This window comes from Melanaphis sacchari, unplaced genomic scaffold (assembly GCF_002803265.2).
Source record: "Melanaphis sacchari strain LSU unplaced genomic scaffold, SCAv2.0 Contig37_pilon_pilon, whole genome shotgun sequence".
Taxonomy (NCBI): Eukaryota; Metazoa; Arthropoda; class Insecta; order Hemiptera; family Aphididae; genus Melanaphis; species Melanaphis sacchari.
Genome location: NW_020271239.1, coordinates 977,210 through 1,102,014, shown reverse-complemented (window position 1 = coordinate 1,102,014; position 124,805 = coordinate 977,210). Strand labels below are relative to the sequence as shown.

Here is a 124,805-nt window from a genome sequence, read left to right as displayed (position 1 = left end):
TATTCTTTATAATATACGGTTTTTAATACGACTCAGATATTTACATTTTGTATGGTCACCTCTCCTTTGGGCAGTTCTCAACAATTATTGGTATTTATTCTTTCGGTGGTGTAGTCATCGAGGCCGACCACTCAATCGTAGGAGCCTCGAGGCTAAACAGATAATAATTATGATGATATTAATAAATATTATGATGATAATTAATAATTATAATAGGACGTGTATTAATAATTGATAAAATATCATGTTGATAGTAGATATTGGTGCACGCATGCGGGTGTAGAGAGTGGAACTACACCGAGTGTACACCGAGAATCGAGATCATAAAAAACGGGAGTTCAGAGTACCAGGGGCCCATGAACTACTTGCTCATTTGTTTTTCACATCGTCGACGGCAACGATTATAAGTAGATATTCAACGACAAAGACGATCTATGCATACATTCCTGTTATAGTTCTCCCCAAAATTTTTCTGAATAACCAACTAAAATAATTACAACCTAACCCGCAAATCTTTCCAAAAATTGTTTACGTTTCTAGTGTTATCAAAATTTCCACAATGTTCATACCATGGTTCAAACGTTGTCGTCACGAGCCGAAACCGTTCCCGTAACCGTCGACCGTCGTTACAATTAATTTTTAAAGAGCTTATTAAACACGATTACTGATTAGTAACATCACGTTAATGAGTAATGATTGTTAAGTACGGAGTTTCGAAACTGTTATGGGCTACGAGATATGTTAATAATATAAGTATATATAATATAATATGTAATATTGCTAGAAGTATTAGCATTAGTAATATAAATATATATATGTAGCCTAATAACTATAATATATACGAGATAGTAGATTCATATTTCTATGAATCTTGTTTTTAAAAAACATCATAATAAATATATCAAAATAGCAGTCGTGTGACGAGGTCGTTTAAATATATTATTGCATTTCCACGAATTGCCAATTAAGAACAGATGACATCCTGGAGATTGTTGTTTTCAAGTGTGAAAACAATTCCAAGAATTAATATGAATTAGAAGGTTGTCAACTACAACAACAAAAGACTTCTTTGTATATAAGGGAGTCCAGAGACCAGCAAGGGCAGATGTACCAGAGCCACGAAGACCTGAGCAACTTCACAACACTCAGCCACTTTTTGTATCAGTTACATGAACTTTATTTATACGTAATAAAACATCATTGTTCTTAAGAGTTGTAATTTTCAATTAAATAACACCCTAGATCTGGATCTGATATTGGCACACAACAAAACATTTAACAGACTGAAACTGCTATCCAGGTTCGCTCCATAAATAGTACATAAACGTACAATAATCATTTTTATTTTTATTCAGATTAATTTCTTAATATTTTAAATTTTTAACCATCAAAAATTGACTGTATCAGTTGTATCCACTTTTTTTACATGCATGTAAGCAAGTCACACGTAAAACAAACAATTTATTTATCATTAAATTGGTAAATAAATTTATGCAATATTTACTGCCATAAGTAACAAAAGCATATTAAGTAAAATATTTTTAATTATTACTTTTATTAACAACACAAAATATTTTCTAAGAAAAAAAACTTTTGAATGTGGTTTTGTAGTTAACTTAAACTATTTACTTAATATAAGTTTATTAAGTGATCAAGTACATGCCAGCATGAAAAATAAATTGTATGATGTTAAGGTAAATTACTTTTTTTTTTGGTATAATGAAGTACCAAGTACCTTCTTACTTGTTTTATATTTTGGTATAGTAAATATTAAAATACCTTTTTCGGGTACTTTTACTGTTAAATATTTTAAATACTTGGTAAAAAAAAACTTTAAGAAAGTATGTAGAATACTTATCAAATACTTTTGGTTTTATTTTGTAGGTTTGAATTAACATAATATAGTAAACCTATAATATTTATACTTAGTAGCTTATATATTAAATAATAACTTATTGAACCTTAAAAACATAATATATTCAAATTTTTTGTTAGTCATAGACTCATAGGTATTAATTATTTTTGTTGTATTCAGAATGATATTCAAATAAAAATAACCAATAATATTCAATGCACAAAAAAAATTTTTAATACTTTTTCACATATTGTGAACAATAAAAATTAAGAATGTACATTTAACAATATTATATTATGATTATATTTTAAACAGACTACATATTTCCTTGAATTTCTTTAATTAAAGGAGGCTGTAGATTGATTAATGCAGAAACTAATTGAAAAATAATTTTAGTTTGCTTCAACACAGTAAAAAGTATAAAATGAATTATGGAATAGCATTTTATTCTTGGTATTGCTCTTTCAATATGTATCTGTGCCTTAGCTATAACTTCTGTTTGAATAACTTGATTCATTATAAACTGTGGAGTATCTAAAAATTGTGGAATATTTAATGATACTCCTGTAGGAAATCCTTTTCTGAAATAATAATATTTTCTGCAACCAACTTTTCCAAAATATCACTTTTTAAAGTTACCATTTTATCTGGCATAGATTCAGGAAACAAAGAACTAATAAATGTAACAACATCATTTGGAGCAATTCTTATTAATGCTTTCTGGGTATTTCTGTGTTTATATGAACTATATGTGTCTCTCTGAATATTTATCGACTGGAGTGATACAGCAGTATATACTTCAATGCTATCTATTATTATACGACAGTTGGTAAATGATTTAAATGCACCAGGTAAGCATTTTTTTGTTTTTTTTTTCTCTAAATGGAATACTACTCATGCATTTAGTAAATATAATGGCATGTAAAACATAAATCTATGTAATGACAACATTACTTACAGTTAGTTAACTGTAGTTAAATATTACAGCTAAATCAAAATGTGGAAAATTGTTTTTCGGTTTAACTAACGTCATTAGTATTTGATCAATTTTACTGATACTTCTCCAACACTCCAGCTTAAATTATATTTTATCTCTACATTTTTGACTACATTGTAAAGAGCTATAAATATTTCATTTGATGATATGCCAGTATAATAAATTAATAACTCCTGATTTTGAACTAAATTTTCAAATATGAATGACAAACTTAATGTATTTAGTTTCAATTTTAATTTTAAATTTTATTTTTCAGAAAATAGTTTTCATTTTTAGTATAGTCAGTAAGGTTGATGATTAATTACTTCAGATACACTAAAATTAAATGCAATTTATTATAATATTAATTCTTAACACTCAAAAAATGAATAATACCCTTGAGTTAGACTTTGTTGGTTCATTGTCAAGATCAAGCGCAGTATTGTATTCAAATTAACAAATTATTTCATTTTCTGTCTTTTTATTCATAGTAATTTTTGAAGAGTTCTTTCGAATCTTTTTCTTTTCTAGTGTAAAATGATGAATGTCAAATTGATTTAAACGATGAGGAAGTATAGTAGGACCATTTAATTTATTTCTACCTTGAAAGTGGCAACTACACACACAAGCATCTGATTTAGGCTCATCTGTTCTAAAATAATAAATATAACTATTTTCATCTTTAAACCCAAAAGTTGTATAGTCAAATAATGAAAAATACCACAATATTTCAAGCAACCCTAACTATTTTTAATACCCATAGGCTATAGAACATAATATAAAGCATAAGTAAAGGCTTATAGGAAGAATCCAAACAAGTTGGAATGAAGCAAATTGGTGACAATAATATTATAATAATATATAATAAGAATATGTTGAAGCTTAATGTTTTAACAATTAATAATGATAATGATTTGCATTCAGTACCATAAAAGTTGCAAAGTTATATCATAGTAAAAACATAATTATTAAGCAATGTTGGACACAACCATATTTGAAATACATACTTTTATTGACAAAATCAATTTAAGAATTTTTACATAGCATTTTAGCTATAATTTTATAGTGATTATTGAAAATTATCCACTATATATAAATTAAATTTGTTTTAATATTATTATTACCAATACTTTTCTACCAAATAAAATATTTTATTTAAGACTAAGCTACGAATACCTATGTGACTAAAGCTACCTTTATTAATTTTATCTAATGTGTTTTTGATTTTAATTCTCTTGAAAAGCAATAAAAGCTACAAAAACTAACTATATTTAACCAATAGTATCTGTAAATAATGCAAAATTGCTATTAATTATATAATTTATGTTATACAATTTTAAAAATATGCGATTATAAACAGTGAACAATCTGAAAAGCATAGTAAAAATAGGATTAAAAATAGTTTAAACTAACTATGCACAGAGGATTAGTACACACAGACCTTAAGAATTTATAAAATTAAACAATTCAGCTTAAAAAATGTGTAAATATAATTAAAATATTAATTTTAAGTGATATAATTACATTGTAATAATTATTGTTTGAATCCAACGAATTCATTGATGAGATTTGATAATGTGTATGACGTAGCACTAATCATTCATGTTAGCGTACATTCTGAATATTTTTAAAATATTAGATAAAAACCAAATTTGTATATTATATGACACAACAATTTTTATTTATAAAATTAAAACAATAATAATTATAATTTATTTAAGTAGATATATATATATATATTGTATTAAAAAAAAAAACATGATAAATTAGATCGATTCACGTGGAAGGATATAACTTATGTATGATGTAGTATAGTAAATATTTTTTCAGCCATATCTAAACGACTTACATTATTGTCGAAAATAGCTTCTTTTATGAATTCTACTTCATGATGCACAGCCCACAGCTGTAGACGACGTTCACATACAACACACTTTTTAAATTCTTTTAATATTGTTAATAAGTCATCTATAACAATTACACAATCAACACTCAATCTTGTACGAGTGTTTAACTGAATAAACTCATGACTATTATTATAATTATATTCTATAAGACATGTAGCACCATTACCACAGAAATATTTTGTGGTAGTAGGTCCATTGGTTGATCCACCTACCGAAATGTATTCTGAAATTATGTAATTTGAAAAAATAATGTTTCTTTCTGAAGCAAAATGCCCAAAGATATAATTAAATTTTAAAATATAACACATTTCATCATAGGTATAACAAAAAAAATTAGCCCTTATGAATTCATATTCTGATGGGATATTAGTAAGTTTTAGATCTACTATTAAAGGCCTATACTTGATTCTACGCATTATTGAACTCCCCGAATCAACTCTATTGTTAAACCAATTTAATTTCACTTTCCAATCAATTTTGGAATGCATATTATTTTCTGACGTATATCTATCAAAATGCATCATTACTACAGTATTGAATGATAATAGATCGGTATGATAAACTGTATCCTCCCACGTAAATCTATCTAATAATAATATATTTACAAAATTGAACCCGAGATTCATTTCAGGAGCTATTATCGAAATTGGTAATCGAAAATTTTCTTTTTCTTCTTGGGTTAATTCAGATGTATTTTCTTCATCATTATCAACCTCCCAAGCTGCAGCTTCTTCTTCCTGAGCTATTGCTTCCTCTTCGACTGCTTCTTCAGCACGTTGCCTAACACTTGAAAATAAAATGTTGAATTAAAACAAAATTTAAAACATTTAAATAAAAATAAAACAGACTTACAATTCTACACCGTGTAAATAAATTAAATCATCCATATTAAGAAGTGGTACTTCGCCATTTCTTGCTCTCCACGATGATGGTATTAAAAAATCGACAATCGCCAGTCGCATAACAAAAATTAATACACAGTATGCCATTTTAAAAAGTAAAATGTATTCTAAAAAAATAAATAATTAATTTTAAGATTTAGTCGGTATCTTTTAGTCTGATAAAAAATAAAACTCACTAAATATTTTTTAAAGACGGCGGATGAAAATAATATGTACGAGTTTAGCGGTCTTAGACTGAAAACGTACTAGCCTTGTTTGTTACAGTCAGGAGTATCTGAAATTAAGGCATTATTAGTTGTAGGTATGTTCTTCAATACAAAAAGACATAGATAAAGATGTGTAAATAGAATCTTTAAAATTACATTAGCCAGAAACGGTTCAATATTACGATTATAATAAAAGACGGTGGTCTAGCTGATTAGTATTTTACAGACGATAGTCTGTAAGTTTTTCTATACGTTATTGTGTTATCTGAAGTGATGTCTTTCATATTATTTTTATACACGATTGTGACTGTTAACACGCATTCTGTCTATATAAATAATTATAAACGTGAAAAGAGAAAATAATTTTATCTCCAAGTATAGCAATTTTTAACTAAAAGGTGGGAACAATAGTTATCACACCCGGGTTGATACTTTACGCAGATGTTTTCAGTACATCCATGTCATAGTTATTTTATATACTTTTGATAAAATAGTAAAATTGCAAAACGTAAAATTACAAATCGCGTTTAGTGGTGCCGTACCTTCACGACGAATCTCCGCCCTCCGGAATCTCGTCCGAGATAATATGTGATACAATTGTGTAACGGAATGTTTTGTTTTCGCTCTTTATTTCCCGCCAAGACGGTTAGTTGTTACCACGTTTCTTACTGTTTATTATACTTTCGCGTTTTAGTAAAATTTCATGGATTTTTTCGTTTATATAGTTTAATTAAATGTTAAAAACTAAAAAATAACTTAAATACTTAGTATTTTTCTAATTGGTTAAAACACGATCAAAAATAGCCAAAAGAAAATCGAGCCCTTTTTTCATGTAAAAATTTTTACTTTTTTTATTCATAGTTTACAATATAATTTAGTATTACCAAATTAAAACTCAGTATAAAAACAAATTCATTAAACAAAAATCGCAATACTCATTTAGTATATTATATTTCGTGGAAGTTATACGAAAGCAGTCCCCAAGGCGTCGTCGATTCAAACCCTGAAAAAAAAAGGTAATATATATATATAAAAAAAGGTACCTACTTATATGTTATCGCCCTGCCAGTACGCCGTAAAAAATTTATTGGCCCGCCATTCTTGTTTGTCATACGGAAGCGTCGAAAGGCCAACTGTATGTTTTTTTTTATTTTATTATTATAGATTATAACAATTCATTATTATCAATTATTATAACTCGTAATTATCGTTTAACGCAACTCAAATGTACGCGCTGACACAATTCGCTATATTATTGGAAATGAGGTTTGTGGGTGCTTTTAAAGTTTTTAAATCATTAAAAGATGATGGATATTTTAACGGATCACTTATTGATAAAAATCAAATTAGATTTTGTTTTGTTAACTTTTTGACGTTTGTACCAACTATGCATGTTTCATACATTCTTTAAATATACCAAGTATGGTAAATTTCAATTCTTAACTATCTAGTATTTAGTGATGATTATAGACCAATGGGCAATGATTATCAACGAAGTAAATTGTTGTGTTCAACATTCAGCATTAAAAATAAATTTGTTAAATATTCTTTTCTTTTTATAAAATATTATAATTTTTCAGTATAATAGCATCAGTATTATGAATACTATTCTTGATTTTTTAAAAAGCAGAAACATCCATAATGCTTATCAAGTGGCCAGAGAAATGGATTCTAATAAGGTATTATATTATATTCTATGTATCTATACATTATTCTAAACATTTTATTTTTTCTTAAATTATTATATTGACATATTGTTTAATATAATATATATTGTACTGTACTAATTATTTATAGGTATACACATTGTAATTGTAAATTTTATTTCAATAATAATTATATATATTAATTTAAAATGAATTAAGTTGTTAATTGATCATAGGTTGATAGAGCAGTTATATCAATTTCAAAAGAAGATGATCCAAAATTACGCTATTGGTTACCCGGATATGGTGATAGAATGGCTTTAATCAACTGGTCCCAACAAAATCATTATAAAAAAAATAAAAATAATTATTTATTAGATAAGTTGAAATACAAAGTAAAAAATGAAGGTAGAAGATCATTCAGTGAAATGTGTAGTTCTGATGAGACTGTTCAACCACTTGTAAAGTAAGTTAAGCTAGTAAAGCTTTTATAATTTCCTACTTCCTATTACAAATTAAAATTTAACAAAAACTTAATTTCAGAACCTTCAAGGGTAATGCATTCAAATCAACCAGAACCATACAGATTGGTTGGCTCCATTTTGATCAAAAAATTAATGAATATAAACAGGTTAGCACTATAAATGTATTTAAAATTAATATCATATATTTTAGTTAATTTAAATTGTTTTCCTTTTATACTAGAAATTTAAAATTATTTATTTTTTTAATATTTTTTAATTTATATAGATTAAAGAATCATCTGGTGGTGGTGTTAGAAGTATTCAGTGTCCCAAAGATTCAAAGCCTGATGATTTGCTTCAAATATCGAAAGAATTATTTTTTGGTCAAGAAAATATTTCAATTTTTGGTCGTTGGGAAGAGCTATATGTAGAAATGTTTGATTTTAAAAGAAAACCTATTGAAAACGAAACAACAGTCATAGAATTATATGAAAAAACTGGTAACTATATTTTAAATCATAATGTTAAGTTTTTCTATTTATGTACTTAAGTAATATACTTATTTAGGTCTACTAAAACTGAGATATTATCTAGCTACTAGTAAGAAAAGTGGTATTCGCCCATTTATTCAAAATTCAAAAAATTATACTGAAACTTCTATACAAAATATAAATCCTATAACACCTGATCCGCTTAATAATTTAACTCCAGAATTTTCTTTTACTGATGATTATATTATTAAAGGTATGTATTATTATTTTTACTGATCACTTAACTTAATATATATATATATCATATTAATTATAAGTATAATATATTTTTTTATTCAGGAACTAATTTTGATGATAAAGAAGCAATTATACCAAACATTAATTATTGTGAAGGCGATTCTGATATTATACCATTACATTCATCAACTATGAATAATATTGAGAAACCAGATGTAATACCTACTCTTGTATTACAAAACGATATCATGAATAATCAAGGTAAATAGTATATAGGTATATATATTTAAGACAAAAGGACATAGCTCCCCTTAAATAACACAATTTATTATAACTTAATCACTCCTATAGTTTTTTAAATAGAAATATTGCATCCCATATAATTATTTTACCAATCTGATCACAAGTTTCATCTTAATAATCATGCATATAAAAAAAATTGTAGATTTGTAAAGTAAAATATTTTTATAACTATAATGAATAAATAAATAACTATTTAAATTTCTAATTTAAATTTTTTTCACAATCTAGTTTGATTAATACATTCTTCAAAAAAAAACAATTACTATGATGTAATATTTTATCTATAGGTGAAATAATACAGGCGATTTATAACGAAATTGAAATGAATTGTTATTCTGCTGTTCCACACATTAATTCAAGTATTATCAACGAAGATGTTCTTGACATGCCACACATCCATCTCATTTTTCATCGAGGTAATGTTTTTGAGGAAATGATCAAAGCATTTAAAACTATCGACAAACAAAAATGTTCAAACTTAACGGTTGAACTTATTCTTCCAAATGGTGAGTCTGAAAGAGGCTTAGACGCAGGTGGTGTTTTTCGAGATGCAATAACAGAGTTTTGGACCACTATGTATGAAACATGCACAGTTGGTACAAACGTCAAAATTCCGTGCATAAGACATGACTTTAAAGAGGAAGAGTGGAAGTCAATGGCTAAAATATTGTATGTTGGTTGGATTAATGCTAAATATTTACCTATTAAACTAGCTATGCCTGTAATTGAACAAATGCTATATGGTTGTGTAACTTCACAATTAATTCCTACATTTTTGCTAACACTTGGTGAAAGTGATAAGCAAATATTAAATTGTGCGCTTCAAGATATTTCATCTGTAGAAAAGGACGACCTGTTAGATGTATTTAGCACTCTTGAATGCCGAGTAGTACCCAATGAATTCAATCTCAGTGTACTTTTGGAAGAAATATCCCATTATGAGTTCATACAAAAACCACATTTTATTATTGAGCAATTTCATATAGAACTTAAAGAAGTTGGAATGAAAACACTGATAACTGAAGAAAATCTACGTACATTATACAAATCAATGGAGCCAACTGCTAAAAATATTCTAAATATTTTATCATGCAATGAAACCAATACTGATGAAATTAAGACTTTTGGATTTCTCAAAAAGTAGGTTTATATCATTAACACAAAATTATTTTTATATGTACTTATTATTCATATATCATAATACTTGGTCTTTTTAAGGTTTATTAAGGAAGCAACTAATGAGATTCGACAGAAATTTTTAAGATTTTCTACCGGAGCTGATGTTATTACACAAAATATAATTATTGTAGAATTCACTAACGCCATTGGCTTGGCTCGTGCACCTGTAGCTCATACTTGTTCTGGTACCTTAGAGCTTCCTTCCAAGTATGAATACTTTACAGATTTTCGAAAAGAATTAAATTGTATTCTCTTATCAAACATTTGGGTAATGGATATTGTGTAGGTTTTTGCATTTTAATTATTTATTTATCATATAAGTATTACATATAAACCATTTTTTTTATTAATTTCATTCAAGAAGACTGAAAGTATATTGCATCTTTTAAATGATTTGTTTTTATATGGATAGTATTATATTTAAAAATATTGTATACAAATTGCATTGTACTGAATAATATTTTTATTTTTCTTATCAGTGTAATAGTGTTGTTTGATTTGTATGTATAAATTGAGGTATACATTTTGTAAATAAAAATTCACTCTGGAAAACTGAAAATATATTGCATCTTGTCATTTAAATAGTTTTGTTAATTTATTATATATGTGTGTGTTTCTTTTATAAATATTAATTTATAGAATAATAACATGATATGAGCATTGAGAAATATATTGTCTTATAGAAAACTACTTATAGAACTAAAAATGCTATTAATGTTTTATGAAATTAACTTCTATTTTCAAGCATTTTATCAAATAATATATTTTGCTCAATGTATAAATTTACTGCATCATAGACATCATTTGTTACAACTAAATTATTTTTTTAATTAAAACATGACTTAACTTAAAAACAGTTTCATCACATATTTATTTAGAAACAAATACATATTCATCTTTACATGTTGATATGTCTTCTTTCTATACATTTAACAGATATGATCAGAGTTTCACAAATGAACATGCTAGTTAAACGACCTGATGGTGCAATTGAATTCTTGGTGCTTCAAATTTTTTATGACTGTTCCACTCATTCTTTATTCATGTCATTCAGTTCACTCTTAAAATAAAAATTTGAATTTATTTTAAAGTCTAAGCAAAACATAATGAGTTATGACACTAAACTCACTCGAATTATGTTAATAAAACAAAATCTAATTAGATTATTATTAATAAATGATCTGTTGAAATATCCATCACCTTTTAATGACTAAAATAAATTCATTCAAAATTGACAGTAGTGTTTTCGAATGTTACCCCACCAAGCTTCAATTCTTTGGTTAGCTGGGCTAGTTCCTTACAAAAATGGTCGATTATTTGGTTGATTATTCCTATGCAAAAATTTCTGTATCTGTTTGATATGTCGGTTTTCCGTTCCTGCATCAGTTCTCAATGTAGTAGGACAACCTTTAAGCATTCTAACAAAATTCAAAAAAGAAATCCATCAATAACTTTAGGGTCTTTACAAGTTGGTGCCACTTCAAATCATACAATATAACGAGAAAAAGTAAAAACCATCAATACATCCAATAATAGAAATTCCATAGGGTTTTAATTTGTCATAACTATCAGTGTGCCACAGGTAATTATGACCTTTATTATGATACTATCGCCTTCTTAGTTTTTTTTCTTTTTCGAATAGTTACACCTTCAGGATCTAAGTCATTCAACAAACATTGAACTGTTTCTTATGTAACAGTAAAATAATTATAAATGCATCCATTTGTAGCCATGAAATTGAGATGAATGTTGGACTTGTGATAACAAAAATCAGTGACAGCAGCAAGAGATGAAAAAATTTTTCGGCGAGCTATAGATAAACTTTTTAATTTTCTCTTTAAAGTGCGCAAACTCGTAAAAATACCATCACTTTTGTGTAAAAATTCCAAAATTTCTGAATATTTGAGTCCCATATCAAAATATTTTTTAATAGTTTTGTTTAAATGCATGGTTAACAATTATTGATTTTAATTCAATATCTAAGTATTATTTAATATGGTAATAAGTACATAAACTATAGTATGTTAACACCGACAATTAAGACATATAATTCATAATATTAAAAAGCAAATAATCGGTCACAGTTCTAGGACAAAATTTTTAAAGTACGAGCTGCTGCCTACCCTGCCATTACACTAGAACTGCCACTACAAATAATTACTATTATTTATTAACATACCTTTGACAATAAATAATTCCAACTTCCAAATTTATACTGTATAAAATGCCAAAGGTACACCGTGCCTTTTTTAACGCTTAAATATGCACATAAAAACATTAATATACCCTCTAATATAAGCGCTACAAATAGCACTAAAAATTGGAAAATATGCAAAATAAAATTTTTATTAAACATGAAATTTAAGATATATTTAATTTTACTGATTTTTTTTTTAAATATGAACTATTTGATTTTACTTTAGGCATTTTTAAATTAATATAAAAACACTAAAAAAAAAAGGACACGAGAGTATATACAACAGTTTACGATCAATCGAATACACGAAACATCTAAACGACGGCGGAACACTAAAATAAAATTAATGTGTTCAGTGGTTAACGACAGCACGATAATACAACGAACCCAATGATAGTGCGATAGTACGATGTGACTGACACGATTTTAAAAATAAACAATTTATTGGAAACGCACGGAATTGTCCGATTTTAGATTTAATCGACGATAACAACAGTCCGAGCACACAGGAGTACAGAACGCGGTCTGTTGCGGCGGGCCGTGATATCGTAATATTATCGTACCTATTATATTATTATATGACAGACCGCGTTTTTAAAAATATGCACATAAACAGTATTTATAACTCCAAACTAACAAAATAGCTCCTACAATAGGTATTTATGTGAAAATATACCAACAAATAGCACTAAAAACCTTATATTAGCAAAATAGCAGTAAAAACCGTAAATATGCAAAAAAAAATAGAAAAATAAAATTTCGTGTATGACATCAGAGAAATGGGAAACATTAATTTAAAGTAATATATTCTTAAGAATGTTAAAATAAATTTGTGTTTAATTCCAACAAACAAATTTTTAGTACATGCAATTTAATGGCCATGAAGTAAATATATTTTATTTCATAATTAGAATACTTTACAATGAATATATAGACTATTTTAAAATATTTAAAATATAAAAATTATGTTATACCTATAGACTACATTAGTGTCGGGAGCTATTAAAAAGTGAAAATAATCTTGGCCATCAGATTTCAATGTTTCATATATAACACTTAAAAAGAATGCTACTTTAAACTTTTGTATATGTTGTGTCTGTCTTATAAAAATAAACAATAGCAAATTAGCATTCGGTAGAATCAATTGTGTATTATTAGTTTTAATAATTAAAATAAACTGGCTTATTATCAATTATAATCAAGTTAAAGATAAGAACACTATCTGTATTTTAGTGCTTAAATATTGTCATTTTTCTATACTTGAATTTTTAAATATGATGTGGGTATTGTAAATACTGAAAGTTGAATGCTTATATTTAGCACAAAAAAAAAAAAAAAATAGATAAATAAAAAAAACCAGCATTTAAGTACAGATAATGTTTCTAGCTTCAATTATGATACCAAATCAATTTACTTCAATATTAAAGCTAACAGCATACAATTTGCTATGTTGTTTATTTGTAAAACAAAACAATACATGCAAAGGAAGTATTTTAAAAATATCTAATTATATACAAAACTTAAACTATAATTTTATTATTATTCTAAGTAAAATAAATGTATGATGTTTATTAATGTTTCTAATTATTTGTTAATTTATTCTTCTTAACTGTTCTAAACAATAATTATACAAAGAATGGTTAATATTACATTTGTTTTATGTATTAACTACACTAAATTTAGCTTTTCGAGTATTTATTCGTATTATTTATTAAACTGAATTCAAAATGTTTGCTTTCATTTTAAACACAATAGTAAAATTACAATTTTTATGTCTTTAAATATAATACTAGTTCTTATTTTTTTTTTTATTATTAGCTTCAGGTATCATAAATTATTAATTAACTACTAAAAATTAATTTATACAACCAAACATAAATGCAGTACAAGAAATTAAAAAAATATTTTAAATATATAAAGTTGTTATATAAACTAGCTTATAAATATTTTATATCATGATTTTGTGAATGTTTGTATTGCAAACATTTTAATTTTTTGCTCATTCAGTTAGAATAATGATCATATTATGCGGTTTGTCGGTCGGTCACTTACCGGTTTTTTTTAAAAGGTTCCGTATATCGGTCTAGTCTGGCCCCGATAACGCGTTAATAATTATTTTTGTCGAAAAATAATTACTGTCATTCCATGTTACATTTTATTACATGGGTCGTGGTTGCTTATGAGCAAAGTACTAAGTTCATACACAGATATACGTGTGCGTGTAATGTGTATAATAGATAATATTTTGTAATCGTAATATCGTTGCTATCTACTTTGAATCATGCGATTTGACATAATAATAAATATTATATACCATCTAAACTATTCTACAAATAACCGATCGACGATAAGGTACTAGTCGATTACACTAATCTGCAACGTGAATACTCAGAATACTGGCTCAATTTTATTTTATTTTGAACTCTCGTTCAGAACGAGTCGTTCTGTGTTCAATATTTTTGTATTTATACAATTATTTAATATTTTTCAAAAAAAAAAAGGAAACGAGTGAAGACGAAGACGAATCTAATAATTCAAATTCTGTAACACCCGTTGAAAACAATAAAGAAAAAAGCCCGGTTAGTAAACTAAGTATGAATGATAATGATATTGCTAATTATTTTAAACAAACACATACGTCAGATGAGTCGAAATTATCTATTTTTAAAACATTATGGTACCCAGATAAATCTTATCAATTTCCTACTAGTGGAAAACGAAATTTAAAATTTCAATTTAACTGGTTTTCTCGATGGGAGTGGTTAGCTTATTCAAAAACAACGGACGGAGCTTATTGTAAATATTGTGTATTTTTTTCTTTACACCATGGCGGTGTAGGAAGTGTTTCACTTAAATCTCTCGTAAAAATTCCTTTTTCAAAATGGAAAGATGCTGTAGAAATTTTCCGCAATCATGAAATAACCGAGTATCATAAAATGGCTGTTCTTCGTGCTCAGAATAGATTAGCTATTACTGAAAAAAAACAAATTTCGATAGATTTGCAACTAGATTCTGCTTTAAAACAACAAATACAAGATAACCGTTCAAAATTGTCGCTCATAATTGAAACTATAATATTTTGTGGACGACAAAATATTTCTCTTCGGGGGCACAGAGATTCTGGATTACTTGATTTTAAAAAACCTATTGAAAACGACGGAAATTTTCGTGCCTTATTACGATTAAGAATTCAAAGTGGGGACATAAATTTAAAAAAACATATATTTACATCATCATTTAATGCAACATATATTAGTCCCAGAATCCAAAATGAAATTATCGATTGCTGTAATAATATAATGGTTAATTCAATTGTTTCAAAGATAAAAGTTGCTGGGGTATTTTCTATATTAGCAGACGAAACAGCTGATATTTCATGTGAAGAGCAATTCTCTTTATGTGTTCGATATCTAGAAACCAATACTTTAAAATTACGTGAAGATTTTTTAAAATTTGTTCCAGTAACTAGCTTAACGGGAGAAAGCCTCGCTCAAACTTTATTAGATAATCTAATAAATCTTGGAATAGATTGTTCTTTTATGGTTGGACAGGGATATTACGGAGCTGCGGCTATGAGTGGTCGTTTTAATGGTGTACAAGCATATGTTAGAAAAAATAATGATATGGCTATTTATGTCCACTGTGCCTCTCATAGTCTAAACTTGGCTATTTCTGACGCTTGTGACCTTCAAAGTATTCGGAATTGTATGGGTGTACTTAGTTCTGTATACAATTTTTTTAATACTCCTAAACGACAAGAAGTTCTTTTAAGTAAAATTGCAAGTATAGAAATAAATACAAAAGCCACTAGACTTAAAAATCTATGCCCCACAAGATGGATTCAACGACATGAATCAGTTTTAATTTTCTTAGAACTACAAAATGCTGTTACAATTTCTCTTGAAACCATTTCTTCGTGGCAAGACAAAACTACTTGTTCTACAGCTTTACAACTATTATCCGCAATTCAGAATGTTGAATTCCAGATATCCCTCCGTACTACTGCCAAGATCTTTGGTATAACTTCTCCCTTGAGTCGTTTATTACAAACAGAAAATCTAGACTTATCAACTGCAATGATTCTCGCAACAAACATTGAAGAAATGTTAATTAAAAAGCGTAATGATAGTGAAAAAGAATTTAATTATATTTTCAATGATGTTCAAAAAATATGTTCTGATTGGGATGTTGATGTTAAAATTCCACGAAAAGTTGGCAGGCAAGTACACCGTAGTAATATTGAAACAGATTCATCTGAAGTATATTTTCGTGTTTCAATATTCATTCCATTTTTAGATTTTTTTATTACCCAAATTCAAAGACGTTTGTTAGATCATAAACAAATTTTGTCAAGTTTTCACTGTCTCTTGCCATCAAAAATAAATAATTTAGAATTCAAAAAACAATTTGAGACTGACATTGTACATTTAGTACGTCGTTATGAAAAAATCGTTAACTGCAGTGAAGAACAAAGTATCGGAGAACTTAGATTATGGTAAAATTATGTAAGCCAAATGAATGACAATCTTAAAAATGCCCATTCAGCTTTACTTGTATGTGATGAAAAAATATTTCCAATTATACGAAAACTTTTAGTTATTCTTGTTACTCTACCAGTAACGACGGCCACACCAGAAAGGACTTTTTCGACTCTTCGTCGTCTCAAAACCTATCTACGAAATACAACCGGAGAATCTCGCTTAAACGGATTAGCAATGCTAAATATTCATCGGGATATTGAAATCTCAACAGACGCAGTACTAGATGAATTATCAAAATCATCGAGACGAATTAATATTAAGTTATAACTTAATAGGTTAGTGTTTTTAGTCCATAAAATATACATTTTTAAAAAATTTTAATGTGCATGTCTTTAAATATAAGAAGAATACAATTGTTTAAACATTTTTTTTTTTTTTTTTTATATATATATAAAATATGGTAACCCCCCCCCCCCCATTAAAGAATTCTCCGTACGCCACTGCTTAATGTTGTTATTAACTTTGTATTTCTTGTATAAAATATGGTAAAATCCTTAATATTATGTAATATAATGCATCATAATATTACGCACATGGTATATATTATACACTATATACATATTACATATGTATAATAAGGCACTCGGTCAGAAATTCATTTTGATAATAACAATCACAAGAATAGAACAAAAACATAAAAACATATATAGACATTTTATGTATTATATTATTTTAATAAATTACTAACCAGTAACCTATCATACTGCAATGATAGTAGGCTCATATTAACTTAAAATATTATGAAAGCTTTAGTCATGAACCATAATTATAGAAATTCATCAGATAATCTTGAAGACTATTTAAATAAAATTATGAATACACTGAATTAGAGGGATACTACAAATTAATGTAATCATCAACTTACATAAAAATCTTTATGTCAATCAAAATCAAAATAATGTTTGCATTTCAAATATTTATCATAATTTTATTTACTTGAATAAATGTAAAATGTAATAATCTGATAATTATTTCAATTTTGGTAAAATTAATCAGTTTAACGTTTGATAGTATTGGTACGCAACATTATTATTTCTTTATACTATCATTAAGAAATACAAGTATTTTCATTGTATGTATAATGTAGGTTAGTATGTTATTTTAATTTTAAGTTTTTAATAAATAATAATTAATATGCAAGTAATTTTTAAAGAAATGTTTGAATTAAAAAAAAATATATACACTTAACATGCATAATATAATGTGTTTATTTATGACTTAAGCAATACAGAAATCAGTGAGAGCATGAATCTACTTAAGAATTATTATATTATAGAAATAATTTATACCTTTTTTATGGCTAAGTGAATGATATGACAAAGTTAAAATACTATTGCTAACTAAAAAAAATTAATAGTGACAAATCTATATTGAGTAAACAACTCATTACTTTCTAGATTAAAACTTAATAATAAAATATGTATATACTTAATACATCCACAAAAAAATTTACATCAAAAAGTATATAAAATTAAATTAATATTAATTTAAGTAGGTAAATAAAATATGCATTCATACAATACAACATTTATTCAATTTTTTAAATGCTGTCACTTATAAATATGTAGTACTAAATTTAAAAGATAAAAATTAGTAAAGTTATAAAAGGGCAACTAATTATAAAAATACAGTAAAAAGTATAAAAATAAAAATACAAAATAATACTGTTGTAAATAAGATCTTAAGTATAAACTAACGGTAATTGTACTGTGTTTGTCTATCACAGACTTAAAAATAATAAGTAAGGAAAAATTTTAAAAAATGTCATGATAAACTTAAAATTAGAATATAGGAAGAGGTCATGGCATTTGAATGTTCAGTCAAAAGCAGACTTCCTAGAAAATGAGGCCAGAGATGACATTTCTGTTGGCTCTGTAGGAAGACGGCTAAATTCAATTGTGTCACTCGAACTGTTGTTCACATCTAAAAGATAAAACACACATCATAAAATGTACAAATCTAAAACTATCACCAATTAAAATTATTTGTTACTATATATAACTATTAAGACTGTCTATTTAACAAAAATTAATCCTGGTAATTTTAAGTCAATATTCATACAAATATTATTAAACGACAAAAAATACTAAGTGTGATCTATTTTATATTCAAACAACGATAATTGATGATTATCTTGATATTAAGATACTATTTGTATTTAATTTATGATTTAATTTTTCTTTCAATATATAAATTAATTTTTACATATTAATCATTCCATAATTTATCAATTTATAGGATTTCACTTAGAATAATAGTATTATCTTAAATTTGTTTTATACAAATATATTATAACATAATTTCTTAATCTGTATACATATAATATTTGTAATACTAATAAAACTAGAATTTGAAAATAATATCTTATAAAGCAGTCTTACTGTTTTTTTCTCCATTATTGATAAACAGTTAATTTTTTTTGATTATTAAAAAACATGACCATTTAATTTGTACATTAAATTTCAGTTAAACAAGTATAAATGGCACAATCCATTAATATTCAATTATTAAACCTTACAAATAATAAAATAAAAGTTTAAGGTCAAAAAACTTTGTATCTTTGTATTTTATTATATTATGCATTATAATTAAAATCTTAAATGAAAATTGAATTAAAAAAAAAAAAAATAGTGATATACATAAGAAACACATAAACAAATAAAACCCGCCACCCTCTTTATTATATGAAGTAATCACTTCAGTTCACGTATAGGTTTGGCGCCACTGTAACTTAGTATTTATAAAATATTTAATTTAGACTAATAATAACCAATAACATTACCAATTTCTGATGGCCAGTGCTTATGAGAAGGAGAGTAAAGAACAATAAGTGCAAATATATAAATATTCCACATTCCATAGACTCCAACTAAAAATGCTGATGCATAGTTTAAATTGTTAGTTTCATTCCATTTCCAATGTCCTTCTGAAGCCTACAAGAATATACAAAAACATAATATAAATATTTTATGATTTGAAAAAAATAAAATAGTTATTTTACCTGGCCCAAAATGAATCCAATTACAGTTAATGCAGCACATAATAGTGTGGCTATCATCAAAAATTTAAATCTATAAATACTGCCCTCATAATGTAACCTTCGAGCATTTGACATAGATGGCAATGCTGATCTTCGAGCACTTATATTACAGAAAACTTTCCATATCATATATGATAAGAATAAAAAGTACATTCCACCAGATAATGCTGCCAATATTATAAAACTTAACTGAATCGATTTAAGTTAAAGAAAATCATATTTTGAGCAAATTAAAATATACTAGTGTAATATGTTTATAAAAAGGATACAGCTAAATTTGTGCCAGTATTGGTTGCCCATATTGAGTAAAATGGATTCCTTAACTGTGCTCCTCTTTCACACATGTCAAAAACAAACAATGAAATACAACCAACAGCAACTGCACTCAAATGTTTCCAATATGCGCGCAGGTTTTTTTGTTGAGAATCCTAATTTAAAAAATATAGAAGTTTGATTAATTACAATACTTATTAAAATTTATTTTAGTTAAGATAAAGGTTATTAGAAGATCATTGTGAATAAAGAGTTACAAATAGTGTTCTTAATCTTCTTATCAATACGTACAAGTATTAAAATAAATTAAATTTACCTGGATCTACATAAGTATGACAGTTTGTATGGAGAACATAGAACAAAAAACGAATAAGTTTTGTATAAATTATTATGGTAATAAAAAAATTATAATTAGTTGATTAAACCACAATTAAATAACTTACCATGAGATGCTCACCAGCAAAAATCAACCAAAATGAAAGTAATGCGGCATAAAATATACCTTGTCTTATATCTTGTAAAAGCAACATGAATGGCATATCATAGTATAATGTCAAAAATTCAACAGGAACTAGATGAAAAAAAAAATAATAATATAAAATACATTTTAAATATGTATTTTGTTTTAATAACTATTATACTTTATTATAATATATATCCTAATTTTAATTTTAAAGAGGATACTACACCAACATATTACGTTATCATTACCACATGTGTATAATATAATGTTCTCACAGCTAATTTATATTATTATTTATTTTATTTTATAATAATTATGGGCAAGAGCCCAATATACATAGAGGCATGAATGAGTACATAACAAAAAACAACAATTAAGTAAAAAATATTATATTAAACAAAAATTAATCTAGACAGATTTTCATTGGCAATTCGCATCATCCTAATAATAAGTTATTTTCTCAAGTAATTAACTGAACAGTGTGGAATAACAAAACAAGAATTTTTACAGGTGTTTCAAATTGGTACCTTAATATTTATAACTACAAAGAGGTAAGGAGAGTCAATAGACCCAGAGTTTTTGAAGAAAAGATATCTATTATGTTAGTGACGACGACAATGATTGGCTAAAATGGAGAAATTTAAAAACAGAGGATAGGAGTATAGTCATGACTCATAAAGTACTCAATTAATATTACAAATTGTGTAAAAAATTATATTTTAACCATTTTAAATTGTTATTGCTATCATTATAAACTTATGCATAATATCATTCAGAATTATTTTCAAGTATTTTGCTTTTTACTTACGATTCAAAAGGGTTAGTGCAAAACCGATAGTCATCAACATGCGTTCAAGCAACACTGGCTTACGGGCCAACATATGAACTCTGTTCCAAAACCATATCATTATAGCAACAATAAATGGGAAAAATATTGTTTTCATATAAAGCCACACACTGGTAAAACCACCATTTTGATTTATAACCTATTGAAAATATAATATAATATATTAATACAAAAATTCAATTAGTTAAGGTTTTTAAAGTATGATAAAAACATAATTGATAACATTGAACACTAATTTTATTATTTAAGTATAATAATTAAGTTTTTTTTAATCAGATAATAAATAAAATTATAATAGTTATAGAATTTAAACTATATCTTTAAGTATCAAAATAAAAACAAATGGTGTAAATCTGACTTTAATTTTTTTTATTATTATAATAGTGCTACAAAAATTACCTAATATGTAGCTATTACTTTAAAAATCATTACAGTTAATTTTTTGTATGAATTTAAAACAATTCTTATTTCTTACCACAAGCCAAACGTCTTTTAGATGTCCTAAACCAAAGTTAATTCCATTTTCTTCATTCACTGGTATTTTTATATTGATTAAATAATAATCATGATGCAATGATCCAAGTTCAAAAAGCGGTACTAACCCACACTGATAATTATGACCGTCTATTTTCTAAAACATAAAACCACTGAGTATAACTTAAAAATGAAAATAAAAAGTATTTACCTCTTCAGAAATACAATCAAGATTACGCTTCTCAACAGAACTAGCAAATAATTTCCAATCACCATCTTTGTCTCCCATATTACGATAGCCAAGTTTGGTATCTAACGTTATCTCAAGATTACGATCTAGAAAAAAAATGTTAACACACTATAGTTATCTATGATAATTATTTAAAAAAAACAATTTAGTTTTTTAATCTGTAGATAAGAAATATAAGTGTTACTTTTTTTCAATAAATAGTTAATTAACAAATCATCAATAAAAAATGTTTATATATGTACTTACTTACTACTTTAATATTCAATAAACATTATTTAATTATATTTGATTAATTTTATTTTAAAAATTACATAAGAAATAAAAAAAAATTTAAATAAATATTTCATTACACTCATATTTTTGATTAAAATTTGTATTTATTTTATAAAAAGTTATTATTTAATGATATGCTAAATAATCATCAAACTTTGTTTGCCCAAAAAGTATGAAATCAATTTTTATTATGATAAAAAATTATACTTGGCAAGATATTTTAACATATTTTTTACCTTGACCCCTAAATAAACTTATGTGAAGTGTCAGATTTCTTATTTTGCTTGTCACGTTTTACCAGATACTGTTTTATTCAACAGAAATTAATTTATTGTTAATATTGATATAATTGTTTTGATAAAAATTACTCAATGTTTATTAAGTAATCTAAGCCATATATAATTTATATCTTATAATTGCAATTTATAAAAAAAAATGCTTTTATTCATAACTACATTATTAAAATAAAATTATTGTCATTAAAATATTACAATATACCTACAATTGTTTATAGTAAAATGTGAACACAATTTTATGATCACTTTGTATTAATACGTTACTAGTTTAATGTGATAAAATGTTTAAGTCATAATTTGTTATATTCGTACCCATAATAGTACCAGTATGATACTCAATGTCAAAGTTAAGGACACCTATGAGATTCTGTTGCCATCGAGAATAATCCAATGTCTGACCGTCGCGAGGTGTAGGTATCTAGAAGTTAATAAAATAATTATTATTAATAAATGACAGTGTGAAATGAAACCATGCTATCTTCTAGACGTAAAATTGATTACCTGAAAAGTGAATACAATGTCATTGGCCATTGTGTTGGCGACAGGGCTGTCCTTATAGATGTCTGAGTGGTATGAAAAGCATTTTCCCTCACCTCTAATGTATGACCACGGATTGCTGTCATTGTACAAACACTTTGACGCCAACACCATGTCGGTAGCAGACGGCGTTGGAGCTGCAAACAAAACAAAATATAAACTTCGAATTAAGACAAATAAATAGTTCAGACACAATTATGTGAACGATGACTTACCTACAAGTCCACCTATCAGGAAACACGCGAGCTGGCAAAAGAGCAACGACGATACGAGCACAAACAACTTCTTTCCGCTCAAATTCTCGAGTATGACGCCGCCTGCCATCTTGTTTCTTTTCGATATGAATAATAATCTTGGTCCAACTTTTTCGGCCGTTACTCTTACGATATTTCCAATAGATCTGTTGTACAACGGCTAATGTCGATTATTAGCGGCGGTGCGTCCGAGTATTCGGCGGTGATAACAACGTTTTTTCGTACTAAACAAACGCGAACTGTTGATAAGACGACAATGAACAGACGCGAGACGCGACGCTGACGCGGTAAACGTTATCTGGACCGGCAAACAAATACCTACTACTCACCGACTACCAACCTTCTCATGCCACTTGAGAATCGCTTTTTGTAGCTACTATAAATTATAACGAAGTTTGAAGTATAGTATAGTCAATCGCCACCAAAACACAATACAGTGTTAAAATAATAATGTGATTTGATTTAGTTTATGTGGCATGATATAGTTTGTAGATACTAACAACTCAGTCCCGGGTCAAGTGCTACACACGTCTTATATATAGGTATACATATGAATCATTGATTATAATATATACAGTATACACTGTATATTATGTAGGTAATCAATGCATGAAGACTGAAGGCAGTAAAAATATCTTTGATATTCATAAACAATCTTGAATTAATTATATTAATAACTAATACTACGGAATTTGTATTTTTCTTTTGTACATGGTAAGTACATAGGTACATGATAAAATCGTTGACAAGTCAATAAGTATACATGTATACTGTATAGATAATATACCCATTTATAATATAGGTACATAGTATCTACTATCATGGAATATTATTATATACGCGTTATGAGTATTATTATTATTATTATTTATTATTATTAGGTACCTATTTATAATATTAAGCATACATTAGTATATTAGCATATTTTAGTATTTATATAGGTACTCGAGTCATTTAATATATTATAATTAGCACACGGATTTTTATGTGCTAAAAAGTAAAAATTATCGAAATATACCATGTATGTAGGTAGGTAGAATAAATCATAAAAAATACAAAAATATGCAAAAACCATTAAATATGCAGAAATATGTAAAAAAATTTCATCAATAGCTTTAAATTATTATAATTTGTGAAGATAACTGATAAGAATCCAAAAAAGTGAAAAGAAAAAATATGCAATCGCATAGAAATCAGTGCTCTGATTATAATGTATACAATAAACAGTCTACATTACATACTTCGACATATGATATATAAATATATAATATATAAATGTATTCATTAATACAAAACATACTTACAACTTATAAAGGTTAATCTAATAAGGCCATCACTCAGGAATGTGTTGCGTTTAAAACAAACTCAATTCACAAGGACAGTGTAAAAACAATGATGATGACTTATTGAACAAAGAAATACCTATTTAAGAAATAAAAAAATTTAATTTGAATAACTTTATATATTAATTATTTAATTATATATTTTGTAAAAAAATAACTTTTCTTATTATGTCTTATTTTTTTCTGTACCTACATAGATAGTTTAATAAAATAAAATCCACTAAAATAATGATTATTAATTATTTTATATTTTAATTAACCAAAAAATGATACGTTATATCTATCTAATATACTCGTATTCTATATAAGAACATACGTATAATATTTCAAAAATAAAACCGCGTTAACATATTAATCATTTAAAAATATTGTTTAATATTGTAAAATCAATTTTGTTATTTTATGCTAAATATTGGTTAAAATATTTACACTTCGTCAAAAAGCTCAAAAAAATGAATAAAAGGTTCCCGATAATTTATTTTATAAAAATATAAAAACTTTAGCGTAAAGTCAAATGCATATTTAAATATTTTATCAATGATTGAATTTCAAATTTTGAATGCACAATTATTGTTTATTTATACACAAAATATCGATTTTCGATATTTTTTTTATTCATAATATATTAATTGTAAAAAAATTAAAACACACTAAAATTTTTAAAATATTTAGACTAATTTTAAGTTATTAATAAGCATTTGATCTATTTAATAATTTTAATATATTTTTTTTAATTTTAAAATTATAATAAATAATCTTTGGCTTTACATTCCAAAAAATAGAAAATAAATATAAAATTTCATACCTAACACCTAAGTGAAATACAACGTGCTTTATAAGTTTTTCTTATAGCAATCTTAGCAATCTAAAAAACAAAAAAAATAAATAAATACATTCGTAAATTTGTTTTTTTAGACTTTCAAATTATAATTGTAAGTTAAGTTATATTTTTTTATTACAAAAATATTATTTGTAAGAACTTGAAAATGTTCACCATTATTATACATATTATTGTTTATCATATGCTATGTAATTTTTAATCATATTTATGTATTACACACATTGGTTGTTTTCCTTATTGTTTTTTTTTAATTATGGTAAATAAAAAAAAAAAATAAAATACCAGCAATATAAAGTTAGTTGGCAATGTACTTAAACATTGTTGTTATGAGATAAAATCAACAAGTAAGTTTATGATATTCATTAGGTAATTCATAGTTATTTGATAAATATATTTGAAGAGTATATTTTTAATAATTTAAAGAAATAAAAAAAAAATTGTAATATTTTGATTTTTTAAGAGATATTTATAGGCATTTGAAAATGTAATACAAGATTTCATATAAATTGTTTTTAGAGATATTTAAAATCATAAAAAATACATAAGTACAATTTATGTTTATAAGCATTTGAAGTTCAAATTTCGACAAAATAATTAAAAATGACGAACATTTAAAAACCGTTATACAATTTATTAAAAATTTATAAAATATAAAAATTTTAAATTGTTAAGGCAAAAACATGAAAATTTAATATATTAATTAGATATTTCAAAATAATGATAAATTTCAATTCCAAAATTTGAAGAACATAATATTTAGCAGGTATTTATTAAATAATAATATAATAAAATAAAGTAAGCAGATTAAAATACAATTAAAAATTTGTGTATAATTTCTGTCCAGTTTTTTCTTTAACAATTAATAACTTTCTTCTATAAATTTTATTTTTTTCATTTAAACTTAAACAAATCTTTGAAGACAATGTGAGAACGTGTAAGACGAGACCAAAGACAGAAAAACTACGACTTTACGGTGTGACAATAATAGTACTGATGATATAGATTCAAGATAAAATGTAATTATCTATCGACACGTATTATTGTATTAATATTGCTGACCTTAGTAATTGTTTAATAACAAAATAAATGTGGATATCAAAAATATTTTTGTTCACTTTATGATATTTTTTTCCGTTTGTTAAAGGTATAATATATAATATACGGGACCAAAAAAAGCTTTTCGTTTTACGTTAGACAGATTTCGTTTTATCAAAGGTTTAATCCTATATTAAATTATAGAAATCTGCCGGGACCACAATACATTTTCGCACAGAATAGGATTCCGTCTTAACAAGGGTCCGTATAAGACAGATTTTACAGTACTTACAAAAAACAAATCAAATTTTTGGGAAACTATGTTTCTAGAGCGTCTCTAGACCTTTACTATTAGAGGAAGGGGATGAAATAATAAGAAAATTAATAGTTATTAGTTATTACATAGGATTCAATACAAAGTTCTTAACCATTTTATTTTTCATCTTTTGGAGTTAAGAACTAATCTCTTTTTATCCTCTATATGTGTGTCATTGAAATGTTACATTATTAAAAACAAATCATCATAATATACAAAATTAATTAATAGGTTTATATAATAAAATCAATACATAAAATTAATTCAAGTACCTATATATAGTTGATGTATATATTTTTGTGATACTGTTAAATCAAGTTGAATTTTTTATGAGTTTTTTGTGTAAGAGTGCATATTAATTCATACTCAGTGCTCGTTTTTAAGGTATTGTATCTACTTGTAAACACATATTGCGAAGGTATTAGAAAATTTTAAATTGTTGTATAAATAACATAAAGTAACCTATTTCATCTCAGATCATAGCTATTAAAATTGAAACTTGTATGAATTGTTAATTATAAAATAATTTGCAAATAATCATAATGTTTAACAAACTGTGTTAAAGTTTGAACTTTTAAGCTTTTTATTAAGAAAAATGTTTGCTTCCCGTAATCACTAAATCCAAAAATTAAACAATGCTCGTCACTGTAGTATTTATCTAAGCAGTGGCATCCTTTTAGGGGGGCGATGGTGGCGATCGCCAGCTGTTAAGGTGGACTGAATTACATAGTAATTGGTTAGTTTTATAATTTATGTTGAATTACGTGACATTTTTTTTTTATCAATAGAGTGAAATGGTTGTGTGTGATAGTCGTGACGAGATGTCCTGGACCTTGTTTTAAGGTATTGATGATCAACTGGAGTAAAATCTAATATGTTCTAACAAGTTTGATAATAGGAAACCTTATTATTAATAAATACTCCTTGACCAGAATCAACTGGAATGTTAAATCACCAGAGTTGAACACGAATTAATGTAGGTTTGGTTAGCTGGAATATCGAGTAGGAAGGAGAAACATGATTGGGCGTCATCGTTTATGAATCACTGAATGGGGACGGAATAGCCGAGCGGACTAAGGCGTCGATGGTTACGCACACCGTCGCTAGTTCGAATCCCGGCTATAGGCGAAATCGCTATCTGGGCAGGAAACTGTCTAAATGGTAAGGCCGCTATCCCTCAACCGGGCACGGCAGAAGCCAACGGGTGCCCAACTGAAAATTCTGCCAAATAGGTATCCGAACTAGGCTTTCAGGTCTACTTCTGGACATAGCGCCATACACACACAAAAAAAAAAATCATTGAATAACTATTGTAAATTACTTTTATTCTGCTTACGACTAAAGATACGCCTATTTTAGTAAAATTAATTAGTTTAGATTGGTTCCTGATCGTGACTCACGATAATACAATAATTATGTCTATATTCTTAGTAAATCCATAAGTATTAATGTTCGAGTATTGAGTACTTTATGATGTAATAATAAATGTGTAATACAGGCACACGTTACACAATTATACAAACAATTCAACCTTGGACGATCCCAACACTATTACAATACTCGGTAAAAAGAATAATCCACTTCATATGGTCTCAAATATAGCTCAAAAAAATTAAAGAAATTAAAAATATTAAAACAGTAAGAACTATCTCTTGTATAGAACTAAACTTGTAATTAAAACAGAACAGTTTTTTTTTTACATAGAAAACCTTAATGAAACAAACACTTCCACTGAAAAGGATAAAAAAAAAAATGATGAAATTAAATGATAATGTACATATTATAATCAATTCAGAATCTACAATAATATTTTCGAAAATAGTGGAAATATTTATTAAGGAAATAACTTTTCATGGATGGATAAATGTCGGCAACAAACATTGATCAAACATCATATTAGTCTATTAGTCACCATATAATATAATCAATTTGATTTTTTTGTCGACGTAGTGCCTAGAGTAAAAGCAACAAACGAAACTAATAAAAAAAAACTTAAGACATCAAAGAAACTTAAGAAAAGTAACTATCATAATATCTGTATTTTATGTATCTTATACCTATACAAAATAAAATCTAAAACACAGTATTATTGTAATGCATTCAACTAATAATTTATTATAGAGTACAGAATAATAAATATTATCTTTCCATTGCATATTAAATTTAAATTATGATTATTCTCTGTAAAAATTAAAAAACTATACAACTTAAAAAATATGGTTGTATATAATATTAATAATAATAATACTTAAATTATTATATTTTTCTTAATACAAGCAAAAGAGATTTATAAACTAATACATTTTTACTTATTTAATCACAATATTGATGACAAGTAATAACTATTTTGTTAATCATTTATGACTTATAATTATAAATAAACCATGTATTAACTGCAGTTAAATAATTTAAATTTAAAACTTGCTTAAATCTGAACAACTACAATTTAAATATTTCTATGCTAATATTTTTTGTAGTAATTTTTTTTTTTTTTTTTTTAACAAGATATTTTAAAATATTAATGGAGAAAATTAACGTATTATTCAACTTACAGAATAAAAACAGAAATGATTTTTACTTTTTTTTTTTTTTAATCTCAAGGTTCGTGGAGTGTCGTCAATGATCGGCTTTTCCTTTATATTTTCTGGTTGTAACCTTAATTTTCTTAACACTTAAGCTTATCGTTGTCATACATAATTTGTATAGATTGTTTTACTCAAATAAAGAACAAAAAAAAAAAAGTATCAAGGTTCAATATTGTTTAAAAATTCTAAAAAACAACAAACAAATATTGCATCAGCATCTAATGCTGGACAGATAGTATAAATTGTACAGTCGAGTAATTTAATTAGTAAATGATACTCAAAATCAAGTAAGTATAGAACATATATTACACTGTATTATGATCAGCTATTATAAGTATAATTATTATAAAACTATTATAAGTTTTTTTTTTTTAATTTGACATATTGTTTTAAGGAATATTTTATGATCTATTGTCTTGTTTAGATGACCATATAATTTATGAGTGTAAAAATTGTAAATACATAATAATAAATTATTAACTAATTATTTTTCAATTTTTCTTTTTAATTTTATTGGTAAATATATTGTACATTATTTGCATGATATAATCAGTTAGTTATAATTATACACTGTGTTTCAAAATGATTTATCAGATTTCAAAAAATCATGTTTATAATAAAATTAGAATAATAGGGTAAGGATACATTTTACTGCCTTCTTCTCAATTCAGTTTACTAATTATTTCAACACTGCTGTCGCTTTCTCTCAGCACTGTCGCCAAACAATGGATCCCACTAAAACTAATCCCACAATCTAACCTTATATTGAATTTTTAAATCTTAGGTATAAATATTAAAAATTATACGAATTTTCAATTGTTTACAAAACAATTTGCAAATTTTCGCAAATACTAAAATTAAATAATTTCATTTAAAAATCATTTATTGAATTAATTATACTCGTTTACTCGTTATAAATACCGATAGTGGCAACGCATGGTGCGGCCTAGATACGAGCTGATGCCATTCCGTTTTATTATGCTAAGAAAATAATCGCATTCACTGTTACAACATACAAAACGTAACATTATTGTTAAAAATATTTAGTGAAATTGAAATGTTTACGTTAAAACTGATATGAGTGCCATGTGAAAAATAACAAGAAGGTAACAGTTATAAGTTATAAGTTTATAGCTAAACATTTTTTATAATATTAAAAAAGAACTTTGAATGTAAAATATCGTTTTAATTTGTTTAATATCAGAACCAAAAAAGAAATTATTTAAGTTTAAAAAAACACTTCAATAATGGATTTTGGACAAACTAATTTTTTTTTTGGTATTATTGATATCGAAAAAATAAATACGAAAATTTACAGCTCAAGCTCTCTTTTTTATATTATGAAAATTTCGTTTCTTAGTTGTAACTGTAGCCTTCTCAGTTCTTTCCTGTGTTAAACGTTTTTTACCAATACATTTGAACGTGTGTAACGTCCTCTAAAATTAAAAATTATAAATAGTTTGTTAGGTATTGGCACTTTATTTCATAACTATATTATGTATTATACGACGATAAATTATAATAAAATAAAATATAAATAATAACAAAGATATTTTAAATTTAGACTATTTTTAAGCTAGTTAAACACACCGCTCATTATTTATTCATACTATTATAATTTATATAGTAGGTACATCTAGTACTGTCTATTGATATTAATTTATAATAAGTTAATAATAACAATAATAAACATTATGTATATATTATTATACAAAATAAGTGATTTATTTTTGGAAAAATTAGTTCAAACTAACAAATTATTGATGAAAAATTAATAATTACAAATGGTAATATAATTCAATATTTAAAATATTTTTAGATAAAGAGCTGATCGAATTGCTGTCTCTGCTGTTCACTCAATCATTTTTTCATGTGTGCAATAATTTATCATTAAATTTCAATTTAATACAAAATACAACTATTACAGTGACCTACCAAATGACGACATCTACTATACAACAGAGAGACTTTCCAGGTTTTTCACACTAGAAGTTATACATAAGTACATACCAATAAAAAGGGGAAAAAATAATTTCCAAAATCTAACTTTTTGAATATTTTTTAAAATGAAAATCTGCTTCACGCTGAATATGATGCATAAATACTCCGTAAAACAAATAAATTATGACCATCATACTTAATACGTATACAATGTAATTGTTTTTAAATTAAAAATTTTCATTGATTCTAAGTATAATTTTTTTTTAATTATTTCCGATAAAAATTATTATTATTTTGTTATCATTCAAAAATATTTTTCCTGAAGATTTGAAACTTTTATGTATATTATTTTATTACTGTATTTTATACATACAATGCAATTTTTAAAAGATTTAGATTAATTTCATGTCATTCTCTAATCATATTTAATACATTAATGGTAAAATATAGGAATGAACAACTCAGTCACAATAGAAGGCCAATTTTTAGAACTTAAAAAAAAGTCATTAAAGATAACTAATTTTAATATAAGTAATTATATCTTATTACAGCTATGCCACTGTGGATATAATATATATCTAAAAATATTTTGCACCCGCATATGTTGTCTCCGTCTTATATACACACGACATGGTAAATTTTTGTTCATCAGTTTCAATCATTCTTTCGTTGGTTTTTTACGATATTTTAATTTTTAAATGAGTTATGAGTTATGACTGTTATGAGTATGAAAAATATAAATACTTTAAAATACTCATAACTCACTTAAAAATTAAAATATCGTAAAAAACCAACGAGAGAACACAGATAATGTTCTTAACTAAAAGTTTGATAATAGGTCAATTCACTCTAATATCAAAATTAAAAGTACTCTATTGAAACTGATGAATGAAAATTTACTATATCTTACGTGTGTAAAACGGAGACAACACTTGCGGGTGCGACTTCCGGGCTATACACGGCGTATTTCATCGCATTTCGAACGCCGCGTACTCCAACGGACTAGCTAGTTACAGTGGTTTTCAACCTTTTTAATAATGTTAGATGTAGCACACTTCTTCTTCTACAAAATGTTTGCGGCACACCAATTCATATAATACATATATATATATATATACAAAATTAACTCAATCAATAGATTTATCGCGGCACACCAGTGTGCCGCAACGCCCGCAACACAGCGATTGAAAACCACTGAGCTAGTAGCTATGCAAGGCGTATCCGTCGATTGTATTCGGTCGCGTATATCTGTACAATATCTAAAAAAATGGTAAACCTCATAATTATTGTACCTGCATTATCGTATTCGAATAGTACAAATCTATTTATTATTAATTTATAATGTTATTTATTGAGCAGGTAATTTAAGTAAATAGATAAAATATTGAATATAATATTATAATCATAAAATTATGGTATAAACGCGACGTTTTCCATCACCAGCGTAGCTTATCCTAATTTTAAACAATTTAAAATTAGGAGTTTGCGTTTTTATTATTCTGGCGTTCGTACGCCAAAATGCAAGCCGGCTGGTGTTTTCCATCTCAGATGAAAACGCGGCATATTACATCCGTCGTGTATAGGTACTTCGATAAAAGACGATGAATCTTGAATTCGACGAAAAACGTCGCATTGAATAATTTCGTTCAATATTATATTCTACAAACAACTTAATTTATAATTACAGATAAAATATAACATTTTATGAACCAATTCGAAAATGTAGCACTGGTCAGATAAAAAAAGATGAGCGAGCAGGATGCAGCCGAATTTTTTTCGTAACAACTTGGTAGTTTGTAAATTTTTGATACAAAAATAATACATAACTAATTACTATTGACGCGGAGTAGGTTATTTATGGTAAATGGTGACAAATTTTTTTCTCAACTTTGTTTATTATTTTAATGTTTTAATCGTCCGGTCTTTTATAAATTAGTACCTATCTAATTTCTTTCTGTTCCTTGCTAGTCTGCTATAATATGAAATATTATGTTGAGCCCGTTGATTAAATAACATAATTGAATAATAATAATTCTATTATTTTATTTTAATACTATGTTTAAAATTTGTTTATGACAAAATGTTAATCGCAAAAGAACATGAAATTCGACTACCATAATGCCATCATCTTGTCGCTCGTCGATCATTTCTCTATAAACATTTTACAAGTAACAACTGTGACTGATAGTGTTTTTAGATGATAATCAATTATCATACATTTGTAGGTATTGTACTTTAACCATACATAATATTATTATATTTTATTATTATTTATTATTGATTATTGCTATATACGCAACCATGGGAACACGTGATGCACTCTATCACGTTTGTCAGCAAAGCAGGCTGTTGTCCCGGCCAGATTTGTGATATCAGTTATTTGCCGCCGGACTCGGTGTATCACAGTATAACCTTGTCTGGTCACCGAACGTCGTTCGACTCATTCTATGGTTAAGTTGGCGCCTATCAAAATCAAACTATATATTATTATCTTTATTTTTGCATTCGTTCGTCTAATTGCTATTTACTTTTATGTGTGTCCGGCGAATAATAGTAAAATAGTTTATCATCGTGAGCGATTCCGATGTTTTGCTTCAAATAGTTCAAATCCCATTGTCTTAACGCTCTCATTGACGCGGACACATGCAAATCGATTTGACTCGTCTGTTTTTGAGCGGCTGGAATTCATTTACTCGATCGTCTAGTTTTCAAGTAAGTCTGTGATTGACAATAACGTAATTTGCCATATACTTCGCTTATAGACCACGTGTAGGTACCGTGGGCGTCGTTGTTTAAAATCTGAGAGGTGATCATCTCCGTCCTATGTGAGTTGGATCATGATTTTTATGTATTAATAATAATATGATTTTTAAACAAAAATGAATGTAACTTAAAAAAAATAACTTAAAATTTATCGAATCGTCTCGATTCAGAGAGGTCAGCTTTTCCTATACTATATTCCATTGTATTCATACCTCATCATTTTTTGTTCAAACAATTATTGTAACAGCTAAAATATAATATGATTAACGTAATTATTGTGATGCTACATTTATTATCAATTGTATAAGTTGATTGTAATCATGATGACACTAATTACCTTATAATCACTGTCTAATCACTCCTTCTTTAATGATCCTCAAAACAGATTGCTGTCTGGTATTAAAGCCATACAACAACTATTATAATAGATTTAAATTTTTTTATCGGGTATGTATAAAAACTGTTGTTTGACCACTTTTCACGTAACAATAAATAATTTTACTAGAACTAAATTCTTGAATAAAAATACTGTAACATTAAACATTTATTTTAGACTTTATAACAATATGAACTCTAAAAACTTAAAAATATCCGACGACATGATGTATTACAGATTATTAATATTTGAGTTACTGCAAACCAACTATTTAATTACTATTCATTGCTCTATTCATATAGATTAAATATAAATATTTCCTAAGTATTTAAGATAGAAAAAGTAATTTTTAAAATGTCTTGGTACCTAATGATAAACAATAATATTGCATCATAAAATTTGCATGTAGTTAATGCTATTGTTAATAACAGATAGAGTTCTTAAATGAGATGCATATTAAGAAGATGTCAGCACTCGGAGTGTTTTATTTTTTTGGCTCATTCAAACATGAAAAAGCAATTTACATAAAATAATTTTTTTTATATATTGTTAATGATTTTAGAGTAAAATCATTCATTACAAAAGTTAAAGAAGATAATATTTATGAAGATATGACATATCAATTGGTTTAATTATTGTCTCAAAACAATATAATATTCATCTATTGATTTAAATTTTCAAATAATTGTTTTTATTTTTAAAGTCAATCAATAATAAAATATGAAATAAATATTTTAAGCCCCCAAAAATATTATCCTTTATGTTTTTTAAAAGATGATTTTCCTTTAGATAGTTCAAAAATCATAAAAAACAATTTTATATAATTCATTTTATTTATGTTCCACATGGGTCTAAAATATTACTTAAATTAAATTAAATATTAAATAAATATTATAAATAAGTTCATCTTTTAATGGTTTTTATGGTACATTATTGTTTAGAAAAGGATAAAGAAATATTTTGATTTAGTGTTGTGTATTTTTCTCATTCTTAAACTAATTTATTGTAGAATTATGTTTATTATTTGAAGGAAAAATTATACTATGAAAATGTTACTTTATTAAAAACCTCAATATAAATAAACTAGGTAATATGAATAGTATGTTTTTTGGGTTATTTGCTATACTATGTAGGCCATTTAAAATTTTTCTGCAAGCCAGTGACGTGTCTAGGAGGGATAGAGATTAACCCGTCCATCGGTTCAAGAGAAATTAATAAGAGTAGCAAATTTTTTTATCTGATGATATTTATTTTTTTTGTCTTTTCAACTATACTATAACATGACCCACGACCCATAGTTTGGGAATCTCTGGTCTAGGACCTACAATAGTGTTCAGCCGAATCTTCTTTGAACCCCCTCCCCCTTTCAAAATCTTGGGCACCACTGCTGCAAGCTGTAGTTTGACGATTTCAGCTTTAGTAGTTAGTAAATTAGATTTGAAATAGTTGTTCTTCAAACATATTACATACATATTTATATTTTTATTTAATTCATATCATTTTCAGTTTTTTTGTAATCTATCATATTTTCTGTAATTTAAAGTTTTTATACACTTAAGTGTATGTTCTTATAAACAATATTTTAATGCATAAATTATGATTATTAAAATATTATTTTAGATTCTGTATGAAATGATGAATATATTGATTTTATAACAATATTTGTTTTTTTTATTATTGTATCGTCAACTTTTGAAGCAATAAAAATGCTTTGATTTTGAATAAAAAAGTTAATTTCAAAATTTGTCAAATTTATAATTACAATTTATTTTGTTGTAGAAAATATATGAAATATTAAATTTTTATAAGTTGGGTTAAAAATTGAATACAAAGTTCCTCATAAATAAAATCAAAAAATCTAAAATATATACAACTTTAAATTTTAATAGTTTGTTATAATTGAAATTTTAATTTAAAATTTGGACAAAATTAGTTAAATGAAGAATATAGTTTAAGAATATTATTTGTGGGTACTTGAATCTTTTAACATACAATGATATATTTTATACACATAACAACATTTTTTAATGCTGTTTTCAAGAAAAAATTGATTATAGTTTTTAATAAATTAATAAATCCATGTATTTTTTAATCAACAGGCTTGGTTGCTATCAAGTATAACACAAAAACAATTATGTCTCCTAAGAAACAATCTCAACGAGGTGGAGGAACAAAAGGTAGCGAAAAATCTGCTAGAAAAGGTCCAAAATCACATCAAACACTGCCATCTAATACACTGAAAACTGATGACACTGCAGCTCAAAGTACATCAACTGTACAAATGCATGCAGCTGTTGAAGAAAAAGTACTTTTGTTAACCAGATTAAAACCCCATGAATTTAAACGTGATTCAGCAATCATGTCATTAATAAGTCAAGATGAAAATGGTGAACAAAGTATAACAGATGATCAATTAGATCGCCTTCAGTGGGAATTTGAATCATTATTATCTGATGTAATTGTGCGCAAAAAAACAATCAAAAATGATTATAATTTAATTACTTCTCGAATTAAAAATGAAAATAACTCTGAAACACCTATAATCAAAGCAAAAGTTGCTGAAGAAATATTTCACAATGATGAATCTTCTTTGAACTTGACCAACATTGGATATGAATTTTCTGACCCAGAAGAATTACCTCCAGACAAAACTGAATCAGCAGAAAAATTTTGGTCTCTGGTTGATCCTTATCTTGCTGATGTAACTGAAGAAGATCTCAATTGGTTAGAAAATTTGGTTTTGTCTTATGACTCTAAATTGAGTAAAATACCACCTTTAGGTATACATTATACAAAACGTTGGGCACATCAAGAATTAAATACAAAAAAACAACAGGCTTCAAGCTCTCATCAGCCAAATTTAAATGTTCAATTAACTGATCGAATATCTCCTGAAGTGGTAGAATTGATTAATAAAACTAATAATGCTATGTACAATGGTAATAAATCAACACCAATATACCAAAAAGTTATTGCAGCTCTTTTAGAGCATTCAAATATGTCTCAAAAGGACATTGATGATAATAGTGTCACTGATAGTGACAATGAAGACAAACCAGAAGAAATGAGTAATGTTTGTAAAGAATTCTATGGGGAACAAAATATTAGAAAGCAACTACAGAAATTAGGGTTAGTTGGTAATCAAAGCAAGCCAGTAACACCACCTTCAAGTCAACCTCATTCACAATCTCAGGTTGCCAATGTCAATGATGAAATTCTTGAAGAGATTATCAAATGTGATAATGAGCTATTAAATTTACGAAAAATGAACAAAAATCATTTAACTACGTTATTAGAAAGAGCCCGTGTAGGTCATGCTTACCAAATGAAAAAAAAAGGACTCCAAAAACTGGATGATCAGATCTTAAACTTAAAAAAACAAGGCAATCCTCAAAAAAAGGGAAAGACTGCACATATGAGTAAAGAATATGAAGAAATTAGATCTCTATTAAATAAACGTAGTGATTATCTTATGCGAATGCAATCCTCTACTTCTTCTGATACTAATGACTCTGAATTAAATATTAAAGAAGAAATCGTCAAAACAGATGATATTATAAAAAAGAAATCATATGAAGAAGACGATTATATTGTTATTTCAGACGATGAATCCGATTAAAGGATAATATATTGTAATAGTAATAATACTCAACTATAACTTAAAATAATGTAGTTTGTAATTTTTTTTTAATATAATGTTACACAAATTTATATTTATATATCAGTACGTATATACATAACCAAGGAAGGTTACTTTTTATTTCTCAGATAATATTTTTAATTAACATATTTAAAAAGCATTAAATGGTTTTATTGTTTGTCTTCTATTTTGAATATTTATTTAAAGATACACTAAATATTTGTTATTTTTTTTATTGATTTTAATTTTGAATTTTAAAACATTATACAAATTAACCTTAACTATGAATTTTTATTTTAAACAACTGATTAATAAAACACAGAAGTCATTGTAATTAATGTTTTTTTTCTGATATCATGTGCACATATTAATATACTACATCTAAGATTATCAAACAAAAATATTCGTTCAATAACATATGGGGTAATTAGTAGTAATATTTTTTACAGTTATAGACTATATATTTCATTTGAATTTATTTTTACTAAATAAAAAATAATAAATAGAATTGGTCAAGTTGCTTTCTTTAAATATTTTTATTTTAAGATATAAAGCAATAATTGCAATTTAAAGCACTTTTTGACTTTCTGAATAAAGTTATATTCACCTTCACCTATATGATACAAATTTTTAACAGGCGAACATTTACATTTTATTTTAAATTTTAACATTATTCTTAAATTATTAATCACTGAGACATGGTTGTATCAGCTATGAAATCTTTGGTCTTTATAGTGTCATAGAATAATTATTATTCAGCAATCAAACTTCATATTACTTATTCTAAGGTATATTATTTTGAAATATAACAACTATATAAAAATACTGTTATCAAAAAAAAAGAAATAATGCATTTTGAATAAATGTCAGAATTTTTTTTAAACAATGTGTTTAATGATAAAGTGTACAAATTTCAATTGATTTACTTAATATAGTGAAATTACTAGAAGTATGCTAAAGCATTTTACACTGAGAATCTAAAAAAAACCTTATACACTTTTTGATAAAATTAGAAGATTGATAGTTATTCATACTTTCCATTTATTGGAACAAGTCCAAATGGACTGTGAATGTTGTAGCAGGAGTATTATAAACAAATTGTCCATATAACCTTAATCAAGGTCATGACTTCAATTATATGTGTATTATGCTCATTTACCCCACTTCCTTTGTTTTTTACATACATATTTTAAAACGTTCAGAGTAAAGGAAACCATTTTTATTGGTCAACATTTTATTAATAAAAATATGCATACAAATTTTAAAATATGATCGTTATTCATTCATAAGCATAGTATTTCATATTAATATTATTTTACTTTGTTTATATTTCTTAAACAATGTGATAATATTAATACTAAATAGATATTCCCTTACACTAAAAAGCATACATAAATGTTTTAATTAAATTCAAAACCAAATATTCTTGGTAATTGAGTAGTTTTAGATATGAAGATTTTATTTTGTAGTATGGTCACTAAATAATTTATGTGTAGAATGTATTGTGATTAACAATGAAATAGCAAAAAAATTCAATTAGTTTTCTTACAAAGATATTTTGCCTGAATTACTTAATTAATAATTATTAATAATTTTAAATCTAATGAAAGTTGAGAAGTGAATAAAACTAAAGTATAAAATAATTTAAGATAATATCACTAAAATTCATGCAAACAAAATATAACACTTTCGTGATGTGTGTACTAGAAATGGTAATCTAAATTTTATGGTACTGTTAAAATTGCCTTGGAATCAAACATATATTAACAACCTAAAAATGGAAATGTAAATTCTGTAAATAAAACACACTATTATATATATGAGGTAATTCACCAAGCACGTTTATCCTCAACTTTTCATTTGATAATGAATTTATTCAAATTCTTGAAATTTCTTTTATTACTTGATGGTATACTATAGTTATACAAACTTATGTTTTTCCAAATAAAAATTACCTTGTCAATAATTTAGTGAACACACATTTTTATATCTTTAATATATCTAATCCAAAATTTGAACTAATAGTTATCCAGTTATCAAAATATTAAGGCTGAGCCTTAAAATAATTATAAAAAAAAATATAAATTACACATAGTATTGGATCCGGTGTTTATTATACTTGGTTCATTTTTCAAATTTTAAATGTTAATAAATTATTGTTTGCTACCAAATAGTTCAAGTCACTATAATCACCATTATCTTTTAAACCCATTATTATGGATATATTATCCTTTGTAGACAAAGTTAAACAACTTTTTGTTCAAAATATGTTAAGTTTTTAAATAATTTAGCTGTTAAATAATTCGTAGTACAAAAGAAAATTTTAATTTTAAAATATAGAAGTTTATATTTCTACAAAACACTCCATAAGTAACATAAAAACTCATCATACATAAAACATTATTGAAGAAAAAAGGTAAGTATGTTCAATCATCCAGTACAAACATTTAGAAAATAATAATTTAACAATACAATTAAGTTCAAACTACTACAACTCATATATATTTGTATATATAATAAATTACTATTCACAGCATTTCAACAATTTTTTTTTCAATTTGAAAATATAATTAAAAAAATTCAACATATTATACTGGTGTCTGCAGGTATCCATTAAGAATTTCTTACCTAAATATAAGTTCAAAATTCGCTGAATATGTAACTTAAAACATATAATTTTCTTTGTATCTTTGATAAAACATAGATGTAACTATAGTTTACTTTTTGTTCAAGTAATTTTTAGAGGAGCAAAATAAAAACTAGAAAATTAATTTGTAGTAAATCGTTTATTGGCTAAAACTGCATATATTCGTAATTAAGTGTTTAATAAATTACAGTGTTCTATAATATTTGTCACTTAACTTATCATTCCATTTGGAAATAAATAATACACTTAGAGCAATTTATTATAAAAAAGTGTTTTTATTTTTGTAAGAAAATCAAGTTTACGGTTCAGCTTTTTTAATCCAATTTTGAAACAAACAATAATCACCTGAGCTGAATTACTAAATTCATTAAAAAATAAGTATGAAAGAACATAATACCTTTTTTTTGGGGTTACATAGATTAGTCTCTTTATCTATGACATTACAGAAAATTATTGAACCAATTGAAGAAGTTATATTATATCAATAATATAGATCAACAAATGGCAAATTTAATCTTAACAATAGTTTTTGAAACTTGGTTAAATTTTTATCACTAAAGCTTAAAATGAGCTGTTATAAATATCTTCATCAAAAGTAACAAGGAATATCTGATAACATCTAAACCTGTAGTGTTTTAAAATTTTAGGATTAAATATAAATTTTTTGTAATTAGTTACATAATATTTACTTGCTAAGTGAGTTTATTTATTTGTAAACTCATTTAAACTGCTTCTTGTATTTTTTACATCAGTTATTAAAAAAAATTTTGAGATAAATATATTTTTTTCCAAATTAATTATTTCCATTTTAACATTATTTATTTCATTAATCTTTTATATTTCATTTCAAATCATTTGAAAATAAAGTAGATGATGTGATTGTCATTTGCTTTTTAAGCCCATTAGTGTTTGGTGAAATTACTGCACCTATATACAATTTAATCAAATCTTGAAATTAAAAAAAACAACAAAAAAAATAATATGACTGTTAAATTCTTATAGATACCATTACAAGAATCAAATCAGTTAAACATTATTTTAAATAAATTGCTATATTAATTACTTTAAACAATATTACATATATCTTATGTTAACGTAATACCTCTTTATTTGGCTTGCATAGATTAGTTTCTTAAAATAATTTACCAGTGTTTATTGTCAGTACAGCTGATTTACCTAAAGGACATTAAAGTAATCTAATTAAACTGATCTACAAAATGAATAAACATTAAATACAATAAGTAAGGAAATATCCTTTAAACATACAAAAATGTAATGCGAGTCGTGTAGGTACTGTGTGATAGCGTCATTCGGTCGACCAACAAGACTTAAACAATGGAGGCAAGTCGAATACAAATAATTCAGATATGTGGCCTATAGGGGGCGGATGGTGGGCGCTTAACACTACGTACTGTTTACTTTGTCCACCGAGAGAAAGCGACAACGCTGCACATGCATGCAGACTGACGACCGAGCAATTGCTTGAGGTGTCGTTCCTCCCTCTCAGAACGTACCGTAGACGGCCGATGGATCCAACGTCAACGCTCCGTGATCAACAACATGACGTCATCGAGCCGTGCCGCACTTCCACAGGATATAGGAGCTCCCTGTCGATCGTAGGGCGGTGTAGGGCGTAGGCGTTAGCGCTGCGGGCTGAGTAAGCTAGAGGATGCGCCAAGCCGTACCGATTATGGCGGGCACGCCGCTACGCGTTCTCTCATTGGACAGAGCTGGTGTGCTCGTTATCTATTTGTCATGTTATCTTGACGCTATCGCCGCGCTTCGTCGTGCAACAAATGACAACCGTTAAAAAACATAATAATATATTTTTTAAATTTATTCTCCTTGGAGAAAATAGTATGAGATGCTGTAATCTGCGCAACTCGAAATGGCAACATGTGTTTGTAGATCGACTCATCTTGCGCGGTCACCGAGTTATAATGTCATACTATTGTTTGCCGTCCGCCATAGTTGTGCCATACCCGTTAACCAAGTAATTTTATTTTTTTAATCTTTTTCATTTATTTAATGCTGGTTTTCTTTTTACTCTTTGTTTGAACTTACGCTCCAATTGCTCTCCCTGACGTCGATACAACAGAAAGACCAGGTTTGCCGATTTTTCAATCGTCCGGTTTTCGAGTAAGTATGTAACTTGTAAGGTTAAAACTAAATAACGTTGTAATAATGTTGTTATTTACCAAACTTTTGTTGGTGTGCTTGTACCGCGCGTTACATTGGTTGTAGAATTCTCATTCAAAAGAAAAAAACTTTGATATTTTTTGAAAATATCGATACACACCGTTCCTGTGAAACAAATTCCATTTGTGTGTTCATAAAATCTCATTATTATTATTAATATTATTACATAAAAATCAATAACGGTGTAGTGGCAAATTTAATGAGTCTTAATTTTTGTGTGTACTTTAATTGTATCTTTTAAAGAATATTATTATATTTATGCGTATGCGTATACGTATATTATACATTTACTAATATTGTTTTTTATTATTGTTGAAAACGACTTAATAGATTCATTAAAATGTGCATAATGGAACAACGTTCACTTGTATCATAAGTTTTAATCACCCCCTCATAAGGTGAGCTCAAATTGCATCGTTGTATTCATGTTTAAGTGTCTTTATCTGTAATAGTTAAATAATTAGAAATATTAAAATTATCCGTGAAATGAAACATACTTATTTTTTACTAAACGTTTTTGCTATATCTAAATTAAGTTAGATGAAAGTATCATCTGCATTTGCCAATTTAATAACTATTTAACTCGCAACTGGTTTGCATATTTATTTGTTTATATATTTTGTTTATATTTTCAAACACAATTTTAAAAATTTGTCAAATAATTAATTTAACAATAATAATTATTTTTTTTGTTTTTTCCAATTATTTTAAAAAGTACTGAAAAATGTTAATTTTTTAACCATTTTAATGGACTTAGTATAAACTAGATCCAATTTGTTTTCAGAAATCTTCCTCAAAAGTTGTTGAATTAGGTAATTTTTCTAAATTCTCTTGTGTGTCTTCACACAGAAATATACGCTGTACCTGATATCAATACATTCATTGCTCAGAATCTAAAACGATTATTATGTTTTTTTAATTTTAAATTATATATTTAGGATTTTCAAAGCATATTCTTATGCATATTTTGCAATTTTTAGTGCATTAGTGCATGCTTTTTAATAGTTGTAATGCAACATTAAATTTTCATCCTTGAGATAATAGCACACAACAATAAGTTTGAAAACTATAATTAGAACATATATTATGAAAATAATATGATAATATTTGTTTGATTCTGGCTTCCACGACTTTATTTCAAATAATAACTTACCAACTTCCTACCTCTGAATTATAAAACTCTTCATCTCTGACAAAATATAAATTTGTTAAAAATAAATAATCAAACCTCACATTAATACAACAATTTATTTATTATTTTAAAGCAATGTTTATTAATATTTGTTATAGTGATTATATAAATATTAATATATAATATTACTTTAACAATAAAAATAAATGCACCAGGCTATAGCATCTGTTACAGCTCACTTAAAATACCTTAAAATTTTTTTTTTTTTGTTTTGCACACTGTAAAGGCATTTTGCAACTTCTACTAAGACTCTCCAATGATCCATGTCATTGTCATCCTTTTTTACTACTATTTGATCTGTTCTTTTTAGATCATTCTTTACACAGTCCATCCATTGCTAGTGTTGTTTTCCTCGTGTCTCTTTCCAGATAGATTACTGATAAAAATGAATTGATAAAATACTGTTTTGCTTGCCATACATGCTCAGCCAATTATAATCTTTTGGATAGTAGGAAACTTTTAAAGTTTGGTCTATTGAAAAGGCTTTAATGTCTGTGTTTTTCCTCCGCTCACTCACCATTAGTTGGGTTTCGTTAAAGTCCATAGATTTTCTCAGAATCTTTTTCTTGAACTTCAACAATTTTCCTTTGTCACCCTTTGTAGTTAGATCATATTTCACATCTATACATGATGACTGGACGGAGGTAAGGAGTATAGAGTTTTATCTTTGATTCTTTTGATACTAGTCTTGATTTGAACATCCTAATTCATGGCAAAATAGCTTTGATTTGTTGCCGCTATTCTCAAATTTATCTCATTGTACATGTTATTGTTAGCGTTAGTTATTAAAATACAATTAAAAAAAAATAAAAATAAAGCTTAATAGAATGATCTGTTTTATGTAAAATTAGAAAATATTAAATACCTATTTATAAAAATTATTATTGTTTGTCTGTGTGTGTGTGTGAGAGAGAGAGAGAGAGAGATTTGAACCATCGTCAGAAAAATTACTACCATATAAATTATTAATTTTGCTTTATATTTATAAATTGAATATTATATAGTATTTACAAAAATTATACACAATATTTATGTTTATTTTATAAAAGTAAAAACACTATAGTAAAATTAATAATTTTATTTTTATATTCAATTTATGATTCATTCATAAAGGATGGCTATTGTGTTCATTAAAGAAATTAACCCATAGTGGAGTGAATATTACTATAAATATATTTTATCAATTAATATTTCAATATGAAAAAAAAAATGAAGAGAACTAGAAATATATTTTTACATAGTGGCTCATATAAAAGTCCATAAGTATAACAAATTTGAGTCTTAAGTTTTAGAACTAAAATTATTTTTATATTTAAATAATAGACCACATATTTTGTATCTATTTTAGAAAATTGAATATTAGATTTTCCATAGTGAATCATTTACTATATATTTTTGATATTTAGTTTTTTATCAAACATCATATTATTCAACTTTATTTTTTGTTTTTTTGCTTCAATTGTTAGATTTTTATTATTTTCAGTTCTTCGATAAAATCCTAATTACATTAAGCGTATTTTTGTGGAATAATGGAATAAAATTTTTATGATTATGTTGACATATAAAAAATGAATACCTAATCTAACTAATGTTATTTTATAAAATATAGTTTTGCAAAATATCCCAAACCATACATCTACGTATAATGTAAACTATTAAATTAATATTGTTTATACATATATAACAAAACCATTGATTTAAAATTTATAATTTAATCTTAACTCAAAATATTAATTTTTTTTTTTTTAAGATAAAGATTAAATACAAAATTCACCTTTCATGAGTAAAATAATTGCTGACCTATACATATTTTAATTCTTACTTTCATTCAAAAATCTATTTTATTATTTAATATGTTTAAGCTCTGTGAACTAAACTTAGCAAGTGAAGTACCAAATTTTCAATCCATCAAATCATATAATGTATTATTTGATTAGGCGATATCTACAATTCTAACATAAATCACGATGAATTTAAAATGGTCAGTTTATTAAATAAACTGATTAACTATTCATGTAACATATCATATTTAACTACAAAAATTATTATATTATATTACCCATAAATCATTAATTTCAAAAAACATTATATTCATTGTTATTATGAATTTGAATAGTAGGATAAACGTATTTTGTTATTTATTAATTTAATGATCAAGACAATTTTTAATTACAATGAATAAATCCATGCATTATTTAACAGGCTTGGCTGCTATTAATCAATAACGCAGAGATATAATAAAAACAATGCCTTCTAATAAACAAACTCGCAGAAAAGCTAATGGTAAGGGAAAATCGGCTAGAAAAGTTAAAGAATTAAATCAACCATTGTCCAATGATGATTGTGGTAACACCAAAGACGAAATTGAACTTCCTAAAAATAAACCTACGCCAAAACCAAATGAACCTACGCCAAAACCAAATGAACCTACGCCAAAACCAAATGAACCTACACCAAAACCAAATGAACCTACACCAAAACCAAATGAACCTACACCTACATTTTGGTTTATGGTTAGACTATTTATACTTCAGTCAAGTAGAGAAGATTTATTGTGGTTGCAAAATGTAATAAAAGACTTTGAAATTAATGGCTATAGTAATGGGGATACACCACGAGTAAAAAACAAGTTTGGAATTAATGAAGAAATGGAAATGGCAAAAAAAATGTTGAAATTAAAGCTGAATACTTGTGCTTCGCACTGCTGTACAGGTACACATGGAATGGAATATTTATTGGAAGATTCTAATGGAGAGCATCAACTAATTACAAAAGAAACACTGATATCGCATCTGTATATTGATTCTAATATACAACATGTTGTACCAGTAGCAACCCAGCTTTCAAGTCGAATTATATCTAAAAAAATCACCCATGAGTTCATTACAAAATTAATTGAATGGGATGATACATTCAGTCATTTAAGGGGAGTGAATCCAAGAATAATTGATGATTATCTAAGTAAATGCCAAAAAGATGATTGTCTCGAAAAGACTATAGCTCAGTTAGAAAAATTGGATAAAAAGATTTTAAGCTTGAAAAAACGAAGCAATAATTGTCCAAAAAAGGAAAAAAAAACTGAATCATTGTATAGAGAATGTGAGGATATACGTTTAATATTAGAAAAATTCAACACTTTTGTTGTGAATAAGCAACAACCATACTTTATGTTGCACTAAAATTAGTAATAATTTATATTAAATTTAATATTATATAATGAAATTATAGTGGATTAATTAAATTCCCAATAAGGATAATATATATTGTATATTTAGTTTAGTTTTAATTTTCAATTATATTCCTTAAAATTATACTTAAAATAATAAATTACATCATTATAGTACATTATATATTACTACTTTAAATGTATTCCAAAGTTAGATTTCTCTTATTTTCTCACTTAATGTTTGGATATAATTTCTTTGAAAATTGCTAGAAAATAATATTGTTTTCCTCAACTGCTGGCATATACAGTTTTATGTGTGATCCATCTGGTATATCACTTTTATGTTTAAACAGTATATTAATTGATTCTAAAAACATATTTTAATTTTAATCAAATTAGTATAGAGTAGTTTTATTTTTAATTATATAGACTAAGAATTAAAATATTTACCTACTTAAAACTTATTATTATGTTTTTTTTTTAACAAAATACTTTAAGTTATTTTAATAAAAATATGCTTTTTTTTATAACTATATATTATTTGTAATTTAATTTTTATCAATTTTAAATGTAAGTTTTTTTATATTTTAAATATTTAATAAAATGTAAAACTTAAAAAATATATTATTGTCATAATTTGTTTAGAATAAAAAATGTATTTAAATATTAAATACATATACTTAAAATTCTAATAATCTTATTAATATGAAAAACAAATATCCTTTTAATTTGAATTTGAATTAAAAAATTTAAAAAAAATGTTGCCATTATGTTTATCACCACTAAGCTATGTAGATTTAATAATAAAATACAAATATATTTGTAAACATAGATCTCAACTTTAACTTATAGAATTATAGTTTATGGTCCAGGGTTTTCTATTTTTCTTATACTATGGGCTGGTTTTAAGATAAATGTATTTCAACATAGCAGAACAATATTTTTCAAGGAGAGGTACAGATTCAATGTTTTAATGTTGTAAAAATATTCATTCAGACAATTATTATTGTTTAATTGTTGAAAATATTCAGATGTTCAATGCAACAAATTTACTTAATATAAAGTGTATAATATATATTTTTATTATATTGTATAATAGTAGAATAATTTTTTAATAGTATAATAATGATTGACAAATATTTATGTACATATTTAATTAACAAACAGCGTGAGTAGCAAAAAAAAAGGGGGGAAATCAGATTCCTCATCATTTATTAATTTGATACAATTTTTAAAATTAAATTGATAGTTAAGACTTATTCTTGTTAACTGAAAATGACTATTCAATGCCTACTGTAGTTATTGGTATAAATGTATAACAATGGCTTAGGTAATTTTTATAATTTTTATATACTATGGTATATTGGTATATTATTTTGAATACGAGTACACCATTGATTATGCAAAACACATCAGTTACGTGACATTTTGTCGATTCAGTAAGTAGTAAGTTCGTACAAAATTATTATGATTACCGTATCGGTGATTTTACTTAATATATCAAAAACGAAAAAACTAGCATTTGTCATAGAAAGAAGGCGGATGAAACATTCATTTTAGTAGAAATTAAATTAAATAAACATTTTTGTGTAAGGATTCTTAAATTTTATCATTTGTAAATTAGCTTTCACATAATCACATTCAAATTTTACTGAACTAAATACTTATAAAAATATGAAGTAACAAACAATAAATGTAACATTGAACTACAATATTCAATATTAATGTCATAATAATATCATCATTGAATAATTATTGCCTCCATGTTATCTACGTAGATAATAAATCATAATTTGAAATAATAAGCTAGTTTCTACGGAAGTTTTTAACCGCCGACAGCAAACAATTTGATAATTTGATGGCGAAACTATTCGATGTTTATCACGATTTAAATTTTAAGATATTTTAAGTAATTTATGATGTTTACCGAAATGTTTGCTCCCATCTCTAACCGACTTTTTAAACGGTCAAGTGTTTCTGGTAGTATATTTGTATAAATCTCTTTCGGATCTTTTTGTCGATAAACAAACTTCATACGCCGTATCAGTACACAGTCAGCTAACCATTTACTTTCGTTACCTCCGTGAAGTTAGATAACTCGCTTTATGTTATTGAAAACAATTCACTATCAAAAATGATAAGCCTACAAATAATCTTTCGAACGCAGTATGATTGATGTTTTAAAATAAGTATATCTGTCATTCTCTTCAAAAGTCAACTTAATTATAGTTTATAGCACAATCATCAATTAAATTCCGTTTTATTAAATTAAAACTATTAACTTATCGTTAATTATAGTTCGTATATCTCTGAAGTATATTTGCAAAGTAGAATAATTTTTATTTTTTTGACTTGGTTTATTTTACAGACATAAATTTCTGGTTTTGTCAATGTAATTTATGTAACAGATCAGTGTGATAATAAATAATGATTTCAATATAATTGTAAATTATTAATAACCAATCACAATTATCGCCTTACTCAAATGTATAGCAGTTGTAAATGATTTTCTTTAATTAACTACCGGTATTGTATCATAGTAAATAATTATTGTTGATAGAAGTCACTAAAAGTGTACTGTAATGGTATGTATTAAATAAAGCTTTGTATTTATGTTGTTTATTTATTTTTTTCTTGGTTGGATAGACATTTTAACTATTTAAAACATTTTTGTCCGTAAGACATTTTAAACAACAAAGATATATGTATTTTTAAGAAATGAGCATTGAGTAAATGAATCACATAAATCATATAAGAAATATGTATCACACAAAATACTTAATTAGTGGTAAAACAAATATTTTACCACAGAAAAATATTTATCAGGTAAGTTTTAATTTCATTAAGTACTTTATACTAAATTCAAGTTAAAAAACACAGTTGGTGGCTAACTAGTGCACAGGAACGTGGCTGAAGTATGCGGCAGGCTTAAATGGTTGACTAGGTGGGGATGATAAACTGATGTTACCTCACTACCGTCCACCAAAAACAAAAAACTGGTTGCTACTAGCTGTGTTTCCTAACTTGAACAGAATATATATATTATACTTTATACAGGATAATAAATGTACTCAAAAGTGACCAGTTTTCAGCTTATGACGGTTTAATTACATCCATTTGTTGCTCTCTTCCTTTCCTATATTTTTTTAACACAAATAGGGTATAGTTAATGTATTAATTACATGTTTATTTAACTTGTTCACTTTATAGAAATTAATCTTAAGGAACTTGGGCATATTGTCAGCAAACACAAAGAAAAATATACTCACAAAACGATACAAATTTACAGTTGCAAAAACTGTAGACAATAAAGAAATAGTGAAAGAACATAAATATGAGTTTGGATTGCACAGTAAGTAGTATACTACTATTTTATATTTTTCAATTAATTGTTTTTCATGACAAAAAGCATAAATTTATTTTTGCTATCAACATTTTTCCTTAGATTTTTCGAATGTTAATTTATATACCTCTCGTACTCACACATGTAATCAACTAAGAACTGAAGATTGTGGAAAATCAGTTATCCTTTGTGGTTGGGTTGAGTATATACGATTGAATCGTTTTATAATTTTAAGAGATGGCTATGGCTCAACGCAACTGATTATTCCTGAAAACGCAAGTACTATTATTTTTTGTTTTCCTAATTATTTCTGTAACTTAACCAATTGATTAATTACCATTTTTTAAATCAGGTGCTGAATTATATGATCTTGTTGACAAAATACCTCTAGAATCAGTTTTGATGTGTTATGGTAGTGTAAAATTAAGACCCATAAATGAAATAAATAAAGTGAGTTATTTTTTTTAACAAGGTATTCATTTGTGTATAAATTGTATTTTATATGTCATTTGTTTATTTATGTATGTTATAGAATCAAGCAACAGGAATGATAGAAGTAATTGTTGATAAATTACAGCTACTTAATGCTGTTGATACCAAATTGCCATTTCAATTACGAAAATTTAATAAGGTATGTATTGCTAGTTTTTTGCTCTACTTAATACATAATGTTTGCAACACTTGTGTTTAAAAGTTTTAATTTTGTATTAAATATGTGAATGAATTTGTCAGTCATCAAACTTAAAGACAAGAACATAAGATAATAATCTTTTGTTAGATTTTTCTAATATTTTAATTTTTAAGCTAGTTATTATTTATGAGTACATAAAATATTAAAATTTCAAAATTCTTATAATTTATTATAAACTTTAACTGTGTAAAAATTAATTTATATAGCACAGTCACATCTTGCTTTAAAGTTTGATAATAGGTCAAAGCATTCTAATATAAATCTAACTATAAAAATTTAAAAAACTTAAATTTTCATTGTTGTCCACTAGTATTAGAGAATGTAAAAAAGATAATATCATGCTGGTATATTGGCTTTTTAAAATAATTAGTTTTTTTTTAAATATAATGTTGATTACAGGCTAATGAATCGTTAAGATTAAAATATCGTTATGTGGATTTGCGATATCCTGAAATGCAATATAATTTGCGTTTAAGATCAAAGTTATTGATGAAAATGAGACAGTTTCTGATTGATCATCGAGAGTTTGTTGAAGTAGAAACTCCTACATTGTTCAAAAAGACTCATGGTGTAATTATTATTCATATAATTAATTTATATTTATTTTAATAAACCTATTGTTATTTATAGGGTGCACAAGAATTTATTGTACCCACTCATGAAAAAGGAAAATGTTATTCATTAGTTCAAAGCCCTCAGCAATTAAAACAAATGTTGATGGTTGGTTCTATAGATAGATATTTTCAAGTAGCAAAATGTTACAGAGATGAAGGTGCCAAATCTGACAGACAACCAGAATTTACCCAAGTAATATAAAATAATAAATTAATAATCATATTATGTTATATGTGTTATTATTATTTATAAGACAGAACTTCTAGTGTTTATTTAAATGTTTTTTAGTATAAAAAACAAAAAAGCTATAGAAGAACACTATTGGGTCAAATCCTTGACTAAATTTGTAATTTTATGTTTCAATATTTATTTATTTGTTGAAACAAATTTAGTATATCTAATATATCTAATATCTATGTAACCAATTTTTTGTTTTTGAAGCATATTTCTTTTTTAAGAGTTAATTTGCATACTGCACTTTAAATAATCAAAAGAGAAACAATTCTTGTACCAATTGATTATTTGAAATCCTTCTTACTTTAAACAATGGCTATAGGTCAATGGAATGTATACACTTGCCATCTTAAGCATTATCCGTATCTTAATTGTTATACTTTTAGATGCCATTATTTTATTTTTTTTAGTAATATTTAATAACTAAGCAATTCATTATTGCATATTTAAGGGATGTAAATGCATGTATCTAGCATAATTTGTTCTTTTCCGGGTTATTATCCTCTATTCTAGTTATAAGTTATTAACTTGTAATCTTTTAACTTATTTTTTTAGCTGGACATTGAAATGTCATTCACTGACCAAAATGGAGTGATGTTACTCATTGAAGAGTTATTATCGTTTATTTGGCCATCAGAATTGGGAAAAATAAATACTCCATTTCTTCGAATGTCGTATGAGGAAGCAATGCTAACATATGGTAGTGATAAACCAGATATCGGATGTAGCACAAAAGTAATGTTTTAATAAAATTAATTTTTTTTGTGCTATACTTTTTATTTCGTTGTTTTCTTTAATAATATTTAGCTATTTTTCAATATGCCATACACCATTAATTATTATTAAAGTATAGTATGAAAATACAGTACAAATAATAAGTTAAATGATTTTATATGAATTATTAAAATAAAAATATTATCATGATTTTAAAGGTATAAATAAAAATCAAAACATAAATAAATTATCAATTATAATTTAACCACAAATTTTTCAATTTAAAATATAATATAATATTATTTTACATGAATTTTAATTATTTGATTATAATCTACAATACTACACTATAATGCATCAATAACCGTACTAAACCAACTAACTAAAATTATTATCTAATAACAATGATTTTAAAACATAAACACCAGGAGATATAAAGATACAATATTTGTTACTAATAGATAAACATATTTAAATGTTTTAAGTTTTTACTATTTACAATCATAGTCCACAAAACATGAACTAATAGTGCTATCATTAGATCAAGATTTAAAATAATAAGAAATCACAATAATGTATATTTATTATTCCTCATCAAAAATAAAAATAGAAACTAAAAAAATGTATTTCTTATGGTTTACATTTAAAACCGTAATGTTTATGTACTATTATAGGTATATTTATACTGTAATACTATCTATATTGAGTTTATTGGTGCCTGTAAATATTTTGACCCCAATAACTAAAAAAATAAAATAAAATGCCTAATAAAGAGATCAAAATAATTGTGTTGATAATAATAAGATATACACTTATCTGTTTGCATAAATCTCATTGTACATTTTATAATGTTAAGTTTAACTTTTTATTGTTATCTAAACAAAACAATAAATATTGCATTTCATCGTTAGTAGACACTTAATCAATGGTTAAAAAAAAAAAATTTAAATATGTAATTCTAATGCTATGAAAATTACAATTTTAATATATTGATTTTAGTATTATTATTATTACTAAAAGGAGATACAAGCATTAAATATCTTATTTTATTTTAAACTTAACTTAAAAATGTATAATAGCTAAATATAATAAAATGCCTTTAAAGTTTTTTTTCAGTACATATATTTTAAACATTTCTTCCTGTAAGATAAACAAGTTCTATAATTGTGACTATCATATATAAAATATAATTATTAAATTTAATTTGTTAAACTATTATTTATAGATTTCAAATTGGACAAAGTACATGTCAAACGCATCAAATGAAGTTTTTGCACTTGTTTTAAAAAATTCTGAAAATAAATTGACCAAGAAACAAGAAAATTATTTGAAAACATTAATATCTACCAATTACCCAGATGTTAAATTCAGTCTCTTAAATATAAAATCAATAAAAACATTTAAAGAAAATCTTTTAAAAATATTCAATGGGATTGACGCAGTAGCTGTGCTAGATGATGATAATATATCGGAACATGATTTAGTAGCTATTGCTTGTGGCTCAAAATATAAAGCTGTAAGTTATGACTTATGATCATAAACTAAGATAGACTGGTTTGGGAAACAAACAAGTGGGAAGTGATAAAGAATGGTATCTTAAGCTTAAGGCTAGAGAGAATCTTATACTAACAATAAAAATAGCAAATATGACCCTTATTTTCAGTCCATTTTATCTTAGTTTGTGGTAATTAGTATTATACTGTTTGGTTTTTATATTTAATTTTAAAATTATAGCTATCAGCATTGGGTAAAATAAATGAACATTTTAAAATGGATAGTTCATCTGATGATCGTTGGCGTTTTGTTTGGATAGTTGATTTTCCGTTATTCGAAATAGATTCTAACCATATTCAATCTGTTCATCATCCATTCACTCAACCACAAACAGAAATTACTACTGATAACTTATTAGAGGTTAATTAATTAATTTATAATTTTTTTTTTAAATGTTTAAACAAATATTTCTTTAACAATTTTGTTTTTAATTGTTATTATAGGTCAAAGGGTTTCATTATGATTTGGTATTGAATGGAAGTGAAGTAGGAGGAGGTTCAATTCGTATACATGATGCCAATCTACAAACCAAAGTCATCGAATCAATTTTAAATATACCAGTAGAAACTATTTCTCATTTAGTTGAAGCATTGAAGTCTGGTTGTCCTCCACATGGAGGAATAGCTTTAGGTGAAAACCATTATAAATAATCTATAATTAGTAGGTATTGACCTATTTTATCTTATAAAAATATTTTGATTTTTTTTTAGGTATTGATAGATTACTATCAATTTTGTGTAACACAAATAGCATTCGTGATGTTATTGCTTTTCCTAAAACTTTTGAAGGAAAAGATCTTTTGACTGGAGCCCCAGCAGAAATCACTACAGAAGATATGAAAAGATATCATTTAAAATTTGATAATATAGAAAAAACATAAATATTAATATTAATCATAAGTATATTTATTGACTGATTGAAATTGAACTCATTAAAATTGATTATTTTGCTCACATTTATAAAACTGATACTATTTCACCACGTATCACATACATCTACATTTACGCTCTCATAATGTTTGAAATCAGTTATAATGTTTTCTTGAACAGTCAGTTGTTCGATGCATCCTCGAAAATTGTTTTTAAATAACTCTTGTTTATTATTCAAGAAAAATTTGTCTTCTGGAACTCCCCCTGTAAAAATATTTTTATGAGTAAACACAATATTTATTTGTAAATTTATTTATTACCTAAATAAATTATGTTATCGTTCAAATTAAACAAATCTATATTGTGGCGATATGGATCTGATACCCAATCATCTAATTCTAATGTTATATCTGATTTTGTGACATTTAATCTCACTGTATGCCATTCACTATTGGTTATGTTGGACATTGGCGCTGTCAATTTATTGGGTCTTTTATAATTCTGCGCCCACGTCACTGTCATTAATCCATTAATTATGCCTAAGCCCATGTACCACTCTTCCTTTAAATAATAAAAATATACATTCAATACATCTTTGGTTACTGTACTGTAGTTATATTTTATGGTTTATACCACTTATGGGTAAAAATTATAGTAAGTACCTGTGATGTCCAAATTAGCAATCCGTTATCATATACCGTTGAAAAGTTGACACTTATGAATTGTGTTTCATTGTCTACAGTTACTTCATCATTACCTTCTCTTTTAGTTAGTGATGACAGTTTACTGAGAACTAAATATCCATGTCCTTTGAATAGTGGTGGGCCAGTTGGAAGCTCTAAAAAGGATCACAACTCTTATTTTTTTTATTATAATTAAATATTAATTGTTTATTATATAAATAATATATTTTAGTACTTATAAATTACTTGAAATACTTTTAATTTTAACTACTGGTATTTGTAACTTTATTCTTAAAGCTATTTAAAGTATTTGTAGAAATCAAATGATTTTATCAAATTTTAAACTACAAATGTTTATTTGAAAAAAAAAAATATATAAAAATGATTAAGTATTTATAACCAATAATTAATTCCAAGAATAATAACTTATGACTTATAAGAATTCTTGTATTAAACGTTACAAAATAAAAAAAATAAAAATATGATGTACATTAAAGTTTAATGTTTAAACTATTTGTATACCAAAATAAAATAAAAAAAGCTATTGTGTATTGAACCTTCAGCTTTAGCTTTAAATATATTTTATTTTATTGAACACCATCATTACTTCTATAAGTACTCCATAAGTGTGTGAATGTTATTCAATACAAGTTTAAAAATTTTAAATAAAAATAAGATTAGATAATATTTGTTGGGACTATTACTGCTTAATAATATTATTATGTGATATTACTCTAATTAGTGATACAATTAGCTATCATCATTGATTAGTTTTAAATATTTTAAATTTATAAAATACCAACTGAGTTTTGAGTCTAAAAAATGACATTTTAATTGTAATTGTTGCTAACGAAGTTATTTAATTAAATAACATTTTAATCAAATTAATAATTAATATATTATGTAAATTAGGACTTTTTTCTTATTATATATTATTATCTAAAACAAAAATAATTATATAAATAGTGAAGCAATTTATTATATATCTATCTATACAAGTATTATAGAAAGAAGAAATAACTAAAAGTGATAAAAAGTAAATAAGTTCATAATATATAATGCTTTAAATTTAGTTATTTATAAGTTTAATAATTTAAAGCTAAGGACCATAAGGTGTATCTGTATTATTACAATTATAAATTCGTGATTTTATTACATTGGCATATACAAAATAATGGTAAAATTAAAGTAATGTAAATCCATACTTAATAATTTATTAGTGACTTAATTTATTAAGAGAGGACTCAAGAATATTGTAGGTACCTTCTTAAATTCAAATCTACGCATACCTATGATTTATGAGATAGATACTTAGTCGAATACATACCTAAACGTTTTGGTTAACAAAATTCATTATAATATGGTTTAGATTGTTTAGAATCATACCTTTTGTACAGAACGGGCCGTCCCAGCCAGGTGGACATTTACACACAAACGACGTGTTGCCACTTTCACTTACGCAGTGACCTTTGTTCTGGCATTTAAATTCAGTGCAAGAAGCTTGTTTGTTACATGAGTCTCCGGTAAACTCCTTGATAATCAAACATATATTTAAACAATTATTTTAATGATGCCACCAAAAACACGTTTAACATGATGGAAAAATAAAAAAAAAAACGAGAACGCACCTGAAGGCAATGACAGTGCGGTTTCATGTCCATGTCCAACCAACAGCTACCGCCGTGATGGCACAAGTCTCCGCCACACGGCGTCCCGTCGCAATCGGCTATATTCCTACCAGCAACAATCGACGAATAGTTAAGTGGTATTGTCTCGTAATCGATCGATAGTCTGCGTATGCATCCAGCGAACGGAACCGGAAGTCCAGCTGTGGAGCCGGGTGGCATGCGGGACAGATCCGGTAAACCACCTAAATTCATGTAAAAACTAATTATTATGGGTATATATCATAAAGTACATATTAATGACAGACAAGATCCAGGGTCTCACACTTTTAACTTAGATTTAGGGATTCGAGTAGGTACGAAAAAAAATTATAAAAATTGATTTTAAAAATTAAATTATTTTATAGTATTTAAAATTTACTGAGTTAACTATGTATTTTTAAGTGTAATTCAAAGACTCCTCCGGTGAGTGAACTAAGCCGGTTGGATATCAAAACTTCTCCGGGTGGACTGCAACTAGTATTGAATAGCTATTTGTTATTTATTTTAATTAATAATTAAAGATATGCATGTTTTATGGCTGTAGAAAAATATGTACATATTGTTAAAAATAAAAGTGATTTATATTAATTACAAAACTATGTAGGTACTTAAATTTTTTTTTATTAAGTACAAAATATGAGCTATTTTGTTAAGTAATAACTAATTTTATGGCAACATGTTATATAAAAATTCAAAATAAGCTTATATTTACTCGTATATCAAAAAAAAAAAAAAAAAATCACTAAATAAATCTAGAAATAAACAAGTTTGATGGCAGGTCAAATGGTTTTTCTGGGTGGAATTTTTTTTATAGTCGATTATCGAAGACTACACTGTTTTTTTTTTTTTTTTTTTGCTTCTACTGAATGATCAACAATACTCCTTTTTGAAGTTAATTGATAAGAATAATAAAATTAAGCGGATGTTTTAAAAGTACTTTTAAATAAAAATGTATGTTAGTTAAAGCAATTTTTTTCGTACCAAGTCTGATAAAGCTATAAGTCTAAATAATGACCCTGTACTCACAGGTTCAATACATACCAAAATATATGAGATTGTCAAAATTTGAAATGCCCTCTGACGGCTGCAAAACAGCGTAATTAACCATCCCGTCGACCCATAGATACAACTTGCGGCGATACCGGCCCACTCTTATACTATGCCATTCAGACAGTGTCAACACTCGACCGCTGCGGACTACTAGTACGTCGTCTTGACGTCTTGTTTCGCCCACTAAACACAAACAGAAGGAAAATAATAAAACTATAGTGACTATATTGATTATCGTCTAAAAAATTCTTGTAAAATTTAAAGATGAATGAGGAGAAGTGACTTAGTGACTTAAACAGAAATAGTACCTAATCTTCACAAAAACTATAAGAACCGATAAAAATAAAAATAAAAATTGTCCACGAAGTACCAATTTTTAAATAATTTAACTGATAAAAGTACTTTTTATTTCAAAATCCAAGAACATTCAATATATTCTTTGCAAGATTTTATTACTACTAATGAATATTTTATTAATATATCTTTATATATTTATTTAACAATATAATTATAATTTGTAATCTTATATAATTAAAAATTTATAATAAATCTTTATAAAAAAATAAAAACGATTAATTGTAATTTGTATTTGTATGTAATACAATAAGTTCGTTACATACATTTGTGTAATATATCATTTTTGTTTCATTAAAACGAGTAATTAACGTAACAATTACCTGCAAGAATTAATATTTCTTCGTTAATTAGCTACATATTTGTAAATATGATTTATAAACTTTAAATAAGACCAAACATTTTTATGTTCGGACAATAGACAAGACGAAGTGTACTAGATGAATAAATTGATGTGCAACGGTCAACGACACATAAGCTTTGTGATTGGAACAACAAAAATGGTGCGACCAATACAAAAACTATCGAAGAAAGATGTGTTGTACAAAAAAATACGAAGGTATTACGAACGTCGTTCATAACGATAGCGATACGTGTAAGTTGTAAAGGTCGAATACGACAATAAAATACGTGTTTGCGTAAAAAACGGCACTATGCAAGACTGTGACAAGTCACAAAAAAACATACAGAGTTAGATTATGACCGGCAAAAAATGACAATAACGATCGCGGATGTGTAAACGCGGCAGGAGTGAGAAGGGGCGAGGGGATGAGAAAAAGCTCTCGCAGATTAAGTTGCACGCGTTTGCGGGAATTTTTTTTTTTGCAGTGAGAATTGAAACTAATAATATAAAAATACAAATAAAAAAAATATAGAGTGTTCTAAAAATTGAGCTTGTATAATTCAACGGCTTAGAAATGAACTATAACGTCAATTGAGTGAAATGAAAAAAGCTAGAAATTATTTAATGATTAAAGAATCACGCAAAATTAAAACTAACATTTTTATGACAACAATATTATACACGGTATCTGTACTTTTGCTATACTAGTTTTCAGGGCACGGACACCCATCTATATTTATCATGGTTTTTTCTTATAGCTGGATAAGTACGCGGCTATTTAAATTATGAATAGACACTTTACACTTCTCTTTTCATGGGTACTATATTGTTCTGTTATATGTTTTTACTAGTGATTAATACAACACTATGAGATTTATCGAGTTACAACTTACAACGGGTATTTATTTAAATTAATAAGTTCGATAAAAATAGTAATTAGCGATGTATCAAATGTAATACAAAAAATTCCACGTTTCTATATGCTGCATGAATGGTCAAATTATCAATAAAATAAAAAATATCATAACCATACACACGATATTTCAAAAACTGACACGAGAAAAACATTGCAAATTTTAAAAATTTACTAAATTTGGTACTCAAGTGTGGTTTTAGAAAATAATAATTGCAGTATCTTTACAGGTAAGTAACAGTTTTTATTATTAATATTCAATAGATAATTATAGTTAGGGCTAAGATTTAAAATAAAAACAATCATAATAGATTATCATTATTTTTTTTCAATTAGTATGCAAAAACAGTTTTTGATAAATTTTATTAATTTATTTATTTTTTGAGTAAATTTTATTGTTGTTTTGGAAATTAATAAGTAAATTATTAATTTCAAAAAATTTAATTTATTTTTATGATCTTTATTATTTTTGTAGATTATTGAAGCTAGTCAATGATTCACTGATAAAAAAATGTAGGTACAACGAATTCGACATAAACAGTTAATGGCACTATAGTAATTCTACCTTTATACAATGAGTTGCATCATTCCACTTGAGTTAATATCGAAATTATTTAGATAATTAACGGTTTTTATTGTATAATAAATTTTTGGCATAACTCATAAGTATCTACTATATTATTACATTTATCTCCTTCAAATAATATGGGAATACAATATAGATGTTACATTAATAATAATTTATTTATAATATATTAATATATTTTACTAATAATTATGAACATATATTTTATAAGTTATAAGTTATAACCATTAATAGTTTTTAAAAGAGTTTCTTGAACATAATTGTTAAATACCTTTATAATATAAATTTATACATAAATTTTACTCTAGAAAATATCCGTGTAATATATTATTTTCAATCAGCAATAATGGGCCAGAATAATAAAACAGAAATTATAATCAAATTAGATACATTAGTAGAATATCACTACTATTTTAATTATTTGAACGCTTTAAAATACACTCATTTTACACTTAGATATCAACAAGAACAAATTTATCTTTGAGTTAGCAAAATTGGTAAAAAATGTTTATTACTTTACATATTTATAAGTTAGCATATTCTTAATTAAATCCAATTTGTTTTGCATATAGTTCAATCATCATGAATTCAACCGAGCGTGATATGAATGATGAAATAAAACGACATAAGCATAATGAGGCATGCAGGTTAAGTAAAAGAAAGAGGAAGGAAAAGGAAATCAAAATAGGAATGAAAAGAAAAGAATTAGAGGAAGCGTTTTTAAAATTTAAAAAATAAATTAACCTTTTCCGTCAAAAGAAACTAGATAAGTAAGTCAAAATACTAAATATTCTATTTTAAATATAAAAAAATATGTACCTACCTTTAAAATTGAGCTACAATATCTTTTAAATCAAAATCGCCTAATATATATATATATAATGGTGTGGTTAGTACTGTTCGTAGTATATGACAGACAAAACCATAAATTAATCTCAATTTTTTCAGTAAACATTTTTTTAATATAGATTATTAAAATTATAAAGAACTTTGAATTGAATTTTCAAATCTTTTATAGAAATATTCAAAAACTATGAATTTTAAACTACAAAGAAATTTGCAAATTTTCGCGATTTTGGAAAAATCCTAATTTAAAATACTTGTAAAAAATTTAAGTGGATTTACGGTTAGCTATTTTTTTATTTCTATTAATAACAACTTATGAGGAACTTTGAAATACATTTTCAAAACTTTTTGACAAAGCAAAAGCATTTTGATTGACAATCAAAAATAAAAAAAAAAATTGTTTATAAGTTATAACTTATATAAAAACTTATTTAAAAAATCTAAATATTTTGAAAATTTTATTATGACATATAAAAAATGATTTCGAAAAAAAGTTTTCATATTTATTTGTTTTTAAGCTATAAAAAATTAAGTATTACATAATATACATTTTGTTAAAAAAATTCTTGTTTTCCCTTAATATTAAGAAAAGTATTAAGAATTTTTTATTTTTAATCCTTCAAAGAACCAACTAGATCCAATTTGCTATTTGCCATCAGAAACTATACCTTAAGTTAAAAATTGAATTATTTTGAATGCTCCTAAAGGTGATTACAGATTAAAAAAAAAAAAAAAAAAATTGTAAAATCAATCTATTCATTGTTTTACTCGGAATCTAAAATGACAATAATTAAATAATACTATAATTATTTTAATTATTATTTTTATGTTATAGGTAAATTTTTTTGTATTAAACTGAAAATTACCAACTAACATTAGGTATATTTTTTATTGTTAAATGTTGTGATAAGTAAATAATCTTTTTTCATAAATTGTAATTTTTATATTTCTCGGTTATTTTTTATTTCATACTTGAGCTAAATATCTGATATCTAGTCCCCATTTTCTAAAATAGTTTATGCACAACAAACAATATAGCGTTTTTATGAATTTATTATTACAAAATAAATTGTAATTTTTGGGATTTTGTAAAATTGTTAACTTTAAATGCTTATAAAAAATATTGAGACTAAATTTTCGCTAGCAGACGAGATTATTCATCATCTAGTACCTACATCATAATATTTTGATGATATTTAGTGCTAAAATTAGTAATTAATTGATAAAAACAATACATTTTTTAGTTGTTATCGTTTGTAATATTCTGCTGTAGTATTTACTAGTATGTTATATTATACAATTGTTAATAAATAGGGCTTTAATGACCTAAAAAACTTAAAAAATGACCTAATAAAAACTAAAAAATGATCAAAAAAAATGACTCAATAAGAAAAAATGACTTCATAAAATGATCGAAAAAAATATAATTATATTAATAAATTAATAAATAATAATTAATATTTATAAGTATACAAATAAATTCATCTTCTGGTATAATGGCCAATATCATACGTATAATGAATAGGTATTAATACGTTAAATTTAATAATAAATTGATGAAGATAACACGTAATCGAACATTATTATCGATTATTGCTCTGTTTATCTAACGAGTATTTTTTATATTATACATTATTATACATATAAACGATTGGTATTTTAAAGTATTAAATATTTTTAGAAAATATGTTTATGATTTTATTTTAATGTTGTATCTTTATATGTTTGTACAATAAATATAACGATCAATAACGACCATTTAAAATTTTAAAAAATTAAATATTAATAAAAATATAACCCAGATTTCAATAAAATATAAAAAAATGACCGTAAAATTGAAAAAATGCTAAAAAATGACCCTAAATTCAAAAAAGTACAAAAAATGCAAAAATATGCAAAATAAAAACTATATACTTGACCTCGTAGATGACAAAATCACATTTTGTGCTTGAAAAGCTATATCCTGTAAATCTTAAAAAAAATTAAAAATCCTATACTATCCTATCCCTGGTTATAAAACATGTAACATTTAAAGGGAAAACAAAACTATGTTTCTTACTTTATTCTTAGTAAATTGTAGATTTTAATAGTTGTACACTTTTTGCAGTTTGTTTAATTATTATTATTTAATGAGTTAATACTCCAATTATTTTAATTTGTATAGTTAATACACTGAATACTTAAATAGTGAGAAGATATAGAACAATATTATTGTAATGTCAATTATACTATTTCATAAATTATTAAAATGTTATGCTGTATATAATTGAGGTACATAACCTTTGAAGTTATTGAAGTATAATTATTAATATATTAGTTAATCGAATTTATTTTGATAATAACATTAATTAAAAACTTGTTCTGTTTTCTAGAATAAGAAATACATTTTCAACAGAATCCGGACAACAAACACAACAAACATAACAAACATTGGTTGTTATAGATATATATAGTTATATACAGTGAATACTGTTATTTATTTTTATTATTGTTTTAAAATTTTTACTTATTGATAACACAATTATTATGAAAGATTTAGTTTTGGTACTAGCAATCACCAAAAATTGTAATAATTTATAATTAAAAATGTCTATTAAACCTAATTTTTTTTTTTTTTTTTGAAATCTATAATTATTACTTTATCGTAGATGTGAAGAAAAATTGATTTTGTATAATAATATTTATTTTTGTTCCTCCCGATAAAAGTTTTGAAAAAAACTGAATTTTTTTTTTATCATTCTTCAATTTATCTTTTATATTTAAGTAACCATGATAAATCATGAGGAAAGTTGAAAAATTTTACTGATTTTTTTGTTAATAAAGGTGATTTCTGAAAAAAATAAATACATTATTTGGTCTACATTCACTATTCCACTCAATTTTTTTTTTTTTTTTTTAATTGAAACTTTTGAAAAATTAGTACCAAACTAAATTTATTAAATTTATTTATTTATATTCCTCGACATTGTTGTGATTTCATAATATATATCGTCAAAATTTTATTTGAAACGTATATGAGAAATATGTACTAACATTTTTATTGATTTTATAGAAAAAGAACTAGGTATGAATACATGGAAAATTACAAAAACTTTTAAATAGCTTAAAATATGTTTAAATTATTAGCCCCATTCTATATATTTTAGGTATCAAATTTGCATTACCATTGAGTAGATCATTGTAATGGGTGTGTTAAATTTGAAATAAATTATAAATTATTTTTACAAAAAACGATTTTGAGTGGAAACTGTCAGCCTATATATATTACTATATGAACATATTTTATACGAATTTTAAAAACGTTATTTATACAATATTATAGTGTTGTTATATATCATTATTTATTGTACTTTATACAGTTTATCATTATTGTCATAATTTACGTTTATTGTTTTTAAATGACATATTGACATTTACTATATTTATGTAGTTCCAATATCAAAATAAAGAAATTAGACTATGTTTATTATTGCTATAATTATTTTATTCGATTTCCAAGCTTCAAATTACTAGTTTTTTACTACAGTAGTGTATATTATTTTATTAATAATTGCAATAATTGCATATACTCGTAATATTTATAATGGAAGAAAAAAAAAAGAGACAGTTATGTCGGTATTTTTTGAAATATTAGTTAGGTATTAAAAATTAAATTTAACTGAAAAAATGTTAAAAGAAAAAGATGTTTGTGTATTTTATAACAAGTTGTATTTTAGTTCATTAAACTATATTTTATTTTTTTAACAAAAAAAATTAGATAAATAGTCCTTAACTTTTATAGTCATGTATCGAAATTTGCCTAGGTTATAGGATATCTACCTAATTAATATTATGTCATTTCAATGAAAATATTATCTATGTAATATGTATTGTGTGTCTTTGTATAAATTACTGCAAGTGTATCGTTAGGTATCTACTCAAATACTTACATTATAATGCTGTTATTTATTTTTATTAACATTAGAAAAGTATAATTTGTTTGGATCTTGGACAACGGACACTTATTTAACTTTTTAAGCAGAATAATAGTGTATATAGTTAAGCATCGTATTGAGGTTCAATTTTTGATGTCAGAGCCCTTCTTAATATGTTCATGTAGTCCACAAACGGCAAATCCACCTTCACTGTCAGGGGCTTATATTTTCGACAACACAAAAAAATAATATAATTGTGTGAGTTCGTTATCACAATCGTGAACAGTCACTACTCGACATATTCATGCATGTTGCAGTGTATCTCCCCTCCTCACCACACGCGCCACGCAAAAAATAATTACAGTGCCAACGTACCTATATAGTACCTAGCGCGATAATAATATGATTGTGGATCGTTACCTCGGACGGAGATCCTCAATTCCAGTACGCCGCCGTACAGTGATAGACACATGAACTTCTTGCGCGCCGCGTCGTGTCTGACGAAAAAAACGATACCGTGTTCGCCGGACGGTTTGATCTCGAGCTCGACGCTGAACTGCTGCATATTGAGCTCCGCGGTCGCGGACACGGACAGGAACGACCGCTTGCCCAGGAACCGGACGTCGGACAGCCGCTCTTCCCGGCCGCAGTGTTTGCCTGTCCGACCCGCCGGACAGTCACACTCGTACTCTGCGCCCACCGGTACGCACGTCGACCCGTCCGAGCAGTTGTGCCGGTTCGAGTCGCACGCGTTGTAACGGTGCGAGCACACGGGACCGTACCACCCGTCGTCGCACACGCACCTACAACAACGAGACCGAAAACAGTAAGTCTCGACAGAGTCGAGTGCCGGGTTGCTGGTACAGTCGTTAAACATTAACCCTTAAAGAGTCACGTCGGGGTCTAGCATACCCCCACATAAATTAAAACGTATGTATTATATTGCATAAAAGGTGTACATAGATCTAAATTTAGAAGATGGTTTTTATAATAATATTGAATCGATTTTCATAACTAAGTACTTTCGAAAAAAAAATCTATGACTTAAAATATTCATCAAAATTGAAATGGGTCATATTTACCCCCACGCGACTTGTAACGTTATAATTTTTTTTTTTGGACTTGTATTTTTTTTTAAAGTTCATTTTATCGTAAATGCAATGTTATAATCGATATAATATTGTGGAATTGGAATTATGTGGATCAGCCACCGACTGTGCAATTACTTTTTAAAAATAAATATTTAACTGTGAATTTCGTAGGTATACGGAACAGATAAAAACAAATCATATGAAATCATAATGAAAACAGTAAGCAAAGATTGTTGGGAGAAAAATCAATGTGCAACAGATTCAGAATAGACGTATCATAATAATTAAATGTATTGTAATAATAATAAAAAAAAAATTTAATTCAGAAAAATGATAATATAAATGTAAATGCACATTTAATTGATAAATATAAGTCGTGTTTAAGCTCAAAGAAATATAAGAAAAATTAATTAAAATACATTTTGTAATAGAAAAAGTTTTTGTTTACTGTCTTAAAAATAAGATTTTGTAGTTAAAATAATTTTTTTACAAACCAAATTTTTTTTTAAAAAAATTTGATATTTAAGTTTTTTTTTCGTATTATAATTTTTAATTATGCACATAGTTTTGTATTTATTTTAATTTTAATTTTTATTATTGAATTTTTATCAATATTTACAAATCATATAGTAACAAATAAAGTTTTTGAATTTAAAAAAATGAACTATTTTATACACATTTTATATATTTTTAGAAATGGGGTCTGTTGACCTCCCACGCGACTATGAACGTTAAAAATAGACACGCGCCTGCTTAAGGGTTAAATTAACCGATAGAGTAGTAAAGAACCTTATAAACACGATTTAGTTTTTTTTATGTAACCCTGCAGTAGGAAGATTTTCTTGTGCGATGAACTTTGTTTTTAAACTTTTGTATATGACTAATTTGCCGGACTGTTGTACGTCGTAATAAACATTTTACAGAATATTTAAAAAATATGTACGGCGTCGTTCATTTAATATTTATCAGTAGGGACCGGATTTTTATGTATTGGAATAAAGTTTTGGAAATCTGATGAGAATTGTTCCCAATTTAGATCATTCTTATTGAAATAAAACTAATTGTATTTTGCACATTTTATATATGTTTCAACGGTTTCACCTATTAAATGCATATTAATCTTAATTGTAAATTTAATTCCTAATAAACCAGATTATTATATGTATTACTATTACTTATGTAGTCGCATCTTTTTGTCCGTTCGATTTTGTGTTTTGTATTAGGTATACCGATAAACTATATCTGATGCATAATTTAGAAATTTTAGTGAATATTTTCGAAAACGCAATAAATAAAAATTTCAATACATCAATCATATTTAAAGTTAATGATCTTTTTTTTAAAATAAATACCCAACAATTTTAAACATCAATATGTTTTTAAATAAACCTTGTAAAATTTTTACATTTTAATATTATAAGGTTTTCTGTTTAGTGAAAAAAAAAATAGTGTAAATACCTGCGATGTACCTTAATTTTAAAATACAAGAATAAATAATTAATGTATAATTTTTGAGTTAAATTATGGAATAGATGGGTTGATTTAATTGTTGCTTTAGAAGTCTTACATTGAACTACGAATTTATCTTCTGACCTACATTTAACTCTAACTTGCATGTTAACTTGCGTTGTACCTACGCTACAACGCTCTTAAAACTTTAAGGTATATTAAACGTGTGTTTGCTGAATTTAATTTAGTATCTCCTTTTACTTTTTAACTAATATAATAATACATTTTTGTCATTTAAGACACTAAAATTACCTTTAAATAATTATAATTACGCTTAAGCAAGTTCAACATAAAATTTTTGAATTATTTTAGTGACGTTTTATAGATCATGTCTATATGAGTATTTTGACTTTCATTTTTTGTTCTAGACATATAACATGCGTTATTTACGCAAGTCGATTCATCTTACTTACTTTCTCAAACCTTTTTCCTAGTTCCAGCTCGCGTAATAGTTCCTTAATTATTTCCTATACCTTCTCAAAAATTTATAGTGTTTAAATTTTATACCAATCAATACGCATATAAGCAGCAGTTGGCTAATATATTATTATATTAGGGTTGCATTAATTAAATATTTTAAAACAGGAATATAAATTTAAAAAGTGAGAAAGTAAGTGATGGCTCTGCTGTACAATAGGTCAATAGATGTCAAATGTACCTCAAAATTGAGTAGTAATTATATTATAATATGAAAATATATAGTAATACTTTAAGTATCTGTCGCTGGCTATTAATTTTTGAATAACAATAAAATCAGAAAATCGTTTTATAATAAATCGTTATTTTAATCATGAATACCCAATTATGTCAAATTTAAACTTCAGAGGCTCCTAAAAAATATTTGAGGTATTATAACCATTATATATTTTGAGTTATGTTTGACTTTTTTTAAACTCTTGTAAGTAAAAGTGTATAACTTACGAGAAACCTTGTGTTCAATTTTTAAATCGAGGTATTAACATTAAAAATTGTATATTTAATGATAGAATAATTTTCCGTGATTTTGATGACAATTATTATCAAAATTATTTTTATTAACACTTCTAAGTTTAAAATAATAAAATATTTTTTATTTTTTTCATGAATTTGCCCATAAATTATAAACCATAATATAGTTTGATGTAGTACAGATTTAACATATTATGAGTAGGAGGGAAAGTGATTAATGAATGGGTGAAATCACAACAATAAAAATACCACTATAAAATTTACGTAAAAATGAAAACACTCACGCTAACGAAGAACCGTGCTGAATGCACGCACCATTGTGTTGGCATATGTTGTTTCGATAACACTCATTAGTCGAACACTGAGACACGGATCTACCAGTATTTACTGTAGAATATGCACGTGACAGACTCAGCGGGACAGTTACGTGACCAGCCTTCAGCTTCACCTCGCTCATGCATCCAACGAATCCAGTGTGTAGCGGCAAGTCGTGTGGTAGGTCAGCCATTCCAGGAGACTCGTGGCCACCTAGGATGATGATAAATAGATATATTTTTACTACAATAAACATTTTTCTAGACACATAATATAAATATATAGTGGGATTAGGTGTAAAAATCATATTATTTGTTTTAAAATTGACGAGCAAAAATTATTTTCCTTGTGGCTGAAGTATGAAAATTAGAAAAAATGGGCTAAAAAGTGAAGAAAATTCACTTGAGTGTTTAAAGTAAAATCAAGTTTTTTATATGAAATAGTTTTACATAAGTTACTATTTAATTAACTTATAGACATTTACTAATGTCTCAGTGTATGCTTGATTGTTCAGTGATTTGATATGATAATATTAACATTACTTACAAAAGTAAAAACTCAAAGGAACGAAAAGTTTGATATTTGTATAACTGGACTGTCTGGACTGTGTAAATATTACGGGCAAATGATAATTAGTATATTATTAATCATAATTTTATTCTATTTTGATTATTTTAAAACAATGACAACAATGATAATAATATAATATAAACCTAGTATTGATGGAGGATTTATGCAGTTTTGCAAAGCATTAAACAAATAGATACATAAATGCGAGTGTAGGAAAACAGTCAGACTTTGAAATGTTAAGTGCTAATCGAATAAATCATATACAAATAAATGGGAATTGTTAAAATTCCAACTTATCTTAGTGTAATAATAAATAATAACTTATTTATTTAATTTGTACGGCGGATATTATCAATATTAGTATAATAGGTATAGGTATATTAGGTAATATTAATAACTTCTATAAAACTATCAATATTTTAAATTATTTAAAATAAAAAAAATATATAATCATTAGTTTACTATCTAGGTAATTATTATTGTAATATAATTATTAGTATTTATTGATTTAATATAAAATATTGCACAAAAAATAATTTGTTGCTAATCGTGATGATTTAAAGCTTTTACAACTCGTTTATTATTATGTATGAATGGAAAGTAAAAGTTTGTATCAAAAATATTAAGTATTTATGATAAACATAATTATTGGGCTTCGGATATCATTCATTAGTGATCAGTGTAACAATTTTATTCAAATGCTCGTATATCAGCAGGACAGCAGGTACGGTTAGTGTGCATGAGGTTACACAATATTGGCATTAAATATAATAGAAGACAACTGGTACGCATTATATATAATATGTAACGCAGTTACCAAGGTATAACACAGGTTTGGTGTTAAGTTGAGAAAGACGTCCGACTGATTGACCGGTGACGTTCGGGAAATTGTCCACCATGAGCCATGCGGTTTTTCCGTCTCGGCCCAATTTTACGACGTGCGCCCTTTTTGGCTGAAAGTTTATTGGTTTTGGTGTGAAAATTCTTCTAGCACCGGCACCGAGATTCCACGTCAGCACAATATATCCCTTGATAAAACTCAAAGCTACGTGATCGGTGGACGCGTCGTGACCTATATACATCATCAGAGCGATTTGGTCCATAAAATTCGGCACGAAATGCATTGACAGCTCGAAACTTTGATGGATCTCAGCTGGTATAGAATATGAGGCAAACGACGAAAGTCCACTAACGCTGCCTGGGAAAAACGGTTCTCCAATCTCAAGATCTAAACGAACATTTATTAAAGATAAATTAAATTTTAAGATTTTTTTTTTTTTTTTTTTTAACAATTTGAACATGATTATTAATAAACATAGAAATTTAAATAGTAAGATAATTTTCTATCTAGTATACATGCATTAGTGATCGTTACATTAGTGATAGTTACCGAGACATAACTGACTATAATTTGTAACAGTGAACACATAATCTTAAGATTATTATTAAATATGTTTGACAGTCGATGATCAAAAATTAAGAACATTTTATAAATATATTTTCGATATTAATTAACGATATATTTACACAAACTTATAAATAATATTCAATAAATAATGGAAATTTTATGATAACTTACCATGCTCACAATACATTCCATGTTTTCCAAGTGGACATAAACAAATGAATCCGCTTCCGGGATAAATCACACACGTGGCGCCAAACTTACATGGGTTGTTTTCACACACTGACCGTTCACAATTCTTCCCAACAAATCTTTAAGTCAATTAATATATAATTATTATTCATTATTATTAGTATATAATGTGTTACAACCTATCAAAATTAATGTTATCATCATTCTCTACCTAGTTAAAGTGTCACAAATGAATACGACGTTACAATCACATAATGCTATTTGGGCGTGACATATATAGATAATGTAAACATTTACCTATTATACTATTAATTATTGACGTTATAATAATTGTATTAATAATAGCTATTTTAGATCTTTATCATGTAAAATTTAAATTATCGTTTTGGAAGTATGATTATTATAATTGATATCAAACCGGTTTTATTATATTTTATACGCACCCTGAAGGACATAGGCAGTTCCACGAGTCTCCAAACTCTACACATGTAGCATAGCTTTGACAGGGACTGGACAAGCATGTCAGCGAAGCGCATTCGATCACACCATATCCGTCGGTGGCATTTCCGTATACGTTGTGAACGACTTCGTCAATCTATAGATAGGTAAATTATATTATTATAAAAATAACAAATGTCGCTATACCATTGGCTTTATAAAGTCAAATATTGTAATTTGTAGATAGTCTAAACCTCGCTTACTTGTAGACGGGATATGCAACCAGTGATTCCTACTGCCACCGGAAGTTCTGCTGTGGCGTTTTGACCTGCTGGAAGTCCTCCCAAGTATAACAGTGCTACTTTTTTCGCTTTCTCCGGTGCTGTATCTGCTGCTTGTTCACCGCTCATAGCCAGCGTTTCGTTAACCCTAAGTGACGCCTTACAGTGATCGGACATAGAATGTGACATAGCATGCTCCAATCTAGAAACAGTTAGTTTATTTTATTGGTATATAATATATATACATATACACTACTCTAGTGGCGTAACTGCGTAAAAAACTAAGGTAGAAAAATAATCTATTCAAAGAAATCAAAATCATAACCTAATTAAGTTAATTTAATTGTTTGTTTTTACTTAAGTCTTAGAACTTATTTTATGGGTTAAAAAAAAATTGTAGGCACCCGATATTGTTAAATAATATTAAATACCTACATAAGAGTTCATAAAAAAAGCGTAACTAATTTTTTTGAAAAAAAATAATAGATATGATGATAATTCTATAACCATCATAATTCATAAAATAATATTATCGAGTAACCCAGATAATATTATAGCGTTGATAGTACATCAACAGATTACATAAAGAAAAACAAGAAAAACGTAAAATAAATGTAAATTGTTATGCAATAATTTGGGAAAAAATAAATATATATATTAACATATGTTAAATGCATTCATTATTTATTTTATAATATTTAAAGATTTCTTCTGCTAGCATATCTGGGAGAACAAAATTATACCTTTTCCCCCACAATTACTGCGCTATTCGTCTTATTGGTTGGTGTTCCATTTGATCTAGACATTTTAAACTTACGCGGCTGTTAACAGTAAACGATGGCCTGTATTCACTCGGTATCTGGTTTCACTGAATAACATTGTTTGCACTCCACACGAGAATTGAAACTTTAACAAACCATCCTGTAATCAATTATATTATGTAGAACGTTATTATTATTTGATTTTCAGTTTATATGATATCGCCATCATCGATAGAACTCCACAAGATAAATTAATGTCATTATATTTTACTTAAATATATTTATTTTTTTTCTATAATTATATTCATTTTATGTTTTAATAGTTATCATTGAACGAAAAATACCGGTAATTTTAACAAAAATATAGATTAAATCAATAATATCATTGTTAATATTGAGTCAACAAAATACTTATTGATACTAAGATGAGATATTTATTAAAATAAAAATTAACAAATTATTTGATTTAATAATTTTTTTTGTTTAGTTCAACTAATACATTTTATCGAAATTTTGTTAAAATAACTTAGAATTTTGTTAATTTTGTCAAATACATTATTAATTTAACGTATATACCTATGTTGTTGAATTTACAAAATTAAATTATTTTAACCAAATGGTTATTATTGAATATAATTAAGATATACTTAGTTTAATAATAACGATAATGATTTAATAATTTAATGATAACGAAAATGTCAATTAATTAATCAAATTTAAATAAATAAAAAAAAAAATCGGAATAAAAATGCAAAAAATTTGAATGCAATATTATTCTAAGCGCCGCTCGAATTTCCACTAGAGTAGGATTCGTTCTTGTTATTGTCTGCTTGCTTAACTCTGGAAAATCTATCCTAACACTTATCGACTACTGTTTAATTTGAAAAGTGGTGCTGAATTTCAAGCATTTAACCCGTTTAGAGTACCTAGCAACGAATATTACATTAAACGTTATTTGACCAATGCAATTTTTACAATTCGTGTGTTATGAAACCTTAAATCGCATATATATATTGTCGATTAGTGTGTATCTAATGTATTCATCTACATTAATTGTATATATCTTCATGATATATTAAGTTCATCACATGCCTATATATTTAATATTTATATACCTATATATATTATGAAATCATACCAAATGTAAGCAAAAAATTCAGTGGTATGCCCTCACTTGATCAATATAATTTCACATTATAATTAAAATACATAGGTAATAGCAAGGTTTCATAAAGTTTTATTATATTCATACATAGTTTTAAAATATAGTATACTAAATTTATTTATAATGTTTAACAATTAGGTATTTATTTGATGTTTGAAACCGTATAATTAATTAAATCCATACAAAAATTGAAATCCTGTAGAAATATACTTAATTAGGTAGGCTATAAATCATACTTTTAACTAATTTTTTTTTTTATTAATATTTATTATAAGATTTATATTTAATAATATTTCGTTAAATTTAACAATAATATTGTTAATAATAAGTATTAGTATGGTTAATTTGATAAATATATTTTGTAATTTGTATAATGTAATATTTGATTAAATTAATTTAATTTGTTGTATAAAATTAAGCATTATTAAATTTATAAATGAATTTTTGTTCTATAATACATATATGTATTTATTAACTATTATTATTTACCTGTAAATAAAGGCACATGTACATGTGCGTGGTGACTTGTGCATAAAATAAAATTCCATTTGGCGCTAGAGTTCTTATTTCCATTGATATTTCGGCACCAGAACGATTAGAGAGTCGATGGCTGAGAAACGATTGTCCAGTAAACGCAGATACCTTGATATCGATCTTCTCACTACATATTTCACCTTTCCACCCAAACGTACATTTGCACTAAAAATAAATATTAGTAAGTATACGTATAAATGTGAAGATCTGTAATTTATGTATTTAACACATATTATTATGACCAGTGGTATGGATACGTGACGATAGAATACAATACTAATAAAATTCTCCTAGTTCACTGGTGCAATCTTATTAAAGTCATTCCGTGTTAATAGAAAAACACAAAACAGGAATATAAAAAAGTTATGGCTATGTTAATTTGCTCTACTTACGAATACAACGAGTAAAATTATTCTTTTAATGATATTATTAAATATGAAAATTTAAAAAAATATATATGATGTCGTCGCATAATATTATTTATGCACATGAAATGTCATATTATATTTTTGATCTTTACCAAAAGCTTTGGTGAAAACTGTAAATTATTAACTATTGATTTTATCCACAAAAAAACAATGAGCTTACGAGGGATTTTTTAAGTATTGTCGTCATTTTTCAATTTTTGACTAAAAGGAGATAATGCTGTGTAAAATTAATAAAAAATAAAACACGTAAAATCAAATAAAAACCCGGAATGCATGGAAAACGAGTAGCTACATAGGTTCTTTATATCTAAATAAAAACAATTTTGTTTTCCGCACACCTGCAACATGCCATTTCGTCGCAGAACTGTGATGAATATTTTTTCCCGATATTTCCATTCGCGTGGGCAGTACGTATGTTAAAAATAATACGCACCTTGTGTCCCGTTTTCGATTTTTCGCACCGTCCTCCGTTCAAGCACAAAACGTTGGCGCAACTCCGGTCCAGAACACTCGGACCGCGATCGGTGACCGGGACTGCGAAGCTGGTGAAGTTGTAATCGAAATCCGTGGACATTTCGTCGTAGAACTCGGTGAACGACGTACCGGTGTCTCGTTCGGTGACCACAGATTGTCGGTAATTGATCGTCGATCTTGAGGACTGCGCGGCGGCGGCGGTGGTGGTGGTGGTGGTGGTGGTCATCGATCTTGGTCTATCCGCTGCGGCGCTTGTCGCGTCCGTTGTGATGCCGGTGGCTGGTCGGCTGGCCACCGCCGCAGCGGCCGTAGTGGTCGACCGCCGACTGGCCGTGATCGCGGGCGCGTCGTACTCGTAAGTGTTGGTCGCTCCGTCGTAGTCGGTGGTCGTGGCGTCCGGGTCGTGGACACTGTCCGGCGACGACGTCCGACCCGTAGCCGGCCGCGCCGCGTCGGTCAGCTGTGTCACGGTCGTGTCGTACGCGTCATCGTCCGTGTTGGCCGTGTTCGCATCCGTGTAGGCGGTGTACGGCTGTGGCTCGGGCGCCAGTTCGGTGGACGCGGCCGCTGGGCGACGGTCCGACGCAGTTGTGGTCGCGGCTACGAAGATACTGAAGTAACCGGTGCCGTCTGACGGCGACGTCGTCGTCCCAAACGCAGTCTCGAACGACGTCGGATATTCGCCGTCCGCCTGGGTGGCCGGAGCGGTGATCGTCACGGCGGCGGTGTTGGTTGTCGTTTCCTCGGCGCCGCTGGACGTGTAATACGGCACCACGACGCCGGTGCAATTGGCCGTGTGGTCGTCCAGGAACGCGCACTCGCAAGACTGGCCCGTCAGGCCTTTCGGACACGTGCACGTGTAACCGTCCACGCCGTCCACGCACGTTCCGCCGTTGTCACATCTTGAATCACGCGAATAATAATAATAATTATGAGCACGCCGCGCGCGCGCGCGCGCGTGTCGTCTCCGTCTTGCAGACGTGCAGCGCAGCAAATTTTACGTTCGCAATAAACGGTATTACTCGGTTATTTTTAAAATCAGAGTCAACTGAACTTTTATACAATTGAAAGGTAAGATTATTACTTAGAGACTCTCGGGGGATTTTATTGGCATTGTAATTTTGAGACAATTTAAGGTCATTTTAAAAATTACAAACAATTTACAGCCTCTTAAAATGCTCAAAACTTCCTTCGTAATTAAAATATCGATAAAAAAACAACCGATATGAACTGAATAATAAACTTGTTTTTTCAATGTTTCTTTAAAAATTCGTGGTTTTTTGATTAAGTATTTTTGTGAAACCACAAAAATTAGCGAAAAACGACAAGTAGGAAATCAACAACTTCAATATTTGTTTAAACCACTACCTCGTAAGTTTATTTTATACCTATGCAGTAATTTATCATTATATTTTATTTCTGTTTATATCAAAAATTAATCGAATTGGTGTGATGAAATATTATGAAATTTCAATATATTATTTTTTTGATTATTTTTTCTCTTGATATCATAATTGAAGTGGGAACAACGAACAAGTATTTACCTATATAAATTGTCATTTAATACAATGACATTTATATATATAGGAATGGATATTTTATAATAAATTGTAAAACGATTTAACACCATTATAATTATGTTTATTAGTGAGAAATATTGATTACTTCTTTATACCTATATATACGATATACCTTAATGTTCAACCTGGTATAATTAGCGATGTGCTTATTTCTTAAAAATTAAATTTATATGGCTCTACAAAGCGTAGGTATACCAGGATGATATATTTTTTTAAATATTATCTTACCTTATTCCTAGTTGGCACTCGTCGTATTGATATTGGCAGTATTTACCATGGTAGTCCGGAACACAATAACAAACCGATGTCTGGTCCTCGACTAAGCAAAGCGCATGATTTTGACACTCATGTTCTTCGCACAGACGTAGTGTCACATCACAGTCACGACCCGTGTAACCTGCATAAGCCAGTGCCATTGTAGGTATAATATTACATAAATCATCATCACGAATACTCAATAATTTAATTAATAAGCATACTATTTATAGTCTATAATTATTTACCAAAAAGACAGGCACATGAATACGTCGTCTGCCTATTGATGCACAGGCCACCGTTCTTACATGGACGAGAGTCACATTGGTCGATTTCATCCTCGCAAGTCCATCCACTCCACCCTGAAACATAATTATTATACGATATCTTTATATACATGCAGTCAACCCCTATTTTTAGTACACAGTACAAAAATACAAATGTGAAATACGAATTTAAAAAATCTGTTCCTTACATCGTATATAAATATGTTCGAATTTCCTGAAAACTATAACTTATTTCCCTTCTACACACACAATATACTTAAACATAAGATTTGAATTAGTTTTATAATTACGCTATGGTGTATTTATAGGAAAGATTTGGATATCGTATCTCCCTTCCATGTTTTTTTTAATAATGACATATCATATTTATGTAATAATTTAACACAACTTCTATAGTATTTTACAAAAAGAATACAAAAAAATAAAACTAAATCCTTATGCTAACTATTAAATTTAACAATTATACATTATAAAATAATACCGTTTCACATTTGCACAAATTTGCATGTTATTTTATTGTGTTGTAGCACAAAAAAAATACTAAACGATCAAGTATAATATAATTGCGGAACGACGATACACACATTGCAATTGTAGTAACGTCATACTTATTAAATATAATGTATAACTATATCAATAATTGTAAATAATATAATTTTTTGTTTCTATTTATGCATAGAATTAAACATGTACTTATAATATACTTATCAGGTACTAATAAATACAGTGAAACAGTTAGTGTCTTAACTACCGGACATTCGCGGTTACCGACGTTGTCCACAATTTGAAAATGTGGACAAGTAAATGAAAAAATAAACAAAATATTTCAAAAATAATGATACACATATAGAAATTTGTATTATTTAAATGTATATTGTATAAATATACTTATTACATATAAGTATATTTAAGATAAAATCAGTTACCGAATAAAATAGTCATTTCTTATGACGGATAATATAACTATAATAATATAATGTGTAAAAATGAAAAATGCACATTATAATTAAGTATACTTTGATGATAATTACGATAAAAATTATCAAAATCTAGCCATAAAAATGTCCGTTATTTAGAGTGTCCCGTATTTAGAGTTTTACATATATATAAGAAGTGAAAATTTTCCCTTTCCCAAAAAAATATTTTCTATTTGGAGGTATTTGCTATATGAAGGTGTCCGTTAAGGAAAGATTAAATTTATTATTTACTATAGTTACCTAACCTAAATTATACTATTACTTCACTAATATACAAAAAAAGTGTGCAATACTGATGTGCAGATGTTGAATGAAAATATCACATATATGTTCTAACTAAGACAGTCTGTCAACAATTTATATATTATGTATATAATTGTCAACTAAACATTATTAATGAGATGTACCTGGCGAGCAGTTACACGAAAAAGACACACCGGGACCTTCAATGCACTCGCCGCCGTTCTTACATAGTATTTCACCTGTTGAATTGCATACAGCTAAGTCGATTTCACAATTTGTCCCTGAAAACGTAAATAATTGACAATTTCGTTAAAGTAAATTAATTTGTAAAAAAAATAACTAGATAGTGTATATTAAGTTAAAATAATATGTACATTTAATATATGTACTTATCATTTCGCGTATAATGAAGTACGAGGTTCATCACAATATATTTAAATAATAATAAGCTTTATGCTTAAATAGGTTATTCTTCAATGATAAAAATAATATATTTCGATACAGATAATAAATTAATAAATAATGGATAGATCAAATGGAAAAAGAATTATTCTATTTCATTAAGGTAACGTATTATAATACTACACTATGTTAATATTTTTTCACTTATAAATTATAAGGTTTAATGTGTGTGTGTGTTATTAGCTTACACATATAGTCGTTTTTTGCTGCATATAAGTGATTTATTTTCTATTAATTATTATGTGCCGAACAGAAACTTTTACAGGAGCCCGATTTATTCCACTACCAACAAAATGTAAATTAATTAATTAATTAATTAAAACATTTTCTTACAAATGACCCCTTGCTTTACAAATATTTCTATATTTTCTATACAGCTATTCTTTAATATTTGTTCATACTATTTCAATACAATGTTAATTTATATAAATTACGGTAAACATTTTATTCATTAAGTATTATTGTATAGATAGCAAGCACATTATCATTCTTATCAATAAAATAAAATACTTGTTATAATATTATGAATAAATTATTATGTAATAAAAATGTATGTTGTATCCTACTGTCACTGTTCAAAATTGTAGGTAAAATTATAGGTACCTACTACAAATAAAAAAAAAAAAAACATTATTGGCATAATAATTTTTGTGTTCATCTAACCACTCCCTATACATAATAAAATATATTCAAGAATATTCAATACTAAAAATTAAAACAACATAATTATTATACAAATCTATAAGTAAATATACATATGGAATATTTATAAGAAAATAAGCTGTTTACGTGTATTTTTTTTATTTCTAACAAATTTTTCAAAGCATAAAAACTAGAGCAATACACATTTAAAATTATATCATTATACAGTAGTTATTCGTTAATTTAAACCTCGATAATTCGAAAAACTTCATAAATCAAACTAAACGCTAAGTCCTTTTAGAAAACCTCTATAATTAAAAGAAATACATGTATTCTGGTCCCCTTGATAATTCGAAATGTCTGTCGGTGGGACACACTTCATAATTTGAATTTTTATTTCATGAACCTCTATAATTCAAATTCTCTTAAATACGATTATATGTAAGTTCATATGTATGTACAATGTATATACATATAAAGATTACGTACAATCTATTTGACATATTCCGGTACTCGTAATGAAACTAATAACGACAATGGTTTAATATTATCGTAGTTGATAAACGTTATCGTATCTTACCTACCTAATCTAAACTTTTTCCAGGATCACGTCAATTTTTTGACCAATCTGAAATGGACACAATTATGATACAATTTTTAATGCTATCAGTAAGTTAGACAACGCTATGGACAAAATTGTGGCCAGCAATTGATCACAAAAAAATAAATAACAGATTTTTTAATATGTAAAATATAATAATATAATAAATAAATGTAATATGTACATATACATTATATACGTACAATAAATTTTCCTTTCGATTTATATTCGGTAAATCGAAAACCTCTATAAATCGTATTTTTAACTCGGTCCTCTGAATTTCGAATCATCGAGTGACTATTGTAAAATAAAACGTGAAATAGATAAAGTAAAATTTTAACTAACCAGTGTAGCCGACGGGACATTGACATGTGAATCCATTGGTGAAATCCAAACAAGTTCCATTATTTTGGCACGGATTTGACAGACATTCGTTAACGTTGAGTTCACAGTCGTGTCCTGAGGCATGAACAAATAAAAAAATAACATTCAAAGTTTAAAAATATAGGGTGTAGTACTAGTCCCATTCTGTAAGAAAAAAAATACGATTTATCCTCCAGTCTTCGGTTCAAGCGGTCAAAAAAGGTAATTAATATTAGAACCTGCCATTAAGTAAATTGTTATGAGTTGTGACGCTGCTCATTAGCTCATTAAAAATTATAAAATAATATGCATAGATTATATAGTACTCAAAACATTTAAAATAACAATTTAACAATTTTTCTTCAGCATTTTCGCGATCGACCAATGTAATTTAAATATTTGTACCTATTATATACATACCACATTAAACCTAGTATAACCATGGGCGTATAATTGAATTTATTTATATTTTAATTTATAATATTATGTGCTTACGACACTGACGCAGTACAAACAATATTAATAATACGACTATTCTGTGGCGGATTTAGGTGGAGGTGGTGCTAGAGTAAATCAGTACCTACCGTTCCAAGAATTTTTATTAAAAATTACTAATAATGCGCCGAGTAGCAAATTTTTGGTACGGGTTACCAGAACAAAAAGTTATATAATATTACATTATATTGTAGTATACCTAATTATTAAAAAATAATATATGTTAAATTGCTTATAATTTTCATATTGCTTAATTATGTAATAAATTCAAAATAAATGCACATTGAAACACTGAGTTTCCTCACTGTATAAGTACCAAATAATTATTTTTTCCCCAAATTATACATAATAAGTTCTTAAGGAATATTATTAACAATATAGCACCCACCATAAAAAAATCCTAGATCCGCCACTATGATTAAGTAATTATTAATATTATTATTTACCTGTATAGCCTTCAGGACACGAACAATTGTAATCAGCTATACCATCGAGACACAGACCTCCATTAAGACATGGAGAAGACCAGCATTCATCCCAATTGGTCTGACATCGGACACCCGTATAACCATCAATACAATAACAAGTGTATGTACTGTAAAAATTAAAAATATTATTAAAATTTAGAATGATGCGTCATTGAGTAATACTTCGAGTTAATGTGATATTAATTAAATTTATCATTTATGAACCTACTTCCAAAAAGAAATTTACCACATTTTAAACAAGCTCGTATAATAATAGTGAGGATTTTAAGAATTTTAAAATTATATTTACTGTGTCCTACCACGCGAGATAAAATTTAATGTTTTCATATTATTTACAAGTTAAAAACAACACGCGATGTGATATTTTCAGATGAGTACAATGACGTATTTATGGAGAAAAAAAGGAACCTCTAAAACCAAAAAAAAAACAAAAATAGTAAAATTATCTGCAATAACGCAATAAAGGTCGCAATCATAAATTTACCGTATGTTTGTTTAACCTTAATTCAATTAATCAACAAAAAATAACTTAAAATATAAAATAATCAATCCCTTATGAATTATGAGTTATATCATTATATGGTGTTTTACATTCTTAACCAAGTGATAAATATATTGGTTTTATGTTTGTCTATGTACACTTTTACACTTTTTTTTTTAACTTTCGGAGTGGGAAAATGAAAAATGTTTAATAAGCTACAAAAAAAATAGAAAAAAAGAAATAGCCTTTAACAAAATTGAAATTGTTAAAATATTGTATTCATATTACTATTTATTTATTTATTTATTTATTAGACATAAAATTTTCAAAATATTCTGACTGTTTTTATGCAACTATTATTTATAGATGTTCGACATTATAGAATTTTGGATTCTGAGCAAAGCGATGAATGTATTGATTTTACAATGATATATTTAATTTTTGTGTGTGTGTATGTGTACGCAATAAATAGTTGATAAAATTCTTCAATATTCAACTTTGAGATTGGTTTTGGATAGCAAATTGTATCTAGTTAGTACTTTGGAGGACAGATCAAAATTAAAAATTCTTAATATTTATTTTAGAATTGGGAAAAAAAAAATGTAGCTATAAGTGTGTATTATTCTGCTGTATAATGGGTGTCGAGTGCGAGCTTCAACTATGTTAAATTTGAATTTAATGATAATATATTATTGTATTATATACACGGAAAATGATTTTGAGCTGAAACAATCTATCAGCCTATTCCTATATCATCCGTAATATGTTTATTTGATATAGTCATTTATTTTACTTTTAATATTGTAGTAGGTTTATATAATTTTTTTAGAAAATATTGTATTTATTAAATGATTAGGTAGTATTTAGCTATTATTATAATATATTTACACTACAGCATTTTAGCTTATACTACAAGAATGTAATAACATACTTCTGTAAATACCGTAAAACAGTAAAAATAGATTTATAATACCTATAAATAAATAATATTTTTAAATTAATCAAAAATTTTATTATGTGTAGTGTAATTATTCATAATAGTATAAAATAAATGAAAAATTTAAGTTCCCACGAATAATGTATTTTAAAATATTATTTATATTTTTCATACTCATAACTTACTTGAAACTAAAATATCGTAAAAAACCAACGATAGAACACAAATAATGTTTTTACCTAAAAGTTTGATATTAGGTAAATTTATTCTAATATCAAAACTAAAAGCATACTATTGAAACTGATGAACAAAAATTTACTATATCGTACTTGTGTAAGACGGAGACAACACATGCAGGTGTGATGTTCTCTTAAAGGTGTAAATCGATCAATAAAAAAAAATAATTACTACATAGATTGAAATTAATTATTAATAGTTAATAATTAGTTATCATTATAAATTATAATACGTACCTATCAGTTATATTATATGAATATTAATTATTTATTATACATTCCATAGAATTAATTATTTTTAAGTATTCATTCTGAATTGTTCTATATTTATTAATATATAAAAAATAAGGTATATTGTCATTGTACTGAGGCAGTGGCTGATTTAAGGGAGGAGAGGGGCCTCTCCCCCCTCCCATTAGCCTAAGTTTGGTTTTATTAATGTAATAGTAAATATATGTGAGTGTGTGACAAAATTATATTTCTATCTGGTAATTGTGGGTAATTTATTAAAACCAGATTTTATAGCTTATCAAAAAAGGTCTACTAAAAACAAGAATTATTTATTTATGATATGTGAAAAAAAATCCATATGTTATAATCATGCATGTTAACACAGACAGTATACTGAGTCTCTTACAGTAAAAAGGAAAATTTGAACAATTTAATTTAGAAATTATTTGTTTTAACTATAATAGTACCAATACTTTGTGTGCGCTAGGTATGTTCGTGTCATTATACATAATTATTATGTAAAAAACGCGGGGCCTACCTATTTGCCATTCGCTACGGTTGGCCCTTCTTGGACCTCTCTCTCTCTCTCGCCGTTATAAATTCATTTCATTAAATATGTATGTAAATTTTAACACTAATAGGTCATATATATAAAACAACATTCCGTACAAGAGTGAAAAAACTACCATCCAACATGTAAACACAAGTTTTAACTTCAAGTTCGCTATCAATATACATAAATTATTATGTATTAATGGTGTTATATACTAGCCTGTTAAGCTGGTCAACGCACACGCCATGCACGCAAGGACTGCTTAGGCAAGCAAAACCAGCTCGCACTACACCCGGCGCAGACGACAGTAACGACGCGGCCAACGCGAACGCAACGACGATGACCGACACGACTGGTAAACGATTCGGTGGCATTTAGCATTTCCGTATAGGATCAGCCGTGATGAAAGTGCCGGACACAGTCGCACACCAGCTCTGAACACTGCAATATTTGTAGCCAGTGGACGCTGCTTTGTTCTCGCCCGTTTTCAGCGAATACTTGCCGACCAATTCATATACAGAACCGAGGTTTTACTGTCGTATTCACTGATTGCTTGTATATTAACTCAATTGATGTCTGAAAAAACACGATTATTAGAGCTGGAGTTTTAATGTTATTTGATTTATTTATCCCATTGATTTAAAACGTAGCACAGCAAGCAAAAAATGTTTTGGAGATTCGGATTATTTTTATAATGTCTTTATATTGCACTTTTTGACAAATTAAACTTTTAGCACACTTTTCCAGTCTTAAGAAGAATTTTTAGCAATTTATTTTAAATTGGGGTTTTAAAAATAGTTTTTTTGAACGAATATGTGGAGACCATGTTAGTTGTTTATCTATAACTAAGCCTAAAAATTGAGATGTATGTTGGTTGGAATAGGAATATTGTTAAAAAAAAAAATATTTGAGGAAGAGTTTTTTATGAAGAGTAAAAATTGTGTGACATGACTTACTTTCGTTTAGATTAAAATTAAATATAAATATATAGTTGTACGGATACAGTACCAGCTATATAATTTCTGTCGATTTTCGGATTGTATTTAATGATATATACGTAAAAGGTGTCGTTTTTTACAACAAAGTACTAGTGATATCATTACTTAATATTTATAATTTATTTTCTTTATGACAACATCGAAAAAAACATTTCCGGTTTTAACACTTGATGTTGGCGTGATGAAGTACAATAACGTTTTAAAAAAAATAAGAATTTATTTTTCGAATAACTCTAAATACAACTTTGGTGCATATATACAGTGAAATTTTCATATTACAGCCTTGTAGGCAAAACACAAATTGTATCATAGAGAAATTAAATGGAAATTCGTTGTATTGAAATATCATTAATTATTATAAATACGAATACATACATATATGCATAGAATTAAGTACAAATCCAAGTCAAAAATGTAAGTTAATACATTACCTCATAGTTAATGTTTGTAAACTTATGATTAATATGTAGAATCTATTAACAAATTCAGCTATAAGCGTCATATGAAATGTAAAAATATGTTAGTCTTACGAGTCTACGAATGTTTAGTTTGAACCATGCGTGGTCATATACATAAAATACTACGTCATATTAAAAATTGTAACAAAATAAATAATATATTTACTTATTTACATAATATATCAAATACATATGACTTATGTAGATATATCATAATAAAAATATCAAAGCTTATGTTCATTTAATTGTTGGACATTATATTTTAAAATAATATGTCGTAACGAATAAGAATAATTAATTATATTAAATGAATAAATACTATAAGTAAATAGTAATATAGATTCAGATTCCTATTTATTCCCAAAAAGTTTCATGGACTTGAGTCAAAAATAAGCATATGATTTGTAATAATATTGATTTGAGTTTGTTGAAAATACTAAACATAATTTTCTGTTTTTGTTCCAAAATATACAATTTTATAAACATCGTTATACTTTAGATTTGTTATGTTTCATAATTATTGTTATAAATTATTTTCATTTTTTTTTTATTTGACATTATAACTTACAATAAATATAAATATCAAATATTTTATATGATTATCTATCTATTTTAAGCTAGTAGCTTGCGTTAGAGAAAGAAAGCAATGCATGATAAACAAAATGCATTAGAAATTTTAAAAACAATACATTTACAACTATACAAGTAATATACAATATAAGTATAATAACAAATTTATGACTTAAAACTAATTGAGAAAACAACAAACTATAAACATTGTTTTTAAAATAATGAACATTTTTTTTGTTGTTTCACAAATGATTGACTAAAAATATTAACAAGAATATTTAATTAAGATATTATAATTATATTATTTATTTTTATCATGACACAATTGTATTATTTCCAAAATAAACCAAAAAAACGCTCGTTACATAATTTTATATTTATTTTTTCGTACATTTTATTCATTCTCTAGAATAAAAATAAAATTATACGCTTTTTAATTTATTAATAATTAATAGAAAAAAACTGGATAATGGGTCAAGAAACTTCAGAGTTCACAACAATAATATAATATAATATTCCGTTGTTAGTTGGTTGAATTGCTGTTCGAATTAATAATTGATCCAACTAATAAAATAATTCAAGTGTACTAGTGTACGCGCTCGATTTGAAACAATAATAATGTGTAATACTCGAGAAATAGAATAACCTATTGCAGATGAGCTACATAATAGAGGAATTGAGTAAATTACGAAAAGTAAAAATCAACAAACCGTCACTTCTATATTTACTCGTAATACTCAGTATTTACCAAATAGCCATTTCGGTACGTATAACTGTTATAATTATTGTATTCATGCATATTTATAATATAGTTCACATACTTGCCTACCTGCATAGTTTTACATATTGTAAGTATAATTCAACCTATATAATTACAATATATTTTGTTTAGGAATATAATTAAATATAAATATATAACGATAAGTGAAATCCAGCAATGAGTCTGCGTGTGTGTTAGTTCATCGGAATTAAGAGCAAAATAATATAACGTCGGTAGTTGGTACCAGGGACGAGTATTTCAATATGCCTATAAACAAACTGCGAACAGACACGCCACCGACTTGGAAATCACGCGACATTCCGTTACTTACATAAATACATAATAATATCGCACTTTAAGCTGAGTAAAAAAGTGAAAACACGATAAAAAATACACACACACATACTACATAAAAATCATCAAAGGTATATTTCGAGAGATATATTGTTATTAAACTATTTATTATTATATATAATATTATATTGTATATTGTACATAATATATAAACTACTAAACTACATATTAACTTTTGTGTCAATGCAGCTTATCGTATAACAGTATAAATAGATTCATATTGTATAAAAAGATAATAGCTTAAAAATTACAATCTACATATTTTGAAAATGTCATTTCGTAAAGTAAAATTCATAATATACATAAAGTACCTAGGAATAATATTTTTGAAATTATTACAAAATAATTTACATCAACTTTGTCCAAATTTTAACTTCAATTAGGTATCTATAAAAATTAAAAAATAATTGCAATGGTAACATTTTTAAATTTTTTAGTCGAAATAATATGACCTTCTGAGGAATATTGTATTATATTTTCAAACCTGAAATCTTATATTATAAAGTACTTGTGTTTTGTAAAATTTTGAATTTAAAAAAAATTGTGCTTGTGAATTTTTAATATTTTTGTTTAGATATAGGAACACTATTATGCAGATCTTATTAAATATTTATTATTTTTAAGAGCTTTTAACTAGCGAATAATTTTTATCATTATTTATAGATTAAATAAAATTGAATACATCCATAAATAGCTCAAAATATTTTAAAAATTGTATCATTCGTGTTAAATAAGCAAATAATCATTTTTTGAAAATAAAAAAATTTTATGAATTTTTAACTCCAAATTATATTAAAATAGTTAAGATTTTATGAATTTAGTTAAAATTTTAACTATTAAACAATTAAAATTTATAAAAAAAATGTATGACTACATTTTTGTTATATTTTAATTGGTGAATGAATAACTTATGAGTTATGAGTTATGACTGTATGAGTAACCTCATATTAAATTGTCAAACATAATATATTTAAATGCAAATAAATAAAATTTACCTATTACCTAACCATAATTTTTTTATTGACATTTAAAGAAAAATACAAAAACAAATTGAAAAATTAATAATAATTATTAATAGCCAAAAACATTTAAATATTTTTAAAATTTTATCAGTTTTTATTATTATTTGTTTTTAAATTACAAAAAAAAATTTTATTTTGTTTTATACTAGTTTTGTGTAAAATTTTCCACTTTTCCTTAACTTTTTTTTGTTTTTCCTGGTCATTTTATGAAAAGACTGTGCATTTTTTACTTATGAGACCTCACTTCAAAGTGCTAACTAGACGCAATTTTCTACTAAAAACCACACTCAAAATCTAAAATTGAAGCATTTTTAATTTATACTGCCTTAAAAAGCAAAAGTTGATGATAAAAAAACACATTGTAAAATAATTACATTCCTTATTTCTTTTGAAATCTAAAATATTAAAACAATTTTTAACCTATTTTATTTAAGTAAGTATATTAATCATGGGCAATCGTGTTTTCCGTTTTTAAGGAAATTTGAATAAAACTAGTTTAAGAACTACCTACTATACCCGAATGAATACATCATGGGTGACAGGCTAACAATTGTAGAAGTTAAGGAATGAGTATTTCTGTAATGGTTTTGCGCCTTTATAATGTATAAAATAACCCACAAATAATATTATATTTATGTAGAATAATAGCATATGAATGATATTTTGAATTAATGTTTATTGTATAAATTAAAATAGATAAAATACTGGAATGCGTACTCTCTAATCCGTAGTGTAAAAAAAAACGAGTCAGGTCACAATAGTCGGCAATTGATGCTATTCCCTCCTTTATACGGAAAGAAACATCTATATCAGTTAGACGTGGCGTCTTTACTATAGAGCGGGATGGCCAACCCGCGGACCGCCTTGATAAGTTTTGCGGCTCGCGAGATTTATCAAACAGTTACAAAAAAATATATCACTAAATAATGAAATTAATTAATTAAAACTATTGTATATTATTATCTATGTTAATAAATTTTGTATTTTTTTATATTTTTATTGTATTAATACTAATATAATTTTATATGTGGCCCGATGAAAAGTCAACACAATTACCAAACCAATTTTAATAAATAAAAAAAAATAAAAAAATATGACCCACGGGATCGTAATGTATATACAAAGTAGCTCGTAAGATCATTTGGGTTAACCTAACCTAACCCTTGCTTTATACTCTATAGCAAGGGTCGCCAATTAAATTTAATGGTGGTTCAGAAAATTAAAAAAAAAAAAAATCAGACCGTGTATAGATGAAACCACAGGGGAATAGAGAAAACGAAATGGCAAGATATATGTTTGAACGTATGATTTTAATGGTCGAATATAAAGAAGAAGAATAAACGTCAAATAGGTATTATTGACAAACATTTCTAGTTTTTAAACAGTGTATTACTATACTTAAAAAAAAATTAAAATAATAAATAATTATGATAATTAACATTACTATTACTAAACTTACATATTGTTAAATAAAATAATTTTTGTTAATTTTTGTTTGACAGATGTCCGGTTTTTAAAAACCTCTTTCATATTATATTGTTTTCCATAATGCGGCATTCTAATATTTATAAATGTTTGAAAAAAAAATAATGAATCTGGTCAGAGACCGAAGAAGATGAGCTTTTAATTGTACCTACCTACGTATTTACTTGTATTATTTTTTTGCAGCATTTAAATTGTACCTACTTACATATATATCGGTGTTATTAAATTTTTACTACATGTCATAATTTAGTTAACTTTTAAAATCTGTAACTCTGAAACTAAGTTTGATAGACTAATAATGACTTCTCTAAAATTTATTTCATCTATATTTGGACAAAGTTAGAACAAAAATATTATAAAAATAGATTTTTCGCTATTTTTAATACAAATGTTTAGATTAAATTTAAAAAAGGTTATTTTTTAAGATTTACGTGCAAAAACTTCAAAATTAAATATGATTGGTAAGTTTTGATTTTACCAATTTATTAAGAATAAAAACCGCACATTAAAAAAAATTCTAAGTATTTTTTTTATTTTTTTTTAAATACGGGTTACAGAAACACTGTAGTTTTTTAAGTTTTTCACTGATAACTTCAAAACGAAGTTTATCCTACCTTTTTTTTTACATTCTTATAAAGCACGCAAAACATACATTTTGAAAAGAAGAAATTTAAAAATTGATAGGTTGCTAAACTAAAATTATGCTAAATGTATAAATGTTTGACATTATTTATAGCCTTGTAGGTGCTTATAAAATCGGTTTAAAGTAAATTATCAACCGATGTAATTGTATAGTATGCCTTTAAGTTGCCTATTAGTACAACCCAGTGACGTGTCCAGAACTTTTTTGCGGATAGGCCACTAAAGTTAAGTTCAGAATAGTTTTACCCCCTCCTTATACTATTGAGAATTGGACTAACATTAGTTTAGTATTTATATAAAAATGTGGGTAGGCACATTCCTACCGACTTCATCCCCCAAACACGCTACTGGTACAACCAAATTCAATGCATGAAATAACTATATTATTTTCAATTAATATAATATTATAATATATAAATATTTAATAGTCCGCACAAGGTAAAATTCAAGTAAAAATACAAAAATTACAGTCCCAGCTACATAGGTCTAAATAAAATATGAAAATAGGCGCGTATGTGTGTAGTATATTACACATGCTTTACTATAAAATTATCGTTATTTGTATTCTGTATGGTAGTGGGGATAACATTTTAACTGGCTGAATGTTTTTTGGTGCCTAGTACGCACTTCAGTATTCTTATGTATTGTATAATGAACAAATGTACCTGTTGGTGAAAAGATCAGCAGAATATCAAAAACCGTGACTAAACGTAGAGAATGCATAACTTGTATTATAATGCTACAAAAAGGACATTTTATTTTTCTCATTATCCAAGATCAGTGAAGTCGTGAAAAATACATTAGTGAAGTCATTGTGATCGATAACCATTATTAAATAATATTGTCCAGAAAACTGATATCGTATTCATTTGAGTAAGCAAATAAAGAAAAACAAACTCAATAGATTATCGGGATTTTGTTATTTGTTTCTTTTCTTTGACTCACAGCGCAGCATGGTACCTAAATTTTCGTTTACTTAATTAAATAACCATTTTCCCACGTTTAACATTATAGTGAATTGAACCACTATATAATTTAGTATTAAACTTAAAAGTTAAAGTTAAAATGTAAAAACATTATTAGGTTATCTGCGTTTGTGAGTTGGCTGTTATACGATACCTTTAAATTGTATTATTTTCTACGAAACAATTGGAATATCATAAGAAAACTAACGCATAAAAACAGATAATTTATTCAACTTTAAGTTATATAATTACAATACAAGATTAATTCTCATTAATTCAAATTTAACAAGTTGCGCCATCACACTGCAGGTTAAAGAGAAATAAAACGAAATTGTGTTGTGAGAGTCATGGTAGGGCCCTGTTAAAATTATAAGATCTGAGCCCTTACCAAATAAGTACTTTTTTTAGTTAGATTCAGAAATTATATTGTTTTTAACAATTCTAGTAAATAATTAATAATTATTAACTATAGTATTTATAGAAAAATACTTTAAGCCATGGAACACACGGACGTTATTTTATCATGCGACATTTTTACCGCACAAAAAAAATCTATTGCGCGTTTTAATTTATACCAACACTCGAGCGTTTATTAACGGGACGTTTATTTTAAGGTATCCACGATATTCATAAAAAATATATATATAATTACAACTATGTATATTTACTTGTCTATAATTTAAGTTTTAACTAGACAACAAAATCATGGCAGATGAAAATATTATTTTGTTTTTGGGTTACCAACATTATATTAAAAATAAAAAAAGTTAATAGAAAGATGTGAGTACATTCAGTGAAATTTCTTAATTATTTCAAGTGTTGTTAAATTTGTATCTAAGAACACGACTTTTAGGAATCGATACTATGAGAAAGAGTACGAATGAAGAAATATTGAAAATAAAATAATAATCGATCGTGCGTTTTATTACTACATGTGTGTTCTCTACCAATCATAATTATAATGCATTTCGACAGGAATTCATATCGCGCGTTATTTTTAACGTGTGGTAATCTGTAAAGTCATGGTCCACGCAACAATTATCGAAATGTCGCAGGTTAATTTTACGGCACGGTATTCATGTGTTATGCTCTATTAATTTTAATGTTTTCAACAAAACAAGCCGTTTTAGTATTATATTTCACTATCAGTAAGGACTGTCCATCGATCTTTAGTAAATAAATAGTTTTTAATATACGTGCATTACGATTTAAAGAGTTAACAATAAAAACTATAAAATACTTTCGGATATTATTCATACTAGTAATACTAACACTAATAATAATCGATCATGGGGCATTTGTGAAGTGAAAATAAACTGGAAAATATATTTAAAAATAAGTCATACAGTTACAGTTAGATTACTCGAAACTAAAAATCAAACTCTTATGAAATCAATGGCGATTGCAAATAGTATTAGTTTAATGATATTTAAAATAATTCATACATTATGGTGTATGGACAATTTTTAAACCAAAAAAATAAAAATTCAGGTCTGATTTTTCCATTTATGTCAGTAAGTATAAATACAATATCTAGTATTAACTAAAACTTTATTTAACATATTTTCTATGTGACTCTGCAAAGTGCCTTATAACTTAGCTTTCTAGTTATTAATTAATATTTATTAATAAATAATAATATGAAAATGTCTAATAATATTGTATTCAATATTATATAATTTAATAATTTAAAATTACAAATTTCAGTCAATATTTTAATGAAAAATTCAACTAGCTTATGCAGCTCATATAGCTGGTAGCTTCACAATTATCTTATAAGCACAAAATATAATAAGCTCAAGATATTAATTTTTTTTTTTTAAATACATTTTTATTAACTGGAGTATTGACAAAAAATATATATTTTCATTATGTTCTTTGTAAATATTTAAGATTTGAGAAACATATAATACTGATCAATTGGAAACAATTAAATTTATATCGGAAATATTTCAACAACAACTGCCTATGCTTGACAGTTAAATTTTTAAATATCAGTCAGATCGTTCGGATTCGGATGATTTGGACTTAAGCGTTGCATACGCTATGATTTCTATTTATTGATAACGTAACATTATTATCTATTCAAAAATCTCTGTGCATAAATTATTTAATGTTGCAGTACATCAAGTTATTCAAATAGTTTACAATTGTTAAAAAACAAAGCTATATTTTACCAATTTGTCATTAGATAAATTTTGATCTATATATTTTTGAAACTGATGGTTTTGGAATATTAATACATCATTTTACTGACTAATTATATTGTGTAATCGAAAAATGAGCACTTAAAATAATTAATTTTTACACATTAGATACAATAATAATTATAGTAAACCAATAACCGTCAATATTTAACAGTATATCATCATTATTTTTTATTTATTTGTAATTTGTTTGGAAACACATAAAATATAGTATGTATGCGTGTTACGGAAATACGGCCTGTTTGTCAAGTAATTTTTAACAAGGCTGTTTCATTTGATACGAGGTTATAACCGACTTGTCTATTAAAAAAACAAACACATTTGAATGACTAACTATTTTATTTGAAAAAAAAAATAAACATAAAGTTCTTTAGCCTAACATCCTGAAAAATAAGAACATATTAATTTTAAAGGGTAATACTTAGTATAAAAATTTCGAATTTTCAATTGAAAATTGTGAATAATAAAGTTTTCATTTTCTAAAAAGTCTGAGTTAAAAATTTTGAATTCGGGATGCCAGGATTTAGATTTATGAACTTGAAAACAGTGAAAACCGTATCATTGCACAACAATGAAATATGTTAAAGAGGAAAGATTATAGGCTACTTGAATCAGTTGAATCAGTGATGAAATAATATTTAAGATTTATTTTGTTGTTATATTCTGCTTTTACATTTATTAGTTATGTCTATCATATTGTGTCATGAACCATGATATACTTTACTCTTTACAAGAGTCAAGAATAGTTTTCATATTTCATGCATTAATTAGCAAGTACTATTAATTGTTAGTTTTAGTCTTATTTTACTAATAAGTAATGACTTATATTATTGAAGTATTAAAATGCATAAATTAAAAATAAAATAACAATTAATAGTTTATAATAAAAATGGTTTTTGCGAATTTAAATGGAAACAGTCTATTAAAATAACATAACTGATATCATTCCATACATTTATTCAACAACCCGCTAAGGTAAACATGTCATCTTATGTTAACAGAGAAATGGAATAAAATTTATTAAATTAATTCTCTATATAAATTTGATTGAAGTAAACCACCACTCAAAAATATTAGAGTTTGTATATCAGTTAATGGTAAATTTCGGTATGAATTAATTAGTTAATTCCTAGTCAAAACGAATCACTACATATTATATACTATAAATATTATGTCATAACACATTAACAACTAATGAAATTGAAAACATAAAACCCTATTGTGACTCTTTGAAGTTATTTTCTTTTATAATTTTGGTTTAAATGCTTACTTACGTGTTTTTGTAATACCTGTTTAATCGAAAACGATTTAAATGTTTAAACGTAGAATGAATATCGGAAATACACTATGAATCGTCGAATTACTAGAAAAATGTGTACAAAGTAATTAAGTTTTGAAAAAATTTAAAACTGTGTAAATAATGTCTAATATGTGACTATTAAAATCAAGTGTTGGTTTGCAACGTATTTACCATGGTTTATCTACTCCGTGATGTGGTTTACCGTGGTATAATATGACAAATTGGAACCAATCAACCAAAATAAAAAAGACGCTCGAATCATAATATAATATTATACAATAATATTATATCTTCACATCACAAAATTGGAGGATACAGCATGAACGGTGAACTTTTGTCAGTACAATATGGAACAATACCTAATATTATGTACTTATTATATACTATTTATATTAATACGTAAATGATGTTGATTTATTGTCGATGGTATCTTTTGATTTTTTTTAAATACAAGTCCGACGACATTTTTTGCGATGCGGTCATCAGACGCACTTGCCTGTACAGCCATCGTTAGAAACAACGTCTTAATCGAAGAAAAAATAATGAGGTACTACTGTTTACGTATCATAGTTTTGCATGTTTTTTCTAATCAAAAATACCGTAATTATGATTATTTATCCAGAAATTTATGTTTATAAGAAAACAATTTTGCCGAAATTGTAATAAAATAAGATTTTTGTTTAGCAAAATCGCTGTAACCACAGTTTGCTTAGAAAGATTGCCGTAAGTTTTGTTTAAAATACGACGTTATTACTTAGCACTTCCCCATAATCTATATTTACGGCGTTGTTGTTTAGGAAACTGGCTGCCATTAAGCCGTATCTTATATATTTAATTTTAAATTACTGATAATGTTTGGAATTTCGATGTCATCGCAGCACACACATTAATACATTATATTTCGTTCAGTTATCGATGTACCTTCTCGCGAATATCTTTACCTACATATAGTATTTATTTTTGCAATAGATACAGGAAATATTATTTATGATTATAACCTAAACATACCTAAGTGTTATTTGTGGTTTATCAGAATCAACAACTTTAACTCAAAAATACTTTTTGGATGGGATTGAAGAACTCATTCAAGGTAAAATAATAAAATTATTACTTAAAATGAATAATATTATGTAAGGTTTTTAATTCGAAAAATAAAGAATTGGGTGTATCTAATTTTCAGATAATAATAAATCTATTATATATATATATATAAATTACTTATTTATATAGATGATGGTATTGTGGTTAACAATGAAGTAAAATACACTTTAATTTATTACTATACCCACTACACACTATCATGGTCATCAATATTCAGTGCATTAGTGTATTTTCAATACATAATAGATATAGTACCTATTAGTTTTAAAACGGTCTAAAAATTATAATTTAAAATTAATATCATGTGATTTTAGCATAACTTATCAATTGATAGTGATTTACAACCTGCATTTTTATGGAAAAATGTAAAATGACACCGCTGTCGAATACCATTGAATCCACGAGATCATATTATTATAGTATAGTTGTTTGAGTATAAGTGCTCGTAATTTGTAGATAGTACAATATTTTTATATTATACTTGTGCTATATATATATGTGTTTACATGTGCGAGCGTTTACCTGTGTGCGTCCTTCACAATACGTCAGAAATCCACCCCGTGACGCGGTTTTCGGTACACTGCCGATCGCGCCGCATTGTATACAATATGCCACCGGTAACACACACATACGCGCGCTCGTGCGACGGATTTAATGATTTACAGCGTAGCAACCGAATGTAGTTAAGACAACAATACACATCATTCGACTCAACTACCTATATATTATATATGTATATATATATATATAATATATATACATATATAAGTTAATACTTAATATTATTGGTTTCGCCGTATACCTATTACCATCAAAATCGTACACACACACACTCACGCAAGTCCATAACGCGGCTGAAAGTTTCTAAATGACATTACACTATAGGGCCTATAGTATAGACATAATATTGTGTTATTTGTACCAACATGTTCTGCCGCTCCCCACCACAAATTATAAGTCCTATTCCTATGTAAAAAGTAAAGTTCAAACCCAAATTATTGACCTGGTATGCTTCACATGGATAAAGGAATAAGTAGATATATTATAATATGTACCTATACATAATAACATCAATAACTAATAAATAAACAAAGTAATCTGTGTATACACAGTGGAACATATTGTTATGATATTATGTATTCTAAATTCTTGGCTAAATATTATGTACAATTATTATAAAAGTCGACTGACTTACGTATCTATACTACTTAACTTCGATTTATAAATATTATGAAAAATCCACATTTAACTTAAATAATTTTTTCATTATTACAATAGAATATACTATTTATAGTGAGTATAATTACTATATTTTAGTTATAAACTAATTTATATTATAAAATTAATGCTAAGTGTATACAACTATAATAGCAATGCAAACACATTTGTAAGAATATAGCATATTATAGAGTTAAACTCTCTCCTAAGAAATTTAACATCATCAAATAAATCACATTTTTTAATTTAATTTTTATGATAATAGTTTAAATATTTATTTTTAATTTGACATATATTTGGTATTTTGAAATACATTTCTTGGAATTACGAACTTGAGTTTTATATGAGTAGTACTGTAGTAGCCAGTAGGTGTTGTATTTTACTAACTTTTTAGGTTTAATGAGAACAAAATAAATAACAAATGTGTATGAAACATGCCTTGTGTATATTATAAATATATGTAATAAATTAGTAAATTATTAATTATTATATAAACATATTATTGGTAAAAATCAATTTTATATCATATCCGTCAGCGAATTTAGATTTGCCACGCCACGCAAAAATAAATTACCATAAAGACGTATTTCAAAATTTAAATGGAATACAAATTATCATCGATTGAGGATAAAAACATTATTTAATAATGTTGTAAAATTTATTTTGAAAATTATTTAAAAAGATAACAACCATAGTTTTCTACTATAGAACTATTTTCTAAATTTTGTTTCATAGTTGATTACAAAACGACTAAAGGTACCTAAGTTAAATATAAATTTATAAGTTTAACATTCTTATCTTTCAGTTTGATAATAAGTCAATTATTACCCATTCTCTTCAATGTTAAAAATAAAAGTAAAATTAATTCTTCTGAACGTAAAATTTGCTAATTAGCTTTACTTAGTAAGGCATAGATAAGAGACAACATATTATATGCGTACAACAACGTCCATGGATGGTGGATAATTAATGTAAATATAATGTTTGGATTATATAATAATTATATTATGTATTATCAATAATTATAATTTATAACCAATGGGGTATTATCTTACAAATTACAGAATATTAGAAAAAATAATTCGATAAAATAAAACTTACCTTTCAATATTAGTTGTTTGTTGTAATTCAGATATATAGTACCTATAATAACTATATAATATTTATATCTCGTGCAATAGTTAAGTTTTATAGATTTAGATAGGAAAGAGTCTCTAAAATTTCTTTACACTTAAAAATATTTTATTTGTATCTAATACCTAAACACATACTTTTATTGAAAATAAGTTGACTCGTTAAACTTGTCCAGTTGTGAATATAATAGTAGAATTACTAGAAAAAATCGTTTTATTGCATAATTTGGCACACACACACACACACAGGGCGGTTCCCGTATGAGTTTACACATTAACTACATTACCTATGATATGTAAATCGGTCAACTCCCATTGAATTTATTAGATTCTTTGTATTATAACAAAATAGATTGAATTAAATTACTTTGAATAACTGTAGTTATATTATTGTAAAAATAAATTGAGGAAGTAAATTCGATCAGAAAGAGAAAAATTGATAGGTAGGTATACCTATATATAGTAGAATAAATAATCTCGTTACTTTCATTATTTATTGTTGAAATAAACTTAACAATTATCATTCGTAATTACTTATTAGTTATTACATAATTGTATAATAAATACTTAATTAAATGATATTATGATAACAAACCTGTTTTATCGGTGTTCTCTTTGCTGAATAAAAATTAAATAAAAGTGTATTCAATTTATACTTGAAATACTTTTTTTTTCATATAGTAACACAAAAATTAATGTTATCTTTACACTCTATATACTTAACTAGTAACTTGGTAAAGTACTTCAATAAACTTTCATACTTAAGCAGATGCCATCTTTGCTAATATAAAAAGTTGTCATTTTTAAGTTATTTATTACAAGTCGAGATCTCAGCAGTTGTCGAGTCTATACTAAAATATGCATTAATTTCAAAATTAAAGTATTAAATTGTTGTGTCTTCAGATGAACCTTCAACAAAAAATGTTTTCTTTTTTAACGTTTGGTGCCGGATTGAAAGTTCTTAATATTACTTTCAATCCATAATTTTAAAAAAACTCATCATTTTTATCTATACACTACATAAACAAATAATATCTATATTTTATGAACAATTCATTTAAATCATAAGAATTGATAGTTTAATATTATTAAATTACACACAAAATTATGATATTATAAAGTATGGCTATAAAGTAAACAAAGTATAGCTAAAAATAAAAATAGTATAAATTAATTACACGTCCATTTGTCTGTTCTACTTCTTCTGCCATAATCACTCCAATTATATAGTATGTAGATTAAACTCAATTGCTTTATCTGTTATCTATAAAACTATGATGATAAATTGTGATTGCTTGAAAGTAAAACACTCCCAATATTTTTAAAAATAAAAAATATTTTTACACAAAATCTACACTTATACGAGTTTTAATAAAATTGATTTTTTTTCTTTTGTTGTAATTCAAAAACATAAAACTGTAGACTAGAATTTTTCATAAACTATTTAATCTAGCATTTTCTTGATATGACACAGTTTTTAAAATATTTTACCTAAAATTATATTAAGTATTTAAAAGTATTTCAAATTGATATATAATAACAATTTTGTTTGTAATGATTGATGAGTAAAAAACTCACTGATTGAATATTTTTTTCCGTGTTTAAAAATAAACTAAATAAAAAATGTCAAATGGTTATAAATAACTCATAGTAAATAAAAAGTTGTTGAAACCTATACCGTGTAAAAAATATTAGTATAAACATTTAGTGAAAATGTCACGTTTCTTCGGACTACAGTAAGTTATTCGTATTGAATTATAATAACATAAAGAAATACATTTTTTAGAATACTATATAGTATAAGCTTATTAATATTATTAAAATATACGCTTCAGATAGTTTATTTATGTACTATAACTGGGTAATTTTTTATCAAATAATACTTGTTATTTAAAAATTTACCATTGTTTTAAACATTTTTGTTTACATTTCCAGTCGAAATATAACGAAATTTTTTAATGTAATAATATTTACTTTTTTACTTTTTTAAATGACAATAAATTTTTAATTTTATATTCTTAAGAAAATTATTTTTTAAGGTATTTGGATACATAAAAATCGTAATTTGCACGAGTATTTTGTGAATTTTAAGTATTTAAAATTTTGGTAAACGGAGTTGTAAGGTACGGAGAAAAATTTACCCTGCAAAATGTTGATCTACTACTTCTCCAACTTAAACTTTAAATATTTATAACTTCTTAACAACTCGATGTCTATATTTATCGAATTACTCCAAAAACACTTTGCTTCAGAATACGAAATTAAAAATGTATGTTGTCATTTAAAACAGTAAAAACTTAAAATTATAACGATAAACAATATAAAAATATATATATATATATATTTAAATAAATTTTATTTTATTTCATTTGGAAATTATGGAAAAAAAATTGAAAGCGTTTAAAGATTTTTAGATTATAAATGTTGTTTGATAAAATAATCGCTAAAAATAATACTGTATATCTTTCATACACCAATCATTGAATCTTACTCGCCATTAAATGATAGACCAATTGTCTCTTGCACCAATACCATCAAAAAAGAAGAATATATAATAGTAGAAGTGTCAATAGGTGGTAAACTGGTAAACGAGTTCATTCAACAGTTTGATACTATTGTTAAATACCTTAATATTATATCTTTAAAAGAAAACTTTGTATTATACTTTGAATAAAGGTTCAGAATAATGAAACAGGAAATCTATTCAATTTAGATACATTACTCGTATTGAAAGATTACATATATTTAAAAGTATTGAAACGTTGTAGATAATACACTCATTTCGCAACTTCAAGTCAATGAGGACTGATCTATCACTTAGCGAGCACTGAAAAAACGTTCATTTTACTAGTAAATATTATTTATAATATTTGTAAATTTTCAAATTTATTCATAAAAAATTAAATTAATTTTTTTCTTGTATTATAGAAGGTAATATCCCTCGTTATAAATTCTACCAACCGTGGCGTGTGAAGATGGATAACGATTCAAAACGTTTAAAACACAATGAATCATCGAGAATTAGTAGCTTAAAAAAAAAGCAACAAGAATTGGAATTGGAAAAAGAGAAAAATACACTAGAGAAGGTATTCATTAAATTAAAAAGAGAGATAAGACAACTACAGGCAATACAAAATAACAAGTAAGACAAAATATTAAATAATTTATTTTATATGTTATCAAAAATAAGATATGGACTTATTAGGTGTTTATTGTTTATTATTTTTTTTGCAATAGTTTAATTTAGTTGATCATGATTCATAACGATTAATTTAAATTTATTTAGATTACAATATTTATCCGTTTTACTCGTAGGTTTAACGTAAATAGTAGAATAACAATTATTCAATAACTACTAATGAACTTATTTTTTTTTTTCGAATAACCTAACCTGTCCTAACCAAATGTATTTAAAAGTACCTCATAACATTTCTATTCGTATAATCACATCACATTTTGGTTTAATATTAATGAAATAATAACATTTAAATAAATTATATGCATTATGAATTTACCACATATCCACTGCAGTAAACATGTGTAATATTGTTTTGAAAATCGTGACATCGTGTAAATTATTAAAGCTTTATTCATAAATTAATATGGATTTATTAATTTACATTGAAAACCTATTACCTGTTTTCTTATTTATATACTTTGATCTATTATCAAACTTTTAGTTAAGAACATTATTTATATTTTCTCGTTGGTTTTTTACGATATTTTAATTTTTAAGTAAGTTACGAGTATGAAAAATATAAATATTTTAAATTTAAAGAGCATAAAAACCATTTATAATTATTCACTATTAGTAACTTTTACGTATTTTTTATACGTGTTATAAACAAAATTAACAAAATATTGGTAGGTATACATTTATTTATTAATTCGATTACAACAGTTATTTTATAACTACCTATACAATTAATTAAATAAATTTGCTCCGTTATTTTCGACGTTGTAGACATCCATATATTAGTTGCTAACATTATTTAATTATCAATAAGGGTTTTACACGTAACCACGATTTTATTTTTAAATTTGCTAGATTAATTGGTAGATCTTTGTAGACCATTGTTTTCAAATTTTACCATAAAAAAAAAAAAAAAAAAATACGTAAAAATATACAAAGTAACCAATAATAAATATTTATAAATGGTTTTATGCCCTTTAATGAATCGTAAAACTGTTTTATTTATTAAAATTGAAATAGCTTTTATTTAGTCAATTTTTATTTAGAACCATAGTTGATATATTTAAATTATCTTAAAAAATTAGGCCTATCCGAGTATGGTGTTCAAAATAGGTGTTGCTATTTAAAAAAAATAAATATGTTTTGTTGCGCTTGCGTATAGCGAAATTATGGCAATTTTGAAATTTATCTGTAAATGTGTATTTATATAGCAAGAGTTTCTAAAAAAAAAATTCGATTTATTTCAATATAATCCGGCTGAGAAATTCAATGTTCCCTAAATTGTTGAACATAAGGTGTACATTATACAGATTTTACACTCCCTCCAAAAACAATTTTTGGATACAGCCTTGTCTAAGCTATTTTGTATTGTATTGCTCTGTTCAGTTGTATGTATCTTGTTAACACTTTAAAAATAGTTCATATGTTAATGATTGCACCATAAACAATATACCTAGGTATCCATACATTTTTTTTAAATACCTACCAATCAAATTACAATTAAGATGACAGCAGTATCAGTGGTGGTTTGTGGGTGCTGGTGGTGGAGGTACGACTTTAAATATAATACTCCTAGTTATAGGTATAACAAATCGTCAAATATAATAAAAATAATACAAGACGTACGACGACAATCTGCTTACTACTAATCGCAGGTCGCAGTAGAAAATAAAAATGAAAATAATAATATGAAATAATTTATATTGCAACGGACGACGCTACTAGTTATTCAAAACTCGTATTTAAGACCACAGTTGAAATGTACATGCATGCACTAATGCACTATGCATACGTTTATAATTTATGAGCTTTCGCTTATTATAATGTAATATTATATTTTATATTAATATGATTAAAAATAATAATCTTCAATAACATTAGCGATTAGCAATCAACAACGACGAGTGTACACTCAGTTAATTTGGTGACAACTGATGAAAAACCACGATTGAAAATAATCGTTATACTTTAAGATAATCTTATATATCTAAAACTGTACCTACAAATAGGTTTCCATTGTTCAAAATTTTGTGCGCAAACGAGTTGTCGCAAATTTATAAAATCTATTGATATGCGCGTAAACGAGTCTCGACCATAACGAGAAAAGAAAAGATCGATTACGACCATGATTTGAACGTTGAAATTATTTCATTATTGTTCAAAAAATAATTTTTCATGCATATTTTTTATTTTTTGTGCATATTTTAACATTTTATTGCATATATTTATGCATATTTAAGATTTTTTAGCGCATATTTGGTTGGTTTTTAATGCGTACAAATCCGCGCCCTACTAATAACACAAAAATACAAAATTACGAGTCACCAATTACCACGAGTACGATGGTAACACGGCAGTTGACGATCCCAGAAAAATGAGACTCGAGCTGCTACGTGACTCCTCCACGCTGGTAAGGCGACAACGACTTGAAACGAACGCGCCTAATGGCGTTCACGTCGTCTAGGGCGAAGATGGCACGCGCTACAACGGCGACCGCTTGCAGGTCGATGAATGACTATGATGTGTGTAATAAATTTTCCGTCGAAGCAACGCGATTATACTCGTTCGAGTATGCGTGAGCGAGGTAGCACGGCTTTCCCTCACAACAGTCACAACGCACTTGAAAACGTACGAACAACGGTCTGCGAGCGCATACGGAAACGCGTGGTTGCTGCAGTGCAACGACGGATTGTCGATGTCGGCGGTGCGACAAATCGCTCGAACAAGACGTCGATCGAGCGGGGCGTCAAGACTCACCACAAAACAGCGATCACGCTGACAATTGCGTTTGACGCGGATCGCGCGACCAAGAAAAACGTATATAATATAGCCACGCACGCGTCGACAGCGGACGTGCGGAAGAGGTCCGCAAAGTCCGAACGTCGGAGAGAAAAAGCAAAGGAACCAATGTAACGGTTTACCGCGTCGGCTACGACGGAGCGGCGGCGGCGGCGACAACTTCGCGAACTTTTACAGTCGCACCAATTCGGGGGAACTGGTTGTCCGACTCGATGGCGGAAACGTATCCGCGTTCGAACATACGTACATCAGAATTATTGCTTTGACGACACTGCCGGTTGACCAGACGCTGCTCGCGTGTGTACGTGTACCCATATGGCTCCTGGTATCCGAGGAAAACAAGGGCACTCATAGGAAAATTCTTAAGGGCGGGACAACATTTTAATTTACCAATCGATTCATGTATATAGGAATGACCATGCGATAGGAAGGAGTTAAATTACTTAAATTAACATAAATTAATATTATAAGTTACAATACTTATAAATAATACTTTTATTTATAATGATAACTGTTGAAAGGAATAGAATATTAAATTAATCAAGACACGTGCAAGTTAAATTAGTAAACGAATTTAATATAATAAAAAATAATAATTTAACGCACCAATAACTAATAAGTAGGGCTCGGATTTCAATGAATTTGCATCTTTTTTTTGGGATATCTTACTCGATGCTTTTCAAGTTACAAATATGTTTCAGGTACTCCGTGTTCTAACCACAAACATTTTTCGGGACATTTTTTGCATTTTTTTGCATTTTTAGCGGATTTTATATTTTAAAGAGCATTTTTTGACGTTTTAAATGCATTTTTTTAAATTTAAGGACATTTTTTACCTATTTCTCGTATTATTACTAAAAAAATTGACTTCATTGAAATATAAGTACTATATATTATAGTATAATACTACATATATAATGACATTTTTCAAGTATGCTCCTATCACTTCAGTTGATGTTGAGAGGTCATTTTCAGTATATAAAAACTTATTGGCAGACAACCGTCGATCCTTCAAATTCCAAAACTTAAAAGAAATACTAATTGTACAGTGCAATTCAAATATGTAATTTAATTTTTAATTAATTTTTGATTTTAATATTTTTTTATTTTTTTTATTTTTTTTTTTGTTGTGTAGTATAAATGAAATTTCATTTTTACTCATTTTTTTATAATAATTTGAATTTATTTAATAAATAATGCATTTTTTAAAAAGGCATTTTTTTGATATTTTTAGGGCATTTTTTAAAGTTTTTATGTCATAAATGCATTTTTGAAAGGGCATTTTTTTGATATTTTTAGGGCATTTAAATCCGAGCCCTACTAATAAGTAATAAGCGTACGGTTGCATAACTCGACTGTCTTAAAACACTATAATACTGTTGCACTTAACAGTATAATAATATAAATTGCTACACCCGAGATTGCAAATGTATCATCTCAGCCAGTGTTGAATCCAGGTATATTTCAGGAGGAGAATTCCCCCTAAACATTTCTTTCGCACCCCCTGACGAACACAACTAACGAAGTGTACCTATTTGTATACATTTAACAAATAGGTACACTAATAAAACACAAAATACAAAAATAAATACACAATATTCGTTACAATTACCGCACCTAATACCTGAATTCTAAATTGTAACTAAAAGGTATAATTCATAATATCAAAATGTATCATCAATGAAAAAAAAGTGAGCCCTTCCAGAAAAATAGTCTGGATTCAACACTGATCTCAGCAATTTTGTTTCCCTTATAAATATATAACTTTATAGATAATCTACTGTATAACAATAACTGTATACAATTCTTGAGATTTCTATAAAATATCTATATTATGTTAGGTAATGTGTTAAATCAATATATGTTTATTATTATTTATTTTTATTTATTTAGTGCAGCATATAAATAATGCATGATATTTAGAACCACATAAAATATTATTTTTTAGATTGACTTTTTCAATTTATCATTCGATAAATTAACAGTATTTTTCGACTTTTTTCAATTTTTCTATAATAAAACATTAATATGTTCAGATATTTTAATGTATAACCGACACTTTTACAAAAGTAAAAATAATATTTTTAAAGACGTATATTGAATTTTCCCGTGTACATGAATAACATGATTATATGATTAGCTATAATAATAACGATAATACATCGCACACGTGTTGTATGCGATAGCATAATCGTCAAGATAAACATTAATCGTTGATTACAGAGATACACTAGGTACAAATTTAAGTTTTATATTTATATACTTTTCCTGCTCATTTTTGGTATTCTATAATCTATAGAATCAGTGGCGGCTCGTGGCTTGAACGATGGGACGATCACACCCCCTACTAAGATTATTTAAAAGAAGAAAATTTATATTGTTAATTCTATATTTTCAAAAAATAATTGTTATTAAAACTGCAATCTTTTAGTAATATTTTGTCGTGTACGAACTGCGAACATTAAATTTGTTTCCCTCAGATACCAAGAACATAGAGTACGCATGCACACACGAGCAGTGTCTGGACGACCGGCAGCGTCGTCTAAGCAATAATTGTTCTGAAACGTAAATTATAATCGAAGGCACTGCAATCGTGTGCGTGTGGGTACGTTTAAGCTGCGATCTTCTTGCGGGGTCTGGACGACCGACAGCATCGTCCATACAAAAAATATTATTATAAATTAAATTGTTTAATGCTATAATAGGTAATTTATTTTTAAAATTAACTGTGTGTATGCTCGTCATTGTCGGTTGCTATTGTTGCTAATCGCTATTGTTATTGTCGATTATTATTTGTAAACATTTTTATTATTTAAAAAAATTATTATTATCTATATTAGAATAAGCAAAGGCTCATAAAGTCATAAATCATAATTCATAATCGTGTGTATAGGCATGTGTGCACATTTCAACTGCGGTCTTAAATAGTAAATACGCGTTTTGGACGACTGGTAACGTCATCTGTGACAATGTAAATTATTTCATATTATTTTCATTTTTATTTATTATACTTCTACTTGCGATACTGCCGATACCTGCGATTAGTAAGAAGCAGATTGTTGTCATACGTCTTATAACTTATAATTAAAAAGTGTATTCTTTTTTATTTTAATTATTTCAAATTATAGTTTAATAGACAACATGTCAAATAGTGTTCATAATTTAATAAATGTTAATTTTTCTTCTTTATTTAACTTGACAGTTTGTTATATTTATGATTATAGCGGTATTATATTAAAGTCATACTCCCACCATCAGCATACATGAGCCGCCACTGTATAGAATACCTAGGATTTTTAAATAATACCGGATTCAACACATTGCTAGTAACATATACAATCTACAGAGAATAACTAAATTTTAGTTTAATATTTCAACAATATTGTTCTACAATAGAGAACACTAAACAATGTCATACGTTGGATAATAAGTACTGGATACCGACTGCCGGGCATATTGTATAAAAATACTTTTTCCGTTTCCGTATTTCTTGTTCATTGTTTATTTATATAATTATATATTTATATGTGATCATAAATAAAATATTACAGACACACCAACATTTTCCAAGGCGGGCATGTCCCTCCCTTGTACCCCCATATAAGCGCCCTTGGAGGGAAACAAATTTAATGTTCGCACATGACAAAATATATTATACTACATAGAAATTCAAAAATTGCAGTTTTATTAAAAATATAGAATTAAGAATAAACATTAATTTTCTTCTTTTAATTAATTTTAGTGGAGTGTGCGATCGTCCCGTCGTCAAAGCCACAAGTCGCCACTAAGCAGTATGTATTGCATATTGTGTTACTGTGTTACCTTCGTCTTACAAACATACATAACAAATTTGCTTTCAGTAGAAGTGTAGAACTAATTTTCTAATATTACTGTGAGTCTGTGAACTTTTACAAAATACAATTTAACAATAAGAATATTATTTAGGTCACTCGCCTTGTAGGTTTTTATTAATATTTTAACTATGAAACTAGTCATGAGTATAATTTACATTAAAATTAAATTATTAATAAAAAATATAACTATGAGACACTAAATAATATTCTTTCTTTTATGTTTGATAATAGATCTAATATTAACATAAAAAAAGTTCTGGTAAATGAAAATTCACAACGTTATATGTTTGACAGACTTCACATTATGATTTGAATGTACAATCCTCTAAAAGTATTTTCAAAAATTTTAATTTTTAATCAATTTAATAACAATGATGATAATTAAATTAAAGTACAATTATTAATTATTTTTTTTTATAAATTATTAGAATATTACTCAAGATTAAAATAAAAATGTTCATAAGCTTCTTTCCAATAACATGAAAAATAAATATTTTTTTCAAGTACATATTGTTTATGTTATATGATAATATAACAATAAGTTATAATTTGTGTTTTCTTAAAGCAAATATTTAAACTAAATAGTAAATTTTTAGTGATATGCAAACTTTTAGTTCAGATTATTAAGATCTATTTCTCATATTTTGTAAGGAGTATATTATAATAATAATTGTGATCTACTAATCGATCAATTAAGGAAATCATCATTATGTTTGATATATTTTTTTGTGTTAATATGGTACACACACACACACACACAAAGCAACAATTATTTAAATAGTTAGATACTTTAAAATGATAGAATACTAAAAGATAGTATTATTGATGAAATATTATGCTGTATAATATAATTGAGATTCTTAATAGTTAATATTATTGAAATATAATCATTTAAATCTTAAACAATCAATTTTAATTTGAAATAGATATTACTTATTTAGCTCTAATTTTTTCAGCACGAATACACATGGAGCAAGATTTGGATAATATACATATCATTGGCTACACCCAAGTTTATTCATTATTTCTTTATGTAAAATTATTTTAAAATACAAAATATAATAGTTTTTATTTATTTATATTGGTTATTAATATACTTAATACTATCAAATTTAATCATTGTTAATAGTAATAAGTAATAACTAATAATTATTAGTTAATAAAATTAAAAGAATTTAATACAACTATAATATATGTTTATAAAAGTCATAAACAAATACTGAACATTTTATGTAAATAACTGAATAAATATACTAATTTAGAATTCTATAGTTTTGATTTAAATTCCTAGTATTTAGTGAAGATAAATACTCTAATATAAGATCAACTAATATAGTAATGTATTAGTAACATACTAAATAAATATAATACTAATATTTTAAGTTTGATTTAGATTTTAGAAATAATAGCAAATACAAAGATAACACAAATATAGTACCTAATACTTCATCCATTTGTAAGTTAGTACATTAAGACTACCTATCTATATTGTTCAAAATATGAATAATATTTATTTTAATAATTTATTTTTACCCATTCACTATAGTTATAAATGAAATATTAAAATAAATATTGAAAAAATAAAGATATAATAATTTGAATTAGTCTTTCAATGAATTCAATTAATATTATTACGTAATAAAAATAAAATTAAATAAGAAGTTTCATTTCGCATTTGAATTAAAAAAAAAAAAATGTAAATTATAATTGTTAGTATTGATCTATAAATATTATAGAAAACTATTATTAATAAAAACTATAAATAATTTTAAAAAAAAATTAGTACCTGAATAAGTTAATAATTTATATCATTCTTATTTTTTTTTAATTAACAAAAATGTATAATACTTAAGAATACATTTTTCCAGAAATACATTTATAATTATTACTATAATTAACTTAAGTAAATTTGGTTTTTGGATTAAATTGGCACTTCCAAAAGCATCCCAGAAGTATTGCCAGTGGGCGGCTCCTCCACCATATCTTCTGGCAACAACCTTCTGGTAATGGTATTACTTAAGCTTATTATACAAAATATTTTAAGATTGTTTAATCTAAATTAAGTAAAAAATAAAAAATTGGCAGAAATTCAATGACTGTTTTTTTAGTAGATATCAGAAAATAGCTTTTGTATCAAATTTTTAAATTATAGTTATAACTTATCAATAATTATTTTAACTTTTAGAGCACTGCTTCGAGTCAAATGTGATAAAAAATTAAACATTGTTGAATTACAAGTGGATTTTACACTGAACAAAACTTGAAATACAATGTTTAAGTTAAGTTTTATATAATTATTACTATAAACAATGATAATAATAATACAAAATATTTTTGAGTTATAAATTATTAATTTTATGAAATTTATAAGATAGTATATGGTGTTATATATTTTGTGACAATTATTTTAATATTAAATACAACTTTAAAATGAGTTTATATTTTTAAGTCACTTATTTTAACAAATAATTTATTAATATGTTAATTGTTTTTTTTATATAAAACAATATAAATAATAATTACACTGGAAAAAATTGCTGCTAAAATGATAAGATATTTTAGAATAATAATACTATTTTAATCCTTAGAATAAATAAATGCAATAAAAATAAAAATAATATAAATTAATTTATACAATGTTTAGGTACAAAAATTATTTAAAGAAAATTAAGTACATATAGTTAAACATAATTACATACGGTAACTAAATTTATATAAGTCATCATTCTAATTTAAAATAAAATTTAGAATATAGGCCTTAATGTTTTAGATGAAACAAGAATTGCAAAATTGTCACTTTTGGTAAATTGTTAGAATTTTTAAGTACTGTATTAATTATTTTACATCATATAATAATTGTATTAAAAAATTAAATAAATTTTAAATTGAATAAATTATGAAATAAAATATTTTATTAATGACATTTTTAAATTTATTATTAATGAAAAAAATTTCATTTAAGTACCCTCAGTTAATCTAAAAAAAATATATTGTATATTAATAATAGTTAATTTAAATTTTTTTGAAAATTGTAATTATTAGAAAATGTTTAAAATTAATTGTTATCCTAAAATATATATTACATGTGCAATCATTAAATTTATTTTATTTTAAAATATTTATAATTAGATAATAATTTTGACTATCTATAGTTTTAATAATTTAATATATTACAACAAAATAAGATTCATAATTTTTACTTTTTTAGTTCATAATAATTTATTTTTTTTTTAAAATAGTATTAACAAACTATAATTATTATAACTATTTTTTATTCGTAGTACACAGCTTCAACTAGTTTTCTTCTTGTGGGTTTAGAGCTTCATTTAAGTAATCTGAACTTCTAATGGCTTTTTCTTATTTTGGCAGAATATGAGGTATTTTTCTGTTAAGATTCACCACAGGTTTTGCATAGTATTTGTTTTTCTTTTCTTCAACAACAGCCGTAGGACATCTAATCAAATTTAATATGATTTATTTTTAAAACAAATTTATATTTATGTATATATTTGTAAAAACCTCAAATTGTATAAATAAGTATAAAGTTAATACTTATCTATATATTTGAAAAATAATACTAATATCATGCTAATTACTTATAACTTAATATTATGCATTAAACATTATATTATTTAGTCAAAACATGCAAAGCTAAATAATTAATAATTATTAACAAAATAAGTTTTATAAAAAATGGTAGTCAAAATATTTAAGAACTAAATATGCACAGACAGAATATTCAAACAAATATACAAATTTTTAAATAGTTTAATTTCTAATAAAATTAGCTCAAATATTAAATTATCAACTTAAATCAACTTACAAAATTATTGTATACTTTTTTTATTTAAAAAAATTTGTTTTATGCTTGCAATTTTATAATTTAATAAATAAGTTTATTTTATGAGAAAATATTAATTTTTATCAGGATATATGGTTAAACTATTTGGGTTTATTGATCTTTTAAAATTCAAAATTAATTAATTAAAATGTTTTTCTACATTTTTAAACTTGGATATTTTGATCTAGATTCATTAAAAAATTATTTTTATACAGTAAAAGAAATTTTTATTAAATTTTATAATTGTTGTAAATAGATGATATTATAATTTATAATATTAAAATTAAATACTCAATTCATAATATATAGTGTATTCTCACAATACGAGATATAAAAAAATATTTCAATTAAATAACCACACATTATCATTATTAAAAAGTTAAAGAAATAACCAAACCAAAGAATTTTGAGAAAATTTAATATTTTTACTCTTTCAATATTCTCTTGGCAACTAGTTTTTTCTTAAGATTTAAATAGATTGATAATTTTTTTTCAAATAATTATTATATTAAAAGTTTTTTTCATTCTTAAATCAAAAAATTTATTTTATTCAAATAAATTGAAATTGATAAATTACATTTACTCTTAGTAGTTTTTATTTGTTACACATTTTTTAAATTAATTTAAATTGAGTAATATATTTGCAAAAAATAAAACAAATAATAATGTACAATATATTGATAAGTTTTATATTTTTTAAGTCAAAATTCATCATAAACAATTTGAGTTAATTTTTAGTTCATGACACAACATTTAAATAAAATAATCATAGGTACTTATTACTTATAATTAAAGGTATTAACTAATTTAAGTAAATTTAAGAAGTAAAAAAATTTTTTTATTTAACTTAGAAACTCATTTGTTATAAATCAATTTTTTTCAGTTGATTTAAAAATAAACCATTAATAGTAATAATATTTTTAAAAAGTTTAGATTAAATGGATTTATCATTAATCATGTCATGTAAATAAATTTGAATAAAAATAATACATTTTATAATCATATGTTTCTGAATAATACAATATTTTCATAGTCACCAAATACTCTTTATATGAACTATGTAACAATTAAAAAAATAGAAACAGTGTTTTTAAATAATTTTGTTAATAGGTATTTTTTTCTTTATTATCTTTAAACTTAGTAAATTAATTTCTTTATTGTTAACCATTAACCTTTAGTTTAACAACTATGTGTTTATTTAACTTAATTTAACTCGAGTTAAGTATTTTCATTAACTTTCTGACCTTTGTCTATTATTATTGTTAAAAACCATCAATAAACATTTGGTTTAATATTCTCTCAAGTTGAATACCAGCTTTAAAAATCCATTTTTTAGATGCTAAAATCCATAAGTAGTTTTTGCTGAAAAATTCTATGTCTGCTTTTGACAAATATCTGTAAATAGAAAATTTATGATCTTGTTAAAACTATTCAAATATTGACTTTTATAAACTTTTTATAATAACATAAGTTTTCATGAATTATTTATTCTTTATAAAATATCAAACATAATTGTTTACTGACTTTTATAACCAAAATATGTATAATTTAATTTAGTATCAAATAAGTTTGAAGGAATTTGCTTACAGATTTTTTGTCGTAATAATTTACCACTTGTCATCCAAAATTGTTAATTTATTGATCACCAATAGGTTAAATTTCATTATAAATTACACAAGCTATAATCACACCTTCAAATTCATGTCCAACATTGTTTGTGGTTTGTCTATCTATAAATATAAATAATCATAATTAATAAAATAATACATCTACAATAATCAAAACAATAAAAATATTAATAAATAATAATGTTATTATTAATTATATTATTTATTCAATAATAAATATTCAAATTATTAGATATGTATATTTTTGCAAGGAATCAATTTTTAAAATATACTTAAATAAATGTTAACCATTCATTGGTAGGTTATAAGTTATAACTTTTGTAGTACATACCTAATTATTAATTCTAGATAGATTCATGCTTAAAAACAATACCAGAGATCCTAAAAATGTTTAAAAACCTAATTTTTGCAGTAGAAGATAAGTAATAAGAATACAAAAAAATAATTACAATGTTTAATTATGTCAAGAATTTTTTTTGGTAGATTAGAATGAAGAATACTGTCATCATATGTTATATAGACATGATTAAATCATATCTATTATTTTGAGAATCTATTTGAGTAGTTTATAGAATAATAAATGATAAAATATAATAAACTTAGGATGATGAAAAATTAGCCAGTTGGAATATATCTTTGATTAATTATGATAGTATTTTCAAAATTGGTACTGCATACTGACACATGAGATCAATGAAGGCCTTGAAAAGGTGTTTTAATTAGAGCTGACAAAGGAAATTTTAAGTAAATGGAACAATATTAAGGAAAATGTTTAATAGAAAATATTAGAAAGATACTGGAATAAGACAAGTACTAATTAGAAAAATTAGTATGTATAATACACAACATAAACAACCTTAACTAAATTGAAACTCAATGGCCTGAACTCATATTTCATGTAAAGCGATCACTTCACATTTTAATTGGGTAGGTGGGTCATGAGTTTAAAATATATTGTGTAAAAATTCAAATAAAATAATCTTAAAAAAAATAGTATATACTTTTATAACATATTAAATAACTAGAAAATTTGGGCAAGTGGGTGGAATAAAAATTTTAGATTTCTCTTCACAAAAAAAATCTGAGTTTGGTGTCACAATTAAACCTTGAATATATACTACTTAATTATTTTTACAATATAATTTGGTCCATAACAGATTTAAATTGTTATGTTAATAAATATTGAATACTATTTATTAGTAATAGATACCTACCTACATTATTGATACCGTTAAGAACTTAGAATAAGTTCTTTGAAAACAAATAACAATATAATTAATAATAAATACCAGTTTTAGACTTGGGATGTCTAGACCTTTTTTGTAACCTGCAAATTATGCATAAGCTTAATATATATAAATGTGAAACCAAGTGTAGATAAGGAGTTTTTAATTTCAAAAATTATAATCATTACTTTATTGTTAGTACGGAAAATTATTATTAAAAGAAACCTCAATATTATTGATAACACATTTACACGTCATGTTTTGTTAAATTTTGCAGGTAATGTATGACGTATGCATATGACACACTTGTCAGACCAATAAATGTATAGACATTTAATTTAATAAGCTAAAAGTTATGTACTAGTTATGTACCTAATTATAATCCTCAGATTAAAGATTGAGTTTTTCACAATAATAATTATGTACATTTTTAAAGAAAAAACATCTACTTACTATTATGAGTTCTTAATTTTCAGAGTGAAGAATCCATTGTATCGATTTTCAAAGAAAATGATTTAAATATTAATATAAAAAAACAATTTTATTTTAAAGAATATTGAATTATTTGTAATCATTTGAAATGTTGCTTAATTTTTTTATCACTAACTTAATACGTCTTATCAGTTAAAATTTAGAATAACACAAGGAAGTGTTATAAACCTATGTTATTATTGTTATTATTATTTATTTAAATGTTGATAACTAATTAAAAAAATAAATTGTCGATAAGATAATAAACAAATATAATATATAAATTGTTGTAAAATCTGATTTGTATTATTAAAGTAAAAGTAATACAGGGCCTAAAATAGTGTTGTAACCTATGATCACTTTGAAGTAGTGTCGATGGATGTCTCCTTCACTCAAGCCTCCAAATCTTGTATAAAAAAAATATCAAATTTAATTATTGTTTTGTTATATTACAAATTATTAATACATATTTATTTAATAAAAAAACCTATGATCATTACGATCATTTAGTATATAAATGGTAGATATCTACTTGTCCAAAATATGATTTAAGGAAAAAGCCCAAGTCTACAGTATTTACAATTTACAGAGGATCCAATTAAATCATTACCTACTCAGTAGTAGGGCAACAGTTGCGTAATTTAATAACATTTTCAAGTTAAATAATATAACGTTTAAGTTAAAACCTATTAGTTAAAAATGAATTAAGCAAAATGAAATTTCAAAATAGTACTTAAATAACTTTATTTTAAGTAAAATACTCATATTAAAATAAAAATTTTCGAAAATAATACGCAATTATGCAAAGATAAATAAAACAATTTATAAATACCTAGGTTGCGCATGAGCTTGGCAAAATATAGAAAATTTGCAATTAGTAGAACCATGTCTGTGTCGTAAACTAATTAGAGTAAATTAGAATGAAACTACCTACTCATTAACAAACTTAAAGGTAAGACCGTAAGAATAGTAACTAGAACACTTTATAAGCTTTCATAGTATTTTATTTTAAAGTTAGTTATAACTTATTATAAATAACAGTTAAAATATCAATAATAAAATCTTATAATATCAGCTATAAAAACTTTTCATTATCAGTATTTTATAAGTATTATATTATCATTCTCTGTATAAGATACCTATTAATGTAATAATAATTATAGTACTTTTTAAGTTATAACCATTAACTATTATAAAAAGGTATTTAAAATTTTCAACTATTTTCAAATTTAATATGTTGATACAATTTTTGTTCCTTTGTCAGATACCTAGTTTGAAAATATAATACAAGGTTCTTTTTAAGTTTTTCTTGTTTTAACTGTTCTTATGGTTTTAGAAATTTGAATAATTTATTTATCAAATTTAAGGTAAATCATATTGCATTGTTTAAAATCATTCATTGGGTATTTTTGATTGAATTTTATAGTTTATCCCAGGATATACTTTGATCATGGTTCATGTCCTACGGCTACCTTGCTGTTAGTCGCTTCTGATTCTAAATAAATGTATACTGTTCTTATTCAACATTGACAAAACGTCTAATTATTTAAGAAGACTCTATCCTAAATTTAAGTTACGTTTACAATGTTTACATACAATGAATTCAGAATCCCTGATCGAATATGATTTTTTTGTTGTTCGTTAACTGTTACCTCTGCTGCCTACATGAACATTTCATGTTACCTATTGATTTCTCGATAGACCGTTATAAAATGTAACGGTTTTCATTAACATTGAACATTAAAAAAAAAAAAAAAATAAATATTAAAATTTAAGACTTAATTTTATGATGACACACCGTAGACAATGTATGAAATATTTATATTTACAAAATACCTATTTATATAAAGGTAGGTATTAATTATAATTTCACGCATTAGAATTAAGTAAAAACCATTTGAAAAAATCTACCTATACGATATTTACGGTTATTTAAATGTTATGATGAAACTGTTTAGGTAAATGGAAAAGACTGAGAACTGAAGTTCACGCGATTCAAATAAGTATTAGGTATAACCTACTACTTGTGTTATTGTGTCTATTTATTAGAAATATAAATAAGCAGAAAATACGTTTTACTATAGTAGGTAGTACCATTTATTACTACTAGCATTTAATAATAAAAGTGATAGTGATATATTATCATAGCAATTGATTAAAAAAATATAAGTATTCGACATTTAAACAGTTTTATCTATGGAAACGTGTAACCTTCAAAATTACACACGAAAGAAATATTGTTATATAACTTATACTATTGTAACGTAGTTTTTTTATACATAATAATAATATGGTATTATTATCTATATAGCTAAGAACATCATTTCGGTGTAATATTATACTTTTATAACAGCTAGTTTCAATAATTAATAACTTACTGATAAAATATATCATATTATTTGGCGGAACCCTAAATTATTATCATACGTTCATAATTGTCCCGGGAGATTAATGTCATAAATTAAATTATTTAAACACACACAAATATGTATATTAAAAAAAGACATATTGAAATTACATAGAATTATAAATGTTTACGTAGGTCGTAACAATAGGTACTTACTACATGTAGACTATACGATGTATTGATATATATGTATATATATCAATATAGACTAATATATATATACATAATACATACTTTAAACATAACATGTTTATGTTTATATTGTATTTAGTTTATTCTGTGTAAACCCCTTGGATATTTATCGAAATAGGAAGTATTAAAACGTATTGGTAATTAAATAGAACATTTTTCATCATCATTATTATTTTTTTAAGCTAATATTATAATATACAAAATCTATAATACTATTATTGTTATGTTTGCAAACTGTCGTTGACCTAGTTTACTTAAAACCAACAACAATAATATTAGATTAATATAATAATAATAATATTAGATTTATATAAAAATAATACTAGATAAATTACGCTCAGAATTTTATACATCTAGCTTAACCACAGGGGTAAGTGGAATATATTATTTTCTATTTAAACGCTGCAATTATCGCATACGACAAACCATCAATCATATTATATTCATATCATACTAATAAGTTGAGATTTCATTAAAAGTTTATAAATTGTTTATTACAGATGTAAAATTGTATCATCGATGTGACGATTTTCTAATTATATGTTTGTATAATTTTTTTTGTAGTTTGAAATAAATCAAGTTCATCTAAATTGACTAAATTGTATAGTTTGTTCAAATAATTATTATAAATTAGTATTGTAATAGGTGTACCAAAAGACGAGGTATTAATTTATAAATTTTATTTTACAAAAATATTGATAATTATTACGTTTTTATTTTTTCGCTCAAAAATTGTTAAGAAAGTTGAACAAAACAAAACAAAAAAAAAGATTCAATATTAATTGAAATGATTTCAGCACACTATTTTATTTATGACAATAGCAATAATTTTTATCGTCATATATAAAATTATTAGCCAACTAGGTACATACTATAGTTCTTTAAAAAACTGTTGTTTTGTAAATAAAAAGGTGAAATTTGAGATTGCTGTTAAAAGAATCGCCTGTAAAAAAGACCTAATCTTACAGAAGTACGCAACTTACCGTCTAATTTTATTTTCTTACATCAGTATCAATGAAACAAATATTTAATTAAATAAAAGCATAAATTGTATATTTGTTTTAAACAAATCTGTTCATCACTACTGATACTAATACTAAACAAAAATAAATATATTGATTTTTCAATATCTTATTCGTATTTATATAATTATTATGTATATTATTATTACCTACATATATATATATATTATATTTATAGGTACCTTAGTACCTATGTCCTACACCAGGATATCCAACCCGCTGCCCGCGAATCGCATGCGGCCAATGGTAGATATTGATGCGGCCCTCACTTCAATTTAAAAACTATTATTTAATTGTATATAATATATTAATATTATGAAAACAAATTTATCATAAGAATATAAAACTACATAATATTAAACATCAAATAAACTTTAATAGTGTTTAATACTTTTATCTTAGCATAATAGCACTGGCACACATTAATTATACGAGTGATTAGTGGATCAACTCGAGCCGATTTTGATAAAATATTTTATTATTGGAGATATGTCCACGACATAGATCTCATGTCATTTATCAACAAATAAAAATAAAACATTGTATATCTAAGTTATTATTATTAAAAACTATGCTGCCCACAACAACTTTTGCCCATATGATGTAGCCCAGACTTCACAAAAGGTTGGACACCCCTGTCCCACACCATAATTTTTTATAATCAAATAATCAAATAATAAAAATAAAAGCAAATAAATTTATTTTTTAAAATTAACTTTAATGATTCAGTTTTATTAATTGTTGTTAGAATGTCTTATTTTTCCATTACTTATAGGTACTAGGTAGGTACATTTGGTGATGTAATGAACAGTATTGTATGGTTTGTACTTTGTAAATAACAAGAAATAAAAATAAAAACTGAGATTATGTTAACCAAGTATTCACCAACTTTTAAAAGTTTGAAGGATATTCAAAAAAAGCTTACATTTTTATCATAATATTGAGGATGCGATTATATAGTTGCACCAACATAATATTATCTGAGTTCATAATTATTTACACGGGGCGCAGACACGATTTCACGAAAATACTAAATAGTTGCAAAGCTTTTTATATAAATAAAAGTTGTAATTAAAAACTTTCACATCTTATAATTTTTCATGTCCGATGGCTGATGTGAAAAAAATAAACAAACTTTTATGTAGTAACCATGTAAATTTTTAATTGCTTTAAACAACAATTAATTTGATCAATGCTGAAAAACAAAAATATTTCTACACGCATAAATAAAATTCTAATGCTTCAAAATTAATTTTATTAATTTATTATTTTTCAATAGAATAGATATTTGAAAGGAACTAGTTACTGTAGTTTATAGCCGACTATTTTTAAAAATCAAATAATTTATGGATATGTTTAAGAAGACGCCGCTCCCGCATGTATTATCTCCATCTTACATACATATACAACATGGTAAATTTTCGTTCAGTAGAATCCATTTTATGCTATTAGCTTTTTAAATTTATCTATTATCAAACTTGAAGGTAAGAAATTTTATCTAGGCTATTACATAAGCTTTTATTGATATTTAAATTTTAAACTGAGTTATATTTATGTAAAATATTAACATTTTAAAAAATACTCATAACGCATTTTAAAATTATGATATTAATAAAAGCCTATAGATAAAATTCTTATTTTTAAATTTGATAATAGGTAAATTTATTCAAATATTAAAGCTAACAACATAAAATAGATTCTGTTGAACGAAAATGTATTATGTTGTATGTATGTAAGACGAAAATGACACATTGCGGATGCGGAGTCTTCTTAAATAGTTTAATTTTTGATGCAGATTAATTATTTTAAGATTTTACCTAATTAAGCTTACCCAAAGCAACATTCAACCCTAGATAGTAATCTAAACTCAAATTCTTCAATATAGCTGAATTCGTTGTATTACTTGTATTTATATAACCCTATATGTATCTACTTAAATGTAATATTTTCTTATAATTAATATGTAGTTTAAAATTCATCCTAAGCCAATGAACTTTATAACTGGAGCACAAAATAATTTGTAACTCTAAAATTTTATGAGAAGGTAAATTTTGATTTATAGCTGGTCTAAGATAAAAATCGGATGCAAAGTTGAATTATGGCATTATTAATATAGATATAATTACATAATTACTATAAAATATATTTATAAAGTTGTTACTATGTATTATATTTAATTTTGTTATTTTTTTAAAATTTTTATTTTGTTTTTAAATATCTTTATAAATATTTTTGTTTCACTTATTTGTAATTGTCGTGCTGTAATGTTTCAAATAAAAGCACTTAAAAAAAAATAATATATTTATAAAGAATTTTAATAACGAAAAATTTCTTTTTACAAAAAAAAATATATATATATATATATATTATATATAATAAAAATAGATGTTTTTATCTACTCGTACAATTTTCGAGCTTTATATCTATTTTACAAGTATTATTGGACTTTGATGCATATAAGAATAATTTATACTAATTAGAATGACGCATTAAGACAATTTTTTTTTTGCTCTTTCATAGGAAAAATCTTAGTAAAAAAATAAGTTTTAACCAAACAAGGACTTTATTTACTAAAAACGACTAGTATCTAATCTAACGGAAAAACATCAAAACATGTTTATTATATTATAAAATCGATCATTTTGAACCTATTGGCTATCATTTATTATTATTATTCTCTGGGTATATGTGATTAATGAAGCACAAATATTGAACAACTTTATATAGTCATACATATATGTATATGTAGTATGTATATTATGGTAGATTTATAATATTTTATGATTCCCCGCAGTATCCGCGAATATTAATGTAATTTCTTTATAAAATTAAAAATCACGAAGAAAATTTTTTTTATTGATTTACAGCATAGAAAACATATTAGCTGTTAAACATTCGTTAAGCAATTTCTCATTGAACCGAGTCGTCTGAGTCTCATAATGAATTTACGATAAAACTATTACATAGAATGGTAGAAAGGATTATTCAGTTTGGTTAACATAGTGTTTCATCAATTGATAAAACTGTTTGTTAGGAAATAAGTTTTAATCATAAAGAGCAGTTACATGCATTGCTATATAACAGTATAATTTATATTAGATGTATAAAGATTGCTTGTCTATGAACTTAAAATAATAATAAAACAACAATTACTTATTTTTAATTAGTTTGTATACGAAAATAAGAAAATAATATTTTCACTGACTTTTTAGATTTTAGCGGAACGAGAACGCTCTTCACAATGTTGTTGTCTTCAGTTTTAACAAATATTTCGAATACTAACATTTTCAGACATCACGTTCATTTAAAGTATATTTTGACTCCAATTATTTATGAAAGCATTTAAATTTTCAACTACCATTTGTGGAATAATTGCAACAGAAACTCTACGCTTGTTACACGTTCCTGCAAAGTCATAACCGTAGAAAACCGTTAAAAACCAATGATTACCATTAGTTCCATAAGTCTGCATCAAATAGAGGTTCAGGCCACATGATTATTTGTTTCACTTCAATTATCAAAATGAAGAACAATTGAAATTATATGAAAATAACTATACCTATGTCACGCGTCCAAGTAGTTCTGAGCGTCGGACGTCGAAGAATCGAGATGTAAATCGAAACATATAAAAGTTTATTCCTGAGGAAATAGTAGTTAATACTATAAGGATAACCGGATAACGACTGATAATCGATCAACGCGAAATGAAACCAGTATAATTAGCGTATCAATATTGTTATGGGGCACGTGAAACAATAACGTCTGATTGCCGTTATGGTGTCGGAGGTCACCCGGTTTCGCGCGAGAGGCTCTGCCGCGACCGGACTTGCCGCCGGCCCGCCAGCCGCCTACGGCTTTTTCGCACTCGAAAACGTCGCTCGGAATGTCTTGACGCGTACCGGTCAGAGCACGGCTGAAAGGGGGCGCGCGAGCACGGCGATCGTCGGCCCCCAAACCGTACCGATCGCGCCAGGTCTTCGATAACGCCGTTTGCCGACCACGCCGTCTCGGAGGTGGACCGCCGACGCTGCCGGACCGAAAGCCAGCAGCTGTCGGGTCGGCACTGGCAGATCTTTCCACCTCGCCACGTGGACGTCGACGGGACGGGCGCGACAACGCAATTGATAAGATATTTGGTGCTTATCTACGTCGGCCGACCATTGTTGCTGATAGGTACATTATCGGCGACGGCGGTTGAATAATAATCCGCCGCCTCGGCCGGTGCGTCAGACCAAACGTCACCGACTCTCGGAAACTCTTCACCGACCACGCGCGGTCGAGACGCCCAACCCGACGTGCCGGGCCGCCCAGCGATCGGTCGGCAGGCCGCCGTCTGTTACATTATACAATAAGCGATACGACGACGACGCGCGGCGGCTGCGGTGGCGGTGGCGGGGGGTCGTCGGGTAGCCGTATAGTACGCGCGCGCTCGCATGTGCGCGTGTGCGCGCGAACGTCGCCTGTGCGCTTGCGCCCGGCCGACGGTGCGTGCGTGTGTGTGAACAGCGCGAGAGTGTGCGTGCGTGCGTGGTTGTGCGTGCGTGTGCGCGTCTGATGTACCTAGTGCCATACTGATACGCGCGGTGGTGTGCAACGACTCGGGAGCCCCCCCGGTGTATTGTATTACCTGTGTGTCGTTCTTGTCCGGTGCCGCCGCCGTTACTACTGCTGCTGACGCGCCGCCGCCGACATCACGGACACCGCTCGTGACGACGTGTGTGTGTGTGTGTGTGTGTGTGTGTGAGAGAGTGATATACTGGTACGTCAACGGACGACGGACGTCGATGTACAACGTCTGTCGCTGCCGCCGCTGTTGCTGTTGTTGGACGACTCCGCCACCGAAGTTCGAGATGATACGGACGCCCGTCTGCGGCCATCGCCATTAGTTAAGAACTGGTTGAATATCTTAAAAAAACTTGTTCAAATGTATTAAGAAATGTCTTCCGCTATGAGAACAACTTTACAGACTGTTCCAGAATCGCTTGC

General features: G+C 26.2%; 7 protein-coding genes and 2 long non-coding RNA genes across 13 annotated transcripts in view; 4 read left to right on the top strand and 5 right to left on the bottom strand.

The window, feature by feature from the left end:
• The window catches only part of LOC112597138, a 13,668-nt gene extending 7,777 nt beyond the window's left edge, over nt 1-5,891 (bottom strand). The window contains exons 1-3 of the mRNA XM_025343077.1: nt 5,817-5,891; nt 5,591-5,747; nt 4,681-5,524 (exon numbers count right to left, since the gene is read on the bottom strand). Coding sequence (XP_025198862.1) covers nt 4,681-5,524; nt 5,591-5,727 — 981 coding nt within the window. The 5' untranslated portion in view covers nt 5,728-5,747; nt 5,817-5,891. The remainder of the gene's footprint in view (nt 1-4,680; nt 5,525-5,590; nt 5,748-5,816) is intronic.
• Nucleotides 5,892-7,444: 1,553 nt separating this feature from the next.
• Nucleotides 7,445-8,332, top strand: LOC112597137 (the record flags this gene model as incomplete). Its single annotated transcript, XM_025343075.1, has 4 exons — nt 7,445-7,525; nt 7,729-7,958; nt 8,036-8,123; nt 8,243-8,332. Coding segments are annotated over exons 1-4 (489 nt in total), but the record flags the coding sequence as incomplete, so codon positions are not given.
• Nucleotides 8,333-18,517: 10,185 nt separating this feature from the next.
• On the bottom strand, nt 18,518-23,889 carry LOC112597115 (protein wntless). The gene is made up of 12 exons (XM_025343041.1): nt 23,573-23,889; nt 23,322-23,494; nt 23,133-23,238; nt 22,213-22,337; nt 22,003-22,158; nt 21,489-21,666; nt 20,661-20,788; nt 20,534-20,539; nt 20,214-20,372; nt 19,906-20,133; nt 19,687-19,837; nt 18,518-18,827 (listed from the first exon to the last, which is right to left on the bottom strand). The coding sequence occupies exons 1-12, from the start codon at nt 23,679-23,681 to the stop codon at nt 18,721-18,723; spliced, it is 1,626 nt and encodes a 541-aa protein (XP_025198826.1). The 5' UTR covers nt 23,682-23,889; the 3' UTR covers nt 18,518-18,720.
• A 10,213-nt stretch (nt 23,890-34,102) lies between these two features.
• Nucleotides 34,103-38,549, top strand: LOC112597121 (transcriptional adapter 3-like). The gene is made up of 2 exons (XM_025343048.1): nt 34,103-34,384; nt 36,911-38,549. Exon 2 carries the CDS (start codon nt 36,946-36,948, stop codon nt 38,428-38,430), a length of 1,485 nt encoding a protein of 494 aa, XP_025198833.1. The 5' UTR covers nt 34,103-34,384; nt 36,911-36,945; the 3' UTR covers nt 38,431-38,549.
• A 3,412-nt stretch (nt 38,550-41,961) lies between these two features.
• LOC112597157 lies at nt 41,962-42,693 on the bottom strand. Its single transcript, XR_003114822.1, has 3 exons — nt 42,365-42,693; nt 42,201-42,274; nt 41,962-42,025 (listed from the first exon to the last, which is right to left on the bottom strand). It is a non-coding gene; the product is annotated as an uncharacterized LOC112597157 (long non-coding RNA).
• A 201-nt stretch (nt 42,694-42,894) lies between these two features.
• Nucleotides 42,895-47,729, top strand: LOC112597150. The gene is made up of 3 exons (XM_025343090.1): nt 42,895-43,091; nt 43,197-43,237; nt 46,692-47,729. Exon 3 carries the CDS (start codon nt 46,736-46,738, stop codon nt 47,666-47,668), a length of 933 nt encoding a protein of 310 aa, XP_025198875.1. The 5' UTR covers nt 42,895-43,091; nt 43,197-43,237; nt 46,692-46,735; the 3' UTR covers nt 47,669-47,729.
• Nucleotides 47,730-49,466: 1,737 nt separating this feature from the next.
• Nucleotides 49,467-55,710, top strand: LOC112597110 (aspartate--tRNA ligase, mitochondrial). Of its 4 annotated transcripts, none has more exons than XM_025343032.1 (14): nt 49,467-49,821; nt 50,024-50,240; nt 50,372-50,481; nt 50,866-51,007; nt 51,101-51,277; nt 51,351-51,448; nt 51,531-51,629; nt 52,089-52,259; nt 52,320-52,496; nt 53,094-53,273; nt 54,478-54,768; nt 54,987-55,166; nt 55,250-55,436; nt 55,517-55,710. In XM_025343032.1, the coding sequence occupies exons 3-14, from the start codon at nt 50,389-50,391 to the stop codon at nt 55,684-55,686; spliced, it is 1,965 nt and encodes a 654-aa protein (XP_025198817.1). In that variant the 5' UTR covers nt 49,467-49,821; nt 50,024-50,240; nt 50,372-50,388; the 3' UTR covers nt 55,687-55,710. The 4 variants fall into 4 exon arrangements, with proteins under 4 accessions (XP_025198817.1, XP_025198815.1, XP_025198816.1 ...); XM_025343030.1 differs by having other exon boundaries at nt 49,467-49,635; nt 55,517-55,686; XM_025343031.1 differs by having other exon boundaries at nt 50,337-50,481; nt 55,517-55,686.
• LOC112597109 (protein eyes shut) lies at nt 55,695-97,435 on the bottom strand. 2 transcript variants are annotated; one of them, XM_025343028.1, is made up of 22 exons: nt 97,358-97,435; nt 85,193-85,549; nt 82,494-82,642; nt 81,535-81,648; nt 79,649-79,765; nt 78,226-78,339; nt 77,951-78,119; nt 76,102-77,044; nt 75,196-75,405; nt 73,598-73,701; nt 72,763-72,982; nt 72,505-72,656; nt 72,044-72,180; nt 71,282-71,692; nt 69,864-70,107; nt 66,452-66,834; nt 59,067-59,258; nt 57,987-58,228; nt 57,745-57,889; nt 56,338-56,513; nt 55,996-56,236; nt 55,695-55,939 (listed from the first exon to the last, which is right to left on the bottom strand). In XM_025343028.1, the coding sequence occupies exons 2-22, from the start codon at nt 85,345-85,347 to the stop codon at nt 55,782-55,784; spliced, it is 4,776 nt and encodes a 1,591-aa protein (XP_025198813.1). In that variant the 5' UTR covers nt 85,348-85,549; nt 97,358-97,435; the 3' UTR covers nt 55,695-55,781. The 2 variants fall into 2 exon arrangements, with proteins under 2 accessions (XP_025198813.1, XP_025198814.1); XM_025343029.1 differs by lacking the exon at nt 59,067-59,258.
• A 14,816-nt stretch (nt 97,436-112,251) lies between these two features.
• LOC112597153 lies at nt 112,252-116,302 on the bottom strand. The gene is made up of 4 exons (XR_003114821.1): nt 116,181-116,302; nt 114,461-114,603; nt 114,118-114,268; nt 112,252-112,486 (listed from the first exon to the last, which is right to left on the bottom strand). It is a non-coding gene; the product is annotated as an uncharacterized LOC112597153 (long non-coding RNA).
• Between the last annotated feature and the right edge of the window lie 8,503 nt (nt 116,303-124,805).

Coding starts and splice junctions, on each gene's coding strand:
- LOC112597109 (XM_025343028.1), bottom strand. CDS start 85,347: ATGCCACCGAATCGTTTACCAGTCGTGTCGGTCATCGTCGTTGCGTTC. Junction 79,766..81,534: donor ATGTCCCGTCGGCTACACTG/GTTAGTTAAAAT, acceptor TTACGTTTTCAG/GGACAAATTGTGAAATCGAC. Junction 55,940..55,995: donor CGATAACATAATTTATTTAG/GTAATAAATAAA, acceptor ATATTTTTACAG/GGGGAGTTCCAGAAGACAAA.
- LOC112597115 (XM_025343041.1), bottom strand. CDS start 23,681: ATGGCAGGCGGCGTCATACTCGAGAATTTGAGCGGAAAGAAGTTGTTT. Junction 22,159..22,212: donor TTGATTGTATTTCTGAAGAG/GTAAATACTTTT, acceptor TTTATGTTTTAG/AAAATAGACGGTCATAATTA. Junction 18,828..19,686: donor GCACTGGCCATCAGAAATTG/GTAATGTTATTG, acceptor TTTATCTTTTAG/ATGTGAACAACAGTTCGAGT.
- LOC112597150 (XM_025343090.1), top strand. CDS start 46,736: ATGCCTTCTAATAAACAAACTCGCAGAAAAGCTAATGGTAAGGGAAAA.
- LOC112597110 (XM_025343032.1), top strand. CDS start 50,389: ATGAATCACATAAATCATATAAGAAATATGTATCACACAAAATACTTA. Junction 53,274..54,477: donor ATATCGGATGTAGCACAAAA/GTAATGTTTTAA, acceptor TATTATTTATAG/ATTTCAAATTGGACAAAGTA. Junction 55,437..55,516: donor ACATGGAGGAATAGCTTTAG/GTGAAAACCATT, acceptor ATTTTTTTTTAG/GTATTGATAGATTACTATCA.
- LOC112597121 (XM_025343048.1), top strand. CDS start 36,946: ATGTCTCCTAAGAAACAATCTCAACGAGGTGGAGGAACAAAAGGTAGC.